The sequence below is a fragment of the Paramormyrops kingsleyae genome, chromosome 24 (genome assembly GCF_048594095.1).
Source record: "Paramormyrops kingsleyae isolate MSU_618 chromosome 24, PKINGS_0.4, whole genome shotgun sequence".
NCBI lineage: Eukaryota > Metazoa > Chordata > Actinopteri > Osteoglossiformes > Mormyridae > Paramormyrops > Paramormyrops kingsleyae.
In genome coordinates, this window is record NC_132820.1 from 20,000,691 (window position 1) to 20,144,869 (window position 144,179).

At 42.0% G+C, this 144,179-nt stretch overlaps 7 long non-coding RNA genes, 2 other non-coding genes and 5 pseudogenes across 17 annotated transcripts; 3 read left to right on the plus strand and 11 right to left on the minus strand.

The window, feature by feature from the left end:
- Positions 1-217: 217 nt before the first annotated feature.
- On the minus strand, positions 218-450 carry LOC140582508 (U2 spliceosomal RNA; annotated as a pseudogene).
- A 36,276-nt stretch (positions 451-36,726) lies between these two features.
- Positions 36,727-37,484, minus strand: LOC140582439 (uncharacterized). The gene is made up of 2 exons (XR_011985409.1): positions 37,346-37,484; positions 36,727-36,825 (listed from the first exon to the last, which is right to left on the minus strand). It is a non-coding gene; the product is annotated as an uncharacterized lncRNA (long non-coding RNA).
- On the plus strand, positions 37,426-39,365 carry LOC140582440 (uncharacterized). Its single transcript, XR_011985410.1, has 2 exons — positions 37,426-37,552; positions 38,092-39,365. It is a non-coding gene; the product is annotated as an uncharacterized lncRNA (long non-coding RNA).
- A 3,050-nt stretch (positions 39,366-42,415) lies between these two features.
- LOC140582395 (uncharacterized) lies at positions 42,416-47,342 on the minus strand. 2 transcript variants are annotated; one of them, XR_011985346.1, is made up of 2 exons: positions 47,298-47,342; positions 42,416-46,476 (listed from the first exon to the last, which is right to left on the minus strand). It is a non-coding gene; the product is annotated as an uncharacterized lncRNA (long non-coding RNA). The 2 variants fall into 2 exon arrangements; XR_011985347.1 differs by having other exon boundaries at positions 47,281-47,329.
- Positions 47,343-64,879: 17,537 nt separating this feature from the next.
- On the minus strand, positions 64,880-65,017 carry LOC140582531 (U2 spliceosomal RNA; annotated as a pseudogene).
- LOC140582486 (U2 spliceosomal RNA) lies at positions 64,984-65,089 on the plus strand (annotated as a pseudogene).
- Positions 65,090-70,193: 5,104 nt separating this feature from the next.
- Positions 70,194-70,386, minus strand: LOC140582628 (U2 spliceosomal RNA). Its single transcript, XR_011985473.1, has one exon. It is a non-coding gene; the product is annotated as a U2 spliceosomal RNA (small nuclear RNA).
- A 6,041-nt stretch (positions 70,387-76,427) lies between these two features.
- On the minus strand, positions 76,428-76,558 carry LOC140582601 (U5 spliceosomal RNA; annotated as a pseudogene).
- Positions 76,559-76,976: 418 nt separating this feature from the next.
- On the minus strand, positions 76,977-77,168 carry LOC140582559 (U2 spliceosomal RNA). Its single transcript, XR_011985461.1, has one exon. It is a non-coding gene; the product is annotated as a U2 spliceosomal RNA (small nuclear RNA).
- Positions 77,169-83,169: 6,001 nt separating this feature from the next.
- LOC140582202 (uncharacterized) lies at positions 83,170-90,719 on the minus strand. Of its 6 annotated transcripts, XR_011985144.1 has the most exons (4): positions 89,735-90,483; positions 88,687-88,759; positions 87,839-87,918; positions 83,170-87,268 (listed from the first exon to the last, which is right to left on the minus strand). It is a non-coding gene; the product is annotated as an uncharacterized lncRNA (long non-coding RNA). The 6 variants fall into 6 exon arrangements; XR_011985146.1 differs by having other exon boundaries at positions 87,839-87,948; positions 88,256-90,719; XR_011985145.1 differs by having other exon boundaries at positions 88,321-90,493.
- Positions 90,720-107,832: 17,113 nt separating this feature from the next.
- LOC140582509 (U2 spliceosomal RNA) lies at positions 107,833-108,065 on the minus strand (annotated as a pseudogene).
- A 3,498-nt stretch (positions 108,066-111,563) lies between these two features.
- Positions 111,564-113,943, minus strand: LOC140582349 (uncharacterized). Its single transcript, XR_011985282.1, has 2 exons — positions 112,785-113,943; positions 111,564-111,829 (listed from the first exon to the last, which is right to left on the minus strand). It is a non-coding gene; the product is annotated as an uncharacterized lncRNA (long non-coding RNA).
- Positions 113,944-127,830: 13,887 nt separating this feature from the next.
- LOC140582359 (uncharacterized) lies at positions 127,831-143,092 on the plus strand. Of its 2 annotated transcripts, none has more exons than XR_011985298.1 (3): positions 127,831-128,991; positions 129,650-129,739; positions 143,012-143,092. It is a non-coding gene; the product is annotated as an uncharacterized lncRNA (long non-coding RNA). The 2 variants fall into 2 exon arrangements; XR_011985299.1 differs by lacking the exon at positions 143,012-143,092 and adding an exon at positions 130,796-131,071.
- Positions 130,975-135,670, minus strand: LOC140582358 (uncharacterized). Of its 2 annotated transcripts, XR_011985297.1 has the most exons (3): positions 134,970-135,667; positions 133,820-133,906; positions 130,975-132,056 (listed from the first exon to the last, which is right to left on the minus strand). It is a non-coding gene; the product is annotated as an uncharacterized lncRNA (long non-coding RNA). The 2 variants fall into 2 exon arrangements; XR_011985296.1 differs by having other exon boundaries at positions 130,975-133,906; positions 134,970-135,670.
- Positions 143,093-144,179: the final 1,087 nt, after the last annotated feature.

The window sequence follows — 144,179 nt, forward strand, 5'->3', positions numbered from 1 at the left end:
AGGCAAAGATGAAGTCATGCCTTACCTCAGCACAGCTGCCCACCGCACAAACGACAGCGTGTCACCTTACTTTAAAAAAAAAGAAAAATTGGGGCCGCGCACGGACAGGGCCCCTCCCTCACACCACATGCGGCTAATTAGTTGGCCATCCAGAGGCACTCAGTCTATTAGTCACCCATTCAGTCAGTCAGTTCTGCCTTTCAACAACAGGGGGCAGTAGAGGTGCACCGTTCCCGGAAGCACTGCAATACCGGGTCGATGCCTGGAGCAGATGGGGCAAGCCCCACTTCCGGCTCCCTGTTCCAAAAATCCGTTTAATATGTGGTCCCCTCCATGGGGGACGTATCAAAATAACCTTTTCATACCAAAACAAAATGTAAATCAGCTCAAATACATGAATAATAAATATTATGCTTGTACTACTTACATTAACACATAATCACAATCTATAAGGCTGAAACATTCCCACACTATGCAAATCATGCCAACACAGTACAATAAGACTTTCAAAGATAATATTAAACAAACACCCACAGAGTGTTCCAAAGTGCATTTTGCAATGTCTATACTTTGAATGTCAAATTACAAACTTCACATAAATCTAAAGTACACTAAGATTAAGATGAGTTTGTTACCAAACCAAATATATAAGAAATAATTTATTTGCCAGGAATTAAGTTTATGATATTGAATGAAATGTGTGAGCATGCCCCAGTTAGTGAAAGTGTGTCCCCTACCCCAAGACTCCAGAGGGTTAAAAAGGAACACATCCGCAGACTTCCAAGCTCTGCACTAGGGCTGAACGATATTCTGTTTTGACATCGACATCGCGATGTGCGCGTGAGCGATGGTCACATCGCCGGAACATACGATGTGAAGGGTAGAAGCCCATTGTGTATTAAGAGAACGGTAGCACACAGTAAACACGAGTTTGTTGTATGGCTTGTTGCTGGGGTGACATGCACGTTCCGCGTGCCTGCACAGTGATTGGTTCGCTGTGTCGCTGCTCACCGCTCACAGCCAACATTCACTGCTAAAAATGCGCGACGAAGAGGATCCGCCGCAAAAAAATGATTTCGTACCAAAAAGAAAGTCGAAATCATCTATTTGGGACTATTTCGGCTACAAAAAGGAGGATGTTGACCAAAAAGAGGTACTTTGCATGGAGTGTCATAAAGTTGTGGCCACAAAACATGGAAACACCACCAATTTGTCTGATCACTTAAAACGGCACCACAAAGCTCTTTACAATGAATACAAAGCCAAATCTGGATGTCAACCAAAACAAACAAATATTTGTGATGCCTTTGCCAGTGTGACACCTTACCAGAAAGGCTCTCAATGACAGAAAGAAATAACAGACGCAATAACGTTTCATATCGCTAAAGATATGTTGCCATTAAATACCGTCGCCAAAGAGGGATTTAAGAAAATGATCCGAACGCTTGACAGGCGGTATGTTATACCATCCCGCACATATTTTTCCCAAGTTGCGATAAAAGAGCTGTATGAAAAATGCAAATCTAAGATTGAAGCAGAACTGTCGCACGTGGAATACTATGCAACTACAACAGACTTGTGGTCCAGCAGGACAACGGAGCCCTACATGAGTCTGACGGTCCATTTCATCGCAGAGGACTTCGAGCTAAAAAGTCGCTGTTTGCAGACGGCATTTTTCCCGGAAAGTCATACAGCCGAGAATGTCGCAGAGGCCCTGAGAGAAGCGGTGTCCGCTTGGGGCTTAGATGAGACACGTCAAGTCTGTATAACAACAGATAATGCAGCGAACATGGTGAAAGCTGCCGATCTGAACAAGTGGACCAGGCTACAGTGCTTCGGCCACAGACTGCATCTTGCAGTTGGTGAGTAATGACCATGATCTTTATCCAAAATAAAAATACATTTTTACTCAGCTGTTTTACTTAATAACCTGTCCTGAACCTGACAAAACTTGTAAAATGAATTTGTTGCATGTGTGTACGTAGAGCTTTAAAACGTAAGAAAAAATACAGACACTAAACATTTAATTTTAAACAAAAAATAGTTTTATGAGCACATTTGAGGAGCTCTTTTCCAAAATGCGATAACTCCATTTCAATAGTTTTCAGGGAAATTAATTGTTTTACCTAGACCCACACATTTTGTGAATATTCAATTTATCCTGTTAAAATGTTTTTTGCTTAGTCTGAACATGTTGAATAATGATTATTAAATCAAACAACTATATTGTTGTTGAAAAATTCAAAGTAAATTTTTTTTCTTTTCAAAACGCTATAAATCCATCCATTTTTCCCAAAAATTGATGGTTGTCTTTTTTTAAAAGTCTTTTGTCTTTTATTTTTCATGTTCGCAGTTATTAATAAACAATTAAAATGTCTCATTGCAATATTTTACATATTCCTAATCATTACTTTTGCTGGTTCTTTGTCACAGCTTTTAGGGGCCGTGTACATGAACGCGTCCTGCATCAGCACCGAAAACTTAGAGAGAGAGAGAGAGAGAGAGAGAGAGAGAGAGAGAGAGAGAGAGAGAGAGAGAATAAGATTTTTTTACTTATTTTGAGGAATTATAGCCTAATGAACAAACATCTGTTAGGAGCGCAGCCACGTTGGATTGCGAGAACGTTCACTAGGCTAAAATTAAGTTCGGTGCTTATTGGGGTTTGGAAAGAAACTGCATCTTGCAGTACATTTTAAACAAGGAAATTATTATTGGCGTTTATCGCGTTTTGGAAAAGAGCTCTTCATTTATTGTTTGAAATAAAACAGTGTGCTTCAATAATTAAAGTTCGCAATGTTTTGTTTGTTTTCTCCGCTTAGAAAATGCAGTGAAAAAGGATGGCCGCAATGATCGTGCTACAGGAGTCTGCAAGAAGCTGGTGAGCCACTTCTCTCACAGCTGGAAGGCCAGCGATGCCCTGGCAAAAGTCCAGAAGGAACTCAATCTACCATCACATTGTCTCATCTCAGAATGCCAAACAAGATGGGGTTCCAGACAGATGATGATCAGCAGGATATTAGAGCAGCAGCAGGCTTTAACTCAGGTCCTGTCTGCAGACAAGAAGCTGCGGCATCTAATTCCAACCTGGCAAGATATAGATGTGCTGGAGTCTGTAAGCAAGTCACTGGGCCCAATGCTGGATTTCACTGATGCACTTTCAGGCGATGAATACGTCAGTGTCTCCTTTGTAAAGCCAGTTCTTCAGCTCTTCAACACTTCACTACTGGAAATGCGAGAGGAAGACACAGACCTGACCAAGAACATAAAGATGAAGATGCTGGACTACCTCAATGAGAAATACGAAGATGATGATACTCAGAAGCTGCTAGATATGGCATATTTTTTGGACCCCCGGTTCAAGATAGACTTCATCAGTGCAGACAAGAAGACCCAAGTTAAGGCCAGAGTGGTATCACAGATGATGGAATGCCAGGAGAAATCAAGCTGCAGCACTGACGTGGAGCCCAACGTTACCAGTGCACCCCAGGCAAAGAAAGCAAAGAAGTCATTGGGAAGCTTCTTTAAACAGAGAGAAACTGAAGCAAAGGGTGATTCCTCTCTGACCCTAAAGGATGCTTTGGAAGCAGAGCTAAACACTTACCTGCTAACACCTCCAATAGACAAAGAGGAGGATCCACTTGCATGGTGGAAAGTACACAAACTAAGCTTTCCTCATCTCGCCAGACTTGCCCGCAAAAACCTGTGTATTCCTGCGACAAGCTCGCCGTCAGAGAGACTTTTCAGTACTAGTGGCAACATCGTCACTTGCCAACGAACCTGTCTCAAGCCTGCAAAGGTTGATAGTAGAGGTCGACCGATATGGGTTTTTCAATAGCCGATGCCGATGACGATATTTAGGAGTCAGGGTCAGCCGATGGCCGATATATGCTGCCGATATTTTTTGGCCGAAAATTGGACGTTTTCCCCTCTATTTGCATGATAAAATATCACATTAATAATAACAAACGATACACAAAATTTCTCAACTTAGCATTTACTGAATACTGACTTGTGTAAATTTAAATATAAACTTAAATAACAAAAACACAATACAACTTATAAACAACTTAAACTTATAAACAATAAAGATAGCAGCATCAGAATCTCTTTAGCAGCAAACTCATTCTTCAGCTCCCAAGCTCACCAGTCTGCTGCAGATATTGCACCTGGCTTTTCCTGGTGTTGGCTTTGTGAAATGCTGCCATACAGGATTAGATTTTTGTTCAGCCATCAGACAGCAATTACTAAAACAGAAGAATAAATGCAAGGTTAGAATTTTTATTATAGTACCTTCATCTTCAATTCATTCTACAATTCCAGTATTCCATGCACATTAAAACAATTACACTCTAATACATTTTGAAGAAAAAAAAAACACTAAGTGCATCATGGTATGATGAGTAGTGTACACTAACATGTTGTTTCTGTTGTTAGCAGACAGATAGCTTAAAGCCAAATTCACAATCAGAATCTAGTGATCCCGGAAAATAAAATAAAATAACTGTCGTATTGCACAGCCTTGTATGCAAGGACAACATAAGCCCCTAGTGATTGTGACGTTGTCTACGTATAAGCCCGTATAAAGGACAGACATGTTTAATGAGGAAACTAACTGCGCAAAGTCATGCACTTTTTATCTAGACGTCTGACAAATTGTTTGAATCTCCGGTCTCAAATGAAAAAAAGTTGCACAGAAGGACCATTGTCAGCATCAGCTCAAGTAAATGGTAACCAGGCTTTCGAACAAACACTTTTCTCCGCCATGCATTGTTCTTAGCAGCTCTGTATCTCCCGAGGACGGCGCTGTCTGTGATCAGGGCAGAGTAACGCAACTCTCACACACGCTGCAGTATTTGAGAGCTGCCTGCTCCGCCCCACACACTCACAGAGTGAAACTCTCCGACACAAGAAAAAAAACATAACTGATAACATCGGGCTGATATGGTAATAATTAAAATGTTAACAAATAAAATGATTTTTAACGATTAAAAAACGTCTGTGAGCCCACCAATAAGCGCACAAAACGAACTCTATTAGAATCAATGATCCTTAATGTTACCTGTAAGCTACAGTTGGTTGAAGGCTCATTATCATTACCCCAGTTCCCAATAGCGTAATTCGCGTTTTCTTTTAAAGCAACATTTCATAGCAAACTACTTAAATAAACAGGTCATTGAAAGATCAGAATTTAAGCCTTTTATCCCAGGACTCTTCCAAAACTTCTGGCTGTGGTCCTGCACAAGGCAGCATGGGTCACGTGTTCCACAGCAACAATAACACTGGGCTGCCCGCAGACGTGCCTGTCTGAAAATCGGCGTAGTGCACTCGGATATCGGCCGATGCGGATACATTAAAAAATGCTAAATATCGGCCCGATATATCGGCCGGCCGATATATCGGTCGACCTCTAGTCTGGACATGCGACAAAATGAGAATCAATACAGAAGATCTCATTATCCTTATCCCTATCCAAAAGAATTTGGTTTTGCTAACTCTCAGGAATTATCCTAGAAGTAGTATACTAATAAAAGTAAAAGGCCTATACATATACAAACAGCCTGGTCCGGTCCAGCAGTCTGGTGTAATTCCTGCCCTCTCAGTCCCCGCAGCTCCAACAGCCTTCAGAAATGAATATTTGTCTATTAGGCTAATATCTGCATTGATGATACAGTAGATAATGGTAGTAAAGTACAGCCTAATTTCTAACTCACCTCTTGGTCCTGTGCGCTGTCCTGATCCTGCCATCTCCCTGCTGCCTGCACACTGTCCTCATCCTGCCATCTCCCTGCTGCCTGCTCACTGTCCTGATCCTGCCATCTCCCTGCTGCCTGCTCACTGTCCTGATCCTGCCATCTCCCTGCTGCCTGCTCACTGTCCTCATCCTGCCATCTCCCTGCTGCCTGCTCACTGTCCTTATCCTGCCATCTCCCTGCTGCCTGCACACTGTCCTCATCCTGCCATCTCCCTGCTGCCTGCTCACTGTCCTGATCCTGCCATCTCCCTGCTGCCTGCTCATTGTCCTGATCCTGCCATCTCCCTGCTGCCTGCACACTGTCCTGATCCTGCCATCTCCCTGCTGCCTGCTCATTGTCCTGATCCTGCCATCTCCCTGCTGCCTGCACACTGTCCTCATCCTGCCATCTCCCTGCTGCCTGCTCACTGTCCTGATCCTGCCATCTCCCTGCTGCCTGCTCACTGTCCTGATCCTGCCATCTCCCTGCTGCCTGCTCACTGTCCTCATCCTGCCATCTCCCTGCTGCCTGCTCACTGTCCTTATCCTGCCATCTCCCTGCTGCCTGCACACTGTCCTCATCCTGCCATCTCCCTGCTGCCTGCACACTGTCCTCATCCTGCCATCTCCCTGCTGCCTGCTCACTGTCCTGATCCTGCCATCTCCCTGCTGCCTGCTCATTGTCCTGATCCTGCCATCTCCCTGCTGCCTGCACACTGTCCTCATCCTGCCATCTCCCTGCTGCCTGCACACTGTCCTCATCCTGCCATCTCCCTGCTGCCTGCTCACTGTCCTGATCCTGCCATCTCCCTGCTGCCTGCACACTGTCCTCATCCTGCCATCTCCCTGCTGCCTGCTCACTGTCCTCATCCTGCCATCTCCCTGCTGCCTGCACACTGTCCTGATCCTGCCATCTCCCTGCTACCTGCTCACTGTCCTGATCCTGCCATCTCCCTGCTGCCTGCTCATTGTCCTGATCCTGCCATCTCCCTGCTGCCTGCTCATTGTCCTGATCCTGCCATCTCCCTGCTGCCTGCTCACTGTCCTGATCCTGCCATCTCCCTGCTGCCTGCTCACTGTCCTCATCCTGCCATCTCCCTGCTGCCTGCACACTGTCCTCATCCTGCCATCTCCCTGCTGCCTGCACACTGTCCTCATCCTGCCATCTCCCTGCTGCCTGCTCATTGTCCTGATCCTGCCATCTCCCTGCTGCCTGCTCACTGTCCTCATCCTGCCATCTCCCTGCTGCCTGCTCACTGTCCTCATCCTGCCATCTCCCTGCTGCCTGCACACTGTCCTGATCCTGCCATCTCCCTGCTACCTGCTCACTGTCCTGATCCTGCCATCTCCCTGCTGCCTGCTCACTGTCCTGATCCTGCCATCTCCCTGCTGCCTGCACACTGTCCTGATCCTGCCATCTCCCTGCTACCTGCTCACTGTCCTGATCCTGCCATCTCCCTGCTGCCTGCACACTGTCCTGATCCTGCCATCTCCCTGCTACCTGCTCACTGTCCTGATCCTGCCATCTCCCTGCTGCCTGCTCACTGTCCTCATCCTGCCATCTCCCTGCTGCCTGCACACTGTCCTGATCCTGCCATCTCCCTGCTCCTGTGCCTCTCCTGCCTTCTGCTGACCACCACTTTCCTTCATACACATTAACCCTCAATGGGTCCTTGTCAGAAAGTTACGTTCCAGGTCCTTGGGGTTCAAGTTGCACCCCTATCCATTGGCATATATAATTCAATGGTACCAAGCTCAAATTCAATTAACTAAAGTTAAGATACATTTATTAGTTAACTGAATGATGCTTGCACAGCTTACGCAGTGAGATAGTGCAGTTAAAGGGGTTGCGGCAGTGGGGGGGGGCAGCAGAGTTGGACTGGTCATATAATGCACATTCCGACTGTATCCTCTTGCAGAATGTGTCGAAGAGCTTCAGCTGTGGAATACCTAGCCATGGTGTTATATCTTTTCTAACAGTTGAAATGTAAACAAAACAAAATGGCTGACTTTTTTTAATATCCGAAAATGTTCTAGAATATAATAACATAAAAAATTATAGTAGCAATTATCACTAATTAACTGAATTTGTCGATCATATCAATCTCATAAATTAACCCTAAAAAGGGTTATGTAATAGCAACTGGACTTTGTTTTTCATAGAAGACGTTTTGCACTCCATCCAGAGTGCTTTCTCAATTCTGACTGACTGGCATAGCAGGTTGATGAACCCTGTGGAATCCTCAAGTTGTTAGCACTAGATGGTCACCTGTGGGTTGTTGTTGTTCCTCCTGGCTTTCATGTGTTTCACTGATACCACCTGAGGCCGAGCGTGAACGACTTTGGAAGCGTCTTGGCAAAGTTGAAAGAACTGCATTGTAGGTGGACCGGGAGGACAACTGCTTCAAATGAACGACCGTCGTTGAACAGAGGAGGTGGCCTAAGACGTCTATCACCTACCTACAATGCAGTTCTTTCAACTTTGCCCAGACTCTTCCACAGTCGTTCACGCTCAGCCTCAGGTGGTATCAGTGAAACACATGAAAGCCAGGGGGAACAACAACAACCCACAGGTGACCATCTAGTGCTAACGACTTGAGGATTCTACAGGGTTCATCAACCTGCTATGCCAACCAGTCAGTCAGAATTGAGAAAGCACTCTGGATGGAGTGCAACACTTCTTCTATGAAAAACAAAGTCCAGTTGCTATTGCATAACCCTTTTTTAGGATAACCATGACCTGGATAACTGAAAATCTCCACAGACATCTGTCATAAATTAAGGTTTTTTTGGGGTGCATTTTGCACCCCCGAAGAAAGTATGCCAGCGATAATTGACGTCAACACTTTTTCTATCATTTTCTGCATGACCGTATGTAAAACTGGTGCACTTACAATGTCCTAGAGGATAACTGCTGTAATTTTAATAACAACATGGTAGTAGCCATAGAAATGGGCAGGGGGTGCAGAACGCACCCCAAGGAACCATTGAGGGTTAAGTAACCTATACTTTTAGTGTAATGTTCTGTAGCTCTTAACACTAATATTTCCTACTTACTCTTCTTTTACCACCAAAAGAGTGTCTGATGTCTCCATCTTTCCTTTTCCTCATAGTGTGTCTGTGAATAAAATCTAATCTATATTTAACAAAACAGTATCTGGGCTATCAGATGAAGCTTCTAAAATGTCTATATATATGAAATTGTGGAATACAGAATCAATACCACTAAAATTCAAATAATAGGGCTTATTATTTGTTAGCTAGTTTTTTTTACGTTGCCCCTATAGGTGTCACTTATAGTAATGTTTTTTCAGAGCATGACGTTAGACATTCTTATGCGTTAATATTAGCCTAATAACAAACCACACAGGCTAAGTGGCAAATTAATTTCAGAATGGCACAATTTATTCGTGATAAAATGAGAACGAAAACATATGGAGTTCATCTCCTTGGAAAATGACCATGATCGATTTTCCCTCACCAAATAAGCCTGGTTTAAATAGAGAACTTAGCTCATCTTGCTAGTTAATGTAACTAAAGTTGACTGTACCGGTGTTCTGTCGAGTTGAGCTACTTTGTCGAGGTAAGCTATGATTAAGGCTATCAATTAGCACTACAGTAGATTACCTGGACAAAGTAGCTCAACTCGCCAGAACATCTGCCTCAGAAGGACAATGGTAAGTAATTCAACTTATAAAGACGTCAGCTTGCATTAGTAGATGAAACACTTAAACGAATAAATGAAGGTTGTAAAATAACACATTTTCAACAGGCTAGACTTCTGCTGGCTACTCACATTTACCAATGCACGACAAACAGTACTATGACAGACGAACACAATGAACAGGTCACTCAATGAGAATGAATGACGCAACCGACTGGCTGCTTCTAGCGCCGAGGTGGTTAAAATGGTACGGTCCACATTAGGGGTGTCTGAAATTGTTTTACATAAACTTTTCCTACAAGGTGAGGTTATCTTTTTTTTTTTTTTTTACAGCAAAAGAAAAATGTTAAAACCCCCCCCAAAACTGCTATTTTTGTCTCTTTGGGGGGGTCTGGGTCTTGATCGGGGGGTACAGTACCTCCCATAATTTGAACCATGAGTCTGATGTAGATTGAAAATTGTATGGTACTATGTAAATGATTCTCACTGACTGAATAACAGCAGAATGGTTGCTGTAATCATCTTGCAGTTTACTATAAAGAGAAGTGTTTCTATGTAACAGGTCAGCAAAAGAAACTGCTGTCCAGAGGCTTAACGGTGAGGATACGACTTCATTCTTAGCCTCAGCAATTGGTCCAGCAAAGCCAAGTGCATGACAGGGAACAAGAAGCCCCAGTTCTGGAAACCACCGTCACCCCATCAGCGTGGAAGGAACCTGTCGCTCAGGGAATGAGGGAATTCACAGGGTGGAAGGACACATTCTCTGTGCCTGAGTACGAGACCCACCACTGGTCCAAACAGAGATACTGTACTGGTTTTTACTCTCTCGTGAGAGGGAGCAATATGGATTTCTAAAAACACCCAAAACTGCATTTAAACATTTGACATTATGTGAAGTGATAAAAAGATGCAACAAATACCAGTTATCATGTTCAGAAGGTCAAGTGCACTCACCCTTCCCTTTGTTGGCATTAAGCAATACATTTTATTGACTGGGGGAGGGGGGTGCCACTAGAATTAATACCATACCGGAGAATGCTCGGTATGCCATATGCCCCATATATATATATATCCTGTAGCTGCAGTGAGTATATTAGCATTATTGTTAACAAGTGTACTGCCACAGTAACAAGTACATATATATGTGACAGTAAAATTTTCTGGCCATCTACATTGATAAAACTTAGATGATTGTACTGTTTTATTATTAAATACAATTATTAGATAGAACCGGCTTATGTATTTGCTCTTTAAGAGGTTTTTACTGTTGTCTGGTGAGCTGTAGTGCAACCTGTCTGACTGAAACCTGTTTCTCCTCTCAGCACTAGGCGATTGGAAAAAGCCGTGAGCTGGACAGATAATGAGTACTGGGCAGCCTGGAATAAGTGGGATGAGGTGATTGATTGGGGAGATGACGAATCTCCACCCACATCACCTCCCTCTAACCAGGCTGGCACCTGTACTGGAGACGTGGATGCTGGGGCGGTGGATATTATCATCAGCCCGTATATAAACGTATGTATTTCAGAACTTTTTTTAACATGAGTTTGAGACAGTCTGATGTTAATTGAAGTTTAAAAAATTGGTCGGTACTATGTAAATTATTCTCACTGATTGAATAACAGCAGAATAGTTGCTGTAATCATCTTACAGTTTACAATAAAGAGAAATGTTTCTGTGCAACAGGCCAGCTAAAGAAATTGGTCTCCAGAGGCCTAACATTGAGGATGCAACTTCATCTGTGTGTCCGGCCTCAGCCAGTGGTCCAGAAAGTGCATGACAGGGAAGAAGCCCCAGTTCTGTCCACCGCACTCCCCCCATCATCTTGGAGGGAAGCTGTTGCTCAGGGAAAGAGGGAATCCGCAAGGCGGAAGGACCCATTCTCTGTACCTCAATATGAGACCCACCACTGGCCTAGGCAGAGACACTGGTTACGACAGCCACCAAAGACCTCCATAGATGAGAACATCATCCAAGACCTCTGCAATGGCCTGCAGACTTTTTCACTGTCATGAGGTTGAGCTGTATTTAAACTGTATTTATTATAAAATAAAAATTTCAAGCTAATACTGTCTCAGCCAAATACTGTCCTCTATGTCCATCAAAAATGCAATGGAAAAGAAAATATATCAAGCATTTCAGTAGATACTGACTGTATTGAATTACACTGGGATAGTGAATCCCCTGGGAGAAAGCTAGATGTAGGCAGGGTTTCATCTATTCTGTTATATAATCATGAGTGACATATTGCAGTAATGGAAAAAAAATAAACCTATCAGAATCTTACATACCTGGATCATGTCCCCCCTTAGTCTCCTTTGCTCGAGGCTGAACAGATTCAGCTCAGCTAACCTCTCCTCATAAGACATTTCACTAAGACCGGGAATCATTCTTGTAGCCCTACGTTGAACCCTTTCAAAGGCAGCAATGTCCTTTTTAAGGTAAGGTGAAAAAACCTGCACACAATATTCTAGGTGGGGTCTTACCAAGGAATTGTACAATCTTAAGCTTCACCTACCTTGACCTAAACTCCACACACCTAGAGATGTAACCCAACATCCTACTGGCCTTTTTAATTGCTTCCCAACATTTGCGAGAGTGGGACATGGCAGCAACAACATACACACCAAGAGTAGTCCACCATTTTGGCTTGGATTATAGCTTCCATTACTTTTCCAAGTGCCTATAGTTTGTTGGATTACTTCTATCCCCTTTTTTGAATATGGGTGTTATATTAGTAACACACCAACAGATACAGATTTCTGAAATAGCAAAGTTAAATAATATCCCTCATCTCTTTTAAAACTATAGGTAAGATGCTGTTATGATCTCCAGTCTAGAGTTGCAGTGTAACAGTATTCACAGGAAAGGGGATAAAGGGACAAACAGGGTAAGGGCAACAAGGGGACACCAGTGGACAAAGGGATATTTTTTTGCATTTTATTCATACACAATACTGACACTAGAAGCTAAAACTGGGCCTTCACTGGATCTTCCAGCAGGACCACGATCCTAAGCACATGTCCAAATCAACACAAAAATAGTTAGCTGACTATAGAAGCAAGCTTCTGCCATGGTCATCTCAGTCACCTGACCTGAACTCCACTGTAAACTTATGGACTGAGCTGAAGAGTAGAGTGCTGATCTGGAGAGGTTCTCTAAAAAGGAATGGACTCAGATGCCCGGCTTGGTATTCTCCAACCTTATAAAAGACTCAGTGCTGTTATCCTGGCAAAGGGAGGTTGTACAAAGTATTAAAAGCAGGGGTGCCAATAATCATGGCTCAAGTATTTTTGTTAAAAATAATTATTTCTTGATGGATTTTTTTTTCTTCGAAAAATTTATTTCAATGAAAGGTTGGATTTTTCTAATTTTTTCGGTGTTAGATGAAGCTATTTTAGTAAAAGGTAGATTTTTTTCTAACCCTTTTTAAAAATATTTACAAGGCCTGCCAATAATTGTGGAGGGTGCTGTAGCTTCTCTAGGTTTATTATTATCTGTGAGCTCCCTTGCCTGCAAATTTTCTTTTACATATTCTGCAACACCACCTCCCTTCTTGCTTATCTGGTCCCTACAGAACAACATGTAACCATCCATATTATATTCTTCTCCATCATTGTCACTCAACCACATTTCTGTTAGTCCTATAATATCATGAGTCTGATGAAATGAAGGCCTCAAATCATGAATTTTGTTTCTACTGCTCCTAGCATTTAAATACAGACAGCAAAGGGTAGGCCTTTTACACTGCCCACTTATTAGTACTTAGGGCTTTTTGTCTCCCCCCTCTTATATTCTTAACTAACCTCCCTGGAAGACTACAACCACTTCCTATACAACGACCCAACGACTTCCTACAGTGGCAGCCAGGAGCACCAGTGCGTGGGATGTGCACCCCGGGAGTCGGGCAGCGTGCCTTCCTGGGGCAACCCGATGGATCCACCAGGTAGAGTGAGCAGAAGCCTCCCCGCTGAGGGCACCGGTACCCGGAACGGTTGTGCCAACACATGTAGCTGCAGACGCCGGCCATGCTTGCCAAGGCCTTGGCAGAGGCTGAGCGGACTGAGACAATCCTGTCCCTGTCTGCAACATCACGCCGGTCGCCAGCCACTTCATGCCAAACCTGCACCTGCGCATGTGGGGGCTCCGTCTGCAGAGAGGGACAGAGCATGCACGTTATACGCGCAAAGCCATGGCAGCTGCGGAGAGATCAGACACTTTACCCACTACTGCCCTGCTCCGGTGCCTTGCCTCCAGCTGGGAAATGCCAGGTGGATGGCGCTGTAAGGGGGGCAAAAGTCTTGTATCTTTTCTAGTTACTTATGGTTGAGGTTAGGCTGGAGGGGTAAAGGTTGTTATTGTTGGGATTCGGGTTTTTCCACGTAGAACCGAATAGAGAGTCCACACAAAGAAATGAATACAAACGTGTGTGTGTGTGTGTGTGTGGATTTGCATTGATCACATTTGAGGACCAAACTGTCCCCAAAGTGTAGTAAAACCTGAAATTTCCCTACTTTTGGGGACATCTTTTGAGGTCCCCATTTGGATAACGTCAGTTTTATAAAAATCTGTGAATGCAATCAAAAAAGTAAAAATGCCAAAAGTCTTGTATCTGGGTTGGTTACTTATGGTTAAGGTTAGGGGTGGGTAGGGATTAAGGGTGTCGTGACTGGGATTAGGGTTTTTCCCATAGAAATGAATGGACAGTCCCCATTTAGATAAGAAGACCAACTTGTGTGTGTGTGTGCGCGCGCATTATGTATATATTAAATTTTGGGGACCAAATGTCCCCACAATGCAATAAAACCTGAAATTTTGACGATGTGGAGACCAGCTTTTTCAGTCCCCCAAAGGGAAACTCAATTTTAAAAAAATCTGTGACTGCAATCAAAAATCTAAAAAAAGTGTTTTGACCACAGAAATGAATGGATGGTCTCCAGGAAGATGAATACAAACGTGTCTATAATTGCATGAAAGAGAACGCAAATCATACAGGACATCTATCCTGGCAAGGCCATACTTCTCTCAGGAAAGCCAAAGCCCAACTTTTCTGTACCATTGTAATACAGATAATGTTTAACTGCTGTAATTAAGCAATACTATTGAAATAATTAAAATATAGAGATTAAATCAGGTGTGTTTTGTGATTTTAAATGAGTATGTGATATACTTGATATAACATGAATGTACAGTAAAACTGGTCTAAGTCGCCATCTTGTAACTCGTCAATGTGCACAAGTCGACGCTCAAGCAAAAGTCCCGATTTTTCCTAATGATGTTTCCTTTAAAATTCCTTGTGTAAATCGCCGCTTGTAAGTCGTCAAATTCCCTTAGTCGTCACCTAAATCCCGAACAACACAAATGAATGGATTTTCCTACCTGTAAGTCGACACCCCAATCGCTGCATTCCCGCCGCCTGCTTGTCACCACGGCGATGTAGAAACGGGGAATCCCCACCTATCGCACTAGTCGCTCCCTGGGCTTAAGTCTCGCGTGTATAGTGCGGTGTAGTAGAGGTATGGTGTTATATTTACTAGTCGGCAAAACGGCGAGATAGACATAAGTCGCCGAAGTGTCGACTTAGGTGTATCTCGTCAATTCTCTAAGTCGTCACTTTTAAGCTGGTCCCGCGAGTGTCGACTTAGACCGGTTTTACTGTATTTCTGTCAGGGTCAGCCCCTCCTGTTGTCCCACTCTGTCCCTTCCCCGTTTGACCAGCAGGTGTCGCTGGTCATCCTGTTCTTTATGTTAGTCTTTGTTCTCCCCTGTTGCCTGTCTTGTCATATGGCTCAATGTGTTGAGCATCCAGTTGTGTGTACCCTTCTGTCCTGTGTTTGAGTCCCACCTCCTCTGTCTTTGTATTTTGCTCCCTAGTGTTTCATTTGAGTTTTTCTAGTTCCTGTATCTGGTGACGTTGTATTTGGTTTTGTTCCTTGTGCCCCTGCTTGTGTCTTTACCTTTTCTGCAATTCCCCAGTGTTAGTTTCTGTTTCCTTGGTTAGTTCTTAGTTTCCCTGTTATCAGTTCCTTTTGAGTTTATTAGTTTCACCTGTGCCCTGTTTCCCTGGTCTTTGTTAATTAGCCTCACCTGTCCTGTGTTAGTCTCGTTACCCCTTAGTATTTTAGTTCCTGCTTCTGTTCAGTTCCCCAGTGGTTCATTGATTGTGATTGTGTGTTGTTGATTGTCGTTGTTTGATGGTTTTGAGATTTTCAGTGTTCAACGTGTATTAGGTTTTTGTTATTCAGTCTTTATTTATCCCCTTTAGTTTTTGACCCCTCGTGGTCCTTTTGGTTTTTGCTGTGTTTGTAGTGTTTTCTGTTTTATTTAATAAACCCCTTTTTGTTCTTGGAGCCGCCAGTGGATCGTCCACCCTTTCTGTGCACCATGCCTCGTTCTCGCGCCCCGGATCCCTGACAAAGTAATAGTTTTTGGGTTTCCTGTCGTGAGAGATGAAAGCTACAGGCATGTAAATATTGTTTCCTGTAATAACTTTTTTTTAAATTATTTTCCTCATTGTTAAAAATCCCATGCATTAGAAGGTACCAGTCAGTGGAATCACACAGTGAGATATGTTGGCCAGCCGTCCTATTCATTCAGCACCAGCCGATCAAGTAGAGATTTCAGCACCACGGACAGTGATCTGTGTTAAACTGACCTCAGGTTCCTACACTGGCTACACGGAATTTTCTGTAAATAATTAAATGCCTCTATCCCCCTACATGTGGAAATGTTTCCCCCTCCCCCAGACCGTTTCATGTTGTATCCTCATTATGTGTGTATTAGTTTGCAATATGGCTGTATGAGATGTCAGTCATTGACTTGTCGCTGATGCTCCCTGTTTCCTAAGTCTAGTTTTCTCAGATGAAGCAGTTCACACCTTAAGTTAGAAGAAGTTTCCTGTTAATTGCATCTGTTTGAACAGGGGTTCTTCACATATAGAGGAGAAAAGCCCCAACTTACAAATCAGCATCCATTTTTGTACGCTTTCTGTGAATGACGTCCCCGCACAGGATCACCAGATGCAAGACGACCACACTTTGTGCTACTTGTATGTTATGTTAGCAAACCACATACATCTACATTTCTTGCATTCTGTCACACTTGTGCAGAGCATTTGCAGTGTTTGTGATTAGTTATTGTTCAGTGTTCATTCATCTTTGGATTTTGGTGTTATTTGTTTGATACACTGATGTTTATATTTTTGCAATTTTATCAGTATACAGTATATTTGATTTTGCTGTTCTAAAATGTAGTTTGAAATATTGTCATCTTTTCTTACTTTAACATTTATCTTGTTAAAATACAGAAATGGACTGTTTTCTTGAGCCATAGTGTTTTATTCTACATCACAGATAATGCGTACATTCATAAAAGTAAGTGGTGATATTTTGCTCAGTATTGGTTCAAGTTCAGATACTTCAGGTTTTTATTAGACAAAGCATTTTGTGCATGCAAAGCCATTGATTTATTTTTAAAACAACTGCACTGTGATATTTTTAACAAAAACAGCATATTGTCCTATTTTCAGCTCTAAGCATCATATGGGCCTCTTACTGGCTTTCCAACGGCTTTTGGGGTCACATGATGGTCGATAATGATATTTCAGGCCTTTCTTGAAATCACTTTAAAAATTGATCTGGAATATATCGATTTATACTATAATTTGTGCAAATTAACACAAATGGGGTGATTTTGACCACAAACAATAATTCATAGTTGGAGGGTAACATTCCTCTAGATTGCAAAGGTACTGATACTAAAACCTGTGACCTCAAAAAGTACAAAGAACTGGAGCAAAAGAAAAATGGTGAAAGCTGTCAGAAACAGACAGGAAACTATATGGATGTTTTAGAAGAGGTAGATGTGGTCCAGTTGGCTGTATTAGTGTCTATGTGTCCTCTGTATGACTGGCATCCTGTCCAGGGTGTACTCCATCCCCGTGTCCTGTCCTGTTTGGGATAGGCTCCAGGCCCCACAGCCCTCACCAGGATGAGAGGTTAGAAGATAGATGGGTGGATCCCGGAGAGATGCTCATAACCCTAATTTGTTGTTCTGTATCCAACCAGCTACTCTAATATTTTTCATTATTTTTAAATGAGTTTTAGGAATGCCTTTCGCAGTCTAACTGACAAAGCAGGTTTTTGTGATCTAATGAACTGCCATGCCTTGTGATGGACTGCCGCCCCTCCTGGGAGATTCTCTGCCCTGTGATAGGTTGGCACCCCCCTCCTGGCTTTTTCCCTGCCCTGTGATAGGTTGGCACCGCCCCCTGCTTATTCCCTGCCCTCCTAAAGGGCTGGTGTCCCCATCTGGGTTATTCCCTGCCATGCGATGGGTTTGCCACCCCCTCCTGGGTTCCTCCTTGCATTGCGCCCATTATTTTCAGGTATATATTCCAGAGACCTGTAACCCTACATGGGACAAGTGGCTGTGGAACGTGAATTAAGTGATTAATTAATCAAATTACAAACAAATTAATAAATAATCATCTCTCCTGTTTGCACCACTGTCCTATTTTCAGTATTCACTATTACATTTGAGTTGGCCTCCCGTCCAGGGTGAGCACCAACCTTGTGCCATATGCTGCTGAGGAGAGGCTACCAGCCCGTTTGCTAGATGGATGGATGATGGATGGATGGATTTATTTCACTGAACAATTCAATAAGCTCTGTAATAAATATAATTAAACTGGCAGTTAACATTCTCTGGCTGTCTAAATGCTCTTCTTTTTTGTCTCGCATTCTTCACATGTAGCCTGTGTAATAGTACAGGTGTAGCTGGTCCTGGTCCCTATAAGGGAAAACTCTATTTTATAAAAATCCGTGACTGCAATGAAAAAACTAAAAATGCAAAAACTCTTGTATTTTGGTTGCCTACTTACTGTATGCTTATGGTTAGGGCTGAGTAGGGGTTAAGTTAGCATTAGCAATTTTCCCATAGAAATGAATGAGCGGTCCCCATAAGGATATGTGTGTGTGTGTGTGTGTGTATAGGTGTTTCATTGATCACTATGACTATGCTCTAAATGATTTAAGCGGATTTAGCTTAAGTCGTAACTTTTCATGTGGAATGAACTGCAGTGACTCTGAATTAATTTAATTAATACTCATTAAGGTCAGTTCATTTACAATTCCTAATTTCAGGAGCCAGTTAATAAATCTAATTCATTTACAAGTATTTCTCCTATAATACGTAATACATGTTTACAATAATTCCCAGGGAAAGCATTTCCGGTAAGGCACTGCTCATTGACACAGATTATAAAGCTTGTTAGACTATGCAGCATTATTTAGCTGAGAGAAGGTGAGAGCTCCCCTAGTGGCCGCAGAAGTGCATTTCCCTAGAGCAGATAGAACAACAAATTTAATCATTCTGCTCATTTAATATTTCGATTTTAATTAGGTTTAATTTTTGGATATCCATGTTTACATAATATTTAGAATCCCACTGCAGTTGAGAATGGAATGCCACAGATATTAGTCTCCACCACATATCATTGCTTGTTTTACTTCAGGATTCCTTTGGTTGTTTAAACTGATTGCTCTGTATCAGTTGGCTTTGTGTGTTTTGAGATGTATAATTGCCAAAGAGTCCTGAAAAGCTGATGGTTTAGATACCAGAATTAGTATGAGCAGGACTTAATGTGTTTTCTTATGGTGGGGATGTTAGAAGACATTGAGGTTTTTTATTCTATGTACATCCAATCTTAGCCTCCCACCTAAGATCACTCCATGGAGCACGAACCAACACACCCCACCAAGATCCGTTTTAGCTGTGGTAGCCAATATATTTGGGGATTTATGCACTTGTCCTATTCAACATCATAACAGTGAATTAAAAATCTACTAAATCAAAGGCAGTACCATGTCATGCTATGCAAATATACATATACATACAGCTCAGGCTCTTTTCTGCAAATATAAGGCTACAAGGCCAAGTGTGGGTAATCAAAATGGCCTTACATTAACAAATACATCACCCCAAAAAAGCATTACATGAGCAATCACAGCTATTCCATTTTTTTTTTTATCTCAACAGAGAACATCTTGCAAGATCAGTATTTGGGAGAGTTTCCTTCATGACGGTGGGTGAAATATACCACAGCTGCAGAAAAGCCCAGTCTTGGCAGAATAGCCATATTAATGAGCTCTTGAGCAAAGACCTTTACTCCCAAAGGGACAGAAAACTGTATCAGGCCATGCTGGCAAAGACCCTTGTTTCAAACCTGGTATCACTTTACGTTGAATGCTGAAAAGGGCCCTTTAAATACATTAGGTATGTTATTTGCTAAACTTGGGTTTACTTTACTCATAAAAAGTAATATCCCAATTTACCCAAACGAGTGAGTACAAATATTGATTTGAAATATTAATTAATGTTAATATTAAAAATTAATTAATATTAATATTGAAATATTGATTTGAGTAAATCTTATAGGATAGTACTGTGACAGTGGGTAGACTATAGCTTTATTTATTTAAAATGTTTCTTAGAATTGGGTATAAAGTCAACCCAAAAAAGTGAGTGCAAATTGTTACATCATTCAATCTGAGTAAATTCTACAGTTTATTTTTTTCCAGTTCATGTACAGAATTACAGTACATTACAGTATTTTATCGACAAGGTTCTCATAAATATTGCCCAGAAAGCATTTTTTCTACAGTATTGTACTATTTTAAACAGTATGTTACTGTAAAAATGTCACTGTTTATTACAGCAGGGGTGCAGATTGAACCCATTACCCTGGAGGCGTGAGGCTATAGTAGGAGCAACGGACCACTATTCATACTGTGAGAAATGATGTATTTTTAATCATACATTGTAACTGATATGTCGTTACACTGCTTGTGTATGCTTTGCACCTTGCCTTTCTCCCTTACTTGTGTTTCTTGTTCTCCACACCTTGTGAGCTTCAACATGAATTGATTGATTGTTTTTTTTAATAAGGCCCCAGGTTAGTTAGGTCCAGTCTCCTGGAAAATCACTAGAATGTGTCCTTGCCTTTGGAAGCTAAGAGCGTCTTATTTTCAGGGAGAGCCCTGTAATATTTAGTTTAATAAATTATTTTTATTGATAAACCTTCATACTGATAATCCTCTTGTAGTGGTCCTAAAAGAAAACATGACTGAAGATATTATCCATTTTAGTACAGACACATTTCACGATTCAGTAACCTGACTTGTCCAATAGATGGCAGTGTAGTACTTCGACTAAGACGTGCTATGGAAATTGCCGGTAAAAACGGAAAGCTGGTTTTCCATTTTAAACGTTTGTCTGACTGAAATGACCACGTGTTGTACATATGTAATCGTACTATACATCTAACCTTCAGCATTGTATTACCTACCTTAATTATCTGCAGCAATAAAATATGTACGCGTAATTGGACAGCAGCAAGTTAAGCAATCTGTCTGATTTTACATTAAAGTAGGCATGGACGGACGGTAAGATGAATGCAGGAGAGACCTGTGAATAAGCTTAAAGTATACATAAAATATGATAAAATAATACATATTTTTAAACATTTAACTGGATAAGGGTGAGGGTAAAATGCGGACCGTTTACAAACAGCGGATTCAGTGTTTATAAACAGATGTGTCGCAAAAGACGCACGCCGCGTAGACAGATCACGTGGCATAGAAAGAAACCCATACGACGTTACCTAATCACGGGGTGCGTTCGAGGTGTGTCTGCAGCTGACGTGACGTGGAGCGTGATCTGCCGTCGGCTGCAGGGGTGGAGTATACGCTGGATGTATTCATAGGGGTATTCGAGGAGCTCAGCAAGGCGCAGCAGCTGCGCGTTCAGCCAGTGCAATTTTGTCATCCATATTACAGAGTACAATACGATTGTCCGAAATCCTTATTGTTGTTAATGTTTAACAATTATTTTATTGTTGGTTTTTTTGAAAAAAAAAAAATTTGAAAATGTTCTATATATCATTTGTTGAGCGTTCTCTAGTCGCGTATAATTTGCATTTGGACGTCCAGCTACTGTACCATGAACGTCACAGTTTGTTGGTGCCTGTTCTGGATGAGTAAAATAAATTGTAATAAATCAATAAATAAAAATGTTTCTTTCACCAAAAAAGTGTATTCTTAAGTATTTTTGTAGATCTCATATCGAAACACTATCAAACTATATATTCATGTTGTCTGGTTTTATTTCTCGTATAAGTAAGGCTACTGTACACCTTGCAAACACTCATGTGAAATATCTACACAATTACAGAAACGTCACATTGGTTGACACTGTACAAGTCATTATATCAGAATTAATACAAGGAAGAAAAATAAAATTGCAAAGCAGATCTGTTACATTTAAACATGGAAGTAGCATGTAGAAATAAGTCCCTCAGGCTTGGCATATAGTAGTGGAAAAGGCTAAATTTGTATTTCACGAAAACATTTAAAAGAGTTTGGGGCAGCATTTGTAATTATCCATTTTGTCCTATACACTGTAACAATAGGGAAGCTGCCCTGCATAATCTATAAGTCCACAGAAGTGGCATGTAGAAATGAGGCCCCAGAACATGTGATATATTGCCAGGAAGGTCGGAATTTGTACTTTACAAAAATTTTAGATTGAAGATTCAAAAGGTTTATTCGTCATGTACACAGTTGTACACACACAACATGTAGTGGAATGTAACCCTGGTCACTCTGAGCAGCTGTGCATGATAAGAGAGTAACAAAATATAGAAAAAATAAGAAAAATAATAAGATAAAAAATATATGAAATGTTCAGCTGTACATAATCTATACATAAGTTATAGGTAAGAGGTATATAAGTGCAATGTGCAAGAGGCCTGAGGTATGTGCCAATGATTTGGACAGTGTGAAGCAGCACCTAGAGGCATTGAGTATTGTCCTGATTTAGGAGCATTATGACCTGGGGGAAAAAGCTCCTCTTTAACCTTTCCGTTCTAGGATGCATTTCCCAAGACCATAGTGGAGCAACACTGTTGCAAAATTGCGTAGTTCGAACTACAGTTCTTGAGCTGTAGTTAGAAGCTTAGTCCCAGGTAAATACATCAGCGATGGTGGAAAATGCAGTCTAATAAGGGTATAGTCACCGTGTAAGTAAGAAATTGAATAATCTTTCATAACTAATAAGGAATAATTTAGTTCTATGATCACATATAATGTGATGTTGTCTAAAAATGTAGTTTGAAATGTAATTGTTGTGTGGGTCTCTGGTCATAAGTACGGTAACTGTCGGTAGTGAGCAATAGGGACACCTTGCTGGGTGATGCGGGAAGAATCCTCTGTGTGACCCGTCTGTACGTTGACGTCAAACTTCAACTCACCAGTGGCACTTGCACTCTCATCTAGCACATATTGTATGTTCTAGTCACTCTTTGCCTTCTTCTCATGTTTAGAAACATGTGTGAACAGTTTTGAGTCATTGTGTTTAAATGATGACTGGTGGCTGTGCTGAACTTCTGCAGCCTGTGTTTTCTATTTTGCATCAAAGTTCACCACAGTGCAAAATGTGTTTTGATGAATGGGAATGTGTTTAGAGTTTTGCTCAAATCTGCAAATTGTGTTTAAAGTTTCACCAAAAGAGTGATTGATTCAATAAATGAGTTTTGGCAATTGGAAGTTTTGTTCCAAGAATGAGGTTTAGTCTTTTAGCAATTCAGAAAAACTGTAACAGAAACATAAGGCAAGGTAAACTTTAACTTACCAAAGCTCCTTGGGGCGGTCAAACCAGATGTGTCCAGTTTATACAGATACTGCACAGTTAGGGGTAAAAGGCTGTTATGGGCAGGGTTAATCAATTGTACAGTTGTGCTTAAAATGGGGTATAAAATCCTTCAAATACTACAAAAGTTATGTAAGAGAACTTTTGTTTTTTGTTTTGTAAACAAGTACACCTACTCTTACAGTTTTAGACTTAACAGTTTTTAAAGAATTTTGTATTATATTATATTACATTATACTATATTATATTATATTATATTAACATGACTATAGTGAATGTCTGTCAGCCCCTTTTGACAGAAGGGCCTTTTAGCTATGTTTTCACAGAATCTGAGCCGGAAAAGTCAGAGGTAGAACTAATTTGCGATAATGCAAAAAACAGTGTGAGAGGAATGGATGTGTGGTTGCAATGACATATAACATCACACGGTATGTGTAAAAGTCATTTGAAGACTGAATTGTGTTACAGTGAAAAAAAACCCACAACAGCACAATAAAGGGCAAGTGACTCAGGCAAAGTCAGTCAGAAGGGTGTGTGAACATGCTTGGCAAACTGGGTGATAAGTATAATGATGAATGCCTGCTCACCAATAAGTTCATGCTTATTTCCTTACAGTATCTCTTGAGGAGGCCTGCCAATGGTGTGGACAGTTTCAAAATAAAGATGGTGACTGGGTGAGGGAAATTACTGTAGTCATTTGATAGATGGGAAAATATGGCTACTTGTCCTATACTGTATGTTGTTAATCCCACTGTAGATACTCTGTAATGGATGCCAGAGGTGGCAACAACGTGTCTGTACTGGCATGACCAAGAGCCAATTCAAACACATAACAAATGTTAAATGGTATTGCACAGCTTGTGAAGAGGAGTCTTCTTTATAAAAACGCAGCCACACTACAGTGGTATGCAAAAGTCTGCAACCACTTGTTAATTTAGCATTTTTTCCAACTTTTGACCTTTTACTTTTAACTCCTTCATTGAGCCAATATATTTATTTGAAAACAGTGTTACAGGGGACACAGTAATAAAAATCAAGTTTTTATTCTAGCTTGGATTTACTAAACTGAGTTTGTTTGTTAAAGCTCCCATGTCAGTTGTCTTATTGAGTAATATGCGTAATGTACTTCTCTGGCCAAAGGTGCAAAATAAATGACTATACTTCATATATAGTAGAACAGACATGCGTCAAGCTTTCTTCATGTTCGTGTAGGTGGCCTTGAAAAAGGACTTTTTGTGTCTCAGTGATGGCTCAGTATCTGGTGGGCCACACTTTGTTCTTCATCACCTGCCTGCACCATGTTGGCATTGAGTGAACCAGTTTGATGAGGTGATCATGGCTGATAACATGATTCCAGGCTGCAATGAGTGACTCAGTCAACTCATGTTCTGATTTTGGATGTCTCTTGGATATCTCCAAAGCCACCTTGTGCCACAAGTTCTCAATTGGATTCAGATCGGGAGATTGGGCAAGCCACTCAATTGATCGATGTTGTTCTGATGCTTCCAGTTGATCACCTGTTTGGTGCAATGGCACGGTGCATTGTCAGCTTGGAACAGGAACCGGCCTTTAAACAGCTGCTGCACTGATGGCACCATACACTTTTGCAGTACTGTGATGTACTTGGTCCCACTGACCATGCCGTCAAAGATGTGCAGACGTCCGACGCCACTGGCAGCCATGCAGCCCCAGACCATGACCTTCAAAGGATGCTTCACAATGAGATTGAGTCACTCAGGCTTGAACTCCTCTCCAGGAAACCTCCTCACCTAGGTGTCTGCCTGGCTACCAAAGAGGCAGAAAGTGCTTTCATCGCTGAAAAGCACCTTTTCCCACCGTTTCACATGTCTAGCGTGAGTTCTTCCGTGTCCAGTCAATCCGGTTGCACCTTTGGACATCAGTCATCAGTGGCTTGTTGCGTGCCTTGCAACTCTGCAGACCAAACTGCGGGAACCGGCAACAAACTGTTGATGAGGTGACACTGACATGACAGCTGTCTGACCACTCACGCAGTAGCTGAGGTGAGGTGATTGCTCAATGGAATGCGTCAAAGTGCGTGATCCTAGCATGATTTTGATGCATGTGGATGACCAGACCGAGGCATGTCTGCCACCAAACTCGCTTTCTTCTCATGTACAATCTGTGACTGCAGCCGACTTTGCTAGTAATCTGGCAGCATGAAAATCCATGAAAATTTGTTGTTCCAAGGAATATTTCTTAAATAATAGTTTATTTTCATTTTTAATTCTTCATTCTGCAAATGCAGATTTGTTTGTTTAATAAATGGTGTTGTTCACAAATCTACTAAAAGTCATTTGAGAACATGGCAATTCACTACTTTTCATGGTTCAAGGGCCCATAAACATGCACTTATCTAGTTGAAGCTGGATTTGAACCAGCAACCTCTGGATTACAAACCCACATACTTAGACTACTGAGCTATACACTTACACTGAACTAGTCTAAGTTGTAACTTTTCAAGTGGAATGAATTGCAATGTACCTGACTATTATACTCATTAAGGTCAGTTCATTTACAGTTCCTACTTTCAAGAGCCAGCCACCAATCTAATTAATTTTTAAGTACACCTCCTGTAATATGTAATACACGTTTAAGTTCATTTCCAGGTAAGCATTTCAGGCAAGGCAGTGCTCATTGACACAGATTATAAAGTTTGTTTCACTCTGCAGCTCCTGGACCTGCCCACTCTCCTGAAGACCAATAGCTCTGATGTATATTTGCATAGCATGACAGGGTACTGCCTTTGTTTTAACCTTTCACCATGATGGTGTTGAATAGGGCAACAGTATAAATACCCAAGAAACTTTAAGTAGTGACTGCATTTCCAATAGTGGATCCTAGTAGGATCTATTGGTTTATGTTTTGTTGTGGGTATTTGGGTGGTATCTTGAAAGATGTATGTCCATGGAAAAATGAAAAAAAAAGGTGTTTGCTCAATGCTTGTTTTCCTGCTGCATCCTCATAACAAGCCATCTCAGGCACGAGAACTATGCACAGTTAATTTCTAGCAGCTGGAGTGATAATTTAGCCACTAACCACCCAATTTCCCTGTATATTAAACCTCCTTACCAGGCTAGATGAAAATTAACATCACACCCAAAATAAAGCAACTGCTCAAGTACCTAATAGAGTAGGACTTGTCATGGCATTCACATAATTAAAACCAGCAATAATTCCAATTGCTGACACAGATCCCTAGCTGAAAAGCTATTACTCTGGGCCAACAAATAAGTACTTCTACATGGAAGAGACTTATATCTGTGGCATTCCATTTTCAGTTGCGGTGGGTTTCTAAATTTGGGCTTCCAAAAATCAAGCCTAATAAAAAAATTTAAATATTAAATGAGCAAATTGATTTGATTTGTCCTTCTATCCCACCTTGTGATCTAAAAGCAATGAGGCTGCCACACATAATATCAGCTCTATGGAAATACAGTCCCATAGCCACTACGGGAGCTCTCACCTTCTTTCACAATTGTGTTGTGCAGTCTAACAAATGGCCCTTAAGCCATGAACAGTAGTGAATGTAGTGAATTACTATGTTCTCACATTACTTTTTGTAGTTTTGTGAACAACACCATTTATTAAACAAATAAATATGCATTGGCAGAATGAAGAATTACAAATGAAAATAAACTATTATTTAAGAAATATTCCTTGGAACAACAAATTTTCATGGATTTTCATGCTGCCAGATTACTAACAAAGTCGGCTGCAGTCACAGAGCAGTTGTAAAGATTCTACAAAAGAAGAAAGCGAGTTTGGTGGCAGACACGCCTCGGTCTGGTCATCCACATGCATCAACATCAGGCTAGGATCATGCACTTTGACGCATTCCATTGAGCAATCGCAAGTTGACCTCACCTCAGCTACTGCGTGAGTGGTCAGACAGCTGCCATGTCAGTGTCACCTCATCAACAGTTTTGTTTGCGGGGTTGCAAGGCACGCAACAAGCCACTGATGACTGATGTCCAAAGGTGCAACCGGATTGACTGGACACGGAAGAAGTCACGCTGGACATGTGAAACGTGGGAAAAGGTGCTTTCCGGCGATGAAAGCACTTTCTGCCTGTTTGGTAGCCAGGCAGACACCTATGTGAGGAGGTTTCCTGGAGAGGAGTTCAAGCCTGAGTGGCTGAACCTCACTGTGAAGCATCCTTTGAAGGTCATGGTCTGGGGCTGCATGGCTGCCAGTGGCATCGGACGTCTGCACATCGTTGACGGCATGGTCAGTGGGACCAAGTACATCACAGTACTGCAAAAGTGTATGGTGCCGTCAGTGCAGCAGCTGTTTACAAGCTGGTTCCTGTTCCAAGATGACAATGCACCGTGCCATTGCTCCAAACAGGTGATCAACTGGAAGCGTCAGAACAACATCGATCAATTGACTGGCTTGCCCAATCTCCCGATCTGAATCCGATTGAGAACTTGTGGCACAAGGTGGCTTTGGAGATATCCAAGAGACATCCAAAATCAAAACATGAGTTGATTGAGTCACACTGTAAAAAATGTCCGTAGATTTAACAGTAAAATACCGTATAAATGCTACCGGATAAAACCATATTCCACAAAACATGCGATAACCTTAGAATTTACAGTGAAAAACCGTAATAAGTTTTACAGAGTAAGACGTTACATTTCACAGTTAAAAACATATGAAAATATGGTTTATTGCAGTAAAATTAACAATATACTGCACTGTAATCCCGAATAAGTTGGCAAAACTCAAAAAATTTGAGGTAATCAGTTACATCAAATTTTTTAAGTTATGAAATTTCCAGTTTTAAGTAAACAGAAAAATCTAGTTTTGAGTTTGTTGTACTCATGCAAAATAATTTGTTCTTACTTAAAATACCCAAGTTACCCTGTTTATACATTTTGAGATCAATTAACATTTTTTTTAATATCTCCCAACATTCACTTGTTCACTTTTTTTAAGTGTACTTATATATTTAAGTTAACTCAACATGAAAATGTAACTTAAAGCTGTTTAACAATGTTCTTATATTTGACTGCAAGTCCCCATGGGGAAACTGCCTTTTAGGTCTCCCTCAACTTGCTCTTTGTAAGTAAGTTGTCCATGAAGGGCAGCCACTCATGGCTGTGCCCAGGAAGCTGGGGGTTAAGGGCCTTGCTCAAGGACCCACAGACATGCTGAAACTGGATTTGAACCGGTGACCTTGTGATTATTGGCACACAGGCTTAGCCCACTGAGCCATACAGAACACATGGACCCTGTTGCTTGAGTACAAGAACTTTTATAAATAAATTACAAATATCAACTCTAAACACAGAAAGCATACAATAGGTATTTTAGACATCCAGAAATTGTGCAAATGTTGCAAAAGTAGTCAAGTAGAAAACAATTTGAATAGTGGAATATAATCGTGTGCATTATATGTGTGTATGATCAGCAGGGTTTAAATATGAGTACAGTCAATCAATTTCAATACATCTATATTGTACAGCACAATACTATATACAGTACTATACGCTATATACAATATCTATACAGTATCTAAGTAGTATTGCATTTGTAAAATGCAACTAGAAAACCGCTTGTCTCATGCTGTCTTGCCATGCTTCCCCGAAGATAATACTTGTTACAGTTCGCATCAGTTAGCATAGCACTGCGCTAGCAGACCATAGCTGCTCTGGGTAAAGTTGTTCTAAAATACGTTACACAGCAAATGTGCAAGTGTTAAATTAACACTGCATACTGTTTATATTGGCCCACAGCATTCAGTGTTACCTATAATATTTTACAGTGTGCAGTAAGTTTTGTTTTTACAGTGTTAATATTTATTAATTCATATAGTGTTCAATTGACAACCTAGACTGTTAAGTCATCAGCTCCACATATTAGCCCCATTTCAATATGCACACAAGAAGTCATAAGGATCAGAAGAGCCACCCCAGATTCACCCACCATAATGAGAAAGACTCTGACCAAAAAAGACCAGCTTTTTCTTGTCTTATGTTAAAGTGTTGTTGGCTAAGTTCTGTCTGATCTTGAAGATTAAAGAGCTGTGGTTCTGGTGGTTTTCTCCTGATTTGTGGTTTTATATATGTTGGTGTCTGGTCAAAGAAAGTTTTGTGGAGACGTACAGGACATGTCTCTAGAGTGATATGTATTTTAATGGGGTGGGGGTGCATTTGATTGCTAGTCTGGCCCTTGGATGATTAATATATGCGGAAAGGTGTTAGGACAGTTGTGATACCCTTTTCTTTGCAGCTCCTGGTACCGCCCACTCCACTGTAGACCAATGGTACTGGATGTATATTTGCATAGCATGACATGGTACTGTTTTTGACTTAATAGATTTTTTTTTTCAATCCACCGCGATTGTGATGAATAGGGCAAGAGAATAAAAACCACAGAAATGCCACTTGTGTGCTAGCCAATGACTAAATGAGATTAATTAGCCTATATGGTTTAACTAAAGAAGGCACTAGGTGGGAAAGAAAAGGCTATGGAAAATCAATATATATTTTTTTCCTCCTTTTCTAAGCCTGGGCTCTCTAGGTAAAGTATTCAGATCACATGCAACACTACACTTAAGATTGCAGCACAAATACACCGCTCAGACCAACTAGCATACACAAGTAGCAAAATGTGGTGAAGACTAATATCAGTGCCATACCATCCTCAGTCGTGGTGGGTTTCAAAAATTAAGCTTAATTAAAATCTGAATATTAAATGAGCAAAATGATTTTATTTGTTCTTCCATCACAAGTTGTGGTCTAAAAGCAATAAGGCCACCACCCATTCTGGCTGCTTTAGCTGAAACACACTCCAACCATTACCAGAGCTCTCACCTTTTCGCAGCCCTGTTAAATAATTGTTATGCAGTTGAACACAGGCAAGTTTTATAATCTGTGTTTGGTGGCTGGTGTTATACATTTCACACACATTAATACCACAAGCAGTTCATAGATGAACTTAACTGGTTCTTTCTTATACAAATACAAAAAACCTATTAGTCATGCTTAAATGAGAAAAGGCAATGTTGGTCTAAGTCTTTCTTATTATGGTGGGTTAGTAAAACACAGCAGCTGAATGCCCAAATGAGTTCAAATGAGTGCATATTAAAATGGGGCAGACATGGGCCACCCATTTTGTACTTGTGTGCCACCCATATTGGCTTGCAATCCAGGAAGAGGTGGCGACTTACTGACTTAACAGTCTATGTTGTCAACTGAACACTATAAGAGTTTTAAGAAATATTAACACTGTAAAAACAACACTCACTGCACACTGTAAAGTATTATAGGTAACACTGAATGCTGTGGGCCAATATAAACAGTATGCAGTGTTAATTTAACACTGGCACATTTGCTGTGTAACGTATTTTAGAACAATTTTACCCAGAGCAGCTATGGTCTGCTAGCGCAGTGCTATGCTAACTGATGTGAACTGTAACAAGTATTATCTTTGGGGAAGCATGGCAAGACAGCATGAGACAAGGGGTTTTCTAGTTGCATTTTACAAATGCAATACTACTTAGATACTGTATAGATATTGTATATAGTGTATAGTACTGTATATAGTATTGTGCTGTACAATATAGATGTATTGAAATTGATTGACTGTACTCATATTTAAACCCTGCTGATCATACACACATATAATGCACACGATTATATTCCACTATTCAAATTGTTTTCTACTTGACTACTTTTGCAACATTTGCACAATTTCTGGATGTCTAAAATACCTATTGTATGCTTTCTGTGTTTAGAGTTGATATTTGTAATTTATTTATAAAAGTTCTTGTACTCAAGCAACAGGGTCCATGTGTTCTGTATGGCTCAGTGGGCTAAGCCTGTGTGCCAATAATCACAAGGTCACCGGTTCAAATCCAGTTTCAGCATGTCTGTGGGTCCTTGAGCAAGGCCCTTAACCCCCAGCTTCCTGGGCACAGCCATGAGTGGCTGCCCTTCATGGACAACTTACTTACAAAGAGCAAGTTGAGGGAGACATAAAAGGCAGAATATTACAATGTAAACCCTGGAATTTGACAGGTATAAACTGTTTTTATAGCAACATAAATATGTTAATTAGACAGTTATAAACCGTAAAAAAAACAATTAAAATCTGTAAAATATACAGTACAGTGGGTGCAGACCTGTAAAACCAATAACGTTGCTACCGTATTTTTGACGGTAAAGTTCTGGCAACCACAGCTGCCAGTTTTTTACCGTAAAATTTACGGTTTATTTTTTACAGTGCACTCATTACAGCCTGGAATCATGTTATCACCCATGATCACCTTATCAAACTGGTTCACTCAATGCCAATATGGTGCAGGCAGGTGATCAAGAACAAAGTGTGGCCCACCAGATACTGAGCCATCACTGAGACACAAAAAGTCCTTTTTCAAGGCCACCTACACAAACATGAAGAAAGCTTGACGCATGTCTGTTCTACTATATATGAAGTATACACATTTATTTTGCACCTTTGGCCAGAGAAATACATTACGCATATTACTCAATAAGACAATTGACATGGGAGCTTTAACAAACAAACTCAGAAAAGTAAATCCAAGCTAGAATAAAAACTTGATTTTTATTACTGTGTCCCCTGTAACACTGTTTTCAAATAAATATATTGGCTCAACGAAGGAGTTAAAAGTAAAAGGTCAAAAGTTGGAAAAAATTCTAAATTAACAAGCGGTTGCAGACTTTTGCATACTACTGTAGTGTGGCTGCGTTTTTATAAAGAAGACTCCTCTTCACAAGCTGTGCAATACCATTTAACATTTGTTATGTGTTTGAATTGGCTCTTGGTCATGCCAGTACAGACACGGTGTTGCCACCTCTGGCATCCATCACAGAGTATCTACAGTGGGATTAACAACATACAGTATAGGACAAGTAGCCATATTTTCACATCTATCAAATGACTACAGTAATTTTCCTCACCCAGTCACCATCTTTATTTTGAAACTGTCCACACCATTGGCAGGCCTCCTCAAGAGATACTGTAAGGAAATAAGCATAAACTTACTGGTGAGCAGGCATTCATCATTATACTTATCACCCAGTTTGCCAATCATGTTCACACACCCTTCTGACTGACTTTGCCTGAGTCACTTGCCCTTTATTGTGCTGTTGTGTTTTTTTTCCACTGTAACACAATTCAGTCTTCAAATGACTTCACTAACACTGTTTTCAAATTAGTTGTACTCTTGGCATAGCAATCTGACTTTTCCGGCTCAGATTCTATGAAAACATAGCTATAAGGCCATTCTGTCAAAAGGGGCTGACAGACATTCGCTATAGTCATGTTATTTTAATATAATATAATATAATATAATACAAAATTCTTTAAAACCTGTTAAGTCTAAAACTGTAAGAGTAGGTGTACTTGTTTACAAAACAAAAAACAAAAGTTCTCTTACATAACTTTTGTAGTATTTGAAGGATTTTATACCCCCATTTTAAGCACAACTGTACAATTGATTAACCCTGCCCATAACAGCCTTTTACCCCTAACTAGCACCGGATCCCCACAGGGCTGTGTGCTGAGCCCCCTCCTATACTGCCTCTACACCCACGACTGTAGTCCGACCCACAACAACAATCTCATCGTCAAGTTTGCCGACGACACTACGGTGGTCGGACTCATCTCTAAGGGAGACGAGGCAGCCTATAGGGATGAGGTCCTGAAGCTGGAGGCCTGGTGTTCAGAGAACAATCTGACTTTGAACACCAAGAAAACTAAAGAGATCGTTGTTGACCTCAGGAGGCACGGCACCGACCTAACCCCCCTATACATCAACGGTGAACGCGTGGAGAGGGTCCATACTTTCCGGTACCTAGGGGTCCTCATCTCGGACAATATCTCATGGACCGAGAACATCACAGAGGTCGTCAAGAAGGCACAGCAGCGGCTCCACTTCCTGAGAGTCCTCAGGAAGCTGAATCTCAACCAGGATCTGTTTCTGACCTTCTATCGCTCGTCCATTGAGAGCCTCCTGACGTATTGCATCACAGTGTGGTACGGCAGCTGCACCATGGCAGATAAGGAGAGGCTTCATAAAGTTGTCAAAGCTGCCCAGAAGATCATCGGCTGCCCTCTCCCCTCTCTTATGGACATATACACCTCCCGCTGCCTCAGCAGAGCAAGGAACATTATCAAGGACACATCCCACCCTGGCTCTGATCTATTCAACCTGTTGCCCTCAGGAAGACGCTACAGGTGCATCAGGACTAGGACAGACAGACTCCGGAACAGTTTTTTCCCTAGAGCCATACTCACACTGAACACACACTGAACACACACTGTACACACACTGAATACACACAGAAAACAATCACTCCCCCTACTATGGTCTTCCTCCCCTTTCCCCCTTTCTCCCTTTCACACACACACTAAAAAATCTTACCACATCTATTTATTATATATTATCACTGTGTAATAATCCGGTCAATGTGAAATTGTGCATTCGTTCACTTTATATACATATGCTAGTGCAATAAGATATATTACACTGTCACTTTAATACTTTCTATTTGTTTACATTGCTTATTTTTATACATATTTTATACATACTTTAGATACTACTTCTCTTTTTATATTTTATATGTATATGTTTGAGCACTGACCCAAGGAGATGCTTTTCATCTCATTGTATATGTAAAAAATGTATAATGACAATAAAAGGCATTCTATTCTATTCTATTCTAACTGTGCAGTATCTGTACAAACTGGACACATCTGGTTTGACCGCCCCAAAGAGCTTTGGTAAGTTAAAGTTTACCTTGCCTTATGTTTCTATTACAGTTTTTCTGAATTGCTAAAAGACTAAACCTCATTCTTGGAACAAAACTTCCAATTGCCAAAACTAATTTATTGAATCAATCACTCTTTTGGTGAAACTTTAAACACAATTTGCAGATTTGAGCAAAACTCTAAACACATTCCCATTCATCAAAACACATTTTGCACTGTGGTGAACTTTGATGCAAAATAGAAAACACAGGCTGCAGAAGTTCAGCACAGCCACCAGTCATCATTTAAACACAATGACTCAAAACTGTTCACACATGTTTCTAAACATGAGAAGAAGGCAAAGAGTGACTAGAACATACAATATGTGCTAGATGAGAGTGCAAGTGCCACTGGTGAGTTGAAGTTTGACGTCAACGTACAGATGGGTCACACAGAGGATTCTTCCCGCATCACCCAGCAAGGTGTCCCTATTGCTCACTACCGACAGTTACCGTACTTATGACCAGAGACCCACACAACAATTACGTTTCAAACATTTTCAGACAACTTCACATTATATGTGATCGTAGAGCTAAATTATTCCCTATTAGTTATGAAAGATTATACAATTTTTTACTTACACGGTGACTATACCCTTATTAGACTGCATTTTCCACCATCGCTGACGTATTTACCCGGGACTAAGCTTCTAACTACAGCTCGTGAGTTGTTTGAAATACGCAACTTAAGGACAGTGTTTGCGAACGTTCCTTCGAATTATGGTTTTGGGAAACGCACCACAGAACGGAAAGGTTAAGGAAGAGCTTTTTCCCCCAGGTCATAATGCTCCTAAATCAGGACAATACTCAATGCCTCTAGGTGCTGCTTCACCCTGTCCAAATCATTGGCACATTCCTCAGGCCTCTTGCACATTTCACTTATGTATAGATTATGTACAGCTGAACATTTCATTTTTTATCTTATTATTTTTCTTATTTTTTCTATATTTTGTTACTCTCTTATCATGCACAGCTGCTCAGAGTGACCAGGGTTACATTCCACTGCATGTTGTATGTGTACAACTGTGTACGTGACGAATAAACCTTTTGAATCTTGAATCTTCAATCTTGAATTTTCGTAAAGTACAAATTCCGACCTTCCTGGCAATATATCACATGTGCTGGGGCCTCACTTCTACGTGCCACTTCCGTGGACTTTTAGTTTAAGATTATAGATAGCAGCTTTCACATGGTTACAGTGTACAGGGCGAAATGCACATTTAGAATTCCTGCCCCGGGCACTTTCATGCATTTCCGTATAGTACAAATTGCCAGCTTTCCGGCAATATATCACATGTCCCAGGGCAGGATTTCTACGTGCCACTTCCGTGGACTTTTAGTTGAAGATTATTTATGGCAGCTTCCCCATGGTTACAGTGTACAGGGCGAAATGCACATTTAGAAATCCTGCCCTGGGAAGTTCCATGCATTTCCGTATAGTACAAATTGCCAGCTTTCCGGCAGTATATCACATGTCCCAGGGCAGGATTTCTACGTGCCACTTCCGTGGACTTTTAGTTGAAGATTATTTATGCCAGCTTCCCCATGGTTACAGTGTACAGGGCGAAGTGCACATTTAGAAATCCTGCCCTGGGAAGTTCCATGCATTTCCGTATAGTACAAATTGCCAGCTTTCCGGCAATATATCACATGTCCCAGGGCAGGATTTCTACGTGCCACTTCCGTGGACTTTTAGTTTAAGATTATAGATAGCAGCTTTCACATGGTTACAGTGTACAGGGCGAAATGCACATTTAGAAATCCTGCCCTGGGAACTTCCATGCATTTCCGTATAGTACAAATTGCCAGCTTTCCGGCAATATATCACATGTCCCAGGGCAGGATTTCTACGTGCCACTTCCGTGGACTTTTAGTTGAAGATTATTTATGCAAGCTTCCCCATGGTTACAGTGTACAGGGCGAAGTGCACATTTAGAAATCCTGCCCTGGGAACTTCCATGCATTTCCGTATAGTACAAATTGCCAGCTTTCCGGCAGTATATCACATGTCCCAGGGCAGGATTTCTACGTGCCACTTCCGTGGACTTTTAGTTGAAGATTATTTATGCCAGCTTCCCCATGGTTACAGTGTACAGGGCGAAGTGCACATTTAGAAATCCTGCCCTGGGAAGTTCCATGCATTTCCGTATGGTACAAATTGCCAGCTTTCCGGCAGTATATCACATGTCCCAGGGCAGGATTTCTACGTGCCACTTCCGTGGACTTTTAGTTTAAGATTATGGATGGCAGCTTCCCCACGGTTACAGTGTACAGGGCGAAGTGCACATTTAGAAATCCTGCCCTGGGAACTTCCATGCATTTTCGTATAGTACAAATTGCCAGCTTTCTGGCAATATATCACATGTCTCAGGGCAGGATTTCTACGTGCCACTTCCGTGGACTTTTAGTTGAAGATTATTTATGGCAGCTTCCCCATTGTTACAGTGTACAGGGCGAAGTGCACATTTAGAAATCCTGCCCTGGGAACTTCCATGCATTTTCGTATAGTACAAATTGCCAGCTTTCCGGCAATATATCACATGTCCCAGGGCAGGATTTCTACGTGCCACTTCCATGTTTCAATATAACAGATGCTTTAATTGCAATATCCTTTTTATTTTATTTATTTCGTGTATTAATTCTGATAAAATGGCTTGTAGAGTGGCAACCACGTTTCTAGGTAGATATTTCACAGGAGTGCTTTCAAGCTGTACAGTATAGCTGTACTTATATGAGAAAATTTAATCAGATAACACCAAAACAGTTCAATAGTGCTTGGATGTGAGATCTACAGAAATACAGAATTACAATAAAATACTGACATGTTTGGTGAAAGACATATTTATTTACTATGATTTATTTTATTCGTCAGGAACAGGCATCCATGAACAGTGACGTTGGTAGCCATGGACATCCACATCTGTCTGACGGGACAAGAGAGGGGAAAAATGCAGATTATCCTCGACCAGAGAACGCTCAACAGATAATATATAGAACATTTTCACATGTTTAACAAATTAACAATGAAATTAATGTTAACATTAAGAACAATACGATTTCGGACATCCGTATTGTACTGACTGCGCAGTTGCACCGCAATGCTGAGCTCCTCCTTTTGTTTACGTTCGGCGGAATCCGGCGGAATCCGCATTTTACCCTCACCCGCATGAAAACAACAGCGAATCCGTGTACTAATCAGCGCGCGACAGGGGAAACTGAATTGCCCAGAACACCGGCGCTGGACCTTCTTCCCAGCACAGCTTCCAGGGGTGACCATGCCCAGCGACTCCCACAGCCAGGCTCCCTTCTCCGGGGACACACAGCGCATGGGGCTGCTGGAGACTTCCGGCAGTGCGGCCTCCTCCTAGCCCCGTAATGCCGCCTCCGCTGCCTCGGCTAGCCACCCCTGGCGGTCGCGCTACTTCTCCCAGTTGGTCAACTCACCGCTGAGCTGCTCCAGCTCCTGCTCCTCCGCAGGTTTCAGCAGCCGCTCACGGTCACGATGGTCCCGCTCCTGCTGCTTGTCAAGTCCGCGGCGCTCTGCAGCCAGCCGGGCCTCCCAGCTGCAGCACGTCTCCTCCCGCTCCAACAGAGCAGCCCCCGCCCGCTGCGGATTCTCCTCACTGACGAGCAGGGAGCTCTTGACGGCCGGTGAGTGGCAGGAGCGTCTTCAGGGCGCGCTGCGCGGGTCCGGTGCATCCTGGATCAGGGTTCCCACAATTCTGGCACAACCGACTGGCTAAGCAGTTTCTAGCGCCGAGGTGGTTAAAATGGTACGGTCCACATTAGCGGTGTCTGAAATTGTTTTACATAGAAATTTTCCTACAAGGTGAAGTTAGCTTTTGTTTTTTTCTTTACAGCAAAAGAAAAGTTTTAAGACCCCCCAAACTGCTATTTTTGTCTCTTTGGGGGAGTCTGGGTCTTGGCGGGGGTTACTGTACCCCCCAGTTCCCCCCGTAATTCGAACCATGTGTCTATGCTGCTGAAATGAGCCTTGCATATTGCGAGTTGGACCGAAATCATCTTAGTGAAGTTTAGTTTGGTATTTGTAAAGCTGGCCTATCCAGTCATGCAAAAGGTTAAACTTAATTAACTATATGCAGTGGTGTAAAATTCAGCTTTCTTACTTTTGACATGAATGAACTTACTTTAATTAATTAAGCTACATATCACCCATCCATGTTTCCTAGCATTTCCAGCACTGGAATGAAAATGATGCAGAGCTTAATTAAAGCACTGAACAGCTGTTGCCATCCCACCAGCAGGGGGCAGGGCTGCCCTTCATCATATCAAGCAACGCAGTGTGAGGCTTCCTATGCATCTTGCTCCCTCCCTCTCCGCCTTGGCTTTGTTCAGTCATCTTACTTTGTGTTTCTGTGCCTATGTGCTTTGCTTGTTTCAACTGGTTTTAGGATCTAAACTGGTTAAAGACCATGGAGTGGCTGGTTAAGGAGGCTCACCAAAGCCTACACTGTCTGTAGTCTACACTGCCTACCCCTCACCCAACACATCGTCAGTCTCATGACACCAGGCAGATAACATAAGAACATAAGAACTATACAAACGAGAGGAGGCCATTCGGCCCATCGAGCTCGCTTGGGGAGAACTTAACTAATAGCTCAGAGTTGTTAAAATCTTATCTAGCTCTGATTTAAAGGAACCCAAGGATTCAGCTTGCACTACGTTATCAGGAAGACTATTCCATACTCTGACTACACGCTGTGTAAAGAAGTGCTTCCTTAAATCCAGTTAAATCCCGCTAATTTCCACCTATGGTACTGGAGTGTTAATACCAGAACATCCCGACTCCGGAACAGTCTGTACCCCCAGGCCAACAGAAGGATCAACTACTGCCACCCTCTGCCAGCTGTGCCCCCACCCCAGGCACTATGGTAATGGTCACCCAGCTCACTGCACTCTGCACCTTACATGCAGTTGCACCTGCTTTTTATACTGGACTGATAAGCACCAGTCACTTCATGCTGCAGTTTCTTCTTCCCTACGGTCCTCATATGCATGTATATTGTCATGTATAGGTTATGTAAGTTTTCTGGACTGATAAGCAGCAGCCACTTTGCACTGCACATTCCGATTCCATACCCATATCTATAGTTTACATTGTTATGTATAGTTCCTGTACTGTATGTATGCATGTCTGTTTTACATTGGTAACTACATATATTTCTTTATTCCATAAATTCTACAGATTAGTGGAATACCTGCATGGATTTAAATTCCCCGCTGCATTCCACTGTGCGTTTCTGTTTATCAGTGCCGTCCTTCCACGCACACGGACTCTGCCACGGGCATGTGCACACGTACGCCACACACTCACACACATCACGTACTTCACATACTCGCGTATCACATCTGCCATTTCCTACCTGCTTCACACCCCCATCAAGATTATCCATTGTTTGTTGCAGTTTCTGTTAAGCAAATAAATGCTTTTTTATTAAACCAATCGCTGTTTTGTGTTCATTTGGGTAGGACAGAAGCCAGCATACTATCCAAAGAAGCCCCACAGCCTTCAGGTATATTTATGTTCATTGTTGAACTACTTATCTGATGGGATTTGGTGGGATATGAGACTGATTAAATTACCAGTATCACCCAGCATCAACACATCCCAGTTTGCTGTTTTGACCACTTTAAATCATGCATAAGATGTTGCTTGTTGGCCATAACTGATTACAGAAGCATCATATACTTTGATGTGAACTAATGTGTAGCCAAACTGTTTTCCAGCAAGCTCACAGAATACTTTTTATTGCATAATTATTTTTATATTTGTTTTGAAGAATAAAATATAGTTATTAAGGAACTGTGTGTGGTTTATCTGTTAAACTGACCACTGAACTTTAACATAAACAGAGGAAACATCACATAATGCTATAATCACAATTAACACAAATGCTTCGTCAAGAACCCCTGGGTTACATCACAAGCGACTGTCTCTGTGAGTGAGTGGAGTCTTTGGCTCTGTAGCCCTTCGTGATGGTGTCTGTATCTCATGGCCTGCTGTTCCCTTGCACACTACTCTTCCAGTGTAGGTATTGAGGCACTGAGGTTGTCTGTCAGGTGGCTGAGGTGAGTAGAGTTGCACCACCTCTTCCAGTAGCTGCACCAGGACCCTCCCCGGTAGAGCTCAGCCTGGCAAATGGTCAGTATTAGGGTGTACTCACACTTGGCCCGGTTGCCTTATATAATGCCTGAGCATGATATAAGGCTTCAGGTGTTTCATTCAGACCCATTGCCAAAAGTGTATAAAATCAAGCACCTAGCCATGCAGTTGGGTTTACAATCATTTGTGAAAGAATGGGTCGTTCTGAAGATCTCAGTGAATTCTAGCCTGGTATTGTCATTGGATACCATCTTTGTAACATGTCAGTTTGTGAAATTCCTTTCCTGCTATATATTCCACAGCCAACTGTACGTGGTATTATTGCAAAGTGAAAGTGTTTAGGAACAGAATCCCAGCGACAAAGTGTCAGGCCACGTGAAGTAACAGAGTGCTAAGGTGCATAGTGCATACAAATTGCTAATGGTTTGTCGACTCAATAACTTTCTCTGGCATTAACTCCTGCACAAAAACTGTGTACTGGGAGATTCTTGGAATGGGCTTCCATGGCCTTGCAAGCTTCACATCACCAGACACAATGCCAAGCATCGGATGGTGTGGCGTAAAGCACACCACCACTGGCCTCTGGAGCAGTGGAAATGTGTTCTGCGGAGTGACCAAATCGTGCTTCTCTGTCTGGCAGTCAGATGGACAAGTCTGGGTTTGGCAGATGCCATGAGAACGTTACCTGCCTGATTGCATTGTGTCACCTGTAAAGTTTGGTGGACGAAGGATAATGGTATGGTTAGGGTACCATATTTGGTGAGATGAAAAAGAGGACGTGTCCGGGGATGTTTTTCACGTTCACTGGCCAATCAGACAACACTTCTTTTATAATAAGTGTTCCCTAATCATCTTGTAAAACGAAAATTCACGTCCGGTGAAGGCAGACTGTTGGGTTGAGATTGTGTATATATTATCACTCATGTGTATTCTTATGAATGTATAGCTTGTTTTATATGGCAACTGTGTAAGTGCTTAACAGTAATTTTCTATCACGTGCAGCAGACGAGCCCACCTCTGCTGTACGTTCTGTTGTTCCTATTTCCACTCCCACTTCCACATCCCATTCTATCCCACTCGAAATGTTGTTCACACCCACAATGTAACCTGATCACCTTAAAGTATAAATAAACCCTCTCATGGTGCCACACCCTTGTAGCTACACTGCGGTGTGCACCCTTGCAAGTAAAACAGCGCGTGTCTCATACTCTGTGGGCCAGCGGCCGGGGGGGGGGGCTGATCACTCTCTCCGACACAGACACAGAAAATATGAGTATATGTATATGGAAAGTATGTCTTTTTCAACAAAAGTTACAAAATGTTAAAAAAGCTAAACTTTTTTAAACCTAAAGCAAATAATGCAATTCACTATAATTTTTGGAAGTTGACTTCAGTCAATCATTCTTATGAGCCAAGTAGGCCTGTATATACACTGAATTTGACATGATATATTCTATCCTAATAAATATTAAAACAAAGTCTTAAGGGAATAAGCAGAGGATTAGTTTTAAAGAAGCAAAAAAATATGTAATAATAAAATAAATTCAAATATAGATTGAAGTGCCCAGAATTTGGAAGAGTTTATGGCCGAGGTGGGAGGGGTCGGCGATGATCTCGCCAGGTCGCCTTTATGTTCTTGGGGCAGGTAGTGAATCACTGAGGTTGAGGCTGCAGCCAATGAGCTTCTCTGCTGCTTGGACGATGCCCTGCAGTCCTTATATAAAATATTTAATATTAATTGTTGTGTCTATCATTAGGAAAACAGCGATACTGAATGGGCAGTCTTAAGTTCACCACTACATTTTAACACCACGTTCCAGATCTACAATAACATAACCTGAATGTATTATTTTACAAACGACCATTTCAACAGGGTGGTGCAGTGGTTCGTGCTGCTGCCTCACAGCAAGAAGGTCCTGGGTTTGGTCCTGGGTCCTATCTGTGTAGAGTTTGCACGCTGTTTGTGTGGGTTTTCACTGGGGGCTCCAATTTCCTCTCACGGTCAAAAAATGTGCAGGATAGGTTAATTGATTAGTCTAAATTGGCCCTGTAGTGTGTGGGCGACTGCCCAGGGTTGGTCCCTGTCTGTGCTCATTGTTCCTGGGATAGGCTCCCTATGACCCTGGTTGGGATTAAGTGGTTTCAGAAGATGGATGGATGGACAACCATTCTGTTGAATATATTTCATTATTCTAATTTCAGTTCCAAAAATGACTTGACCTTAAGAAGAACAGTGTTCTTTACTTTTTAATCATTTTCCCACTTTTTGCTGCTGTTCTCTTTCAAGACGAAGGGAATAATGATAAACTGAGGTAAGCCTTCAGCAGCATTTACCTGGTCACACTGTAATGGTGTCACGTCGAGGGCAAGGACAGAGGCGAAGACAGGCATGGAGGAAAACCAAAAGGGGCTTTATTAAAGAAAACTACACTACAGGAAGGGCAAAGGAAACAGACCACAAGGGGTCCAAACAGGGTAGGGAGGATCAGGCAAGAACACTAGACACAGGACACACTGGGGAGCACATGCAGGCAGCAACATCAATGACTGGACTGAGGATCGCAGGACTGAAGGACACTTTTTACAGGGCATGTGAGGGAGCAGATGGGACAGCGGGGAAGACAGCAGGCTATACGTACACTAAGATGGGAGACAGAGTGGAAGAGGGCAGGACAAGACACCAGATGGGCACTGCTGCGGGACAAGGGCGCAGACACCGAACACCACTAGGGGACGAGACAGACAAGGGTAGGCAGGGGCAACACCAGGACAGGGCACTCTGGGGGCAAGACGGGACACCACTAGGAGAACTGGGGCCAGACTAGGGACAACCAGGATGATAGAACGTACATCACACACCAGGACAGGTCCACAGACGAGTGATAACACGGGACAAGAAACATTTCGTGTGGGTTACAGGAGCTGGGGAAGACAAGACAGGCCATTAACCATACAGAGGACAGAAGCGGAGCAAGGAACTATATGGAACCAAACACTAACAGGAACCAAACACGGGCAAGAAACCAGAAAAGACAGGGAACGCAGGGCACAACTGACACACAGACCAACACAGGGTGGACAGCTGAAGGGGACTGCAGGGCAGGAGGGCCCAGAGAAGCCGGAGCAGTGGCCACGGATGGTGGCTTTTCCCAAGGACAGTGGGCTGGAGACGTCTTGGACCTGGAGTGAAGACAGAAACAGAGGAAGGGAACAAGCAGAGGGTGTGGGGGGAACAAGACTGCAAGACAAGTTAAAGTTTATGGGAACACAGGTGACCTGTACAACATGCCCTTAATGAGGGATACGGTGCTTAATAAATAAACAATAAATAAAACACAAATACATAACAGGGCTAATCATCTTTATGTGTGTGCAGTTTAAACAATGAAATCAAATTAACTTACCTGGGGATTTTAGTAATTCTGGAATTATGAAAAATAATACTTTAAAGAGCAGTTTACAAATCTACTTAGAAATATACATTATTCTCTTAATAAACGTTAAACATTATTATGAAACATTCCACATATACATCTCAAAATTTATCACACTTAATTCATTATCTTTGATACTCTTTCAATTATTTTATGTTCCCCAAACAGCAGCAGCAGAACCACAACTTCATCTTCTTCATATTTTAGCTCTTCTCTATATAAAGAGCTGTACAAGCTCAACTTTAATATTAATTTCCCACCACTTCTACTTCTTCTATCTCTACCTGACCCACATCTATCTCTACACCGCCAGTTTCCTCCTGACCTCCTTCTCTATTTATAATCTCAACTAGTACATCACTTACTATTATTTCCAACATGGTTACATCACTCACCATGTCCGCACCCTCAATAATTACCTCCCCTACTTCTACCCCCACAATCTCAACATTTACATCCCCAGATTTTACTTCTGCAAGCCCAAACTCGCACACTTGGACTTGCACAGCCTCCACCTTCACATTTCCTTTCATATCCTCTGCCTTCAGGTAAATTTCCCCCCCCTTAACCACCTTTACATTCACCCCCACCTCACCTTGCTTCTCCTTGCTTCCATTTTGCATTTTATTAATGCCTACATTCAGGTCTGCGGCCTCCACCTGTACACTGGAGGTCACCCCCACATGTTTCTCCCTCTCTGCCACCTCCACCTTTTCCCCACTAATTGCACCCTTTACCTCACCTATCCCCTGAGTGCTCCTATTCTTCCTGACCTTCTTCTTTTTCTGAAGGTAGTACGTCTTATAAATTTCCCACTCTTCAGATGTCAGGCCATAATTGTTATGAAGAGTCTCAGAGCCTTTCATGCTCACACCCTCCCCTCCCTTACACCAGTCAGTCACACCTCCCAGTGCTCCCATAACCTCCCCAGCCTGGACAGTGGGGGGTGTTGCTGGTGAGTACTCCTCCAAACCTTCCTTATCTCGCCAGTCAATCACCTCGTCCCACAGGTCCCAGGCTCCCCAGTGCTGGTCGTTGGTCCAGGAAACAGCTCTCGCAATTCTCATTCTGGTGAATAAACAAGACATATAATTAACTAGCCATATGTGATACTCGCAAAGCCAAATCTGCACTGTATTATTTCAACTTCATTCCTAAATGCTATTCATCAAGAATGCCTATGGAAAGAGATGGAGCCTTCATTAGCTGCTCGTGGCGTCGAGGCTACTCCGGCAGTAACGGCTGAATTGCTAAAACTGCTTCACAATACAGCAGGGGCGTTGCTAGAGATTTTGGGCCCCATGAAAGCATATCATATTAGGCCCTCCAGTCCAAACCAATCCAGTAATTTTCCTAATTTTTAGGGGCCCTGTCACTCAGGGGCCCTTGGAATCGTCCTAGCTTTCCTCCCCCTTACGGCGCCCCTGCAATACAGTAAAGCTTGTGAAATTATGACGCTGCTTCGATACGCTATAACATCGCCATGGTACCGAACCTAGCAAAAGGTTAATCTTACTTCAAGAACATGGGACATTTAAAAAGTAAACGTATAGGCGATCTTTGCAGAATAACATCTGAAGATGAAATGCATTATCACAGGCTGGATGAGTATAACCAATCATATCAACCATAAGTCTTATTGTTCTTAAGTTTAACACAAATATTTTCTCTTACCATTTAAATATAAACAATCATATTACAGTTTTTTTCAATTGCTAACAAGTGCTTACCTATACTTCAGATACTTTTTCCAAACACTTAACACAGACACACACCTACAAAACACAATTGGCCAAATGGCTAATTTTCCTCTCAAAAACACATTTTGTTAAACATATACTAGCACTTCATTTCAAAATACAATACACCTTTCTCTGCACACACTAACTTTACCAAAACACTGGAAATCTGACTCAAAATGAAATTATTCTGTCAAACAATAACGCATGTTTTCAGTTCACAAGGTACATGCAGTCAATCAAAGTGCACCAGGTTTCAAAATACTGGCAATCTTTGGCATTACAAAAACTACATAGACTCTGTTTCATTTTTACTGGTAACTGTATGCAAGACATGCAATCCACCGTTTTTACACTATATTTTTTGGTTGGGAACTGTATGTCCACATCTAATGTTCACATTCTAAATCATTCCAGGAAAAAGCAAATCAGTTTTTTTTTTCCTTTACTGTATACAAGTTTTACTGTATTGCTTACAGTGAACAAAATATTCATGAAACATACAAGAGCAAACACACAAAATACACTGAGCGAACACACAAAAAACAGCAACAAAAAAGCTCAGATGAAAGGGGGAAAGACTGGAAAAAAAAAAAGACTGGAAAAAAACCCCCACAAAATTATCTAATCTCAGCAATCTTCAGGGTTAGGCCACATGTTTTCGTCAACATCGCATCTGATGTCATCCAAGGCGATACACCTGGGATAAAACCGCTTGGTATGACGGATCCACCCTTGGCAGTCTTCAACTGCGATGTCCCTGCAGCCAGCATCCATGGCATCAAGGAGTGACATCTGGTCATGTGACTGATGGTCATAAACCTTTCACCTCCATGCAGAAAATAACTCCTCTATGGGATGGAGGAAAGGTGAATAGGGTGGAAGGAAGAGACCGACCAGTCTTGGGTGGACTTCAAACCATGTTGTGATTGCTTGAGAGTGATGGAAAGCCACATTGTCCCAGGTGATGACAAAGGTCCTCATGTGCTCTCCCTCTTGATCCTGGTCTGGAACCAGGTGCTGGTGAAGATCATTCAAAAAGGCAAGGAGGCGCTCGGTATTGTAGGGTCCAACCTGAGATCTATGAAGGACCTATCTAGTATTTGCAATTGCTGCACATATTGTGATGTTTGCCCCTCTCTGTCCTGGCACTTCAACTGTGGCCCTATTTCCTAAAATATTTCGTCCTCGCCGACGCCTTTTGGCCAGATTGAATCCTGCCTCATCTATGTAGATGAATTTGTGAGGGGCCTGATTGGCCTCCACCTCCATAACTCTCTGAAACAAAGTTTATGCAAATTCATGTCACCATATACTGTACTGTAACCTATTACGTATAGGTTACCTATATGTATACTTATAGCTTACAGTAAGCTTACTGTAGAACTAGACATTGAATATACACTATACTACCTGGACATATTGTCGCCGGAGCTCATTGACTCTGTCATTGTTCCTTTCAAAGGGAACAGTGTAGAGCATCCGTACTCTGTGTTTGGACAATGTCCGAGTAATAGTTGTGAGGCTGATGCTATTGATATTGCGAATGTCAATTATTGAATTGTTTGTTAATTGTCAGCTTATTTTTGAGCTGATGTGTTGTTTTTGAGCTGATATTATTGCAGAAGTAGAGGTTTTATACTGTAGGTAAGGTTTGGAATATTGTTGTTTTTATTGTTGTATGTTGTGTATTAACATTTGTAAATAAGACAAAAACGATCCATAATTTTGTTGGGAGGTATAGCTTGTCTGTTAAGAAAATGTAAGCATTGTAGATATGTGTTCACTGACTGCATATTGGGTGAAAACGACATGAAATGTGTGAATGGTATGGCCACAAAAGACCGATGCTGTGCTAATTGTGTTTAGAGTTTTGAAAATGTGACAACTGTTTGGACAAACGCTTGTTAGCGACTGGAAAAAACTGTAATAATAATGGCCACAGCATCTACAGTTTAAATTACTAATTATAAATATATTTCAACGATATTGTGCCGCAATATTTGCATGTAGGACATAAAATCAAATATAAAATTGAATATGCTAACAAAACATAATTTGAAGAAATAGCAAGAAACATACAAAGAGATGCTGCTCACCTCTGCGCCATCTCTCTGTCAGAATGTTTGTGTTTAACCTGCAATGATTTTGTTTCTATGGAAACCACCGAGATATTTCATTGGTCGAAAAGTATGAAGATATGTACTGACATTATGTTCAACGAATGAAAACAGAATGAATTGTCAGGGAGGGACGAATTTGAAGCTGGTCCAATCAGAAGTAGTCTCTTTAGGTTGTGCTTACTGTAGCTGGGCGTGATTGGATATCTATCCGCCTTTCAAGCCCCCAAATCATGTATCTACTTGTCAATAAGTAACCACGCAGCTCTGTCTATAAAGTGTGTCTGTAATTTTCTTATGACATTATGTTTTTGCTAGGCAGCATTACGGTAATGCGTAATACCGCTGTATTGGGGGTGTACCGCCGCTGTATTTCCATAGCTGGTTGACGCAATTAGCATTTTAGCAACATTGGTAGGGCGACGTCAACTCTCAACGAATTTCATAGGCAACATCTATAATTCAGGAACTAGTAGGTCTTAAGATAGTTGTTTACGCTTTTGAGAAAGAAGACTATAGTTCTTGTTATTCAAATTCAGTATCCTGGTGTTTTTAATTTCGAAGATATGTCATATACAAGTTTTTTGAGAGACAAAATTTTGGTTTGATTTCTATTTTATTTTATGTTAAATAAAGTTCATTTAAAACCATTTTACAATTAGTGCAGTGTTTCCTTTAGAATTAGTGCAGTGTCCTTAAAAACTGCATGTTCAAACCTAAGGCCATGCCATAATAACTGCTTTGCAGATATTTCATTCAGGAATCTATAGAGGATATAGGTAAGCCAGTCTGTGTATGTGTGTTTGGGTGGATGGTAATGTATATATTATGTTGTGAGGACCAAATGTCCCCACAGTGTTATAAAAACATGTTATTTTGACTTTGTAAGGACATGTTTTTGGTGCCCAAATGAAAAAACTCAATTTTATAGAATTCTGTGAATGCAATCAAAGGAATTGTCAAAGTTTTGTATTTTGTTTGCTTACTTACTGTTACTTCTTGGTTACTACTGTAGGGATTAAGGATTAAGGTTGCCATAGTTAGGATTGGGGTTATGCCCATACAAATGAATGGAGAATCCACACAAATATTCAGATACCTAATCTCTCTCTCTCTCTCTCTCTCTCTCTCTCTGTGTGTGTGTGTGTGTGTGGTATGTCATGTTGGGATTACAGTTTTCTCCATGGAAATGAATGGAGAGTCCCCACAAATATATAATTACAAACATGTGTGTGTGTGTGTGTGTGTGTGTGTGTTGTGTGTGGTATCAGATCAGTCCCTGAGAGTTCAGTAGTCTGATGCCGTGTTTCTGAGTCTGGGTGTGAAGGCCTGAATGCTTTTCCAGACGCTAGGAGTGTGAAAAGATAATGTGAGGGGTGGGTGGGGTCATCCACAATGTTGGTGGCTTTGTGGATGGAGCGTGTTATGTGAATGTCCATGACGGAGGGGAGAGAGACTCTAATGATCTTCTCAGCTATCCTCACTATCTGTGGATCTTGTGATCTGAGGCTTGGAAAAACATGTTGTGCTGCTCAACCTTGGCACAATGATATGGGTGAATCATGGACACAATAGAATTTGGGGATGATTAGTCCATACAGGGACAGAATCATTCCATACCTCAATCACCTCGTACGTATGTCTGCTAGGTGGAGTTGCTCCTAACTGTGCGCAGTGGAGTTGAACAATCACAACTTCCCAGAATATTACAGTAACAGGACGACAGTGAACAAGTCTTATTAATTCTATGCTGTGTGGACGATGTAACCGTCCGCGTGTTCACCTTAATACACAGGACATTCAAGCCATTGCAGAATCCAAACCCAGAAATGCAGCTCCCTCCACCAGCAACGCCAATATAGAAACTGCCACAAAATCCATGCCCCCTGATAACCAGCCCCTTTTATTTCCACCACCGTCGTGGGGACCGTACTACAAAGAGTCAACGCAAGGTAAGCTGCAAAGTGCAAACAAATTTACAACCTACCCTACATAGTGCCCTACGTTTACTTTGTCTGTACTATGAGTACAGTCTTTGCACCTTATCTGTTTGGCACTATATGTCGGTCATTCCTGTTACTTTTCTGTCCTCATGGTTTACTTATATTTTCTCTAACATGAGTCACATATTTAAAGCAAATATATATTTAGGTCTTCGTTATCACGTAAACAGAGACAATACGTATTAAAATTTTAAAAACTTTTATTGATATATGCATTAAGGCTGCCATGATTAGTGGGCATAGTCGATGACATGTTCTTCTTCAATATCACTACGCAATTATTGGAGTAGCTATTCTCTAAAGTCCTGCAGTGACATGTAGTTTGTTATGCTGTGTTTTTATGAAATGCCTTTTTATATATCATTATTGTTTCAGTTTATGCTGTAGCCATTTGTGCATGAATCTCCTTGCGTCAGAGGAAGTTGGGAGTGGGGTGTGACCTTTATGAAGCAGAATGAGACGAGATGAGTTGTAAAATAAATGGTTACGCTAACTGCAGTGAGACCTTTCTCATGCGGCCCTGCTCAATCTGTGTAGTCATACCATGGCAGTCAGTTAAACAGGGAGGTTTATCTGCAGTGTTGGATTGTCTCCTGGGAACCTGTACAGCCAGTGCTTGGAGTGTGATGTAGGACACGAAATCAGGACCGCCCACTTTTTACTCATTTTAATCTTAAAATATGGACAGTGTGAACTGGAACTTTGCCATTTTGCTCATATCACTTCCTCTGCCAGCACTTGCAGGATGGGCTTCCCCTTTCATTCTGGTTCCTCCCAAGGTTTCTTCCTTCTAGGGAGTTTTTCCTTGCCACTGGTTTGCTCTCTGTGGGCTTTGGGCAGGGATAAGGTAAAGTGCTTTGAGACAATGTAATGTTGTGAAAATGCGCGACACAAGTAATATTGAATTGAAATGAATCACACCAGCTTGTCTCAGCTGACAGCAGCTCTTACTTATCTGATAAGGGGGGGGGGGGGGGTATCACATACCTTCTGGTCAACGTCAAAAGGAATTTATATATAAAATAATATATTGCATATTGCTATAACACTCAGTAAATGGGACCTATTATGCTTTTCCCTTTCTATTAGTGTGTTACATGGCTTCAACTGCATGTAAACGGTCTGCAAAGTCTTTAGATGCAAAGTACATAGCAAAGGGAGTAACTCTCAGCACAGAAACCACTCATCTCTCATCTGCCTAAAACACCTCATTGGAATTCCAGCCCTTACTTCCGTGACATGATGAGGTCACCTCATAACACAATCCTTATTGTCTGCCTACCTGCAAGGATCTGTCTGCAGACTGAATGACAGGGGAATGAAGGGTAAACCGACCAATCAAACCACACTGGACTCATTGGGGGTGGGATTAGACAGAGGGTGAATAGACATGTGCATTATGAGAAAACAATATGTGCTTTTCGAACACTGAAGCATGCATACTCTATTCTAGTTGATCATAGATATAAAATTATAAACTGAAAGTGAGCATAATAATGCCCTTTAAGCAACAGTAGGCTGCTGTCCATGGTGCTGAAAACCTGGATTGGCAAATTTTACATGAAATTTTTTCACCTACTTTAACTGTAACCCTCTTATTTTGTTGGCAGTGATGCTCTGTGAAGTCATACAGAGGTGGGTATAGAAAGGATTACAGTGAGTAATAGGTGATTTAGATGAACTTTAGATGAACTACATTGTACAGTAGGAGATGTAAGGTGCAACACACATTAAAAGCTCTTTTTGTGTGAACATTATAAAACAGATTAATACATATTAAGCATGCAGTTTGAAACTTTACATTCAGACCTACATCAGTCAGAAAAAGCAGGCGATGACCAGCCCAACCAGCAGCTCCATCCCTGATTGTACAGAATCGCTTGTCAGGGTAACTTCTGAAGTCATGACTAAACTAATTTCCCTCTCTGCCTTCAGCTTCACCAGCTAGATTAAACTAATCATTGAGGAGGAAAAAACAGTCAAGCCTCACAGTGAAGCCATAAAACACACTTGGGTTAAATGTATTACACTTTTTTCCAATCATTTTGACTCGTGTCTCAATACCATGTCCACTTTTTCCAAACACTTAAAACATGCACCGTAAAATTGGACTATGTGAGCTAAACTATGTATGCTTTTGCATTGCCTTGACACAATATGCATTCAATCACCACTTCCCCCAAATTTTATGAATACTTCTCTCAGTCAGTGTTTGCCACCAGCAAAACTTTGTACAACTACAGCCGATTTTTCAGACGTTTAGATAATATGTTCAAAACAGTTAATTTTCAGTCAATTTAAATTAAATTTTATTGCACTGTAAATTGAAATATGCTCCATTTTGACAGACAAAGGACACTATGCACTTGCACTAACACAAATAATTATGCCTTTAGCAGAAATTTTATAATTTTGTTTTTGTTTGCTGCTTTGTTACCATTTATACAAATGAGGTCATAGAGTGTCTCTTTCCTTTTTGCATCGCAATACAATGTATTCTGTGCATAAATAGTGGGTATGGCAACACATATATTACAGTAAAACATTTACATTTATTCATTTAGCAGGTACTTTTTTCCAAAGCGACTTACAGTGAAGTACTGTATCTACAGGGACAGTCCTTCTGGAGCAAGTTGGGGTCAAGGGCCTTTGCTCAGGGGCACAATGGTGGCATCCCCTGGGAGTGAACTCACAAGCTTCCGGTGTTCCGAATGGGAGCCCAGCCAGATCCCTAACTACTAGACCACCACCATCCCCCTAGATCACCACCAAGCACTTTACAATGCTTGAAGCTGGAAAGCTGAATGAAAGCACATACCTGCCTGTAATTTCAGCTAAGCATCTATCTAGGAATTTGTGTGGTTAGTGCCAATTTGCCATATGTACAAATCTTTGGATCCGCATTTTCCATTGCCATTTTTCTTTAGCCAGTTAACAATGGATGCAGCAAGAGGCAGAGAAAGAGCAAGAAGACATCAACGGAGAGGAAGAGGAAGAACCATGGCTACTGATGAAATCAGAGCCACAGTATTTGACCATGTTGGAAATCATGGTCTGTCCCTGAGGAAAGCGGGACTAAGAGTTCAACCCCACCTGCCTAGATCCACAGAGGCATCAATTGTCAGGATTTTCAGACAAAGCAACAAATACTATACACTATTTAGAGCATTCTGACTGAAGGCATTTGATTGATGTGTATATTACTGTAGCGGTGTGATTTGAGAAAAGTCTCCAGGAAAAAACTGACGCATCGATGCACGTTTGTCTTTACTGTAACCCACTACTGTAGGATTTAGCATTTACCTCCCACAGGAGGGAGAGGAAGAATTTACCAGTATTTGTGATTGTGTGGGACAATGTGGCCTTTCATCACTCCCACCAAGTCACAGAGTGGTTTATAGCCCATCCCTGGATGATGTCATTATTCTTGCCACCATACTCTCCATTTCTCAACCCGATTGAAGGATTTTTTTCTGCATGGGGATGGAAGGTATATGACCATCGGCCACATGATCAGATGTCGCTTTTAGATGCAATGGCTGCTGGGTGTGTGGACATCCATGTGGAGGACATCCAGAGCTGGATAAGGCACTGAAAGAGATTTTTTTCCGTGGTGTATTGCAAGAGAAAATATTGTGATGTCGATGAAAATTTATGGCCAAATGCAAGGGACCGAATGAATTAGTCCAGGACAACAGTATACGCAACTGTATACAGTGAGACTTTGCTATTTGGCGATTTTTGTTTTGTTTTTTTTTCTTTTGTATTGAATGTAATGTACTTTCAGTAGGTGGTTGTAATGTATTTTTCTTTTCCAGTGTATCGCGCAGCTGAATTTATTTACTGTATTATTTGTTTGTATTATGATGTTTACTGTAAGATAACACTAGACATTTTGCAGCGCTTCAAGTTGTTTGTGTTTTTTCATGCATTGTACTTTGTGTGACAAAGTCGTCTTGTGAGAGAGTGCATGTGCTATAGGTTTGGCAGCATGTGTCACTTTTGGGTGAAGTGTGAAGTGTTCTGGTGGTTTTAGTGCATTTTGCACCGAAAGTTTACAGTGTGAAGTGTTTGGAAAAAGTCATGGTATTGAGACAAGTGTGAAAATGATTGGAAAAAACTGTAATATTGACTTATGTAGCTGAATTTTGTTTATCCACTAGAGGGCAGTCACACACAGGAGCTAAGATAAGATAAGATAAGATAAGATAAGATAAGATAAGATAAGATAAGATAAGATAAGATAAGATAAGATAAGATAAGATAAGATAAGATAAGATAAGATATCCTTTATTAGTCCCACAAGTGGGAAATTTGCATTGTCACGGGAGAAAGTGGACAGTACAAGAATAAAGCAGCAAAAATGAAAAACAATAGGATAAAATCTATATATGTACAGAGTGGATATAAAAATATAAACATAAATATATGTACAACACTGTGGAATTGCACTCAAAGAAATATTGCACATAAGAAAACCCCATGGTGTATTGGATGTGTGTGTTTTGTTAGTCTATGTGTGTGTGTGTGTGTGGTCAGCTGCAAGGACTTTGTTATAGAGTCTGACAGCAGTTGGAAGGAAAGACCTTCTGAATCTCTCCTTCCCACATCGTGGATGCAGCAGCCGGCCACTAAAGGAGCTGCTCAGTGCTGTCAGAGTCTCCTGCATGGGGTGATAGATGTTATCCAACAGGGATGGCAGCTTAGCCACCATTCTCCTGTCACTCACACCCTCCACTGGGTCCAGAGGGCATCCTAGAACAGAGCTGGCCCTCCGGATCAGCCTGTTTAGTCTCTTCCTGTCCCCAGCAGAGATGCTGCTGCCCCAGCAGACCACACCGTCTAAACTAAACACACCGTCTAAACCAGGGGTGTCGGACTCCAGTCCTGGAGGTTGTATAGCTTAGTTCTTTCCCTGTTCCACTACAAATGATTCAGCTCAAGAGCTGTGTGGTAATTAGCACATGGAGTTGAATCAGGTGTGTTAAATGAGGGGAAACCCAAAAATGTGCAGGGCTCTTGCTCTCCAGGACTGGAGTTTGACACCTGTGCTCTAAACCAACCATCTAAACCAAGGGATCTGATGCCTCAGGAAGTCAAGTCATTTATTTATAGAGCACATTTAAAAACAACAGGAGTTTATCCAAAGTGCTTCCCAGTCTAGAGAGAACTGATTAGCAAGTACTATATTGATGGTAAAATGTATAAATAAAATTACATGAAAGCATGCATACTTGCACACTGAAGGAGACTGAGGGGGGACATGATCCAGGTCTATAAGATTCTAACAGGTTTGGATGCTGTTCAACTGAATAGTTACTTCAGCATTAGTTCAAATACAAGAACTTGTGGCCATAGGTGGAAATTAGCGGGAGAACATTTCAAACTGGATTTAAGGAAGCACTTCTTTACACAGCGTGTAGTCAGAGTATGGAATAGTCTTCCTGATAACGTAGTGCAAGCTGAATCCTTGGGTTCCTTTAAATCAGAGCTAGATAAGATTTTAACAACTCTGAGCTATTAGTTAAGTTCTCCCCAAGCGAGCTCGATGGGCCGAATGGCCTCCTCTCGTTTGTATAGTTCTTATGTTCTTATGTATGTTCTTATATAAGAAATAAGAAAATAAAAATTTATGGAAATGTAGTACAATTTGTAACAGATGTAAAGAGTAAGAGGTTAATTAAAATTAAATGAAATGTGTCATTAAAAACTTCATGACAAAAACCATAGGAGAACCTGGAAAGCAAGAGAGAAGGTGGATCTTTAACTTAAGATTTATACTCTTCAATAGTAGTGTAGGGCTTAATGTGGAGACTATTCCAAAGTCAGGGGGCAGCTACAGAGAAAGACCGGGGGGGTTGAATATGGAAATAGCAGATCTGAAATGTATTGTGGGGCTAATCCACTGAGTGCTTTAAAGGCAAACAGCAAAGTTGTAAGGAAAGCACTGCAGAGAGAGACCCTGGTATTCCAGTGAGGAATGGATACAGATAAAATAAAACCAAAATATGACACAGAAGGTGAGACTGAACTCAGACCTCAAGCTGATGAAGGAGGGATGTCTGCCTCTGAGCTGCACACTCAGCCCACTGAGCCACGCGGCGGCCTGACTAAGGCAACATCAGACAGGGAAAAGGCACAGAGTACAGGGCCAGACGGGCACCGACCCTGACAAGTAATATTACAGTGTCAAACTCATGATGATGAACCATGAAAACCTGGATATAACTGAGGAGGACCAGGGACCCCATTGTGTACGAAACATCATTGTTGTTGCATCACTTCCTGTGTGATGTGTAAAGTGACCCTTCCCTCTTTACTGTGACTGCTGTATGTGAGCATAGAGAAGACAGAGAAACAGTGAAGTTACGGAAAATTGGGACGTGAGTGTCAGTCTCCACAGATCTGAGGTCAGTGAGACACATAAAAAGGCTCCTCTGATGCTCCTCTTCATCCTCTGATGGGCCACCAGGTGAGAATCACTTACTTTATGTTGGTTGTTATTTCACTTCCTGTTTATAATGACTAACAGCAGACATCCTAGGAAAATGTACAAATTCACTATAATTTGACAGCATGTAGTTCCGCCCTTAACTGTGTATGAGCCCTCTGATGGACGGGCATCTCCTATGGATTAATGTCAGGTAAGAGGTTATACTCAGAGTGAAGACGTCTGGGCTGACTGACTGATTTTAGAATTGACTGCAGTCTTTTCTGTGTCCACCATGTGGCAGCAGTGCACAGAAATGTTCTAATTCTATCCTGTCTGAGTTGGGTGAAGTAAGATCTGTTTCGCTTCTGCTTATGCTCCCACGCCCCCACAAAGCTCATTCTTAATGGACCTCTGTAGCCATATCCTTAAACTCCATGATTATGAGTTCATTACAGGAACAGATGCTAATGTTGTCCATGACCCAGTCCTGGATAAATCCGATTCTCTCTTAGGAAGTCAGGTATCCCCTCTAGTCACCAGTATTGATCAATGAAGTATCTATTGTTAGAAGCTCCTTTTCTATTTGAGCATATCCTTGCTAAGTTTGCATGAGTGCTCTGCTCCCAAAAGCCACTGGTTTTCTGCATTGTATCACAGCTGCACCCAAACTGGTGTCTGAAGCATCACACTGGAGAATCAAGTCTTCCTTGGGATCATAATATTTCAGTACCGGTGCATTCACATTGGACTCTCTGATTTTGGAGAATGCAGCATCCTGAATGTCTGTCCACTCCCACAAACTGCCTTTATGGGTCGGCTGTCGCAGAGGCTCACACTGGTCTGAACGGTGGCTGCAAAACTTGGCTAAGAAATTTACCATTTTTAGGAGTCTTTGCCTCCCTTACCATGTGTTGGGCATCTGCTGGATTGCTTTGCCTTTTTCTGGATCAATTTGAAGTCCATCCACTGTCAGTAAATATCCTATGAATGGAACAGCGTCTGTCTCACTCTTACTTTGCATTTAGCCTGATGTTTTACTCAGTACATCTGTCCATAAATTACGTCAGTCTTCTGTCAAGATCTTTCTCTGCCAGTTCCATTGTGTCTCCCTCACCTGTGATCGAAATGCCGTCTGTAATCACATGACCTCCCTCCAAGCCGTTCCAGGGCTCAGTCATCTTTGGAAAATCTCTGGAGCAGTGCTGATGCCCATAGGTATGCACAGCCGCCTGTACCTGCCACAAGGGGGCGAGAAAGTGGTCGGGTAGCTGAAGTTTTCCTCCAGCTTGACAGGCCAACAGGCATTTCTGATGTCACACACTGAAAAGCTTCTTTAGATCTAGCAAGATGTCATCAATGGTAGGGAGAGGAAAATGGTTCCTCTTCAGTGCTTTATTCAGTGGTTTAGGGTCTGTACACACGCTGAGCTCACCGTTTGGCTTCTTTGTGAGGACTAGGCTGCTCCACTCCATGCTTTTGTCCACAGGTGTTACTATTCCCCTCCTCTTTAGGTGAAGCAGCTCTTCCTTTAAAGCAGACATGATGGAAAGCAGAACCTGTCTCTCTGATAGCTTGACTGGTGTTGCCCTCCTGTCTACTTCTATCTCATATTCTCCATCCAAGCAGCCATCGCCTTTGAAAACATCAGGATATGTAGCTTTAATGTGCTCCACTGTCCATGGCCCTTCTGTGGAATCTTCTGTCACAGCACTGTCTAGTGCCAGTATATTCTCTTACTGCACCTTCAACAGATTCATAGTCCATGAAGACTACAGTACATGATACCTTTTCATATTTTTAGGTTCTTCAGTACTTGTTTACATCAGACGAAGGGCTACAGTGTACTTTTGTTATACATTGCTAGTAACTGATTTGTCTTTTCAGTCAGAATGTCAGGAATTACTATGTGTACAGAAACAATATTGCAACTGGCCCCACAGTCTACACTAGTGGCCAAAACTGTGGAAACACGTAACATTTTTGGAATTCCGCTCTAAAATAGCTGTTAATTACTACAGGAATTTTGGTGGTAATGTCTATTAAAGAATGTTTACAAATATCATACATTGGATTAAATTAGTAACTGGAGCAGTTGAATAGTTCTGCAATCTAAGCAGGATGATCCCCAGACTCTGTGACACCCCTTGTGCTGGGATTCGTGTCCTTTGCTCCTGCAGGTGATCCAGTGGTGATGGGGTCAGAGCCCCAGTCCTTGGTATCTGTTTTGGCCCCAACACCCAGCCTCCTGCCTTGGCCCAAGCCACTGGCCTGCACACTTCAGTGGATCGTCAACAGTCCACTAATTGATCCATGGAGCGATAGCGACTGGAGGAGCCCAAGGAAGAGGAAGACCTTTCTGGGCTTCTAGTACTGACGCAGACAACCTGCCCTTACTGCTCCCTCTTGTTGCCGAGAAGGTCCGGCTCCCTGGAACTCAGCCATGGAAGGCCACTCAACACATCACTTCTCTGCGACATGGTGCCTCGAAACTCTCCACAAATTCTTCCATTGACTCCCCAAAGCACACAGCTGCTTTGCTCGCTTTCACTGGACATTGAAAGAGGAGATGGCGGAAGGCAGCTGACCTGATATCACTGAACCCAGTTCAGGTAGTGCCCAGTCCCAGTGAAATTGCTGCAGCTTCGCCCTGTGGATGAATGATTAGTTAAAATTTGTCTATTACTATTACTAATAAACTGGTGTTTGTTCATTACTGAACAGGTAATCAAAGTTCCCTTCAAATGACTCAATTTTTCTTGTACGTGATTGTGTAATCACCTGGGTTACCCCCTTAGATACTCCATACCATAATTATCGTCATCCTGACCTTCTGTAGGCATTAATCCCATGTCAGATGTCTGCACAGCTATTCCCTTCCATTCTCTCACACAAAGTGCATCACAGAGCCTCTTTTATTCAAACCATGGCTCCCTTGTTTAATACTACAAATTCTATTGTCATCATAAGCAAATATATATGCCTTGTGCATAGTAAATCTTTTAGTGTCCTAGCAGCATAAAGAAAAATTATGATGCATTTTATTATAAGTTTTACGCTGTATATAGTAATAATAATAGAATGACTTGCTAAAGTATTTGGTGCTAAATATTCAGCCTTGTGGTTTTCTCACTTCCTGTTTAAAGTGTTCACTCCCCTTTCACTCTGCCTGCTGTGTGTGAGAATAGAAACGACAGAGTCAGTGAAGGTCCAGAGGATAAGGAAGTGAGGGTCAGTTTTCCTCAGATCTGGGCTCAGTGACACACACACGTATGGATCCTCTGATGCTCCTGTTTCTTCTCATTGCTGGGCTCACAGGTGAGTGTCTCTCATTACAGTGGTACTGAGTAGAGATCTCTCTCCTGCTCCTCACACACTGTCAGCTGCAGTTTGGAGATCATGATGGAGATCTGCTGCTACATCAGAAGAAATTGCCCCGGCTAGATTCTGGAAACATTTGCAGAGGCTGCATTGAGTATCATACTCTATGAAGTTGTAGATAGTATTTAGATTCTCACAGGTTTTTATATCACTTATATTATTATGTAATATTTAAAAAGCTTTAACAAAAATATTTTACCAATAAACTGGCAATTACTTCATACATGTACAGTATTTTGTGTTTTGTGTCAAGACCAGCGCATAAGTCTCCAAAGCTTGCGTTTCCTGTATCCAATAAGATGGCAGAATTTTTCTCAATGTGCAATACTGACTGCCAAGTGTGATATCTGTGATGTATGTGATGTAGTTTTGTTGTAGCAGATACTGAACTAGCGGCTCAGCAGCTACAGCGGGATCTTAATTTAATTAGTGACTGGGCTGACACCTGGCAGATGAAATTTAACATAGACAAATGTAAGGTACTCCATGTAGGGAGCAGAAATATAAAGTACAGGTATTTTATGGGACCTACTGAAATAAAGGTAGCTGATTATGAGAAAGACCTTGGTGTGTATGTTGATGCTTCCATGTCTCATTCTCGCCAGTGCGGGGAAGCAATAAAAAAGGCCAATAGGATGTTGGGGTATATCTCCAGGTGTGTGGAGTTTAAGTCAAGGGAGGTAATGCTAAGATTATACAATTCCTTGGTGAGACCTCACCTAGAATATTGTGTACAGGTTTGGTCACCATATCTTAAAAAGGACATAGCGGCCTTAGAAAAGGTGCAGCGTAGGGCCACAAGAATGATTCCTGGTCTTAGAGGAATGTCATACGAGGAAAGGTTATTTGAGCTAAATCTGTTCAGCCTCAAGCAAAGGAGACTGAGGGGGGACATGATCCAGGTCTATAAGATTCTAACAGGTTTGGATGCTGTTCAACCGAATAGTTACTTCAGCATTAGTTCAAATACAAGAACTCGTGGCCATAGGTGGAAATTAGCGGGAGAACATTTCAAACTGGATTTAAGGAAGCACTTCTTTACACAGCGTGTAGTCAGAGTATGGAATAGTCTTCCTGATAACGTAGTGCAAGCTGAATCCTTGGGTTCCTTTCAATCAGAGCTAGATAAGATTTTAACAATTCTGAGCTATTAGTTAAGTTCTCCCCAAGCGAGCTCGATGGGCCGAATGGCCTCCTCTCGTTTGTATATTTCTTATGTTCTTATGTTCTTATGTAGAGTGACATAAGGATTCACTTTAATTAAATGTGCTGTCCCCAGTCTTTTTAACCCCAAAGGACGAACCAGCACCAGTTGTGGCCATGGTTCATCCCACCCCTCCGTATCAGGTTCCAGCGCAGGCTGCAGCTCCCTCATCTCAGCTGGTTACGGGTCCGACACCCCCATTTATGTCCCCTTCTGTTGTTTTTGAAAAAATGGAAAGATTCAATAAGTTGCACAACTATTATCTTAGCACCGGTGTGTGAATGTGAGTGTGGATGGGTGAATGTGAGGCATAATTGTAAAGCGCTTTGGTACTCGTAAGAGTAGTAAAAAGCGCTATATACTGTAAATGCAGTCCATTTACCATTTACCATTTACTGTAGGGAAACTGAATAAGAAGCCTTTACACTGGGCAGAAAATGCTTTGTTTGTGTAGTACGTCTTAGTGACAGAGCACCAATTTCAGAGGCCATTAAGCTGAAAAATATGCAGTGAAATATCTAATGATATCTGAACATTTAAACACAGCATACAATTCAGTTTGCAAATTTAAACAATTCTATTTAAAAGAACAGTTTAATTTCAGAGCCAATGGCCGTGTGACCATGAAATGAAATGAAATGCCGACAACATTCCTGGAGCCTTCAATTCAAGCATTCTGTCGAAACCGCATCCCCTTCAGTCAGGTTCACAAAACGTGTGAGTTGTTTTCAGCATACGTTTTTCTTTATAAATCCCAAAATCCTCTTACAAATGTGCCTATGAATGTTTGGCATCTTTTTCGGTCACACAAAGCCTTTATAAATGAATTCCCCGATTAATGCCTCTACATGGCTAGTGTTGTAATTGTATCATTAGAAACACATGAAAACATCTTAATTGCGTTAAGGTATGTAACGGTATAGTCACATGACAAAAGATAACTTTGTGACTTAGCAAACTGCATGTTCTTCATCTCCTCTGTATGGACCATAGAGCTGTGTATCGGAGAGTCTGGCAACACGTCACGTTTCAAGATACAGGGATTGCAATTCAATATGTTGGTATATTTTGCAATTTTTAAATCTGATGTTAGGAAAACTTGTCATAGTATAAAAAGCACACCACGTACAAATGGAAGAAATCTGAGTAAAAATGTTAACTTTTTTAACGCAACCATAATGGGGGGCTCGATTTGCATTTATCACAGTCCCTGTAACAATCTAACGTCATATATATAGCACCACAACTATTTCGAGTTCAGCCAACGGTGGTAACGTTACTAGTCTGCAGCGTACGTTGTGCAGGTTACCAAAAATGACTAGTTATCAATTACTGCATATAAAAGTAATTATAATGAGGGTGGGACTGGACCGTGTGTCCGTGAGGATTTTCGACGTGTGGTGCACGGGTGCGGCGAAACGCGCTGCATCGATCAGCGCATGCTCCACCAGCCTGACCTAACCTGTATATATAGCCTAATAAAGGAAAATAATAGTGGTCTAAATGTTGTATATTGATCGCTTTAACATCGGGGGAATATGGGCTCAAATGTTCGGTGGTGATGTTTCTGCAACACAGAGATGTTTGCCGATGGATTTTCAAGTACCGCGGAGACATAGTGCCAATGCATGTGTGCTCTCTGGATAGTTATATTACTTTAGTGTTGCTGCTGTGACAGTGCCAGACAATACAACTGTCTAATTGTACCTATCAGCGTACCTATAAAATCACCCATTCATTGCGCCACGGTAAGGTCGGATGGCGTTACATCATAAACAGGAAATTAGGAGAACATGCTGCCTTTATCCATTAATATTTTCACGCAAGACAAAGGTAACGAGTCCGTTGAAATTTCAGTACTTTGCGTTTTTTAATTTGAAATGGTAATTAGTTACATTACTCCTTACAGACAAAAGTAGTGGAATTACAGTAACGCGTTACTACCAACATTGCTAGGTAGTGTGGGATTCAATAGAATTATAAAGAACATACAATGAATAGAGGAAAAGGAGAATATAGCTTAAAGCAGGGCATGATGAAAGGGGGGGGGGGGGGGGTTGATTCTAGAAAATGCAGTTAACTGAAACGAGAACTGACTGGCGCCGGCAGGGCAGGGGGACCTAATCAGAACAGATAGAGGGAGCGACAGAAAACGTCAGCGGCCCCTTTATCTTTTAGCCTTCCAGAAGGACAAGTACTAACCGACTAACTAGAGCAAATGTCAAACATGTGGTTGTCACGTAGACGGAAGGTACCGAGAGAGGGGGGAGATGCCCAAAGGGCTTTAAAGGGGACACAGCTGATACATATGGCAGAGCTTCCTCTTGTACATGCCGAATGTATGTCAGATGGTCGCTCCCGGATTGCAATCTGTCAGAGAATAAACTGGTGACCTGCAACTTCTCCACGTGTCAGCTGTGAATCTCTTGACCCGGTGGAGACGGCGTACTCCAACACTCCCCAGCCACTCTGAAGCACTGTGCAGATCAACAGTCACCTGTCTTCACAGATATTTTCAACCAGTCACTGGATCTTTGTGTCTTAAATCATCCACAATAACACCTATTCCAAAGAAACCCAGAGTCTCTTGCCTCAGTGACTACAGACCAGTGGCTCTCACATCGGTGGTAATGAAGGCTTTTGAGAGACTTGTGCTGTCATACCTTAAAATCATCACAGACCCATCGCTTGACCCCAGGCTACAGTCAGCCTACAGAACCAACAGACCTGTGGACGATGCAGTTAACACTGGACTCCATTTCTTGCTCTGACACTTGGAGTGCCCTGAGACATATGTTAGAATTTTGTTTGTGGACTTTAGCTTTGCATTTAATACTATTCTATCGGAGCTAATGCAGACTGAACTCTCACAACTGTCCGTGCCTGATCCAAAATAACATGTTATAACCACAATGGCCCAGATTTACGACAAGGCCAGACTGCAATACATCATCCGCTCAGCAGAGCGAATAATTGGCAGTAACCTGCTTACCCTCCAGACACTGTACATCACCAGAACCAGGAAACGGGCATACAAAATCTTTGAGGACCCATCTCACCCTGCTCACCACATCTTTCAAGCCTTACCCTCCAGGAGAAGACTCATGGCAATCAGAACCAAGACCACAAGACCGACGCCAAGAGCTTCTCCCCTCAGGTAGTCTCTCTCATTAACCAAGCCAGTCTCTGACTGGACGTTCAATTAATCGTCAGCTGCAGTGAAATATCCACCAGCATAACCAGTGAACAACTGATAAACTTCCTCTATGATTATATTCTGCACTCTTGCACATTATGCACACATACTGCAAACTCTGTATACATATTGCACTCTTGCACATATAGTTGACTTGGCTGCTACTTAATAACGGCACCATTTAAGAGCCCTTTAAATTATTATACCATTTATATAGTTTATATTCATACTACAATGATTACTATGTACACACACATATATAAATATCATAATACCATCATTACTGCCATTAATAAACTTAATTATCATATAATTATCATATTACCCAATTGCCAGTCTATTGTTTATTACCTTTCTGCATATGTCTTTGCTAAATGTGGTATGTTCTTTGTAATGTCATATAAAAGCACCACCAAGGCAAATTCCTTGTATGGAAACATATCTGGATTCTGATTCTACATCCTTCATCAGGACTAGAAAACTTCCATCCAGCGTTGCATTTCATTTTGACGCTGTCGTTTTTGAAACACTTTTCTGTGATCTAGTTCTTGTTTTGGTCGCCGACTATCATCCAACAAAAGGTTAATTTCAGCTCTCCTAATCTGACATAAACCACACTCACAAACACTTTCGGGTTACTGTGTCACCGGGAAGGGATGGACTCCGGTTGGGATGGGTTTCCAGCATTTCCTATCCTGGCTGTTCTCTTTAGGGACAAACACAAGAATGGAGTCTAGTGATCACACCGGAAGCTGACTTACCTGAACGGAGATGTATGGAGCAGACTCTCATATGCGCGGGGATGCTCTGGAATGCAAGGTCTTTACGCCCCACCGCTGGAAGCTACGCCATCCGACGCCATTTCGTCAACTCTTCCACTTTTGCTCCTTCCTGTCTTTTCCAATCTGGAAAGGAGAAGAAACGTATACCGGTCCTGAAGACCGAAGAGAGACCCGAGTCGATATGGGGCCGCCACTTAGCGGGTCGCCGTTAGCCGGGCCTCCGTGCCCCCCCCACTCGGAGTAGAATGCCCAGGGATGTCGCAGCCGCCAGCCTCGGGGCCCAGACTCCTCCCTGTCCTCCTGTCCTCTCAAAAAACAGCAATCATTTAAACAAACATGAGGGAAAATTCAAAAGGCAAAGATGACGTCATTCCTTACCTCAGCACAGCTGCCCACCGCACAAACGACAGCGTGTCACCTTCCTTTAAAAAAAAAAAAAAAAGAGAAAAACAGCAGGAAACGGGGGCTGTGCACGGACAGGGCCCCTCCCTCACAGCACATGCAGCTAATTAGCTGGCCATCCAGACCCACTCAGTCAGTTCTGCCTTTCAACAACAGGGGGCAGTAGAGGTGCACCATTCCCGGAAGCACTGCAATACCGGGTCGATGCGTGGAGCGGACGGGACAAGCCCCACTTCTGGCTCCCTGTTCCAAAAATCCATCTAATAAAAGGCTTCTCGGCCTTTTGGCTAAGATCAAGTGTAGTATCAGTTTAATATCTGATACGTCCCCCATGGAGGGGACCACATATTAAACGGACTGACTCAGACTGACTGACTGAGTGGGTGACTGAGTGAGACAGGGTCTGCTTATCGAACCGGAGCACCTGAAGTAAAATGGTGAAAAACAGAAATTATTCATATTAATTTTCGGGGCGTGAGATACCCCCTTGCTGATGAGGTGATTACAGAAACGTATCATGACTGTGCAAAAGGGAATAAGGCACCTTTCATCCTGATTTTTTTTAAGTTTAAACACATGTGTGCTTCATATGTAACCGTGATACACGCGGAGCCCAGAGAAATTTGGTTTCCTACACACATGCAATAAGGTCTTTAATTGGGCAGAGTCCATGCCTTCTTCCTTTTTATTGGTTCCCCAGCATGTTGGGGAGCAAGGGACCCCACAATGACGATTGTCTGTACTTGTATCGACACTGATGTCTCCTAGCACCTTGCCCTGACCTCACCTGCATCATCTTATATATTTCCAGGGCCGGACTCTCAGCAGTTGGAGGGTAACACAAATACAAGCAAACATAACAAGTACACATCAGCTATAGGTTTGTGAGGTTAACCGCTATTGCTTCGATGTGTCATGATGATGGACATTCCTGTAGGCTGTAAACTCCTTGGTGATAGATGAGGTACCAGGGCAGGAAGGAGCCAGGGAGAGACTGAGGGCTAAAAGACAGTGAAGGAGAATTAAGAGTTCTTTGATGCTGAAAATTTTGGGTATGGGTTTGATTGGGTATTGGCCAAGTTGACTTCTGAGTAAGGAGTGGATCCTTTGCATGGCTTCTTGGGGTATTTCCTGCATTCTGCAGGCCATCCTGCACCTGGTGGTCGTCCTCTTTTTCCCTTCCGGTGTTTCGTGTCTGTTTCTCATCCCAAACCTGGGGCTCCTCTTCAAGTTCATACCCATACGTATCAGTGGTTCTCTGCATGACGTCTTCTACAATCTACCTGTCTCTTCCTCTCTTCTCTTCCACATGATTAACTCTTCTTTCATTTCATGGGTCGATAAATTTGGTGCATGAGTACAAATATCAATGCGCTATTTTGCCGTCCTCTGCAGAGCCAGGATCAGCATATAATCTTGCCTGTGTGGTTTTATGAAGCTTTGAGTATAAATAAACATATATTTTTATTATTAACAACTGAACATCCATAATTGCCATGGAATTGCCATTTTGAGGTAAATTTGTAGTTTATTTGTAGTTCATTTTTGCTGGAAGGACCTTAAAACATTTAAATTCTATATGGAAAATGATCACTGCACACATCCAGTTGAAGCCCTTTCTGAAATTAGTCTGTTGCTGCCTTTCAGGTCCCCAAGCTGACGACAATGTCCCTAGGCGCCCTGGCCACCGCATAGTGGCGCCCCCCGGTGGCCGTTCCAACATCACCAGCCTTGGCTGAGCTATTGTCCTGTGTGTGTGTGTGTGTGTGTGTGTGTGTGGGGGGGGGGGGGGTTGACCTTTGAGTGACAGATCAGTGAGGAGAGTTGTGGGGTTCTTTTCTGTCTGTGCCCAGTTTTGTTTCACCGGCCAACTTTCCCAGTGTTTGAAAAAAAAAAAGTATCCTTCCATCCAGCTGACAGGATGTGGTGACTGTAGTGTTGTTATTTTTGTGTTTTGGGGATTTAACACGATCACATGTCTGTCCTATAACTAATGCAAGCATGGTGCTTCAATGGCCTCGCCCCCCCCTTTAGTGAACACAAACTAAAGTATATGAGTATTGTTTTGTAAATGGGCATGGTATTGTTGCACATCCTGAGTCTGATTGAATAGTTGGTTAGTTGCATGTAGATACACATATTTGACATCGATAAGTATTATTCGAATTTTACGTTGTCAGTACACGCCAGAGTTGATCACTTGCTTCCCACTGTGCAGCAGTGAACTTAAACGGGTTTACATTCACAAAATATAATGGGGGTCAGGAGATGGACCATGGCTGAGATCACCGTCGAGTCAGGTAGCAAAAATCACCAACTGTGACAGCAGCCCAGCAGCAGTGGCCAACATCATGCTGGGTCCTCGTTTAGGGTGGCCAGCAACATGCCTATCTGCCATATATGACAAACCACAAGATGGCACTGCTTGTGCATGCCTTTTGAAATGAACTGGAATGCCGCTAGCAGGCACGCAAGTTACTTCACAAGTTCTAGAGCACAGCAATGCGTTTTGACTTTCTGTTAGCTATGTACGCAGTGATGGACATAACTGGTTCACAAGTACGCATTAACCTTTAAAAGCGATACATGCAGCAATCGGTTGTACATTTTTTATGTGCATTTGCGCCAATACGACAACAAATTACCGTGCATTTTAACCTCTATTTTCCTTACTTCTTTATTTTACGTTTTCTCTGTTTCATTTCAGTCAGTCTAACATATTGGTACATGTTTATATCACTCTCTACGTGTAAAGGGAGCAGACACAGGAAAAATGTACTGAAGACCCTTGAAATGATATTTATTCCTGATGTGAAATTGCTGTTTTTGTTTTAGATTCCAAATTTAACCTTTTATTTAATTTATCCCTTTTTCCCAAATAAAACGATGCATTTAGTTATAATCTATATTATTTTGATTTGGGGTCAGAAGTTCCAAAATCACCAGGTAAGTTAATTGATTTTATGTGTTTTAACTCCTAGACAGATATAAATGAAAACTCTATTTTTAAATAATTTATTGTCTTTTTTTTTTTATTATTATTAAAAATTGGATCCCTCATGGACCAAGACTTCAAGGGCATTTGTACAATTCACCTGTAACTGGATCTGCAGTCTTTTTCTCCCCACACCCTCTGCTTGTTCCCTTCTTCTCTTTCTGTCTTCACTCCAGGAGAGCTCCTCAGACATCTCCAGCCTGTAATTCCTGGGAAATGCCACCTGCCACTCACCCTTGGAGGCGTAGCCCATTCTCAGGATCTCATACGTCACCATTCATCACAGAGTCACAACGCCTGCAAACATCTGAATAAAAGCAAGAGCCCGTTTTTTGAAACTTACACATTAAATTTTCCTCTCTTTACCATTTTATTCTTTTAAGCTTCATTCTGTTTAATTACATTTAGTATGGATTAAGGCACAGGCGGCCCGGAGGACATGGAGTGGGACCCTCCAGTTCTTGCCCTGAGTCCCAGTCCGTGGTGTCAGCCCCGTGACCAGAGTTTCCCCAGCCGAGGAGGTTATCGCCGTGACAACGGCAGGGTCAACGGAAAACTGGTCGGGGGTTCGGCTCCAGGAGGAAAGATCTGGGGTATGCTACCCAGACTTACCGCCTGGCCCCAGCTCGGTCCAAGGGGGTCTTTTCGGGGGACCCCATCCATTGGTTCCCAAAAGGAACCACCTGCGGTTTCCTCCGGCACTGGTACTGGCCTGTGCTTTTGTTCTGCAGGGTCCACGGTGTGGTCCAGTTCCTGTCCTGCCTGCTCCTCGATGCCCTCCGGCTCTGCCGACCCCTCGCCGTCTACCGATGCTGTTCTTCCCTCGGCTGGCGCAGACGAGAGGAGCTCGTCCTTCTACAGGCCCAGACAGGACTCCGAAGGCCCCCCTGGCCGCGACCCTTCTGCGGTACCTCGGAGCTTGATCTGTAGTCTTGCTTCCCCGTGGCTCTCCCTGGTTTCACCTCTTAGCCCGATTTCACTCTTCCAGCCCCCACTCCAGTCACTCTTGCTTCCCACTTTAGGTTCCCCCTGGCTCCCTCTCCTGGCCCTATTCTTGTTGCACATTGTTTGTCTGGTTGTGTCCTGCCCTGTCTGTCCTGTGCCACCTTTGGTCCTTTTGGTGCCCAATCCCTCCCTTTGTCTCCTTCTTCTGTTTCCTTTGTTGCCACTTGCCCACTGACACCCGCTGTTTGTCTTTTGGTCCCTAGTCTGCATCCCTGTCGGGTTACCTGGCCTGTCATGAGTTGTGTCCTGGTGGTTTGTCTCCCCTGCTGTCCTTGGTTTTGCCCTGGTCTGTGTGTCCCCTTAATGATACCTTTGCACCAGGAGGGCACAGGATTGGGGGGTGGGGGGGTGTTACTGTCATGGCCTGCCCGTCCTGTCAACCTTACTCTCCAGTTCTCCTCCCTGACGTGGCCCTAATGAGCCACGCTTGGTCTTTATTAGTCTTACCTCATGTTCCTGTCCTTCTGTCAGTCACTACCAGCTGCCTTGTGTTTTCCCATTCCTTAGTTTGGTAAAGTGCCCAGGCCAATGTTCTCCAGTTCTGTCCTTGTCTGTTTGCGTCTCTGTGCCCAAGCCTGCCTGCCAGAAAAGCTCCCCGCAAAGGGGGTTCTGCCCTACAGCTTGCATTCGGGTCCTACTTCCCACCGGTCATGTGACAGAGGAATACAAGGTTAGTGCCAGGCAGAAATTAATAGCCTATCTTTGATTTTGCATTCATTTGGTAACTTGTTGAAGTTATCTGATAGTTCTCTCGATTCCAAAGACATATGATTCTTGTGTGCGCATTATGCATATCCAAAGTTAACGCATGTTGTGTTTATCTTACGCCGTACATGACTCATTGTCGTTATGGACAGTAAGCACTTTATGTCAGTTATCCATTGCTCCTTTTTGTTATGCTATACAGCCGCTTTATACATGTGGAGACTTATATGCACACACATTTTTCACATTCCACTAGTTTCACACATTTTACTGTCATCGTACTTCTCTTCTGATGCCATTTTATTTATTTGTTTGTTTATTTGTAACCTGGTAACTGCACACTGAATCTTCTTATATTTGTACAATGACACCAAATCTTATTTGGTAATCATGAATTACCAAAACCTTAAATACACAAGGATAGACTCAATTATTGCTGAAAAAATCTACGCAGAGATATAAAAATGTAATATTCTCATCAAAATCACATGCACAGCAAAAAATGTAGGCAGTAACTATATACTGCTCTTCCAAAAAAACAACCTTTAGGTTCAAAACAACATCCATCGAGAAAAGAAATATATCCTCCTTGTATCGACAGGAATACTTTATCTGCATTGTAAAATAGCATAAATAATTTATGACAAAACAAAAAGCTTTTAAATTTACTGTACATGATTGTTAGCAAAATCAGAAATGTCAGTGTGGTAAGATCATGTACTTTATATAGTCAGTCAGTCAGTCAGTTCTGCCTTTCAACAACAGGGGGCAGTAGAGGTGCACCGTTCCCGGAAGCACAGCAATACCGGGCCCATGCGTAGAGCGGACGGGGCAAGCCCCACTTCCGGCTCCCTGTTCCAAAAATCCGTTTAATATGTGGTCCCCTCCATGGGGGACGTATCAGATATTTAACTGATAAAACAGATTTTTTTTTTTCAGATCCAAATACTTTATTAAAAAGTTCTGCACAATTATTTACATCGACACAAACACATTAAAACATATAATAGAAACTGCACTTAAAAAATTGGCACTGTCAACAAGGGAATTAAAAACATTTTCCTACTAAAACAATGATATTCAGAAATAGTCATAATATAACAGGCTGAAATTTTCCCACATCATACAAGTGAATGCCAATACAATAAGACATTACTGAAAATATTTTAAAATAGTATTAAACAAACTATCTGCAGAACCATTCACCATAAAATAAGCAAAAAAAAAAGCAATAAAAGCAACCAATATATTTACACACCATTAAAATCTAAGTAAACACATATGGCCATTTATACAATTAAAATGTCATCTCAAATGCATGCTTTTGATGCAAGATGAGCATCCTGGTTTCTTTTTATGAGCCCAAGTTATTTATGGAAAAATTAGGTTTTACAGGGGATCGGTAAATAACATGTTCGTGCAGTCTAGTAACATTCGGGGTGAATCATGGACGATTGATCTGAATTTCAGGACGATCAGTCCACATACGATCAGAATTAATCCACAATTACAACTTCCCAGAATATTATAGTAAAAGGATTAATTCCATGCCATGTGGGTGACGTAATCGTCCGTGAATTCATCCTAATACATGCCCCCATTGTTGTAAGTGGCATATTCATCCCGCAACCTTCTCTCCAGCTGCAGAATGGAGAATTTCTTCTCCATCCTGCGCTGCTTGCTATACTGCATGGAGAAGGTTCGGATCCCGTCCTTCACACTCTCCCACCATTCGGCCACAGAGGGGAAGGTAGGCTTCTCCTTCTGCCACTCGGAGAAGTGATCTAAGAAAAGGTGTCTAAAATCGCTCTCCTCCAGGATCTGCAGGTTCATTTTCCAATAGACGCCCCCATATACAGCGGCGTCTATGGAGGCAGTGGCCTCCACTGCCAAGTGGTCAGTGGGCCACTGTGGGGAGAAGGACACCTTTTCAAAAACAACGGGGGGTGAAGCTAAAATGTAGTCGATGCGACTGCTGGCTCCGCGACTATTATGCCAGGTGAAGCCCAGCATGCTGGGGTTGCATGTTTTAAAACCATCCACAAGTTTAAAGGAACGAATAAAATGGCGAAAATGCCCTGAGCTGACATCCTCTCTACCCTCCAACGCGATGTGAAATTCCCCTCCTAAAATCAAGTGTCGATCTGTGACACAGAACGGGGACAACTCTTCAGAGAGAGTTATACGGGACGAGGCCTCCACTGGAGCGTAGATGCATATGGCCCGGAGGCGCTGTCCCCTCCATGTGGCGTCCACTCCCAAAACCCTGCCTTGAAGAGCGGTAAATTAACTTACTTCCTCAAAGGCGCGGTCGCCAAAAAGAATCCCGACGCCTGAGGAGTGGACACCACCTACGCTCCAGTAGGATCTACCCCTCTTCCATTGTCGTGAAAAGAGAGCCTCGTCCCGCTGGTCCCGGAGGTGGACTTCCTGCAGAAAACAAATGCTGAAGGGGAAGATGCCAGCTGATTAAAAACCAACGTACGTTTTAAAACGTTCCTCAAACCCCTGACATTCAAAGTGACAATATTAAAATTGGCCATGAAATATTAAAATGATCAAATACAATTAAAAACAACAAACTAATTAGACAAAATGTAGATATTAAAGGAATTCAAACAGAAAAAACAGACCATAAGATAAGCCTTTATGCAGATGACGTATTACATTTTCTTAGGAATTCTCCAACCTCTCTTCTGAAGACAATATCACTTATAGATAAGTTCTCATCTATATCAGACTACTCCGTCAACTGGAGCAAATCAACAGTTTTGCCTTTGAATTGTAGTTTCCAAAACACAACTACTACTCCTTTACAGTCAGGTAACCTTAGATACTTAGGCATAAATTTTTCCACCAGACTCTCAGATCTAGTACAGATGAATCATATTCCTTTGTTAAAAAAGGTGGAAGAGGATCTTGTGCAGTGGAAATCTCTACCTATATCACTCATTGGAAGAGTTGCCACCATTAAAATGATGGTCCTGCCTAAAATCAATTACTTGTTCTCAATGATCAATAATAAACCCTCTATGGCTTGGTTTAAAGCAAGCATCTTGTCATTTTTATTGAAGAACAAACCATCACGAATCAGCTTGAAAACTCTGCAAAAAGCCAAAGGTAATGGTGGTCTAGAACTACCAAGTTTCTATCACTACTTCTTAGCCAACAGACTGCAGTATATAACAAATTGGATCAAATCAAGCCCGGTAGATAGTCCATGGCTGGACTTAGAACAAGCAATCTGCGGAGAAGTAAAATTGTCTGATCTGCCTTTTATAAGTGTTTTAAGAGCCTTAGTATTAACACCTCATTAACAGCCTGGTGGGAATTTTTAAAAATAACTAGGTCTCCACTTATCCCCTGCAAATTAACACCCATTTGGAACAATCCAGATATTTGCCGAAAAAAGATAAAATTGAGCTTTCCCTTATGGCATGATAAAGGGATTAGAAATCTTGAACATGTTATGCAAAACGGAAAATTTATTTCATTCGAGGAACTAGTCTCAAAATACGGAAGTAAATTTCTTGAGTACCAGCAATTCAGGCAAGGTTCAATCTTAATCAGTTTAACTTAGAAATACCTCCATGGGTGCTAGAATTTTTAAATCTTTCTAGCCCCAAATTATTGCAAAAAATGTATAAGTTATTGTCAAAAATGGATGACTCAATTTCCCTCCCAACCTCAAAATGGGAGCAAGATCTATACATCGATCCAGATCAAAACTTTTGGAAAGAAATATGTTTAAACACCTTCAAAATGACTAAAAACCCCAACTTACAGCTTATACCATACAAAACTCTGCATAGAGCTCATTATACAGGACAAAGGATGTTCCAAATGGGCCTTATACACTCAAACCTATGCACCCACTGCTCAGGTAACTTTGTAGAGAACTACATGCATGCCATATGGTCCTGCACACCGGTGCAGAAGTTCTGGCAAAGGATATGTGAAGATCTATGAATTTGGTTTAATTGCTATATCCCAACCTCACCTACATTGTGCATTTTAGGTGATGCAAGTGTATTAGATATGGAAGAAAATAAAGTGCACATGATCCTTACTGCCTTAGGCATTGCAAAGAAAACTATCTTCATGAACTGGAAATCAAAAAATAATTTATGTGTTACTCAGTATAGAAATTTAATTCTAGACCACATAAGTTTGGAGAGAATGTCTAATTCCCTCCAAAAAAAACAATTGGGCGAATTGGATTCTCTCTGGTCCATTCTGGCCAATTCCATTATGTAGGAGGGGGTGGTCGGCTGTGGTCTCGTCTCCTCATGATTCTGGCGGGTGGTGGGGTTGGGCCCCCGGGCTATGGGCGGCTAGTGGCTTCTTGGAGCTGGGGGGGCTGTGGCTGCCATCCTGTGATGTCTGGGTGTCTGCCCTGGCTGGTGGTGGGGGGGGGGCTATTTGTCGTCGAATGAGTGGGTGACTGAGTACGGGCTGCCCTTCAGGGTGGGGGGGGGCTAGCTCTTGGCGTCGGCACTGCTCCGGGATGTTGTCGCCGGGGGTCTGTAAGCAGGCATTAGCATGACAGTAATGTGGTTTGAGGCACCGAGCTGGGGGAGGGGGAAAGCCTTGTAAGCTCCTCTTTGGGTGGTGCAAACAAGGTCCAGTGTGTTATTTCCCCGTGTAGGAAAGTCTATGTGTTGCTGTATTTTGGGAAACACACTCTTTAAGTCTGCATGATTGAAATCCCCAGCCAAGATGAGAAAAGCATCTGGGTGGGCTGTCTGCTGCTCACTGATGTGCTGGTACAGTTCATTCCGTGCCTCCCTCCTGTTGCTACCATTGGAGGTGGGAGGGATATACACAGTAAACAACAGTATAGCTGTATATTCCCTCGGTAGATAGAACGGCCGGCACTTAATAACCATAAACTCCAACACTGGTGAGCAGTATTTGCAGACCGCAACAGCATCGCAGCACCAGGCGTCATTGATGTAAACACAAAGCCCGCCACCGCGGGTCTTACCTCCCACGACGACAACTCTGTCAGCACGGTAGCATGTTAGCTGGTCAAGCTGAATGCCGCGGTCCGGGACACAGTCACTGAGCCATGTTTCCGTGAACACAAAAACACAACAGTCCTTTACATTCCTCTGAGATGAACATAGTAGTCGGATGTAGTCCAGTTTCTTATCCAATGAGCGTACGTTGGCCAGAACGATGGAGGGGATAGCGGGTTTGTGTGGGCAAGCCACCAGCCTAGCTCGGATATCTCCGCTCTTATCCCTCTTCTGCTTTCTCTCACGCCGCTTGAGGCACCTCCATTTTGGGCGAGGTGCAGGAGTGGGGGTCGGTGATTGAGTAGGCCTGCGGAGCAGACCCAGATCATTCAGCTCTTCGGCGTCCACAGAGTCTAACTTAAAAAGTTTGTTTCTGCCGATGTTGAGCAAAAATGTTCGGCTATATATGGGCTTAAGAACAGATAAACGCGACAAAGGTGTACAGAAACACTGCAACGTCCAGGACGAAAAACACAAAAACACTGTTTAGTCGGGAGAGAGAGAAGCCGCAGCGTGTGCACGCGCCGCCATTTTGGGAGAGAAAAAAAAAATTAAAAAATTAAATTTGACTTCTGAGGTACCACTGTATCCTGTAAATTTTAGAACGTGAAACGGTCGGCTAAGTTGACCTCGAATGGTTCTGCGTGCTCATTGGTTATTGCTACGTATATCTGGAAGCAGAAGCTGTAATTTTTATTTCTCTTGGTCTTGATTTGGGCGATCTTCATTTACTGTTTGTGTTCCATTGCTTTAAATAACGTCTGCAAAGGGTCCTTTCAGTCGCTTGCGTGGTTTTCTACACACCTGTCTGGGATGCTTTAAGTGTTCCAGCTTTCGTGTGCGCAAGCCCACTGCACCATCCTTGACTGTTGCAACGGGGGTTGCTAAAAATGACAAAACCCCTGCAAAGGTCGGGAGTGGCATCCACCTCCCCAGTGGACACGGGGATCACCAGCATGCTCCTGTTGCAGCAGAGGCAGGGTCCGAGTGGGCGGCAGTTTGGAAGAAGATTGCAGCCCTCGAAGACAAGGTGGGCCGTTTACGGTCTGAGATCTCCGTGCTTGCTGGTGCCCTGACTGACCCACATATATCCCGGAGCAGTTCGGAGACCACTGGGACTCCTGTTGTAGTCTCCACTTCAGCTCCAAGCTGTTTCCCACCCCCTCCTCCTCCACTGCCACCTCCTCCTCCTCCACCTGCTAGTATCCAGGGCCCCAAGCAGAAGACGAGTCATCGTCAGGGAAGTGGCGCAGGACCCACCAAAGGCCCCAACATGGTGGATGTCCTGGCGGAGCTGCCCTGCGTTAAACTGCGCCCGGTGCTGAGGTCGCCAGGTGGGACGCCAGTGCCGAGGAGGGGACTGACGCAGGGGACGCCCATGGCCTCAGAGGACATTGCTGCCATTTTAGCAGAGGCTCTGAAGAAGAAATTCAAGCAACAGAACCACTCTGATGAGTAGGAGCAGCAGGCCTCTGAGCCCTTAAACTTTTTTTACTTAAATTTTTTATACTTATATAATTTTTATACTTAAGATTTTTATACTTATATACTTTATATACTTAAACTTTATATACTTATACTTTATGTACTTATATACTTTATATGCTTATATTTATATACTTATACTTTGTGTACTGATTCTATATACTTATTAATAAATAATATATTTATATCACTATTATTTTTAAAAGAGTTGCTGATTTTGTAATACTGCTGCAGCATTCTCCACATGCTAATCACTGCCCCACATCGAATTGGCACTTTGATCTGCCACATATCACTTCACTACCCCCTGTTGAATGTTGCATCGTATGTTGTTAGATATCTTCATTAAGGACATTAAGTACTTCATTATTAGGCTGCACAATATTGGAAAAGATGTATTTCTCCAATTAGTATTGCAGTATTTAATTAAATTTAAAATGCTTAAAACAAACATCTATTCATGAGTGATTAAAACGGCAAGGATGAAAATGATTAGGATTAGCTCTTGCCAAAATAGGGCTTGTAAACTTTTGTGGTAGTCAGAATTAACCCAAACAACTATGACTATACCCAACGGAAATCTTTAGTAAAAAGCGAAAGATTTATACGGGATGAAGAGAGACCCGAGTCGATATGGGGCTGCCGCTTAGCAGGTCCCCGTTAGCCGGGTCTCCGTGACGCCCCCGCTCTGAGTAGAATGCCCAGGGGCGTCGCAGCTGTCGCTGTCGGGGCCCCGACTCCTCCCTGTCCTCCTGTCCTCTCAAGAAACAGCAATCATTTAAACAAACATGAGGGAAAATTCAAAAGGCAAAGATGACGTCATGCCTTACCTCAGCACAGCTGTCCACCACACAAACAGCGTGTCACCTTACTTCAAAATAAAAAAAAATAAGAAAACCGGAAGGAAACGGGGGCCACGCACGGACAGGGCCCCTCCCTCACAGCACATGCAGCTAATTAGCTGGCCATCCAGAGGCACTCAGTCTATTAGTCACCCACTCAGTCAGTTAGTCAGTCAGTCAGTTCTGCCTTTCAACAACAAGGGGCAGTAGAGGTGCACCGTTCCTGGAAGCACTGCAATACTGGGCCGATGCCTGGAGCGGACGGGGCAAGCCCCACTTCCGGCTCCCTGTTCCAAAAATCTGTTTAATATGTGGTCCCCTCAATGGGGGACGTATCAAAATAACCTTTTCATACCAAAACAAAATGTAAATCAGCTCAAATACATGAATAATAAATATTATGCTTGTACTACTTACATTAACACATAATCACAATGTATGAGGCTGAATCATTCCTACACTATGCAAATCATGCCAACACAGTACAATAAGACTTTCAAAGATAATATTAAACAAATAGAACTACACACAGAAAAATAATGGTTCTTTAGAAGTCTGTGTGGTTCCATAAAGAACCATAACCTACTAAAGAACCATTTTATGTAGTGGATGGTTCTACGTGTTAGTCATATGGTTCTTTGGGATATTGAAGGGTTCTTAATTCTTATTCGAGTTATTGGATGGTGGTGGTGGGTATAAATTTGCAAAATAATTGTCCCTCTCCATAAGCTGCACTGAAAAGGAGAAGATGAAGGTTTTTCTGAATTTGTAAATACAACGAAGATCATGAAAGTACATTTTACAAGAAAATACTATTGTAGTCTTGCTACTTGAGAATCCCATGTATAATTCAGTATGATACTTTTAGTGTCGTTGTAATTGTTTTCTTAAAATACATTTTTAATTTTTGTCCGAAATATCAGAGTAAAATCCCTATGGTTTTGTGGCTTCCACAACCTGCGCATGCGGCTGACGAGTCCTGGTAGAGTGCGGCTCGTGCGAGGGGGTTACGAGGTTTTTTTCTCAGAAGACGATCGGGAGCAGTTACAGTACAAGAGCAGTAAGGTAATTTTTTAAATGGGGAAAAATGTTTTGGAATAATTTAACCATCAGAAGGCAATTTAAAATGAACTATGAGGATCGGATTAAAAAAAAGTCCCACGAGTAATTTTTTGACATTCCGAACGATTTTACTAATTTGACGATAGGGAGTTTTTTTTCCCGTATGACTACCAATAAGAACTTCAAAGTAGTTGAAGTTTTTTTTTTATTTTATGTGAGGGTCTGTGGCCAATCGTATGTAGGAAATTTATTTCTGCTTTAAACGCTCAATTGCTGTGTTTACTGAAGGATTTTTATTTAAAATAAATACTATTAGGGTGATAATCCATATCATCCCGGACACTTAGAGCTACTTTGGGTTATCCATCCATCCATCATCTGAAACCGCTTATCCTATACAGGGTCGCGTGGGGTCCAGAGCCTATCCTGGACGCAAACTTCGGGTTTTTCCGAACTGCTTTAAAACCGAAAAGCTCCTGTGCTCGACTAATTAGTTAATTTCTTCTTGTGCTTAACCCCCTGGGGCCTGAGGCCTTTTTTCCACTTTCGAGGTAGTCTGACATGCCTTGACATTTTAAAATATTTCACCTATCTAAAAAACATTTATCCCAAAGTGATACATTTGCTTTTATTCAGCACAAACTCAGCACCAATAATCTGAGGCCTCTTAGAATGTTATTATTCTATTTTTTGTTAAAATCAACTTTAAACATATACTTTTCAAAAACCTATTTTCAGACATGCTGAGAAATTGTAAAAAATCACATTATAGACATTTCTAGGTAAGACTTTTGAGCTCTGAAGCTTATAGACACAGGGGTTGGCTACACATAGGTGAAAGTGACATTCTGAAATTTTATGTAGTTTGATTACTAAAGTGTTAGAACTTTGGAGTGACACTCTTTTTCTCAAAGTCAATGGTCTTCACAATGAATATTGATGAGATAGGTGTCCTCACACCTGTAGTAGTTTGCATACTGTCAATGGCCCATCAGTCTGGAATGTCACTGCACCCCACACCCATCACTTTGGAAAGGCAGTTTGAAACGCAAGAAAAGTAGCAACAATAAAATCCCTTTCACAGTTTATTGATAGATGGAATGAAAAATGAAAAACTGTGACTATATAAATATAGAAAGCGATAAATATGATGCAGTGACTATTATTGACGCTCTGGGGACGAGGGCATCATCGACCGCGTATCTTTCTCGTGTATTTCAGTTTATATCTCGCTGAAATCATTATGTAGAATCATGAAAAAAACACTGACTAAATCCGTTATCTGTCTTCTTTTCAAAACTTCCATTGTCAGAAGTATTAACGTTTTTAAAATTAGGTTAAATAGGCAAAAAAGCAAATCGTGTCATCTTTCTTTGTTTTACTTGCGTCGGGAGCGTGTAGGACTGCTCTCAGCGGAAGATCGCTATTCATGTTCTAAATACGCTGCGTTTGAATCGGCGACCACGTGATTGCAGGCACACAGGCTTAGCCCACTGAGCTATGAACACAGGTATGAGCTTCGCTGCTGAAAGTGGCAACACTGGCGCAAAGCTTCAGCGGCAGAGACGTATCCGTGTGCTATATTGTAGCCGATCAGTGTAAACACTACCCAGACATGTGCTCTTGTTTATTTCGGTCACAATGGGCGTATTCACATATTTCTTTATCCAATACTAACTGTCGGATTATCATGTTGTTATCATGCGAATAGCGCAATTTGCAAGTGGGAAGGCGATCAGAGCTGCTTCGAGATGCAGACGCTTAAGTCAGTCACTCTTGTTCTTTCAATTCGTATCACGAAGCTGTAAAAATATATTTAGTTTCTACCTATATATATTTGAAAAGTAGACTGTCCAAGGTTTCTGAGAGTATTTTTAAAATGTGTATATGACAAAAACTCGCGGAGTTATTTAAGCGGTTTTGCGAAATTTCTGTCAGATCCCGCCAGCAGGATCGCCGGTCCCAAGGGGTTAACTGGTTTGTTTCCTTGATTGAAAGACTTATCCAGCATGTTTCACATTAACATTAAGTAACACATGCATGGTTACAGGAGACTCAGCAAGAATTCAGCGCTCAAGTGAAATCCAGGTCCTTTTAATTGAAATAGTAGTTTACAAATCCTGTTCAAGCTCAAAGTGTCTGGGATGACATGGATTATTTGGTCACCCGAAATACCATCGTTAGCAAACGGTTAAGATCTGCAAATTAGTAAGTTAGTGCAATACGTCCCCAGGACGGAACAGACAAACCTTGGCTATAAATAAGAATTAAATTGATTAGGTGAGAACGATCTGTTGTGACTATAGTTTGCAATGTAACCAATTAGGTTTTGTTTAGAGCCCTACCACTGAGTTTGATGGGTGACTATAACTGATAATTTTAATGGTTGTTGGTATCATTTAAATAATTTAAATTATAATTTTAGAAATATATATAAAGGACCAAATATATATAAAGGACCAAAGGAGTTGTAACCACCATATTGCAGCAATAAAGCAGGAGTGCCAAAAGATGAGGCCAGTGCCTCCACAGAGTACAAAGGTACAGAAGATACTATATTCAACAGCACACCACTGCAGAGGTCTTACAAGAATTCCCCTTCTTTTCTATTCCAGTCTTGGTGAGTTAAGATGTTAATGTGCATCAGTTTAGTACATATGTAATTCTGCACTTTGCATTGAATAGAATAAATAATTTGTCCCATATTTGCTTCAAAACACCAATAGAATTAATTCATTTAAACTACATGTTTTGCTTCAGCTGTGTGAAGAAGCATCAGCACTTCTTAAGATTGATGTGGACAAGCAGGTCATCAAAGGGTTCAATAAGCTGGCAAGCCAGCTTGTGTCCATGGCACCTGAAAGCAACCTGAAGAGGCTTTGCCTGCAGTCTGTTGATGAGAGCCAGACTGATACTGAACGAAATGGTAAGCTACACAAGTCTCTTATAATACACTGAAAGACTAAATCAGATAGGAGGATAGTTAAATCTACCAGAGTACAATATTTCTCATTGTATCTGAAAGAACTGTTGCTAGTCTAAGGTAGTCTGTTTAACCCTATTAATTAGGTCATCAGCCCTCCTTCCACTGTTACTTTTGTTGTCTAAGTGCCAAGTCAAGTTAATCAAATTCATGGTGTTACGATCAAGTACACCTTAAATTAGATAGTGAAGAACATGTGTGGGTTAACTGTACAGATGCTGTGGTTGTTAACGGGGCTTCATGTTAAATAATAAGCAACAGCAGCAGAATAAATAATGCAATTTTTTCCCATTGCACCTCACTTTTAGGTCATTAAGCCTCATGAAGCTATTATAATTAATTGTTTTAGGTAATTCTACCACATTGTATTACAAGTATTTGTGGTTTATATCCAGTGTTTTCCTTTTGATGGTAGCATGTAATTAGGATAAGAAGTTCCCCTTATTTATTTCAGATTTCACTTAATCTGTTTTAGGTCTTTAAGCCACATTCATTTCAGATTGGTATGAGTGTTTCAAAACTTTGCCGAATCAAATTTGTGAGTTTTGTTAAATTATTTGTGATTTACAGGCCAATTGGTGAATGCAGTTATACTCCTCCTACCATCCATCTTCATGGAAAATACACCCCAGCTGTTTGTAATAGATAAGGTTAGTCATTTTGTGCTTGTGGTGGACAGTCTTGAATTTGTTCTTTTGAAAATGCGAAATGTGTACTTCAATGTTTTGCCTGATATTAGATTTTTATATATGCTGTAGGTTTGGGCAACACGGGAAAGGTTTCATCACATTTTTTTTTTTCATGCAGGATCACAACCTATGATCTTATCATGATTCTTTTTTATGTCAGTTAAGACTTTTGCAAGTTACTGAACAGTACAACCAAACAAATTCCCCAATAAAAAAATTGGCCATCTAAGGTAACAAAATCTAAAAAGAAAAAAACACATTACTTAGGTGAACCTTATTTTTGTAAATTTCTGTTTGCATTGTGTCGGTTTTGGAAAATCCAAACAAGTTCCATATTACCAAAGTCAAATTCTTTTTAGAGACCATTGTTGCCCATACCGCTATTTTGCGAGATAGGAAATGTGAATTTAGAAATAATTAGATATTAAGTGCATTTTCAATTACAGGACAAATACCACTGCTATGTCCCACAAAAAAATACATCTAATGTATTAAGTAATTTTGTTGTTAACAAACTGGGATTTTGTATGCAACTAAACATAGGAGAAAGCTGTGATTTGTAATTATGATTTGTAAACATGACAGGTTTACAGAATACAGATTTAAGACCCAAATGTTTTGTTTCAGGAACCGATAAGCCCAACACCTACGATCATCTTGAGCAGCATTGATGGCAAGCCCCTGAGTGACAGCACAGATGTTACTGTCATGATGGATGGTCACAAAATGACAGCGGACAATGGAGAGACAGACATTTCTTTGGCCATGGCTGTTTTGTTGGCCCTCTATCATGTCTACAACATTGCATATCCCTGTCAGCTTTAAACTTTAAAAGTTTTTTTTAATTTTTAGAGATGTTTATTCTGAAGCTTGACACTTTAACAACACGTGTACCAATAGCTGTGCAGAGAGTTGCCAATGCCCTGAATATTTCTTAAAAAGCACATTGTATGATATTAGGATTTTAGTTCAGTTTCTAAATAAATAAAATGGAAAACCAACTTCTATTTGCATTTCTCTCTCGGCTTTACACAATATTGCAATGTTAAATAATAACATTATTAGAAGAACCATTTTTAACTAAAGAACCATTTGAAAAGGGTTCTTTATTTAACCCTTAGGAGTCTGAAGGTGTTTTGGAGCCCTGAAGAGATTCTGACATGTCCTGACATTTGTGTATTTTTCAGTTACTTATAAACATATAAATGTCTAAAGTCTGATAACATTGTATTCAGCAGAAACTGGGCTACAATAATATATGAGCAGCATGTATGTACAAGTCTTTATATTGGAGAAAAAAATAGTTATGCGTGATTATTGAAAACAACAAAAAAATAAGTCACTGAAATTAGACCACAAAACACATTCATGACATTTGTGTACAAGATTTTTGTGACCTGGATCTTGTAGTGTAGAGGTTTTACTTCAAAATGATGTGACAATCATCTCACTCACTCATTTACAGAAAACAATACATTCATTTAAATTTTCTAAGACACTTTTTGTTTAGAAAGGCCATATGCGAGGAGGTGGGAATGCTCATGAATAATGCTGTTCACACCAGAGAAGACAAAGACCTGCATAATGAGCTGTATAATTACCCCTTTCAGTCAGGTATGGGACAGAGGAAAGTGCTACAAGAAAATAATTTGAGGACAGAAACATATTTCTTGGTTTGTGGTTTATTTAGCATGCATGTCCCGATGTGAGGTGCTGGTGAAGGCAAGGGTGATGCAGACACATTCCTAAAAACAAATAAATAAAAAAATGTTAGCATCTCAAACATTTACACCCGAAATGTTTGTGCTAAACAACATTACCGATAGCAGTATTATAGGCTAAACAAAAGGGAGCCAAATATATATTAGCAACCATAATCTAAAGCTATCCAAAACGAGGTGAAATACATTAGAACATTTACAAACATCTGTAAACTCCATAAGGCATTATCTTAGCCACCAGGAAACAACATGTTTGCTACATAAGGCAGCATGTTAGCAGAGTTATCTACATGCTACACTAACCTATGTAAATGGCATTGAAAGCCAATGTTTCACATAAGCTGACAAAAGCTAGCTGAAGTGAGGAAAATATTTACTAATATTAGTTTAATATTATCAGAATAAGAGTTATATAAGACTTAATAACTTACCCCAGGGCTGTCAAGTTTTGAAGACAGGCAAGAGTGACATTCCACAGGAAGCCTTTTCATTGGTTGTTGTGTTGTATTTTACCCAGATACAATAGTACTATTTTCTGATTGGCTATTGTGTAGGCCCTTTCTTTTTTTTTGATTGGCTGGTAAGTGACAGGCTCTTGGGGCAAATCTTGTCCGACTTCAACGTCATGAAAGAGGCGTGTTTCCGACGGGAAGCGACGTTTTTCTTGACGTTTCGTGACGTTTTCATCCGAGTTCCGACTTGGAGAGAAATAGTCGAACGCACTATTAGACTATGTGTTTTTAAGCCGGGGGGCGTGGCCTTGTATGCATGCTGCCCGGACTGTTTTCCGTGTGAATGGCTGTGGGCGTGCCCTGCCTCGGGTCATTAGCAGATAATGAAGTGTGACAGAAATTCTGTGCCTCTCCTTGGTTTCACATGGATTACATAAACTGAAAATATTTATTTTTCATTTAAATTGCTTTATTTAAAAGTAGACACTTTAAGCTTTCTATGGATATATTTCTCATGTCTGTCTGTGCAGTATTCGCGGAGTTTCAGTTCATTTTAGTGACGTGTTTCAAAAAGATTTTCGCGGAGACTGAGACGGCTGAAAGCGCACCCTGTTTCTTTTCTTTATTTTACAAAAGCACAATGTTTTGTGGATATTGTGAGTATACATGAATAAAAGTAGACCCTTTACAGATTCAAATGATGTACTACACTTACGTGTATGATCAAACATGACGACGTATTTTAAGTTCTTTTCACGGTTACCAGAAAAAAATGCAAGTGTCCCCGCTGGCGGGTCCGCCGACTGCTAAGGGTTAACCATCTGGGCCCACAAAGAACATTTTGAGAAGGGTTCTATAAAGAACCTTTTTCCCTGTAAGTTCTTCAAAGAACCAGAAAAGGTACCTCGAAGAACCATTTTTGATGGTTCTTCGTGGCACTTTTGTGGGTTCCTTAAAGAACATTTAAGGAAATGGTTCTTTAAAGAACCTTGGTTTGAAAGGTTCTTTATGGAACCAAAAATGGTTCTTCTATGGCATCACTCTAAAGAACCATTTTCGGTTCCAGTTAGCACCTTTATTTTTCTGTGTGTACCTGCAGAACTATTACCCATAAAACAGGAAAAGGGCAATAAGACCAGCAAATACAATTATACACCATTTAAACCTAATTACAATTATATGGTCAATAAAACAATTAAAATGTCACCTTATATGCATGCTATTAAAAAGTTAAGACCTCTAATCCTCTAGAGTCGACGGCATCGTTGGCAATGCAGCGATCTCTCTTGTGTATTTCAGTTCATAACTCACTGAAATCTTATTATAGAAACATGAAAAAAAATGCTGACTAAATCAGTAATCTGCATTCTTTTCAAAACGTCCATTGTTGGAAGTATTAAACTTTTTTAAATTAGGTTAAATCGGCAAAAAAGTAAACCATGTCACCTTACTTTGTTTTATCTGCATCGGGGGTGTGTAGTACCACTGTCACCCGAAGATCGCTATTCACATTCTAAATAGCCGCATTAGCGCGTATTCAGATTGCATTCGCATGGTAATTTGATGAACAGCGCAACGGTGAAACGCGATCCAGATACATCCCCTTCAGCGCCATAAAAGGGGGGAGGGATGTGGCCAGGTGACAATGGCTCATTCATACACATGAAAGTTGCTACATATTCAATGAAAGGAGCCTGAAATAGTTACATGAGTTAGGTTTTTCTTGTTTATTTATCCAAATAAATATTGCAACTACACCATTTAGTCATCTTCGTGTAGCCAAGACTTTGGTGATCAGATATCTGGGATCAAAACAAACTGCCAGCATTGCTTAAAATGTAGTTTTATAATGTTTCTGCAAGTGTTCCAAACTGCATTTTGCCATGTCTATACTTTGAATGTCAAATTACAAACTTCACATAAATCTAACATATTTACAAAGTACACTAAGATTAAGATGAGTTTGTTGCCAAACCAAATATATAAGAAATAATTTATTTGCCAGGAATTAAGTTTTTGATATTGAATGAAATGTGTGAGCACGCCCCAGTTAGTGAAAGTGTGTCCCCTACCCCAAGACTACAGAGGGTTAAAAAGGAACACATCCGCATGACTTCCAAGCTCTGCACAAGGGTTGGGCTAAAACGGCATCATACACCTTCCCAAAATACATAAAATCAGTAACCTTGGGAATAAAATAGGCTAATCGCACAATAAACAGCACAACAGATCAAAATGTTAATAAATATTAATAATGTTAATTAGGGGTGTCAACAATAATCAATTCGGCGAGGCATCGCGATGCGGGGCATGAACGATTCAGCATCGATGCGGCAAAGTGCCATAATCGATTATGTCACTGTTGATTTTCTGGCGGAAAATAAAGTTGTGAAGTTTCAAATACTTCCGGTTCCGGCGGAATAACAACAACAACGAGCAAGATGGCTGAGGCGGAGGGAGATGACCGCGATAGACGGGTTATTAAAAACGCGCCCAAAGCTTGGAAAGCGGACATTCCTCACTCTGAAACGGATTGTTGATGGTGATGTTGAACTCAGACGGAAGAAGATGTTTGTTTGCACAAATTTGGTAGTAGGCTAAGCCTACACACTTTATTTTTGGTTTACATTACTGTATTTCACATCTTGATATTTTGTTGTATGCAGTTGATGTGATGTAGGATCAGGGCAGGCATATAATTGCCATTGTCTTAAAGCTGCTAAGCTGCTGTTTTGTTGAGAATAGTTTGCACTTTACTTTACTACTTGAAAAAAGTTTCACAGCAATAAGTGGTTACTGTGTGTTGTTGCACTGAATATTTTTATTCCTGGGTGGTTGTTGTTAAAATAGTGCTACTTATTATTTTAATATTTGCACAGGACTTCAGGAAGTGGCCTTAGAGCTGCTATTTTACTGTGTGTAAAAAAAAAATATTTATGTTCACTGCTGAAAAAAGTTGGCTGTTATTTTATTGCTCTATTTATTTAATTTCAAATGGTTCTTAAGCAGAGAGAAGAGAAACATTTCTCATTCAAAGCACTGAAAGCACTGATTTTGATTTTCTTTTTCAGGTTTGAAAATGCCATATCCAATACCCTGTACCATTTTATTTAATTACATTTTATTTAATCGCATTTTATTTAATTTAATAACTTTTATGTCAAAGATACAGGAGAGACATAGCAGCCAATAAAATCTGTTGTTTAATATCTGCTTGTATTGCCTCACAACTGATAAAAAATTTGCCTTGTGCGCAGTAGAATTTTGATGGATCGCAATGCATCATAGAATCGAATTGAATCGAATCGTTACCTGGTGAATCATAATCGAATCGAACCGTGAGGGCAGTGCCAATGCACACCCCTAATGTTAATATTGATGAATAAGTGCTAACAGTGATCAACCAAAACAGTGCTCAGTAAAATCTTTACATGCCAATAAATAAAATCCATACCAAATAAAACACACACACAGAAAAACAAAGCACACTTACCTAAAACCCGACGTGTCCTCTGTGTGCTTCAGGAAAATGCATCATGTCAACCCTGTAGGATGGAGTGTCACCACCTAGACGTACCGGGGCAGCTTTCGCCTAGGATCAAGGCAGTTGGATGGATGTCAACTTACCTCTGGGGGTATTAACACTAACTCAATTGTTCAAGTTGCTGCCAAAGCAAAACATCTGTGTGCAACCACTGTCCACTATTGAATTAAGTAAATCCAACATGTTCTTTTTTTCAGTGTATATGGAGCCCATCAAGGGCTCATCATTAGCCCATGTGGCTAACCCATGTGGGGCCACCATGGAAACTGTGGACAAAATTGACTGGGCCCCACTTGGGTTTCCCATGTCAGCCCAAGTGCATCCCATGCGGGCCCCACATGGATGTGTTGGCTGGGATGTTGTGGATAACGCAGTTTTAAAAATAAGTGCGGCATAAATGTTTTAATTTCAATTTTACCTGAATTTACAAACATTGTGCCGGTCAGTAACAGCTCCCAACACTGAACTAACGTTAAAAGTTTATCTTATTGACCCACAAGCTACAGCGTACTCTATAATCCAACACATCTAAATTACTTTTAAATATTACTGTGATTATATGGATTAAAACACTTGCTTAAGATTCATTGGATTTGTATATTTGGATATTTTACTTACTGTAGTGTGAAGCGAGGCCGATCCGCCATCTTGAAAGAAACGAACGAGGAATAAGCGCGGGCAAGACAGTTTACGTGAACCTGGATGACGTCATACGCAAAATCACAAGGCTGAAAGATTTTCAGTTAATAAAACTTTAAAGAGACATTTTGTTTAAATCAAACCAGCAAAATTTTACATCTTACTTGAAAGGTTTAATTTTTACAAACTCATAAATAAGAAAAAAGTTCTAAATACTCATAAATTTTAATTAATATAAACTAATTGTAATTATTTAAGTTAATACAACTCAGTTCAATCAATTAGTTACAGCATTAGGGTTTACAGTGTAGCTAACCAGGTAAAAATTCGCAATTAACTTCTAAATTATCGAAATTCAGCTACATCAATAAGTACATAAGTTACCACGAAACATACATGTATTAGTTTAATAAAGTCTAAGCAGAAATTATCAAAATAAATCCGGCTTTGGTTTTATTTGCCGGAGCTCAAACGTCGGACATCTCCCTTATTAAAAGGGCGCGGACTCTGGCCGTTGACGATCACGTGCCGCTCGCGCCACACAACGTCGTTGACCGCAGTCTGTCATACTCTCGCGTGTTTACGTCTGAGTGACAGGCGCCGCAATGAGATTTAGGCAGTACTAACGTTAAAAAAGCTCTTACTGACCTCATTTTACTGTATCATATGCGCAGTAATTTATCTTGCTTTCTTAAAATAACCAATACATTTTTGTGCTAGTGCTCTGTTTGAGTCCATGAATTATGTCCTGCATAGAAATGTGTAGTGGCATAACATTTAAACAACTGGATCGCATTTTAAAACATAATCTTATGTAGACATCACACCTCTCCCGGAAGACTCCCGCAAATGCACTACAGCTCCCTCACGCCCCCGAATGATGTGCAGCATCCCGGAAATCTGTCCACACAGAAATAAAAGCAATCAAACGCAGGGAAGTGGCCACGTGCCTACGGATTGTATGTTGGGCGTGGCTACGGATAGTCTGCCGCCGCCCCACAACTTTCACAGCCAGCACCCCCTTCCATCCCTAAGGTGGGATAATTCAGACATCCCAACCTGCAAAAACTCAATTCAGGGAGGTGCCCCCAACCAGGAGGGAGATAACTTCAACAAACTTGATTTCACAGTTTAATTTGTTCATTAATTTTCTCTAGTCAGCGCACTCACGAATGTCAATATTATGTATTTTGACAATAATATAAGTAGATTATTCTACCATTTATGCAAATTCCTTAATTATATTCCATTGCTACTTTACAAAAGTCTTCAAGGAATCTTTCATGACAGCATTAGCAACTAACCAAGTGTTTAACTAGTGTGGACTTGAATAATACAGCACATGAAATGACACTTGTTAAAAACTCACCTCAACATGCCTTTTACAATCGTTTAAACCGTTGTAACCCCCCCCCCTTTCAGCCACCAAAGGGGGTACACGCGACTACAAGCTGACCACGTTAACTAGATCCTGGGTTCTAAGTTCACTAGAGGTGGCTGTGACTCCCTGTTTACCCGCGAGGTGTTATGCGACGAGATTTTGTTCCCTTAGACCGAACATTTAAAACACAAATAATAGATTTAGCAGCGCGGTGCCTCCACTGTGGGAATATTGAACTGAGATGAAGCTAATCAGTTCATAACATATTCCCCCAGAATATAAAACAAAACCACCACATCCTCAATAAAGACATTCAACACTACTTAAACATAACCGGGCTATTTATTGAGCCCTATTCAGCAAGGAAGAAAACAACAGCTCCAATATGACCACTAAAGTAAAGAGGAAAAAAAAACAGAGCAGCGTACCCTTAAACGGTAAACCTACATTTACATTTCGCTGCAATGCAATTAAAGTATAAGCATAAGAAAAACCTGTTGCACAGCGTGGTGCGTTGGGGCCCAGTCGTTGGTGCACTTTTTATTCCACAACTTTGTTCGGGATCAAAAGAAAAGAAAACTCAATGCCGAGCAGTGGGCGCAGGCGAGTTCCGGCGAGCAGGGCTTCCTTCGGCGTTGTGCCAATCCACACGGCGTCGCGTTGCCTACCTCCCTTGCAGCCGTATACCTCCTGGTCTCCGGCACCGGGGCAAAACAGCAAAACACTCCGGGCGACACTTTTTTTCCTTTTCCCGAAGGGCGAAACCGAAACCTGCTCCGTCTCCTCTCAAATCCTGCTCCGACCCTCTTCACGTCCTGCCCCGACGATTCTCCAACGTGTTCTCCCGCTCTCTCTTAGCCGCGCAGTTCCTTAACACGTCTTTCCTATTGGTCCATGTACATCCTATTTGCAACCCATCAACATGGATGAGCAGGATTGGCCACTGTTATGTGTCCAAAACGCGGCAACTCTTGCCCTGGCATTCTGGGAAATGTAGTCCGTACAGAACACTAACAAAAACATGCAATTTCCTGTCTAACATTGTCACAGGTGCTTACACCGTCATGGGCAATGCTGAAATCACTGTTGCAAATAGTACAGCGCGCGCAACATTGTCATTATTTTCATCCATATTAGACAAGGATACACTTTTGTGTAGTCTGAAGTGAAATGCGTTTTATATTTTCGTTTTTTGGGGCACTCTCCCTCTGTCATGATGCTCCACTGAACCAATAACTTCGGTCCTCGAGAAGTTAAATAAAAGCCCGCCCGCATTGAAATCTGATTGGCTTATTTTGCTAAGTAAACTAATCAGGATGCTGTCTGTCTAGCACGGGCTATAGGCACACACGCAGGGATCCACACATATGCACGTTCTATCTTTCTCTCTCTCGCTCATTCCGTCGTACGCGCGCGTCTCTCAAGTGCGCGATGCTCACGCTACTGTCTCGCATGCATTCTCTTGTTTACTTGCTCTTCTTTCCGGGATATTTTATTCAATTTGCGGGTATCAGGGAGTCGCTGTCAATATGTGGGAGACTCCCGAAACTTCCGGGAGACTCGGGATGTCTGGATAACTGCTTATTGGTACTATAATGATAGCTGTTAATTTTCAGGGAGCTGTGATGATATTCGAAATTGTGCAGGGTTATATAAGTACTGTGAAGCTGTCGTTATCCAGTTAAATGTTTAAAAATATTTATTATTTTATCATATTTTATGTATACTTTCAGTTTATTCACGGGTCTTTCCTGCATTCATCTTACCATCCATCCATGCCTACTTTAAAATCAGACAGATTGCTTAACTTGCACATGTCCAATTACGCGTACATATTTTATTGCTGCAGATAATTAAGGTAGGTAATACAACGCTGAAGGTTAGATGTATAGTACGATTACATAGGTACAACATGTGGTCATTTCAGTCAGACAAACGTTTAAAATGGAAAACGAGCTTTCCGTTTTTACCGGCAATTTCCATAGCATGTCTTAGTCGAAGTACTACACTACCATCTATTGGACAAGTCAGGTTACTGAATCGTGAAATGCGTCTGTACTAAAATGGATAATATCTTTAGTCATGTTTTCTTTTGGGACCACTACAAGAGGATTATCAGTATGAAGGTTTATCAATAAAGATAATTTATTAAAATAAATATTACAGGGCTCTCCCTGAAAATAAGATGCTCTTAGCTTCCAAAGCCAAGGACACATTCTAGTGATTTTCCAGGAGACTGGACCTAACTAACCTGGGGTCTTATGAAAAACAATGAATCAGTTCATGTTGAAGCTCACAAGGTGTGGAGAACAAGAAACACAAGTAAGGGAGAAAGGCAAGGTGCAAAGCATACACAAGCAGTGTAACGACATATCAGTTACAATGTATGATTAAACATACATCATTTCTCACAGTATGAATAGTGGCCCGTTGCTCCTACTATAGCCTCACGCCTCCAGGGTCATGGGTTCAATCTGCACCCCTGCTGTAATAAACAGTGAAGTTATTACAGTAACATGATGTTTATCAGTAAAATAGTACAATACTGTAGAAAAAATGCTTTCTGGGCAATATTTATGAGAACCTTGCCGATAAAATACTGTAATGTACTGTAATTCTGTACATGAACTTCAAAAAAATAAACTGTAGAATTTACTCAGATTGAATGATGTAACAATTTGCACTCACTTTTTTGGGTTGACTTTAAACTTTAAAGTATACCCAATTCTAGGAAACATTTTAAATAAATAAAGCTATAATCTACCTACTGTCACAGTACCATCCTGTAAGATTTACTCAAATCAATTAATATTTCAATATTAATATTAATTAATTTGAATATTAACATTAATTAATATTTCAAATCAATATTTGTACTCACTCATTTGGGTAAATTGGGGCATTATATTTTATGAGTAAAGTAAACCCAAGTTTATCAAATAACATACCTAATGTATTTAAATACAGAAGATACAGAAGGCTTCTTAATGAATTGCTGACGAGATATGCACTAACAGTTGAGGAAAAGACCAGAGTAGAAATTCTTCAACAAGAACAAGCCACAACATCCCGAATGGGAACACAAGCCAACCTTGACCGGAAGGCACGAATCTCTGTGCTCTTTACAGAGTTTGACCGATTCAAAGTCAGGGTCGACATGTTCAGAGGTATCTTGTAGCAGGCTAACTTGTGTAGGCAAAAACTTTAGGCTAAATGTAATGAAAGTTAATAACAGTTGTTGTTTTTTACAAAGGGAACAGCCAGGTCTCTACTACAGCAATCATAACCAGCTTTAGAAGTTATGCAGAGTTATATAGAAGTGTTCAAATAAATAGCAGTTTATTGTTAAAAAAAAGTGAATAAAGTGAAATTATTTTTAATCAGTATGTTATTTCCATATTTCAAATGTAATGGAAAGATTAGACATTCAATTCCAAGGCAAAAAATGTAAAATACTTTATTAAGTGTGCATTTTTTTTACAGGAAATGAAGAGAAGGAATATTTATCTTAAGAAAAAAATATAGCAGTGTTGTGAATTTTTTCTTTTCTCTTCAGCCACAAACATTGACATACACTTAAAACATTTTAAAGATTTAACTGATGATAACATCTGATTATGATCTGATTAACATCTGACAAAAACAATGATTATGCACCAAAATATTACTTCAGTAATTTAAAGTTAAGTTAAATCTTGAAAAATGTCTTAAGTTTATGTCAAGTGTTTGAAAAATCTCAACATTGCAATTTTTTTATTTTTTTTTGGGAACAGATTCATATTCCGTTTCCTTTGCTTCCAGTAAAAAAAACTGCAGACCTGGTCAAATTCGTTAATAATTTGATTTGGAGTAATTTTTCCATTACATCTGATATATGGAAATAAAAGCTATTAAAAGTATTTATACTTTATTCACTTTTTTAAAACGCACTGCTATTTATTTGAACTGTATGCAACTTGTCTTTAATTCTGTTTTCTTGTTGGGTTTTTTTTACGCATGTGAAAATGTCAAATAAAAATATATTTTTTTTAATGTTTGCAGGCATACTTTCAACATTTCAGGGATTTTTGAAAAAAATGCAACATGAAAAACCAATGGCGCGCTTGCTGCACGTGGAGATGGTGGCCCTAGTTCGAGAGCTCCTCAGCAAATTTATGAAGCTGGAAACCATCCCACTGAGTGCAAAGGATATCATCAAGGTTGATGTCCGGAGTAAAGATTTGCAACTTTAAGACAAAAGGTTGTCTGTTGGAAGATACTGCTACTCTGCACTAAACAAGGCCCGTGTGGAGAGGCTGATATGGGTGAGAAACATTTACAACTCTCTCAGAGAAGGGTACATGAAGTCATCAGAGTTCCTTCTCAAAGACCTTCCTCTGGACAACAAGATAATCACCTCACTTTCTGCACTCACTCCCTCTCTGATTCAAGATGACTCCATCTGTGGGGCTTTTATCACATTAGGAGAGGCCTTGCCTAATGTGGTCGCACCAGAAGAGATTGGTCAGGTGGAGGAAGAGATACGGGCGTACCAAATAGAGGTGGACCTGGTAACGTGTGCCCAGAACTACATTGAAGAGGAAGGCCGAGTTCATGTAGATTGGTGGAGCAGAGTTGTATCCATGAAAAATCCAGAGAGAGGTGTGAGATTTCCCATTCTGGGTCAGCTGGTCAAAGCACTACTTAGCATTTTCACAGGCCCCCTGGTTGAGGGATCATTTAATCTCATGGGTGATATTCTTGAAGCAGACAGATGCTCCATGAATGTGGAAACTTATGAGAGCCTTGCAATTGTAAAATCCACGATTAAAGCAAGGGAGTGGACAGCATCGACAATGACAATAGACCAGCCATTAAGGTGGTCTTGCCTGTCATCGTATCAAACATATCAAAAACATCTGCAGAAAAAGAAAGAGGCACAACAGGCACAAAAGAAGAAAAGGGTGAATGAGGCAGCAAGGATTCGGCCATCACAGATGGCAAACAAACTCATACGGCAGGCCAGGAATATCGCTGGATCAGCCAAAGCCTCCTCTAGACGAGTCAAACACTCATCCTCGTCCACTGGACCATCCAGACCTTTTTCAACCTCCTCTGGACCAGCCAGACCCTCACCAACCTCCACTGGACCATCCAGACCCTCACCAACCTCCACTGGACCATCCAGACCTTTTTCAACCTCCTCTGGACCAGCCAGACCCTCAGCCTCCTCCTCTGGACCATTCAGACCATTTTCAACTTCCAATGGACCAGCCAAACTCTTTCTCTCTCCCTCTGGACCAGCCAAAGCCTCATCTTCATCCTCTGGACCAGCCAAAGCCTCATCTTCATCCTCAGGACCAGCCAACGCATGATCTTCATCCTCTGGACCAGCCAAAGCCTCATCCTTATCTTCTGGACCAGACTCTTCTGGACTAGCCAAACTCTTTCTCCCTCCCTCTGGACCAGCCAAAGCCTCATCCTCATCATCTGGACCAGCCAAAGCCTCATCCTCCTCCACTGTACCAGCTCCATCTTCTGGTCCAAATGTCTTAAAAAGAAAGAGTTTGCAGGACTTTGCTTACAACCCAGAAAAAAAGAAAAAATAAGTGATAATGGCCTTGATTTCACTTCTAATCTTCAGTTTAGCAGTTCAGTTCTTTAGCACTTTGAGCACTTGTTATTTATGCACTTTAAGCACTTGCTATTGTTTAGCAGTTTTTTTTGTACTTTATTTTTGTTATTATTGTCAATATTTGAAGTAAGTCCTTCAAATAAAAAAGTCCCCCCCAAAAAAAAGTTCAACTGTACTGAAAAATAACGTTGCTTATGAATGTTGGCAAGTAAAAAAGTATTTGTACTTTGTGATCAAGTGCCATTCTTGGCACATCACACAACGACGAAATGCGTCCTCTGCATTTTAACCCATATGTGATATATTAGCTATATTATTTAGCTTCATTCTTAAAATAATAATACTAATACCAATAATAATAATAACAAAACCAAATGTAGCCAGGTCTATAAAGCTACCATAAGGCTTTGAAGCTATTACAGAGCGTAATTTGTAAAGAGGGAGACATGAACCTTACAATAAGTTGTGTATACCAAAGTGGGCAGCTGTCTCTTTAAGACGTTCCTGAGTGCCAAAAGGTAGGGTGGGAGTTTTTTTTTTCCGGCGGGTTTTTCTAGACGGAGGAAGGCGGGTAAAGAGAGCGGAAAGAGGAGTGAACGGCAACTTAGGGAAATAAACGTATATATCTACATATATATATTTGTGTAGATGTCAACGTTTAGAGCACTGTTTATTTTTTTTGGCCTAAGCATACAATTGCAGCAATTAGTGGATAGAAAGATTTTGGTGCAAGTGCTCTCTTTTGGATATCCTGGTAGGTCAATTTACCTGTTTGAAAATATAGATATAGGGATCATTAGTGTGAAGGAAAAACAGTCAGGATATGAATGTGAACCTTTGCTGATTGTGTGGTTGATTATTTTCTTTACTAATGTATCATTTTTTGTAGTTGTATGTAAAATGCTAAAGCTACCTATAAGGCTACTTGCTAATTGATCGGATTACGTTGACTGTGATATGGTGTTATTCAGTTTAGCCACCCTGTTAGTACCATTGCAGGTTGAAATGTTTATAATGTGCATATATAAGTATATACATGTATATGTGTATATTAATGTTATTCAGGAAATCTGTATAGTATCATAGTATGGCCTAATGTGAATCTGAGATTGCGCTGTATGTTAATGGATGATGGAAAAAAATATAATTTTGTGTGATGTTTAAGTAAGACATCTAACTCTCTGTACTTTGTGTGCAGACTGTTTTTTTTGGATTTGATTCCGTTCCGAATTCAGTATTTTTTCGGCCAAGGAAGATCGCTTGTTTCACAGAGTCGCTCCCTCTGCGTTGAACTGCGCAATGTAACAAGTTTTTTGCAACTGGAGATTTTTTTCTTTCCCAGCGCTTTGTGAAGAAATCCTCAAGTGTTGCAGCGGCATCCACCTCCCCAATGGACACGGGGATCTCCAGCATGCTGCTGTTGCAGCAGAGGCAGGGTCCGAGTGGGCGGCAGTTTGGAAAAAGATTGCAGCCCTCGAAGACAAGGTTCCGGTCCGAGATCTCCATGCTTGCTGGTGCCCTGACTGACCCATATATATCCTGGAGTAGTTCGGAGACCACTGGGACTCCTTTTGTAGTCCCCACTTCAGCTCCAAGCTGTTTCCCGCCCCCTCCTCCTCATCCTCCACCGCCACCTCGTCCTCCTCCACCTGCTAGTATCCAGTGGTGGGTTGCACCAGCTTAGCGTAAGTTCGATCGTAAATTATGGTGTAAAGTATACCTTAAGTCTTACGTTGAAACTAGATAGTTTGAAACTAGCGCCGCGTTCTTTGTCGGTTGCACTACTGCCACTTAAGTTACATCGTAGTTAGTAGCTACTAAATAAAGTTACTGTCGCAAAGAATGACGTTTTTACCGTGGACAACCAATCAATATCACTGTCTGATTTTACCGGAACTAACTCGCTGTTCTCCATGCTTTTCGACTACTGTATACACATTTTGTATGTAGCCTTAGTAATGTCCTTCTACAGGCGTTGCTTAGTTGTTCGGGATGAAAAAAAATATCATTTAAGTTTGGGTTATAAATAGCTACCGATTTATGTTCTCTGTATCTGTGAGAAGAATATCAACCACAGGGCAGCTCATCTGCTGTATCTAGATGATCGCGAAAAGTTGCCAGCTGCTGATCGAAGGTTTTCAAATAGAACTTTGTGGCCCAATATCAATAGGAAAGTGCCCGAGAAACATTTGCCAGCAACATTGCTCAAAAGGTCGCCGTGTATCGTCACCCTAAGAAGTGTGTTCGCTAGGTATGTTTATCAAGTTTGTGGCAATTTCGTGGTAATTTATTGTGGATGCTTTACAGTCGTTCTGCTACACGTAAGGCTCGAGCTCAAGGAATACAAACAGGGTTCACGAGCAAAAAATAACGGTAGGGCAACGACTTCGTCTAGCTTGGCAGCTAACGTTAGCTGACTGGTCATATCAAGCCGCGGAACTTGTCTTCAATCAGCGGAAAAGGTAGAAAGTTATTAAAATGATGTCTGAACGTTGTACTACCCTATATCTACTTCAGATAAGAAGTTTTATAAAAAATTAATGGGTCATGTATCGCCAATCTTATTGTGCTGTTTTGGAGTCAAATTCACCCTGGCACTTAACGTTATAGACTATAATAATTTTCACATTGACTAATATACTCCACCTGTTTCACTACGAAGGGCCATCCTTTACATTACACTGGGTAACTTTTCTTTACCATATAATGGCAGCAGAGGTCCAGTTTCACAGAGGTCGAGATCTCCACAGAGACACAAGAACAGATGAAAACTTAAATTTTTTACCTATTAGTATATATTTCTTTCATGTGAAATTGACCCCAGAGATGAGGTAAGGGTGTTTGTTAACCTGAAGATGTTGATTTTTTTTTTTTTTTTTAGAAAAATGTCAGACCGTAGGCCGAGAAAGAAAAATTTTACGCACGAAGAGGTCATAATTCTCCTTACGAAATACAGAGCAGATAAATTGACATTAGAATCCCAAATTCAATAATTTTATAACAAACAAAAGGAAGCAGCAGATATGGGAGGACATTACTGAGGCTGTAAATGCTACGGGAGTGGAGCAGAGGGACGTCAGAGAGGTTAGGAAGAAGTGGAGTGACCTCAAGATGCAGGCAGCAGAGGACTTCCCCAAAACAGTGCGAACCGGAGGCGGCCCAAAGCCAGATGTGCGGCCATACTCCTCCTTAATTCCCGACATTGTTGGGGAGGATTCCCCATCACTCGTGGGAATTGTAGGAGGCGGGATTGAAACTGGGCTGGCAGTACAAGTGCCCACTCCCTGCTCACCGCCAACTCCAGTATTGCAGTCACCTCCACACCCATGTCCAGATACCCCTGCATTTCCCATACCACTGCCACTAATTCCACCTGCAGAGCCAGCATGCAGCCCTCCACCACCACCAGCAAAGCGTGTCAGGCTATCCAAGCCACGGCCAGAGATTGTGGATGCAGAGGCCCTTAAATGTCAGTTGTATAAAGTTGAAATTGAAAAAATTAAAGCAGAAACTTTAAAAATTAATTCAGAAAAAGAGAAAATTGACATGGAAAAAATAAAACTAAATTTAGAAATATTAAAATTGCAAGAAGAACTGAAAACCAAGGGATATACCTTTGTTATGAATGAGCCCTAGAAAGTTATATTATCTTTCATTCTTAATAGTGTTACTTGGAAATCAAATAAATCTTAAATATTTTCATTGCAAGAGTTGTGATTGACTATTAATAATGTCATTGTATGATAACTGAAATGAAATGATCCTCTGTTATCCATTTGCATAAGAACATTGGAATGCTTAACTTCACCTACTCCATCTTGCTCTCCATAAGACACACTGGCACATATACAGGTGAGAGCAAGCTTGGGGGTCACAGTGCAGGACCAGCCAGCACACAGCATCCTTGGAGCTTGGTGATAAGGTCCTTTCTCAAGGGCCCATAGACAGGTGACTATTCTGCTGAGGCTGGGGCTTGAACGATAACCATGTTTTATTTTGTGTCCTCATAATTTAAATTAGTTATTAGTATTAATTGCAGAACTGAATTAAGGGGATTGTATGCTGTTTATTGTAGCAGGCCTAGGTCTGCTCTAATTATCCAAAGTAGGATGCTGCGAGATAGTCACGAGCAGCTGCTGCTTCAGCTGGTAGGTCGATCTCATTGTGCAGGGGAATGTCTAAGTCCCCATCCACCTCACATCCATCCTCCACCAGAGGTACCTTCCAAGCTATGGCCATGTTGTGGAGAACAACACAGGCACCTGCTACTACAGCAGCTCTGTCTGGCTCCATTATTATACCTGTCAGTGACAAAATGGTTGCACCATAAATTATAGAGGTTAGGCATAGCTTATTTACCTAGACATTATTTGTTCTGAATAGCAGTTTTGTAGGCATTAATGTAAATAGACTATAAACCTAATCACCTCTGTGCAAACAAGCCCACCGTTTCTTCAGGACACCTATGCAACGTTCCACCACATTCCTTGTTCTGACGTGTGCTACATTGTAGCGCTCCTGCTGCTGATTTGATGGGCTAAGGTAAGGTGTCATTAACCATATTCTTAAGGGATATCCGGAGTCACCCAGCAACCTTCCAGAATATCTTCCTTCTTCAAAGTCTGAACTAAGCCTAGACTGTCTGAGGATGTAGCTGTCGTGTTTCGAGCCTGGCCACTTGATCACGCAGTTTGTGATAATAAGGTCGGCGTCACAGACAATTTGTGCGTTTATAGAGTGGTAGCCCTTTCTGTTGACGTAGTCAATTTCGTGGTCGCTGGGTGTTTTTACCTTGAAGTGCGTGCCATCCACACATCCTAACACATCTGGAAAACCGGCGATCTGAAAAAACTTCTGACGGGTTGTGTTTTGTTGCACCGGCAGCAGAGGAAACTGCACGTACGTGTTTATGTGTTTATTTAGTGACACTGCCACTGCTCTCACGGCTCTGCACACGGTGGACTTGTGTACATGCATCGAGTCGCCCACAAGACTTTGAAAAGAGCCGGTGGCAAAGTACCTAAGTGCCAGACAAACTTGTAAAGCCGGACTGAGGGCTCCGTTTCTGTCAGTATCATGCTGTAGATCAGCAGCTAACAGATCGGTAATTTTTTGTAATTCGGCACGGCGAAAACGAAACCGAGTATACAGATCAACATCATCATATTCTTCAAAGGGATGTAATCGGTCACGAATGACTCTTTCTCGACGTAAACCGCGTTTAATTTCGTCTTCCCACCGTTCAAAACGGATAGCCATTTTCACCACTTTTTAACGTCTTTCTTACGATGGACTTTACACCTAATGTTAAGGTAGTGTAAAATTTACGCTATAACTTAGTACTACGTTGAAACTAAGAGCATGGTGCAACGGATTATTTTTTAGTAGTGCGTAAACTCGAACGTAGGGCCAATTTACGTCCATCGTAGGCTAAGATCGAACTTACGCTTAGCTGGTGCAACCCACTGCAGGGCCCCAAGCAGAGTCATCGTCAGGGAAATGGCGCAGGACCCACCAAAGGCCCCAACATGGTGGATGTCCTGGCGGAGCTGCCCCGCATTAAACTGCACCCGGTGCTGAGATCGCCAGGTGGGACGCCAGTGCCAAGGAGGGGCTGACACAGGGGACGCCCATGGCCTCAAGAGGACATTACTTCCATCTTATCAAAGGCTCTGGCGGGTGTGGGCGGCCTCCTCTCTTGGGCCGCGGGCTGGGTGGTGCTTGGCTCTGCTGCGCCGTGGTGGGGCCCTGGCGGGCAGTCCGGGGGATCTTGGGACACTGGGGGCCTTCTAGGCGGATTGGGGGGTTCGGTTTGGGTTGGGCGGGGGGGCTCGCCGCCCGTCCTCCCTCTGCGGGCCTCCCTGTACGGGGGTTGGCGCCCCTTTAGTCCCTCGCGGGCTGCTTTCTGGGTTGGGCGGGTGGTTATCTCCGGGGCACATGGCCGTGGGCCCTTGTGCTGGGGGGGCGGCAGGGTGGCCTCGGTTGCCTGGTTTCTCCTGCCTTCGCCTTCGGCCTTGTGGGGGGGTGGGGTGCTGTCGCTTCCCCTGACGGCATCATATGCCAGCACATCCAATGACAAATCAGTTCACACCTACACTTACACATACATATAAGAATGGTTGAGCGATCAGTATCATTATTATTGTTACTTTTTAGCGTGTGTTATAGACATAGGAATTGAAATATACATGTATAAGGGTAGGATCACGTGTGTGTATGCTACATATATATATATATATATATAATACCTATTTGTCACATTATTAATTATAATTATTATTACTGATGTTATAATGTTTGTTGTTTGATGTCCTTGTAATGAGTGTTATTTTTCTTATGGTTGTTTGTATTCTGTATTCCCCTACACTTCATTTTCTCCGTCCCACCTACATTATTAGTTTTATTTTTCCTGTATACCTCTGTTTCCTTTTTTTTTTTTTCTTTTCTCTCCCCATGGTGATTAATGTCTGTTCTCGTTACGATTGTTGTTTCTGTATCCCCCGTTTTTTTTTTTTTTTTTCCTTTCCTCCACGGGACGGGTGAGTTCGGAGCAGCCACACTCTTTGCTCTTGAATTTAGTGTAAAATAAATTTGTCCTCCGAAGAGGGGGGGTGGTGGTGGGGAATTTAAAAAAGGAAGAAAAAAGGAAAGGGAAAAGAGAAAAAAAAATAAAAAAAATCAAAGGCTCTGAAAAAGAAGTTCAGACACCAGATCCACTCTGATGAGTAGGAGAGGCGGTCCTCTGAGCCCTTAAACTTTTTATACTTATATCATTTTTATACTTAAGACTTATATACTTTATATACTTAAACTTTATATACTTATACTTTATGTACTTATACACTCACCAAAGGATTATTAGGAACACCATACTAATACGGTGTTTGACCCCCTTTCGCCTTCAGAACTGCCTTAATTCTACGTGGCATTGATTCAACAAGGTGCCGAAAGCATTCTTTAGAAATGTTGGCCCATATTGATAGGATAGCATCTTGCAGTTGATGGAGATTTGTGGGATGCACATCCAGGGCACGAAGCTCCCGTTCCACCACATCCCAAAGATGCTCTATTGGGTTGAGATCTGGTGACTGTGGGGGCCATTTAAGTACAGTGAACTCATTGTCATGTTCAAGAAACCAATTTGAAATGATTCGAGCTTTGTGACATGGTGCATTATCCTGCTGGAAGTAGCCATCAGAGGATGGGTACATGGTGGTCATAAAGGGATGGACATGGTCAGAAACAATGCTCAGGTAGGCCGTGGCATTTAAACGATGCCCAATTGGCACTAAGGGGCCTAAAGTGTACCAAGAAAACATCCCCCACACCATTACACCACCACCACCAGCCGGCATAGTGGTAACAAGGCATGATGGATCCATGTTCTCATTCTGTTTACTCTACCATTTGAATGTCTCAACAGAAATCGAGACTCATCAGACCAGGCAACATTTTTCCAGTCTTCAACTGTCCAATTTTGGTGAGCTTGTGCAAATTGTAGCCTCTTTTCCTATTTGTAGTGGAGATGAGTGGTACCCAGTGGGGTCTTCTGCTGTTGTAGCCCATCCGCCTCAAGGTTGTGCGTGTTGTGGCTTCACAAATGCTTTGCTGCATACCTCGGTTGTAACGAGTGGTTATTTCAGTCAAAGTTGCTCTTCTATCAGCTTGAATCAGTCGGCCCATTCTCCTCTGACCTCTAGCATCAACAAGGCATTTTCGCCCACGGGACTGCCGCATACTGGATGTTTTTCCCTTTTCACACCATTCTTTGTAAACCCTAGAAATGGTTGTGCGTGAAAATCCCAGTAACTGAGCAGATTGTGAAATGAGCAGATTGTGAAATACTCAGACCGGCCCGTCTGGCACCAACAACCATGCCACGCTCAAAATTGATTAAATCACCTTTCTTTCCCATTCTGACATTCAGTTTGGAGTTCAGGAGATTGTCTTGACCAGGACCACACCCCTAAATGCATTGAAACAACTGCCATGTGATTGGTTGATTAGATAATTGCATTAATGAGAAATTGAACAGGTGTTCCTAATAATCCTTTAGGTGAGTGTATACTTTATATGCTTATATTTATATACTTATACTTTGTGTACTGATTATATATACTTATTAATAAATAATATATTTTTATCACTATTATTTTTAAAAGAGTTGCTGATTTTGTAATACTGCTGCAGCATTCTCCACATGCTAATCACTGCCCCACATCGAATTGGCACTTTGATCAGCCATGAATCACTTCACTACCCCCTGTTGAATGTTGCATCGTATGTTGTTAGATATCTCGTAGTAGTATTGCAGTATTTATTTAAATTGAAAATGCTTAAAACAGATCAATTTCTCACAAACACATCTATTCATGAGTGATTTAAACGGCAAGGATGAAAATGATTAGGATTAGCTCTTGCCAAAATAGGGCTTGTAAACTTTTGTGGTACTCAGAATTAACCCAAACAACTATGACTCTATAATCCTCTATAATCACTCTCACTCTGTCACACTTGAATCAAACTCCAGGCCTCGCATGTAATGAGCAAAATTTTCTTCTTTATTCAGCAATCCAGCATAGTGTTCCAACCACACTCGGGGACAATGCGCAATGCACCCCGCACCCAGAAATCAGCAGGTTAATATACTATAAGACGAATTCCCCTATATGGACTTCTAAGTCCTGATTGGTTACCAAACATCTGCAAACCAGGTTTCGAACATACAACAAACATAATACGCCACCTCTATTGGTCTACTTCAAGGATGTTCAGTTTCCAATCCTCGTTAGGCCTAGGCCTCCTATGAGTCCCACACATAAGCCTGTCTATCCAGCCTAGGAAGGAGGGCAAAAACCCTAAACATTAGGGAAATTCCACTCCCAACCCAGCAAAAAGGTGCAACCCCCCCTTTGGTGTCCATGGCTGGCATGGCTCACAATGTTATCAGTAAGGGAAACCCCAACCCTATATTACCTAAATAAAGACTTCAGCGTAAACATATACAACCCTTATGGGTACATAACTTGCTTGTGTGTTCAAATGCTACCATACAACAAACTGCGTCTAGCATAGTATAGCAGCTACATTTCAAGGCTTCCTGCAGGTCCCCTTTCTCCCCCCGGCGATGTTCCCTTCAGCCCAGTTCTCCAAGATCTGTGGCCTGCAAAGCTGGTTCCGTGCAGGTGGCTGTGAGGCAAGGACACACGGCACCATCCCCAAAACAACAAAACCTGAGACACAAGAACAATCCCACAATGCCTCCCAACCCTGGCCTACCATCACTTTAAATTTCCCTTCCACACTTTGAAGTAATGTTAAACATATACTACATAATCCTGAAAAGGAGTGGTCACTAAAATTAAACAGCTCGCAGATCTTCACAATGCAAGAAATGCAAAGATGGAGAAAGCGAAGAACAGTTCACAGCCGGCTGGGCACATTGTCATCATCAAAGATTTTAAGCATGTTTATTTATATAGCACAATTCGGGCACAAGGCAATTCAAAGTGCTTTACAAAGACAAGGATACAATCAAATTAAAATGTCAAAATCACATTTCAAAGATAAGTAAAAGAAATAATAATGAAAATAAATAATTTTATTAATCAATTACAATGAACACATAATAATAAGAAAAAGCCAAAATAAATAAATAGCTAACTGAAAAGACGTCACATTTTAATGACAGAAAATGACTGGTGCTGCACTAGGAAACTCTGACCATGCAACAATTCATCTAATTCCAGCATACAGACAAAATCTGAAAACTGCTAAACCTGTTGTTACTAGAGTGAAACACTGAACATGTGGAGCAGTAGAGCAATTAAAATCATGCTTTGACTCGACAGACTGGAATGTTTTCAAAACTGCTACTAACAGCGTGGATGAATACACGGACACTGTAACATGGCACATAAGCTTCTGTGAGGACTCTCGCATTCCCAAAAAGTCTGTTGTCAGCTATAATAACGACGAACCATGGTTTACAACTGAACTCAGGCAGCTTCCTAAAACAAAAGATGAAGCTTACAGGAGTGGTGACAAAAACCTGTTCAAATTCTACTGCGGGTTTGAAAAGCCACATTCGCGCATCATACAGCCCTCACCTTTTCAATGGCCTTCTTCACACCTGGGTACCTTCACACCTCGCCCACACTATACCCAGCTCACCCCCCCCCACGTCCAGCCACCTCCCCAGGAGAATCAACGACAGAGATGTAAACAAGATCTTCAGTAGCCAGAATACAAGGAAAGCTCCTGGTTCAGACTCTGTCTCCCCAGCCACTCTGAAGCACTGTGCAGATCAATAGTCACCTGTCTTCACAGATATTTTCAACCAGTCACTGAACCAGTCAGTGACTACAGACTGGTGGCTCTCACATCGGTGGTAATGAAGGCTTTTGAGAGACTTGTGCTGTCATACCTTAAAACCATCACAGACCTATCGCTTGACCCCAGGCTACAGTCTGCCTACAGAACCAACAGACCTGTGGACGATGCAGTTAACACTGGACTCCATTTCTTACTCCGACTTTTGGAGTGCCCTGAGACATATGTTAGGATTCTGTTTGTGGACTTTAGCTTTGCATTTAATACTATTCTATCGGAGCTAATGCGGAATGAACTCTCACAACTGTCCGTGCCTGATCCAAAATAACATGTTATAACCACGATGGCCCAGTTTTACGCTACAATCATTGAGTCCATCGTCACCTCCTCCATCACAGCCTGGTTTGGATCAGCCACTGAACGAGACAAGGCCAGACTGCAACACATCATCCACTCAGCAGAGCGAATAATCGGCAGTAACCTGCTTACCCTCCAGACACTTTACATCACCAGAACCAGGAAACGGGCATACAAAATCTTTGAGGATCCATCTCACCCTGCTCACCACATCTTTCAAGCCTTACCCTCCATGAGAAGACTCATGGCAATCAGAACCAAGACCACAAGACACGCCAAGAGCTTCTCCCCTCAGGTAGTCTCTCTCATTAACCAAACCAGTCTCTGAATGGACGTTCAATTAATCGTCAGCTGCAGTGAAATATCCACCAGCATAACCAGTGAACAACTGATAAACTACCTCTATGATTATATTCTGCACTCTTGCACATTATGCACACATACTGCAAACTCTGTATACATATTGCACTCTTGCACATATAGTTGACTTGGCTGCTACTTAATAACGGCACCATTTAAGAGCCCTTTAAATTATTATACCATTTATATAGTTTATATTCATACTACAATGATTACTATGTACACACACATATATAAATATCATAATACCATCATTACTACCATTAATAAACTTAATTATCATATAATTATCATATTACCCAATTGCCAGTCTATTGTTTATTACCTTTCTGCATATGTCTTTGCTAAATGTGGGTAACTCTCGCCAGTGTGGGGAAGCAATAAAAAAGGCCAACAGAATGTTGGGTTATATCTCTAGGTGTGTGGAGTTTAAGTCAAGGGAGGTGATGATACACTTATATAATTCCTTGGTAAGACACCACCTAGAATACTGTGTGCAGGTTTGGTCACCATACCTCAAGAAGGACATTGCTGCCTTAGAAAAGGTGCAACGAAGAGCTACGAGAATGATTCCTGGTCTTAGAGGAATGTCTTATGAGGAGAGGTTAGCGGAACTCAATCTGTTTAGCCTTGAGCAAAGGAGACTAAGGGGGGATATGATTCAGGTCTATAAGATTCTAACGGGTCTGGATGCTCTTCAGCCAAATGACTATTTCAATATTAGTCTAAATACTAGAACTTGTGGCCATAAGTGGAAATTAGCGGGAGAAAAATTTGAGGAAGCACTTCTTTACACAGCGTGTAGTTAGAGTATGGAATAGTCTTCCTGCTAGTGTAGCGGAAGCTAAAACCCTGGGTTCCTTTAAATCAGAGCTAGATAAAATTTTAACAACTCTGAGCTATTAGTTAAGTTCTCCCCAAACGAGCTTGATGGGCCGAATGGCCTCCTCTCGTTTGTAAATTTCTTATGTTCTTATGTTCTTTGTAATGTCATGTAAAAGCACCACCAAGGCAAATTCCTTGTATGGAAACATATCTGGATTCCGATTCTACATCCTTCATCAGTACTAGAAAACTTCCATCCAGCGTTGCATTTCTCTTTGACGCTGTCGCTTTTGAAACACTTTTCTGTGATCTAGCTCTTGTTTTGGTCGCCGACTATCATCCAACAAAAGGTTCATTTCAGCTCTCCTAATCTGACATAAACCACACTCACAAACACTTTTGGGTTACTGTGTCACCGGGAAGGGATGGACTCCAGTCGGGATGGGTTTCCAGCATTTCCTATCCTGGCTGTTCTCTTTAGGGACAAACACAGGAATGGAGTCTAGTGATCACACCGGAACTTGACTTACCTGAACGGAGATGTATGGAGCAGACTCTCATATGCGCAGGGATGCTCTGGAATGCAAGGTCTTTACGCCCCACCGCTATAAGCTACGCCATCCGACGCCATTTCGTCAACTCTTCCACTTTTGCTCTTGTCTTTTCCAATCCAGAAAAGAGAAGAAACGTATACCGGTCCTGAAGACCGAAGAGAGACCCGAGTCGATATGGGGCTGCCGCTTAGCGGGTCGCCGTTAGCCGGGCCTCCGTGACGCCCCCGCGCAGAGTAGAATGCCCAGGGGCGTCGCAGCCACCGGCGTCCTCCCTGTCCTCCTGTCCTCTCAAAAAACAGCAATCATTTAAACAAACATGAGGGAAAATTCAAAAGGCAAAGATGAAGTCATGCCTTACCTCAGCACAGCTGCCCACCGCACAAACGACAGCGTGTCACCTTACTTTAAAAAAAAAGAAAAATTGGGGCCGCGCACGGACAGGGCCCCTCCCTCACACCACATGCGGCTAATTAGTTGGCCATCCAGAGGCACTCAGTCTATTAGTCACCCATTCAGTCAGTCAGTTCTGCCTTTCAACAACAGGGGGCAGTAGAGGTGCACCGTTCCCGGAAGCACTGCAATACCGGGTCGATGCCTGGAGCAGATGGGGCAAGCCCCACTTCCGGCTCCCTGTTCCAAAAATCCGTTTAATATGTGGTCCCCTCCATGGGGGACGTATCAAAATAACCTTTTCATACCAAAACAAAATGTAAATCAGCTCAAATACATGAATAATAAATATTATGCTTGTACTACTTACATTAACACATAATCACAATCTATAAGGCTGAAACATTCCCACACTATGCAAATCATGCCAACACAGTACAATAAGACTTTCAAAGATAATATTAAACAAACACCCACAGAGTGTTCCAAAGTGCATTTTGCAATGTCTATACTTTGAATGTCAAATTACAAACTTCACATAAATCTAAAGTACACTAAGATTAAGATGAGTTTGTTACCAAACCAAATATATAAGAAATAATTTATTTGCCAGGAATTAAGTTTATGATATTGAATGAAATGTGTGAGCATGCCCCAGTTAGTGAAAGTGTGTCCCCTACCCCAAGACTCCAGAGGGTTAAAAAGGAACACATCCGCAGACTTCCAAGCTCTGCACTAGGGCTGAACGATATTCTGTTTTGACATCGACATCGCGATGTGCGCGTGAGCGATAGTCACATCGCCGGAACATACGATGTGAAGGGTAGAAGCCCATTGTGTATTAAGAGAACGGTAGCACACAGTAAACACGAGTTTGTTGTATGGCTTGTTGCTGGGGTGACATGCACGTTCCGCGTGCCTGCACAGTGATTGGTTCGCTGTGTCGCTGCTCACCGCTCACAGCCAACATTCACTGCTAAAAATGCGCGACGAAGAGGATCCGCCGCAAAAAAATGATTTCGTACCAAAAAGAAAGTCGAAATCATCTATTTGGGACTATTTCGGCTACAAAAAGGAGGATGTTGACCAAAAAGAGGTACTTTGCATGGAGTGTCATAAAGTTGTGGCCACAAAACATGGAAACACCACCAATTTGTCTGATCACTTAAAACGGCACCACAAAGCTCTTTACAACGAATACAAAGCCAAATCTGGATGTCAACCAAAACAAACAAATGTTTGTGATGCCTTTGCCAGTGTGACACCTTACCAGAAAGGCTCTCAATGACAGAAAGAAATAACAGACGCAATAACGTTTCATATCGCTAAAGATATGTTGCCATTAAATACCGTCGCCAAAGAGGGATTTAAGAAAATGATCCGAACGCTTGACAGGCGGTATGTTATACCATCCCGCACATATTTTTCCCAAGTTGCGATAAAAGAGCTGTATGAAAAATGCAAATCTAAGATTGAAGCAGAACTGTCGCACGTGGAATACTATGCAACTACAACAGACTTGTGGTCCAGCAGGACAACGGAGCCCTACATGAGTCTGATGGTCCATTTCATCGCAGAGGACTTCGAGCTAAAAAGTCGCTGTTTGCAGACGGCATTTTTCCCGGAAAGTCATACAGCCGAGAATGTCGCAGAGGCCCTGAGAGAAGCGGTGTCCGCTTGGGGCTTAGATGAGACACGTCAAGTCTGTATAACAACAGATAATGCAGCGAACATGGTGAAAGCTGCCGATCTGAACAAGTGGACCAGGCTACAGTGCTTCGGCCACAGACTGCATCTTGCAGTTGGTGAGTAATGACCATGATCTTTATCCAAAATAAAAATACATTTTTACTCAGCTGTTTTACTTAATAACCTGTCCTGAACCTGACAAAACTTGTAAAATGAATTTGTTGCATGTGTGTACGTAGAGCTTTAAAACGTAAGAAAAAATACAGACACTAAACATTTAATTTTAAACAAAAAATAGTTTTATGAGCACATTTGAGGAGCTCTTTTCCAAAATGCGATAACTCCATTTCAATAGTTTTCAGGGAAATTAATTGTTTTACCTAGACCCACACATTTTGTGAATATTCAATTTATCCTGTTAAAATGTTTTTTGCTTAGTCTGAACATGTTGAATAATGATTATTAAATCAAACAACTATATTGTTGTTGAAAAATTCAAAGTAAATTTTTTTTCTTTTCAAAACGCTATAAATCCATCCATTTTTCCCAAAAATTGATGGTTGTCTTTTTTTAAAAGTCTTTTGTCTTTTATTTTTCATGTTCGCAGTTATTAATAAACAATTAAAATGTCTCATTGCAATATTTTACATATTCCTAATCATTACTTTTGCTGGTTCTTTGTCACAGCTTTTAGGGGCCGTTTACATGAACGCGTCCTGCATCAGCACCGAAAACTTAGAGAGAGAGAGAGAGAGAGAGAGAGAGAGAGAGAGAATAAGATTTTTTTACTTATTTTGAGGAATTATAGCCTAATGAACAAACATCTGTTAGGAGCGCAGCCACGTTGGATTGCGAGAACGTTCACTAGGCTAAAATTAAGTTCGGTGCTTATTGGGGTTTGGAAAGAAACTGCATCTGAAACAAGGAAATTATTATTGGCGTTTATCGCGTTTTGGAAAAGAGCTCTTCATTTATTGTTTGAAATAAAACAGTGTGCTTCAATAATTAAAGTTCGCAATGTTTTGTTTGTTTTCTCCGCTTAGAAAATGCAGTGAAAAAGGATGGCCGCAATGATCGTGCTACAGGAGTCTGCAAGAAGCTGGTGAGCCACTTCTCTCACAGCTGGAAGGCCAGCGATGCCCTGGCAAAAGTCCAGAAGGAACTCAATCTACCATCACATTGTCTCATCTCAGAATGCCAAACAAGATGGGGTTCCAGACAGATGATGATCAGCAGGATATTAGAGCAGCAGCAGGCTTTAACTCAGGTCCTGTCTGCAGACAAGAAGCTGCGGCATCTAATTCCAACCTGGCAAGATATAGATGTGCTGGAGTCTGTAAGCAAGTCACTGGGCCCAATGCTGGATTTCACTGATGCACTTTCAGGCGATGAATACGTCAGTGTCTCCTTTGTAAAGCCAGTTCTTCAGCTCTTCAACACTTCACTACTGGAAATGCGAGAGGAAGACACAGACCTGACCAAGAACATAAAGATGAAGATGCTGGACTACCTCAATGAGAAATACGAAGATGATGATACTCAGAAGCTGCTAGATATGGCATATTTTTTGGACCCCCGGTTCAAGATAGACTTCATCAGTGCAGACAAGAAGACCCAAGTTAAGGCCAGAGTGGTATCACAGATGATGGAATGCCAGGAGAAATCAAGCTGCAGCACTGACGTGGAGCCCAACGTTACCAGTGCACCCCAGGCAAAGAAAGCAAAGAAGTCATTGGGAAGCTTCTTTAAACAGAGAGAAACTGAAGCAAAGGGTGATTCCTCTCTGACCCTAAAGGATGCTTTGGAAGCAGAGCTAAACACTTACCTGCTAACACCTCCAATAGACAAAGAGGAGGATCCACTTGCATGGTGGAAAGTACACAAACTAAGCTTTCCTCATCTCGCCAGACTTGCCCGCAAAAACCTGTGTATTCCTGCGACAAGCTCGCCGTCAGAGAGACTTTTCAGTACTAGTGGCAACATCGTCACTTGCCAACGAACCTGTCTCAAGCCTGCAAAGGTTGATAGTAGAGGTCGACCGATATGGGTTTTTCAATAGCCGATGCCGATGACGATATTTAGGAGTCAGGGTCAGCCGATGGCCGATATATGCTGCCGATATTTTTTGGCCGAAAATTGGACGTTTTCCCCTCTATTTGCATGATAAAATATCATATTAATAATAACAAACGATACACAAAATTTCTCAACTTAGCATTTACTGAATACTGACTTGTGTAAATTTAAATATAAACTTAAATAACAAAAACACAATACAACTTATAAACAACTTAAACTTATAAACAATAAAGATAGCAGCATCAGAATCTCTTTAGCAGCAAACTCATTCTTCAGCTCCCAAGCTCACCAGTCTGCTGCAGATATTGCACCTGGCTTTTCCTGGTGTTGGCTTTGTGAAATGCTGCCATACAGGATTAGATTTTTGTTCAGCCATCAGACAGCAATTACTAAAACAGAAGAATAAATGCAAGGTTAGAATTTTTATTATAGTACCTTCATCTTCAATTCATTCTACAATTCCAGTATTCCATGCACATTAAAACAATTACACTCTAATACATTTTGAAGAAAAAAAAAACACTAAGTGCATCATGGTATGATGAGTAGTGTACACTAACATGTTGTTTCTGTTGTTAGCAGACAGATAGCTTAAAGCCAAATTCACAATCAGAATCTAGTGATCCCGGAAAATAAAATAAAATAACTGTCGTATTGCACAGCCTTGTATGCAAGGACAACATAAGCCCCTAGTGATTGTGACGTTGTCTACGTATAAGCCCGTATAAAGGACAGACATGTTTAATGAGGAAACTAACTGCGCAAAGTCATGCACTTTTTATCTAGACGTCTGACAAATTGTTTGAATCTCCGGTCTCAAATGAAAAAAAGTTGCACAGAAGGACCATTGTCAGCATCAGCTCAAGTAAATGGTAACCAGGCTTTCGAACAAACACTTTTCTCCGCCATGCATTGTTCTTAGCAGCTCTGTATCTCCCGAGGACGGCGCTGTCTGTGATCAGGGCAGAGTAACGCAACTCTCACACACGCTGCAGTATCTGAGAGCTGCCTGCTCCGCCCCACACACTCACAGAGTGAAACTCTCCGACACAAGAAAAAAAACATAACTGATAACATCGGGCTGATATGGTAATAATTAAAATGTTAACAACTAAAATGATTTTTAACGATTAAAAAACGTCTGTGAGCCCACCAATAAGCGCACAAAACGAACTCTATTAGAATCAATGATCCTTAATGTTACCTGTAAGCTACAGTTGGTTGAAGGCTCATTATCATTACCCCAGTTCCCAATAGCGTAATTCGCGTTTTCTTTTAAAGCAACATTTCATAGCAAACTACTTAAATAAACAGGTCATTGAAAGATCAGAATTTAAGCCTTACCGTTTTATCCCAGGACTCTTCCAAAAACTTCTGGCTGTGGCCCTGCACAAGGCAGCATGGGTCACGTGTTCCACAGCAACAATAACACTGGGCTGCCCGCAGACGTGCCTGTCTGAAAATCGGCGTAGTGCACTCGGATATCGGTCGATGCGGATACATTAAAAATGCTAAATATCGGCCCGATATATCGGTCGACCTCTAGTTGATAGACTTGTATTCTTAGCTAAAAACCTTGAGTTAGCAAAGCAAATAAAAAAATATATATTTAAGTTATGTTATGAACCAATCAGGGGGGTTGGTGTTGCAAAGCTGCTGTTTAAATGTGTTCAGCTTTTCTGTTTACAGGAATATGTTCTCTAATCTGTTTAGAAGATTTAATACAAAATATATAAAAATTTTATTTCATTTAGTTTATTTCATATATTTAGCCATGATTATGATGACCAACACCAACACTGTTTTACTTTGGCACTTTGGCTAAGAAAAGTTGACTTAAAAGATTGTGAACCAAAATGCTTATAAGTTGTTTTATAAAAAATATATTTATTTTAAGTTATATTGTTGTAAATCAATCAGGGGGGTTGGTGTAAAGCTGCTGTTTTATTTAAAAATGTGTTCTGCTTTTGTGTTTACAGAAATGTTCGAATTTTGGAATAAAATATTAAGTAACCTTTTTGTCACTTGTAATGAAGCTTGCTTATTAGTGAAATTATTAATATGTAATTATTGGTAATTATTGACTTTAGCCTGGATTGATGGCTCTCAATATCGCAATATATATCGTTTGGAAAAAAATATCGCAATGTAATTTTTTTCCAATATCGTGCAGCCCTACTCTGCACAAGGGTCGGGCTAAAACGGCATCATACACCTTCCCAAAACACATAAAATCAGTAAGCTTGGGAATGAAATAGGTTAATCGCACAATAAACAGCACAACAGATCAAATAAAATGCTAATAAATGTTAATAATGTTAATATTGATGAATAAGTGCTACAGTGATCAACCAAAACAGTGCTCAATAAAATCTTTACGTGCCATTAAATAAAATCCATACCAAATAAAACACACACACAGAAAAACAAAGCACACTTACCTAAAACCCGAAGTGTCCTCTGTGTGCTTCAGGAAAGTGCATCACGTGAACCCTGTAGGATGGAGTGTCACCACCTAGACGTACCGGGGCAGCTTTCGCCTAGGATCAAGGCAGTTGGATGGATGTCAACTTACCTCTGGGGGTAGGTCGTTTAGATAGATGGCTGCTTCCTTCTGGGGGCTGGGGGTTTGGGTGAATGTCAGCTTACTTCTGTGATCAGGGTCTTTGGGTGGAAGTGAGCTTACCTCTGGGGTCAGGGGGTTGAGTTGAAAGCAGCTTGCCTCTGGGGTTGGAACATTTGGGTGGATGTGATCTTACATGAGGGGCCTGCATTTTTGGGTGGACAGCAGTTTGCCTCTGAGATCGTCTGCAGCCGCCCCCCAACTTTCACAGCCAGGACCCCCTCCCTTCCCTAAGGTAGAATAATTCAGACATCCCAACCTGCAAAAACTCAGTTCAGTGAGGTGCCCCCAACCGCCCGACAAGGAGTGAGATGTAACTCCAACAAACTTGATTTCACAGTTTAATTTCTTCATTAATTTCCTCTAGTCAGCGCACTAAATTACGAAGGTCAATATTATGTATTATTTTGACAATAATATAAGTAGATTATTTTACCATTTATGCAAATTCCTTAATTATATTCCATTGCTACGTTACAAAAGTCTTCAAGGAGTCTTTCATGACAGCATTGGCAACTAACCAAGTGTCTAACTAGTGTAGACCTGAATAATACAGCACATGAAATGACACTTGTTAAACTCACCTCAACATGCATTTTACAGTCGTTTAAACCGTCATGAGCAATGCTGAAATCACTGTTGCTAACAGTACAGCACGCAACACTGTCATTATTTTCATCCTTATTAAACATGGATACACTTTCTGAAGTGAAATGCGTTTTATACTTCCGTTTTTTGGGGCACTCTCCGTCTGTCATGATGCTCCACTGAACCGATAACTTCGGTCCTCGAGAAGTTAAATAGAAGCCCGCCCACATTGAAATCTGATTGGCTTATTTTGCTAAGTAAACCAATCAGGATGCTGTCTGTCTAGCACGGGCTACAGTCACACACGCAGCGATCAACACATATATGCAGGTTCTCTCTTTCTCTCTCTCTCTCGCTAATTCCGTCGTACGCGCGTGTCTCTCCAGTGCGCGATGCACACACTACTGTCTCGCATGCATGCTCTTGTTTACTTCCTCTTCTTTCCGGGATATTTTATTCAATTTGCGGGTATCAGGGAGTCGCTGTCAATATATGGGAGACTCCCGGAACTTCCGGGAGAGTCGGGATGTCTGGATAACTGCTTATTTGTACTATAATGATAGCTGTTAATTTTCAGGGAGCTATGATGATATTCGAAATTGTGCAGGGTTATATAAGTACTGTGAAGCTGTCGTTATCCAGTTAAATGTTTAAAAATATGTATTATTTTATCATATTTTATGTATACTTTAAGCTTATTCACAGGTCTCTCCTGCATTCATCTTACCGTCCGTCCATGCCTACTTCAATGTAAAATCAGACAGATTGCTTAACTTGCAGCTGTCCAATTACGCGTACATATTTTATTGCTGCAGATAATTAAGGTAGGTAATACAACGCTGAAGGTTAGATGTATAGTACGATTACATATGTACAACATGTGGTCATTTCAGTCAGACAAACGTTTAAAATGGAAAACCAGCTTTCCGTTTTTACCGGCAATTTCCATAGCACGTCTGAGTCGAAGTACTACACTGCCATCTATTGGACAAGTCAGGTTACTGAATCGTGAAATGTGTCTGTACTAAAATGGATAATATCTTCAGTCATGTTTTCTTTTAGGACCACTACAAGAGGATTATCAGTATGAAGGTTTATCAATAAAAATAATTTATTAAACTAAATATTACAGGGCTCTCCCTGAAAATAAGACGCTCTTAGCTTCCAAAGGCAAGGACACATTCTAGTGATTTTCCAGGAGACTGGACCTAACTAACCTGGGGCCTTATTAAAAAAAACAATCAATCAATTCATGTTGAAGCTCACAAGGTGTGGAGAACAAGAAACACAAGTAAGGGAGAAAGGCAAGGTGCAAAGCATACACAAGCAGTGTAACGACATATCAGTTACAATGTATGATTAAAAATACATCATTTCTCACAGTATGAATAGTGGTCCGTTGCTCCTACTATAGCCTCACGCCTCCAGGGTCATGGGTTCAATCTGCACCCCTGCTGTAATAAACAGTGACATTTTTACAGTAACATACTGTTTAAAATAGTACAATACTGTAGAAAAAATGCTTTCTGGGCAATATTTATGAGAACCTTGTCGATAAAATACTGTAATGTACTGTAATTCTGTACATGAACTGGAAAAAAATAAACTGTAGAATTTACTCAGATTGAATGATGTAACAATTTGCACTCACTTTTTTGGGTTGACTTTATACCCAATTCTAAGAAACATTTTAAATAAATAAAGCTATAGTCTACCCACTGTCACAGTACTATCCTATAAGATTTACTCAAATCAATATTTCAATATTAATATTAATTAATTTTAATATTAACATTAATTAATATTTCAAATCAATATTTGTACTCACTCGTTTGGGTAAATTGGGATATTACTTTTTATGAGTAAAGTAAACCCAAGTTTAGCAAATAACATACCTAATGTATTTAAAGGGCCCTTTTCAGCATTCAACGCAAAGTGATACCAGGTTTGAAACAAGGGTCTTTGCCAGCATGGCCTGATACAGTTTTCTGTCCCTTTGGGAGTAAAGGTCTTTGCTCAAGAGCTCATTAATATGGCTATTCTGCCAAGACTGGGCTTTTCTGCAGCTGTGGTATATTTCACCCACCGTCATGAAGGAAACTCTCCCAAATACTGATCTTGCAAGATGTTCTCTGTTGAGATAAAAAAAAAATGGAATAGCTGTGATTGCTCATGTAATGCTTTTTTGGGGTGATGTATTTGTTAATGTAAGGCCATTTTGATTACCCACACTTGGCCTTGTAGCCTTATATTTGCAGAAAAGAGCCTGAGCTGTATGTATATGTATATTTGCATAGCATGACATGGTACTGCCTTTGATTTAGTAGATTTTTAATTCACTGTTATGATGTTGAATAGGACAAGTGCATAAATCCCCAAATATATTGGCTACCACAGCTAAAACGGATCTTGGTGGGGTGTGTTGGTTCGTGCTCCATGGAGTGATCTTGGGTGGGAGGCTAAGATTGGATGTACATAGAATAAAAAACCTCAATGTCTTCTAACATCCCCACCATAAGAAAACACATTAAGTCCTGCTCATACTAATTCTGGTATCTAAACCATCAGCTTTTCAGGACTCTTTGGCAATTATACATCTCAAAACACACAAAGCCAACTGATACAGAGCAATCAGTTTAAACAACCAAAGGAATCCTGAAGTAAAACAAGCAATGATATGTGGTGGAGACTAATATCTGTGGCATTCCATTCTCAACTGCAGTGGGATTCTAAATATTATGTAAACATGGATATCCAAAAAGTAAACCTAATTAAAATCGAAATATTAAATGAGCAGAATGATTAAATTTGTTGTTCTATCCCAATGTAGGAATTATTAGCTCAAATAAATTTTAATATTCTCCACCAATATGTTTGAATTAATTAAAGTTTAATGAATTATTATTTAATGCTGATTATTAATCAATTGTTATGCCGAATGGTCGGCTCCTCCAAACTCAATTGCGGCATCCCTGTGAGTCTGTTAATGTGAGACTTAAATGGGATTCACTAATTACCAGTATCGCTTAGTAACCTGGGTTAGAAGGCTCGTCCAGCGAGCTGCATCACCAGGTAATGTACACGATTGGTAGCGAAGCTTCCCTCACGGCCAATGAGAGAGAGTCTCGCGATGTTTCAGGCGAGTTTGAGGTTCAGAGCGTGTAGCAAGATCACACAGAGGCAGGAACTTAGTGTGAGTACTCAATGACGGAGGCTGAAGTTGTGTAAAAGACATGCATTTATTCCTAACTAACACTACAACTAACATAAGACAGACATTACACCTAACACAAACAACAAACACGAAATAACAGAATAAAACAAACGATGTAATTATAAAAATGCAATGACCGGATTTAAATGAGTAACCTTAAATGGGAAATACTGTTCTGCAAAGCAAGCATAGTTTGTGGAAACACGACCCTAAAGTCTTATAGCAGGTTAAACAGAACAGCTTAAGTTGTTAGAATGAAAGGAAGTTGGTTTACTTGGTTGAAGAGTGGGGGGGGTCTTGGCAGTTGATGGCAGAGCTGCTGAGCTGATGGCACTCAGGAAGGCGCGGCGTTTGGAGCAGTGGAGTGGAGTCCCTTTAGATTCTCTCTCCTGGTGAAGCTTTGTCTTGGGTGCTGTTCTCTGTTCAGCTGGGCCTTCACCGGAGGGCTTCTTGTGGGCTTCTCTCCTCCCGGACTGATGTTCTCCTTCGGGCTGGCGGTTATTCTCTGCGCTGGCTGGCGGTTGTTCTGCTCGCCTTTGTTCTGAGGTGCCAGGATTTTATGCTGTAAAGTTCATGAATAGGGATGACCAGGAATTCGACTCCTGGCCCAATGGCTGGCCATCCATTTGGCGGGCTTTCGGAAGGGGGTCTGTATCAGTCCTTTTGAGATTTATGGCCCGACTGATTCTCCCTTTACTGATGATTTTCATTAAGCTGTTATAACTTTTGATACATCTACTTTTATGGTAATCACTGACCAGATTTGCAATCAGGGGTGATTAACAATCAGTTTGACACCAAACATGCCATACCAGCTTCACAGGTACATACCTCATACCCTCTGTATTAATTGATTAAACAATTAATTATTTTATCTATGTGACTGATTCACATCAGGATACAGGTGTTTTGGGTTGCACCTCAACAGATGTTACACTTTGTGCGGATATTACATCAAATATTCATATTACAAACAGCACATCTTATCCATAGATAGGCGTGGCCATTAGTTTGTGGTAATATCAATATAAGTTGCACATCTGGAAACAACATATTTTGTTTAGTGTGGCTTATGCCAATTCATCTTCTCCAGAATGGATAAGATACACCTTAATTCAGTTCTTTTAACATAGCATGGTAGAAACAAAGAAACTTGGTGACTGTCCACCAAGATCAGATAAGGACCACAAAGGAATGTTGGAAGAGAAGGGGGGGGTTTTAACAAAGTTAGGACACATTGGTTACACTAATTTTCCAGATTCTTCTGGTATACCATGAGAACATATATACAATGGTAGCTATACCTATCTATTTATTTAAATTTATATGTGTTCAAGTACAAAGGGGTAAAATAGGTGATACTCCGTGAACATGGTTATAAGGGTGGCACACAAAACACTAAGATTGTCTAAGGACACATACAAACATAACGTATCTGTAGATTGAGACTAGTAGTCGTGAGTAAATCAATATACATTGTATACAAAAGCCAAACTTAAATGAAATTTCCTTTAGGGTGTTCGTCTGTTGGGTGAGTGAGATGTAAGGCAGAGTGTATGTGGAGGGGGGTTGTGTGCCAAGTCAAGGGCAATAAAAGTTGGAGTACTGGCCTCCCTTGTTATCTGTGTGTATGTGTTCGTGTGTGTAACCCCCCTTTGGTGCCTCTCGTACCAGGCTCGGCCTTGTCTCAGGCCACCTGGAATTTAGGCCCTGTGATATGTGCATGTGTGATCCTACATATCCCCCCTTTCGGCTGATGATGGCATTGCCATCATTCAGGCGACGGAAGTTGAAACAGGATCACCACCATGCAACGAGGCATTGTTGACATCCCATTGTTTGGCACTCTGGGTGGCACAGTGACAGGATGGACAGGGAGGAGGCTCAGGGGCTGGCGCCTGGCTTCTGGGACCGCGAGGAGTGGTAAATCCTATGTCGAACAGGGTGCCAACGGCTGCTGCAGCTCCCAGCAGGGTGCTCAGGAGCCTCTTGGGCCGTCGATTGGACTCAGCTTGGGTCTCGGTCGTTGGGTTACTGCTCCAATCTGTGGGTAGTGTCAGCGGCAGCATGATGCAGGGCCTCCTGAGTCCATCTGACACCTGTCCCACTAGTTTGGGGTCTCTCGGGCAGGTAATGGCTCAGTTGACATCGTCCGACGAATATTCTCTCTGTGTGGGTACAACAGTTGGTAATCACGAGACCGGGCTGTCCCCGGAAGACGGTGCCAGGCGGAGGCCCAGGGAACGCCGTGTCAGACTGGAGCCTCAGCCTCCTAGGCAGAGTAATGCTAATAGCGGGGGCAGCATCATCCTAGTAATAGGGGGTAGAAAATAAAGACCAGATTAGGAGTGAGGTGGTGAGTCGAGACTCTGAATGTTGTGCACACCGGTGCAAAAGAGAACAGGAGAAAGAAATAGTGGGCAACAATTCTTGGCCAGAGAACAATTGCAAAGAAACAAACGGGACAAAGAAAATTGCAAAACTGGATCCTCTTCAGTAATTTCCCGGGCACGCGTGAGCCACCCCAGGTCCTTACCAAAAACAACAACCAAAATAAAATGAAAAGCTATCAAAAGAAAGAAACAGATAAGTACAGCAAAAACTGAAAAGGTCACCCAGATATCAGTAGTCAGGCCCACCACCTTAATCTACCCTATCTGTGACCATCTTTCCTCCCCTTTCTCTTTGGTCTTTCTCCTTGGGAGTTTGGGGAGATTTCAGACTGAAAAGATGTCTTTCTTTTGGTTGGAATGTGGTTTATTCCAAGCTGCTGGCTTCATCTTGAGAAGACTGGTTGGTGGGTGTTTCAGGCTTTCTCTGGGCTTGGTATTTCTTGATTTGATTCCGATGAACCCGCTTGAGGCATGTTTCGTGGGTGCCTTTGTTGGTTCGGATTCGGTAAGCCACAGGTGACAGTTTGTCCACGATCTCATGTGGTCCCGACCAGCGTGGTAGAAGCTTCCTGGAAAGTCTTTGTGCTGAGTTTGGTTGCACAAACCTATAGTACCAGATTTTGTCTCCCACTTGGAGTTCATCTTGTGAGGTTTTCTGGTCATTGTAGGCTTTCCTGCCCTCTGCGGTTCTTTGCAGGTTTTGTTGGGCGAATGCAAAGGAAGCTCTCAAATGCTGGTGCAGGCTGTCCAGATATTGTTGTGTGGTGTAGGCTGTGATGAGATTGTTGTCACCAGGTTGGTAGAGCAGGTGGAGAGGGAGTGTCATTTGTCGTCCTGTCATCAGTTCGAAGGGGGACACTCCTGTGGACTTGTGGGGTGTGGCTCTGATTGCCATGAGCACCAGAGGCAATTTCACATCCCAATCTTTCTGATTGGATGCCACATATTTCTTGACCATACCGACGACGGTTCTACTTGGCCGGATGCCATAGGATGGTGGCTGATGTGGAACTGGGCTTTGATCCCCAACAGTTTCCAATTGTCCTGCATCACTTCGGCTGTGAAGTGGGTGCCTCGGTCTGAGTTGACTTTCAGTGGGAGGCCAAACCTGGAGAACACATGGTTTGTGAGCAGATATGCCGTTGTCTGGGCTGTGTCATTGGGTGCCGGGAGGCATTCTACCCACTGACAGGTGACTGTGAGGAAGTATTTGTTTCCGCGAGCTGATCTCGTCAGGGGTCCTACCCAGTCAATCTGTAGATCTGACCATGGGAAATTGATACCCCGTCGCTGCAGAGGGGCCTTGTGGTTTGGGTTTGCTGGTTGAAATTGGCAGCAGACCAGACATCCTTTCACATATTCTGTTACATCCTGTCGCATGTTAGGCCAGTAGGCTACTTGACTAAGTGTCTCGTAGGTTGTTTTGGCATTGCGGTGTCCTGCACAGGGTGCATCGTGGGCGTACAGTAGCATGACCCCCCTTTGTGCCTGAGGGACCACGAGCCGTGGTGAAGTGTGGGCATCAGGGACATCAAGAGGTACGCCCTCGGCAAGATGAAGAAAGGGTAAAGCCATCATCAGGTGATGGAGGTCAGGAAGGGATGCCTGATCAGTTGTGGAGATCGAGTTAGCAGAGAGGTCGCGGAGGTGATCGCAGACCTTGTTCAGCACAGCATCAGTGGGCTGGAGAGAGATGATGTCAGAGTTGGAGACCTGAAGGGAAAGTTCTAGCAGTGAGGCCTCTGGCATCGAGGTAGGTGCTTGGCTGTGGCTGCAGGTGACAACCTGGACGACATGGGTGGGTGGGAGGGAGCAAAACTCCCACGAGTCACCGTGCAGTGGTCCTGCTTTGGTGAGTGCATCCGTGTGGTCATCGTATGTCTTGTCCAGTCCTAGGAGTCTGGAATGACCGCTGACCTTCTTCCAATAGATCTGCGTGTTGCGTGCGGTAATCAGAGCATCGCACGTGTGCAGGAGGTCTTGGTGTTTGACTGGCTTGTTCCCTGATGTCTTGAAGCCATTTTGTGTCCAGTGAGGGAGATGGCACATGAAGCTGAGACGTGCATAGCTGAAGTCTTTGCAGATCAGCAGGTCCTTTACTTCACGTTCGGAGGCCATCTCCAGGGTTATTAAGATTGCTGCCAGCTCTGTGTACTGCGATGTGTGAGGACCAAGCTTGAGCTGTTGTGGTGGGACAGGGTCGTCATTGAGCCACAGAATGCCAGCTCCAGCTTTCAGGGTCCCCTGATGTTTGAATGAGCACCCATCTACATAAATGGTGATCATGTCTTGACAGACATTTTTCTCAAAGTAGTGGTGTCGCGACAGTTCCATTGGTGTGGGCGTGTCCAAAATGTTGGGTGCTGCTGGTCCCTCCTGAGAATAGCTGTGGCAGCTGGGTGACTGTACTGCGTCAGGCTGGGCAGTTATAGCATGGATTGTCAGGTGTTGGTTATCAGCAAGCTCCACGTGACATACAGTTCCTTTTGTCACTGGTGACTCTTCTACTTCCATGGTCATTACCACATCTGTGACTTCCATGCCTTGGGGCCACATGCCTTTCGTGATCTTGGGGCAGAAGGATTCCAAGGTAGGGTCCTGCCTGCACAGGAAGGAGTCATGATGCTGGTATGGGTCTCTTGTGTCAAGACACTGATCTCCTGCTGCGTTCTCTCCATGGTGTGGAGTGAGGTCCGAGGAGACAGCCAGGGTTTGACATTCCCATGTGGCTGTGTCAGGTGTCCACAGTGGCAGCGGTTCTCTAACTTGAGCCCAAATTTTCTGACGTTGGAAGTCTAACAATGGCTCGAACCGGTTCAGCAAATCTTTCCCAATGAGGAATGGAATGGACTCAAGTTGGGAAATGTATACAGGGTGCATTACATTCATGGGGCCGATGGACAAATTGAGGGGGATCGTGTGATCCATCCTGGTGCCCAAAGCTAAATACGCCTGCACGTCCAAAGAGCATTTCCTTGGCTGGAGGGTTTTGTTCTTCTGGGCGGCTAGGTGCTGCACCTGGTAGAAGAGACTGGCTGACATGAGGGTGATGTCTGCTGCAGTGTCGATGAGGGCCTCGAGGGTGAGAACATCTTCCAGGGTGATGGAGAGGTAGAATTTCTTGGCTACCCCCTTTCCATCAGGTCACCCAGAAGCTGTGGCACAGGGGCCTGGCCAGGAAATGGTGAGGCGTTGCCACAGTCAGATTGGTGCTCTGAGTCAAGGCACACAACCAGGACAGTGCTGCCGGGCACCGGCGGGGGCTCATCCCCTTGATCAAGCTCTGTGTTGGTGACGGCAACATCAGGTGCTCTTACTGGGCATGAGTCAGCAGCACTTTCTAATTGAGGTGGGACTTCTTCAGTTGTTCCAATATCTCTGGTAGGGAAGGCCGATGACTGTTGAGCGTCATTTGGGGCTGACCTCTGAGGGAGTTTGTAGGCATTGTCTGGTGTGGGTTCAGGTGAGGGTTGTGGGGTCCTGCGTGATTTGTGCTTCCGTCCTAGTCATTTTGGATCTTTCTTCCGAAAGTCCTCTTGACTCTTGAGGGGATGCTGAGTAAAGAAATCACGCAGCAACTGTAGTAGATTAGACTCCTCTTCTTCCTTGGTTCATCCAGGCCTCGAGTCTGGATTGTAACCTCTCCTTCTGTCTTGCCAGTTCTGTGGTGGATTCCGTCGGGAACTTGGGGGAGAGCTTGGCTTAGGAAGCTGGTTTCCCTGTCGGTCTCTCCACTTGTTCCATGGCTCCATTGGTCTTAGCTTACCCTTGTTAGGATAGCGCCGTGTCTCCCACCAGTCTGGCTGAGTCTTTGACTGCTGTGGGGGCGCACCAGGGTAACGCTCACTGTGGCTCAGTCCTCGGTCGTGGATTGGTGTTTGATGAGGAGGGTGGCCACCTTCCAACGCTAGGTTGGGATCTGTAGTGCCAAGGTTCAGCACTGCCGGAGCCTTGGTTGCCTTCTCAGCTGCTGCTCTTTGTTTGTGGTACGCCTTGATCGCCAGGTCTTGCAGTTGTTGACTTGTCATGGTGCGGGGACAAGCCATGAGCCCCAGGTAGTGGTTAATGGTTGGGTGGAGGTTCCGAAGGAAGAGAGCCTTGAAGTTCGCATCTTCTTCAATGTCTGGCTCATTTCTGGACCCAAAATATACCCGACGAAGGCGATTGTAGTAGGCTTGGGGAGCTTCTTGTCTGCTCTGTTTAACATCAAAGGCGACGGCGATACCTTGTTCTGACTCAGGATCAGCGAACTCTCGAATCAGGGCTTTGTGTAGCAGCTTGGAGTCTGCCTTGATTCGACTGGGCTGTCGATCCAGGAAGCTGCGGAGCTCCAGACTAGATGTGATCCTGATGAGGTAGACTCTGTCCTCATTGGTCACATTGTCCAGTCTTTGGAGGTGGAAGTCGATGTCCTGGAGGTAGGCGTGAATGTCGTGGCCTCCTCCGGGATTTGGGGTAAACGTGTTGATATTCTGAGCTACTTTATCAAGCTCCTTTGTGGTAACCCGGTGCTGGTGTAGCGCTCGCTTTGGTAGATCTGTTCCATCTGGGGTGTCTTCTCTGAGAGAGACCTTCCAGGCGATTGGTTCCTCAAGGTCCGGTGTTGGGCAAGGCGGTACCTTGTCCCAATGAGAGGTCCCTTGAGCGCGGTCTGAGTGCCTTGGGGGAGACAGCATTGTTGGAGAGGAAGTCGGTGCCATCACTGAATCGTAGGATGTTCCAAATTCTGACTTCACCTCATATGCTTGCTTCAGTCCCCGTCTCAGCTGGTCAATCTCTTCTGCGTCAGCCCAATGTTTCGTTCTGGCCTCGGTGAGCTGTTCTTGGGAGCTGATCAGTTGGTGATTCAGCTTGTGCAGGCGTCTCTGTGCCTCGGCCAGATGGTTTTCCAGGGCCTGGATCCAACCATCCTTTTTCTTGAGCTCCGCGTGGGCTCTGTCCAGCAGGGTGTCGGCCTGGTCCAGTCCGGCTTCGAGGTTTTCTCTGGTGGCTCTGGCTTGCTGTTTTTGCTGGTCAGCTTCAGCTCTGAGCTCTTCCAGGGCGTGTTGAAGCTTTTTGCTGGTGTGAGGCCTCTCGCCTTCTTCCGTCTCCTCCTCCTCATGGGGTGGAAAGCTTCTCTTTTGGAGTTCTTGCTTCAGGTTCCCAATGTGATGTTGGGCCTGGACTGCATCTCTCTGTGCCTCTGCCAGTAGTCGTTGGGTGTTTTCCTCCTGCTGTTGGAGTGCTTGCACCCTTTGCTGGAGACGGGACGTTCCCTCTTCATTCATCTTCAGCCTGGCTAGGAGTTTGTGTGCGAGGGAGCCGAGTATTTTGGTTAGCTCTTTACTCCCGCATTTCTGAGTGGGTGGCATGTCCATAAGTTCGGCAATGTCGTCCTCAATTTGGTCAGCTTCTTTGGACCATGTGAGATCGACATGACCGGGCGGCAAGTTGGGAGTCACATCTTCAGGCCAGATACCAAAGTCTTTCCACTGGTCCAGTGGGCTTTCCATGTGGGTCATTGTGACTCGGTCAACAGGAGGGTGGCCGCAGAAATCTGTTACTCAGGCTGGGTGTTGCCTAGGTGGGAGGCCTAACACCTAAATCTGGGCAAACCAATTAAACCAACAAAATAAAATAAAGTAGAACTGGGGCCTGTCAATGGGTAACTGGAAGGGTGTAGTGAACCACGGGAATAGTTACCCACGACAAAATAAACAAACAAAAATTGTTCCCTGGGAGAAGTTGTTGCAGGTTAGAACAGTGTGAGTTACTCTAGGGCCTGAGAGATGCCCTAGTGAGGGGGAAAGGATAAAGCCTTATCCTGGAAATTGCAGATCTGTGGCTATTGACAGTGTCAGAAGACCACAGGAGAAGTTGGGAACAGGAAATGAGAAATAACAGCTTCAAACCAATAGGACTGCATTCAAACGTAGCTTGCTGTTGCAGATCAGATTATCCCTGGGTTGGGCTCTGTTGTACAACTCCGCTTTGACCAGAAGGGGGACCACTAGCAGGTTCTGCTTTATTTGTCCCTATATGAGGTGTTGCGGTGTTAAGCTAGTCATGCAGTTAGAGAGGTTTGAACGCTATCAGGTGTCCCTTCTGTGTAGGGCACGTCCCACAAGCTCAATCCCAGCCAAGCAGGCCCAAGTCCAGCTCCCACTCCCCCGATCCCCAGCAATGTCAACTCGGAAGGGGGTGTTCTGTACGCACAAATGAGACAAGCCAGGTGGGGCTCAGCTTATCGGCTGCACTGCCTGAGACCTGACTCGACCAAGGCTGGCAAAATAGCCTTCAGGTGTCACCCACCCTAGTGAGGCAAGAACCTGTGTGTCCAATTATGTGTGTTGGTATTACCGGTGTTGACCACTAGAGACCCAACTCAGATGTTGTTACACTACTATGGCTGACCACTAGAGACGCAATTTCGAAATGGAGTGGTAGTTCTATGCCTGACCACTAGAGGCGCACTTTTGAAATGGAGTGGTAGTTCTATGCCTGACCACTAGAGGCGCAATTTCGAAATGGAGTGGTAGTCCAATGCCTGACCACTAGAGGCGCAATTTCGAAATGGAGTGGTAGTTCAATGTCTGACCACTAGAGGCGCAATTTCGAAATGGAGTGGTAGTCCAATGCCTGACCACTAGAGGCGGAATTTCGAAATGGCGTGGTAGTTCTATGCCTGACCACTAGAGGCTCAATTTCGAAATGGAGTGGTAGTCCAATGCCTGACCACTAGAGGCGCAATTTCGAAATGGAGTGGTAGTCCAATGCCTGACCACTAGAGGCTCAATGGGACGTTGCTCCCTTTGTGGGGGGGGTCCCAGGTACGTGAGCCTAAGGGGTGGGGTCACTGGTGACCCAGGAGAAAAAAACAAATGGCGTCAGGCAGGCCTTCAGGGCTCTGACCTTTAAGTGGTTAGAGTGGCGTTCGCTGACTGCACTCGTAACCAAGACGGTTGCTAGGCGATTGCCGACGCTAGATGAGTGACATACACTTTTAACGTATGCACACGCCGCTTGCGGCTAACTTCTGTGTCTTGCGCAGTTTAAAACCCCTCAAAATAATTGCTGAAACGAGACAGCGCTCGCGTTACGGCGACGGATCTAAATAGCGAGTTCACTATATCTCGTCACAAATGGTGCTTAAATCCCCAGAGATTGGCTGAAAAGGGTGGGAGGACTGCCCTATAATAATCACTGAATAGCCCTAGTCCTCCAGCTGCAACAGTCAGGGTTCGAATTACGGGGGAGCTAAGGGGAGCTCGGCTCCCCTGAAAAGGACCTGGGCTCCCCTGAAAGCCTACTTTGAGACATTTAGGGGGAGCTCTAAAACACTTTTACATTTTTTGTGTCGCATATAGATTTTGATTTTCTGTACATTAAGGTTCCTGAAATAAATGATGATATTAAAAATGTGTCAATGTTGTGTGTTTATTTGCTCATTACATTACTATTTCCGAACACTATTTTCCGCTGTCTCCTGCTGTGACCATCCATGCGTGGCGGCGCTGCACTGAAATTACCGTATTTTTCGGACCATAAGACGCACTTTTTCCCCCCAGAAGTGGGTGGAAAAAGTCCCCTGCGTCTTATGGTCCGAATATTGCTCTGCTCACGTGCTTTAACCTTCTGGGTTCGAGTGCATTGTACAGCGTACTTTTCGCGTCTATTTCAGTTTATATCTCACTGAAATCTTAATGTAGAATAATGAAAAAACGCTGGCTTCTGTCTTTTCAAAATTACGTTAAATAAAAAAATACATAAAAAAAATCAAACCATGTCACCTTACTTTGTTTTACCTGCATCGGGGGCGTGTAGTACCGCTGTCACCCGAAGATCGCTATTCACATTCTAAATAGCCGCATTAGCGCGTATTCAAATCGCATTCGCATGGTAATTTGCTGAACAACGCAGCGGTGAAACGCGATCTAGATACATCCCCATCAGCGCCATAAAAGGGGGGAGGGATGTGGCCAGGTAAGGATGGTTGACATAAAATATTTTAGGACACTATTTGGTTCAGAATTTTTTTTTCTTCATTTCCCTCCTCTAAAACTAGGTGCGTCTTATGGTCAGGTGCGTCTTATGGTCCAAAAATTACGGTACTACGTTTACGTCACCACTTGAACTTCTCACTGAGTTGGTATTTGAATGTTAGCTTAACTTCAAGTTCAAAACATACTTTATTCGTTTTTTGGAACACTCTGTGGATACTAATAAGAATGTCAAAAAGAAAGCAGCCAAACCTCAGTCAATTTGGATTTACAAAACAAACGAAGAGGAGTGATGACAGTGCAACAGCTACAACTAGCTTGCCGGTGTTACCGCCGCTGCCGCCGCTAAAAGTTGCTGCTAGTGACAGCACCAGCACCGAGGACAGCGAGACTTTGGCGCCAGAAACCACCGCTGCGACCTGCAGCGGACCAGGCGATCATGCAACACCTTTCAACTGGACAACAAAGCAATGGAGTGAGTGGAGAATCAGGAATACATGGCTCTACTCCAAAAATCAGAAGTTAGGATGTACAGTATGCATGGAGGCAAAAAGCCTGCTGCTCGCCGAAAGAGCAACGGGAGTACATCTGTCAGAGGAATGGATGAATGGAGAGGTCAGCAGCGAGTCACAGAATAACCTGCGGAAAAAGATTTACAAGCATCGGGACAGTCACCGACCCTCAACATCCTGGGTTACAGGACGGAAAGCAAAGACAGAAGACCCCAGGCCTCTGTGGTCACTTCTGATTTAAGGTAAGAATCATGGAATTACTTACTTGATCTGTGCGTTTGTGAGGATTGGCCCTAATCCTATTTAATATTGATGTATTTTTTTATGATTGTTATGTGAGTTATTCTGTTTTCATCATGATTTGCATGATGTAGGCCTAAGCGCGGTTGATTCAGAACCGTGGACAGAGCTGTTTGCCCTAACACTGACAACACTGACTGACGCTTGCGTTTTGAAGTAAACGGTTTACTAAGTAAACAATAGGTTTACTGTAAACCTATTGTTTTAAATGCCCGAACATGCACCAAAAGCGTTAAAGTCAGTCAGGGAGGATCGGTAAATACGGCTCCCCCGAAAGCCACTTTGTAATTCGAACCCTGGCAACAGTATTATAATGCTACAGGCAGTGTTTCTTAAAAGGATGTACACTATATTGCCAAATGTAATGGGACACCCCTCCAAATAATTGAATTCAGGTGTTCCAATCACTTCCATAGGTACAGGTGTATAAAATCAAATACCTAGGCATGCAGACTGCTTCTACAAACATTTGCAAAAGAATGGGTGACTCATAGGAGCTCAGTGAATTCAAGCGTGGTACCGTGATAGGATGCTACCTGTGCAATAACTCCATTGGTGAAATTTCCTCGCTACTAACTGTTCCATGGTCAACTGTGGTAGGACACGTAAAATCACAGAGCGGGGACAACGCATGCTGAGGTGCACAGTGTGCAGAAGAGAGAAGACAAGAGAGGAACCAAAAACTCCCAAGTAAGGAGGAAAAAACCTCTGGGGGTCCAAAGTCGACTGGCTGCCCCCCCCCCCCCCCCCCCCCCCCCCCCCCCCCGGGCCCTAACATTAATGTATACAGGACAGAGTGGACGTGCTTGCTAAATGCTGGGTATAAGATGTGACGACTACAGTAGTACTTAGCAATACGATGTTGTAGTATTTGTCTGAATCTCAAATGCCACCAATGCATAGTCCAAAATAGCAGAGTTTAGTGGAAGAATTTTCAAAATTCCATAGAAATACCATAATAAAAACCAAATCTAGAGTGTGGTCAAACAGATGAGTAGGCCCTACGACATTCTGCATAAAGCCAACAGAATCAAGTTTGGAGACTTTCCTGAGAGGATCGCTATAATTCTCCATATGGATATTAATTGATGTGCATGCATGTGAATAGCCGTCAATATTTGATGGGTCGGATGAAATATCATAACAGCTGTTTCAGATTTAGTATCAGAATATAGGGTAGCACAAAATTATGGGCAGGTGTTTCAGATTTAGATCCATTATGTAGTTCACTGGTTGCGCATACACAAACCCTCCAGGTAAAATGTTCTGCTGGGTAGGAATTTTATTTTTTTTTCCGAACACCACTCCCACCCATTTTATCAATATTTCCCGATAAAATTGGCCAAGCGGGGGTTTGAACAAAAATATGATGCCATATATCACCATAATACTGCCTAAGGCTAGCCAGCACCCTCCCCCCCTTATCTTTTTCAGCGTCCAAGTTGCTTAAGGTAGGGTGTCTGTGCAAAGCTTACCCAAGTCGAAGAGTCCATCCGTCACTGGCAGAATCCTGTTATCTAATGTATGATATATGTCATTTATGAATAAGTGGGGTTATGCTTCAAAATTAAACTTGAGTCGTCATTTGTTTTTCTACAAAGCCATAGTATTTTGTAAGATTTAGTATAACCAAGGGTTGAACTTAAGAATTTTAGCTACTAGCTAACTGGGCTATTTCAGTAAAAATGTAGTACAACATGTAGTTTTTACTAGTTAGTGGAGTAGTGTTCATTTTATTTGTCTCAGGTAAATACCAGGAACAGGTGTGGCTCATCAGAAGCCAAGTGGGATAGAAAACCTACTGGATAGTAGCTCTCCAGGACCGGAGTTGGAGACCCCTGGGCTATACTGACCCACTGTGATATCATACTATGCCCAGTATCCTGAACAAGAATGCTAGTTCCTTAATTCAAAAGACAAAGAAGTTTTTAAAATTGCTGAAAGTGAAGCGGTTTTTAATGAGATACATTGGTAACATTTTTACACTCGCATCTAAAATTAAATAAAATTCAATTAAAAACAGTGAATATAAATAGATAACATAATTAAGCATAACATTAGGCCTAAGAATTATAGCGGCAAAGAATTTTAAGAGTATGGATATATTTAAAAGGAAAACATGACAATAGGAATGTATAGTGCCCTACGCATCTCTGTTATAACTGCATCCACAAGCTAACAAAAAAGCTTTTCAGGTACATTTTATACCATGTTTTTAACGTGTGACAGTGTAAGTCATTTACTCATTTATTTGCTGTTCCCTGATGTTTTTATCACACGAGTGCTTCAAAGTGGAAAACTGAGCAAAATTATCAAATTGTTAACAGAAAACAGGTTCACACCTGCAAACACGTTCAATATTTACATCCGTTCAATAGCCGATATTCACATAGCAAAAGTAGTACATGAAAACAACGTATTAAATTTTTTTTTTTTTACATAGGTTATTTTACATACGTATGTGCTGTTAATTGCTTGTATGTACTGATGCATAATTTGCATTGTTGTAAATCTTCAGGTATTGTGATTTTAGAGATTGTAGTGAAATTGCAGCTTTGTCACAAAAACGAACAGCAGAACAGATCAAAATGTGAGTGACAGATGAGCGTAGAGAGCGGAAGTGTAAGACCAACTGTGTCTTTGAGTAAATACATAGACAGCTGTCAGCATATGCATAACTGAGTACTCTGAGTACTCAGTAAGTACATCCCAGTAACTTCTCAGGCTTCTGACTTATCCTTCTGCTTCTTGCTCTTCTTAAGGAAGGATGGTGCCTTGAATTTCTTTTTCTTCTTGGAAGGGGATTTGGAGGGGGAGCCCTCTGGGGTGGGGCCAGTGGGCTTGGAGGGAGGCGCGGCTGGGGGTGCTGTGGGTGGGGCAGGCGATGTCTCGTTGGTGGACAGAGCCTTCATGCTCTTCTCCAGTTCCTCCTGCCTCTGGTCCTCCTCCTTGCCATTCTCCAGCGGGGTCTTAGATGACTCCGTGGTTTTATTCAGGTTCACCTCATCTGGTAGCGTGTGATGCAAAAGAAATGAACAAAATCTCCTTGCATACAAGCCCCTTACCATCCACTCAGTGTCTTAGTCTGCAGTTCTCATTATAAGGTTCTGAACAGTCAATGGTTTCTCACTAGTGACACAAGACTAATGAGAACCAGGGGGCTTTTCTACCTGTCAGTACATCAGGACACACAGAAACAGACAGACAGAAGAGAGGTATACAGCTGTGGAGACAGGTGAACAGCTGGTTATGCCAACACTGACAGCATGGACCTGGCAGTTAGTGAGACACAGAACAGTGATCCAGAAAAAGATCAATATAAGATGTAAAAAGACAAAAATTCACATGCTGACCATTTTAAGAGTAGTCTTAATGCCTAATGAGCATTTTCCCTCTTAAACTGCCATTTGACTGTGAAATACGGCTTTCACATCTCCTGATGGCTTAATGCAGTGGTTCCCAAACTGGGGGAGCGCTCCCCTAGGGGGGCGCAGAGGTATTGGGGGGGGGGGGTACCAATGGGATAGCCTCAGGGGCAAAATAATCTCTTCACAGACTGGACGATTAAACAAATAAAGCAACGCAACATTACAGTAAATAACAATATATAAACCATTAACTTACGTGTACTATTAGAGCATTTATGTAATTTATTTAAACTTTATTTTACCAGGTAAATTAACTGAAAACCAGTTCTCACTGCTTTACGTGATTTTCGGGAGAAATAGCAGATAATGCATCGGAACTTCCTGGGACACAAACGTCACGTTCTTCAGCCAATAAGGGCAAAGTTGTGTCGTCACGGAGGCAGTTCCAGTTTGTTCAGCCGGCTGAGAGGTGCTGTACCATCTGTCTTAAGTCGTCTTGCTCTTGCAAGGTTTTTGCACCATGTGACATGGTGACGCGTGACGACGTTTTGCAGCACCGGACAATAAAATCTAACCATATCATGAAAAATGAGGTTTAAAATTTTCTACATGAAGTGCAGGGAGACTATCAAATTAATGGGTATGATTTAGTGTTGTTTTGTGCTTTGGTATAGGCTGAAACCTGCGGTTATCATTAAAAACAAAATGTGGTAAATGTAAGACAAACTTTAATTTGTGTACGCCGATGAATATTAACAGGAATGTTAAATCTGCATTTGCATAATTTCAAACTTATGCTGGACTTTTATTTTTAATTGATTGCTCTTTTTTCTCCCACAGTGGTGAAATTGCACCATTTGTATTTTGTAATTGCATTTGTTTCGCTCAATTAGAAAAGGGAGTTGTATTTCAAATAAAGTTTGAATGCGGAGGGGGGCTCAATAATGTTCCTATCTAGAAAAGGGGGGCCCTGCAGAGAAAGTTTGGGCACCACTGGCTTAATGTATGATTGTTAAAATGGATCTGTATCCATTTGGTTTGCTGTGTGCCTCATATTTGCATAATATTAAAAATGCTAATTTCCAAAAGACTGGGTATACACCAATAACAGTATGACTATATAAGCAATAAGCCAATTATCTGCATGCTTTCACTATGAGCCACTATGAGATACAAGGAGCCTCAAATGCACAGACTTGATAGAATGATTTTTGCTCTTTCTTGCAGACATCTTACAGTCCAGCTACATTTCCTTTCTTTGCATGCATGCAGTTCCTCTGTAGGGATCCTCTGTTGCCTGATCTCCTAAGCCTGAGAGTGAGGGGAAAACGGCCAAACACAGCAGAACAGTGATGCTGACCCAACAGGTGATGCAACAGCCTTTTTGCATGCTGGGTCTCACCTGACAAAGGAGGGTTAGTGGGGGAGGGGCACTTTTCTGGGGAGGAGGCAGGGGGGGTCCCCTTCTCATTCACCAGCTCCTCCCCACCTGACACAGAGTCAAGGAGAGAGATACATATAAAATCCCCATGTGCATGGAGCTGGGTAGGAAAGTGAGGGGGTGCAAGTGGAAAGTGAAAGGAATAATGTTTAGACTTTGTAAGTGATGATTAAGGGTGGGGGGTGGCACGGCGGGGCAGTGCTTAGTACTGTCGCCTCACACCTCCAGGACCATCACGGCTCCATATGTGTGGAGTTTGCATGATCTGCCTGTGTCGTCGTGGGGTTTCCTCCAGGTACACCAGTCCCCCCCCCCCACAGTCCGCAAACATGCAGTGTGTGTGAGTGAGAGTGTGCCTTATCTTGGGTTGTCCCCTGCCTTGCATCCACAGCCTCTGGGATAGGCTGCAGACCCCCCCCCCCCCAACACTGAACAGGACAAGCAGTTTCAGTAAATGGACGGATGTATTAGAGGCAGGTGGGGGTTAGTTTTACTCTAATCAAATTCAGAACAGATTTGAATTAAACACCCTTGGGCTCCTCATGCTGCATGTACTTAAAAGGGAATTCCTTCAAAGAAAGTCACACTAGCCCTACAAACCTGGAAGAAATTGGATTACACACCCAGCTGTTTCCCGAAAAAAAAAAACGCTATTCCTCGACATCAGCAGGAGATGCTTCTATTCAGATATTTGATATGTGATATTCACTGTGAATTAATGCCCCTGTTCTACCTTTACCATCACTAATCCTCAGTGTCTCAGGAAATGGTTACTTGGAGTGAACTGAGGAACATATGATAATGGTTGGTTTAAAGGTGTCCAATAGCAAACACCAGGAATACGAAACTACAGAATGTAGCTGGAATTCCCCTTTAAGGCACAATGGGACTCCAGATCCGTGTGAGTAGTGTTTTACTGAGGCCCTAATGCAGTATGTCAGTGTGTAGTTATACTATGGGACATTTGTTGGCCTAACCATCTTGCTCACACTGGATAGTGCATGATGGGTCAATAAAAATGACAGACTTTTGCTAGCAGGCAGACATGGACAGTAAAACACTGTCTTTCATCAGTGCGAACACGACAGGGTTCTGGGTTCGGTTAACGTACCGTCCTCCACGCCGGATTGTTGCTTCCTCTCAACCTCCTGCTTGTACTCCTCCAGCTCTTTATCGGTGAGCTCGTTAACCACGGCGGGTCTCAAGCACTGGAGACTCCCAAATTCTAAATAACACACACACTTGGCTCACAGCGCAAAGCGGTGTTAAACTTGCTTTGTCTAAAGCAGGCACACACATACGAGAAAGATCCTGATAGGTAGCTAAGCTATCGGTCTTATCTCAGGGAGTACAAGCGCAACAAAATTCAGGTTAGAACTCGTAACAAGAATTTCTGTTAGCTAATAGAGAGAGAGAGAGATCTCTGCCAGGATATATAGAAACGGAGAAACTCGTCCGAATCTATCCTGGAAACAACGCGCTATACCTGAGAATCTCGTCAGATATAGGGTTTAAGTTTACTGCAGTTTAAAACGAATGAAACCTAAAATAAAATAACCGAAAATTAAAACAAAAGAAAATAACTACTAATAATAGAAATAAAAAATAATAAGCCCGTATAATCCCGCTTAAATGCCTTCGGACTGCCGTGAGTGCAATTAATCCTCAACTTTGCAACCTGTTCACAGTAGCGCTTATTCAACTGCATGTTCGGTCATAAAAAGTTTAAATTGTGTGCTCACAAAAAGTTTGAACCTTGTGCCCGCGTTCTTCACTATTAATGTAGGAATTATTAGCTCAAATAAATTTTAATATTCTCCACCAATATGTTTGAATTAATTAAAGTTTAATGAATTATTATTTAATGCTGATTATTAATCAATTGTTATGCCGAATGGTCGGCTCCTCCAAACTCAATTGCGGCATCCCTGTGAGTCTGTTAATGTGAGACTTAAATGGGATTCACTAATTACCAGTATCGCTTAGTAACCTGGGTTAGAAGGCTCGCCCAGCGAGCTGCATCACCAGGTAATGTACACGATTGGTAGCGAAGCTTCCCTCACGGCCAATGAGAGAGAGTCTCGCGATGTTTCAGGCGAGTTTGAGGTTCAGAGCGTGTAGCAAGATCGCACAGAGGCAGGAACTTAGTGTGAGTACTCAATGACGGAAGCTGAAGTTGTGTAAAAGACATGCATTTATTCCTAACTAACACTACAACTAACATAAGACAGACATTACACCTAACACAAACAACAAACACGAAATAACGGAATAAAACAAACGATGTAATTATGAAAATGCAATGACCGGATTTAAATGAGTAACCTTAAATGGGAAATACTGTTCTGCAAAGCAAGCATAGTTTGTGGAAACACGACCCTAAAGTCTTATAGCAGGTTAAACAGAACAGCTTAAGTTGTTAGAATGAAAGGAAGTTGATTTACTTGGTTGAAGAGTGGGGGGGGGGTCTTGGCAGTTGATGGCAGAGCTGCTGAGCTGATGGCACTCAGGAAGGCGCGGCGTTTGGAGCAGTGGAGTGGAGTCCCTTTAGATTCTCTCTCCTGGTGAAGCTTTGTCTTGGGTGCTGTTCTCTGTTCAGCTGGGCCTTCACCGGAGGGCTTCTTGTGGGCTTCTCTCCTCCCGGACTGATGTTCTCCTTCGGGCTGGCGGTTATTCTCTGCGCTGGCTGGCGGTTGTTCTGCTCGCCTTTGTTCTGAGGTGCCAGGATTTTATGCTGTAAAGTTCATGAATAGGGATGACCAGGAATTCGACTCCTGGCCCAATGGCTGGCCATCCATTTGGCGGGCTTTCGGAAGGGGGTCTGTATCAGTCCTTTTGAGATTTATGGCCCGACTGATTCTCCCTTTACTGATGATTTTCATTAAGCTGTTATAACTTTTGATACATCCACTTTTATGGTAATCACTGACCAGATTTGCAATCAGGGGTGATTAACAATCAGTTTGACACCAAACATGCTATACCAGCTTCACAGGTACATACCTCATACCCTCTGTATTAATTGATTAAACAATTAATTATTTTATCTATGTGACTGATTCACATCAGGATACAGGTGTTTTGGGTTGCACCTCAACAGATGTTACACTCTGTGCGGATATTACATCAAATATTCATATTACAAACAGCACATCTTATCCATAGATAGGCGTGGCCGTTAGTTTGTGGTAATATCAATATAAGTTGCACATCTGGAAACAACATATTTTGTTTGGTGTGGCTTATGCCAATTCATCTTCTCCAGAATGGATAAGATACACCTTAATTCAGTTCTTTTAACATAGCATGGTAGAAACAAAGAAACTTGGTGACTGTCCACCAAGATCAGATAAGGACCACAAAGGAATGTTGGAAGAGAAGGGGGGGTTTTTAACAAAGTTAGGACACATTGGTTACACTAATTTTCCAGATTCTTCTGGTATACCATGAGAACATATATACAATGGTAGCTATACCTATCTATTTATTTAAATTAATATGTGTTCAAGTACAAAGGGGTAAATTAGGTGATACTCCGTGAACATGGTTATAAGGGTGGCACACAAAACACTAAGATTGTCTAAGGACACATACAAACATAACGTATCTGTAGATTGAGACTAGTAGTCGTGAGTAAATCAATATACAGGGTATACAAAAGCCAAACTTAAATGAAATTTCCTTTAGGGTGTTCGTCTGTTGGGTGAGTGAGATGTAAGGCAGAGTGTATGTGGAGGGGGGTTGTGTGCCAAGTCAAGGGCAATAAAAGTTGGAGTACTGGCCTCCCTTGTTATCTGTGTGTATGTGTTCGTGTGTGTAACCCCCCTTTGGTGCCTCTCGTACCAGGCTCGGCCTTGTCTCAGGCCACCTGGAATTTAGGCCCTGTGATACGTGCATGTGTGATCCTACACCAAGTTGTGATTAAAAAGCAATGAGGCTGCCGCCCATTATATCTGCTCTAGGGAAATGCACTTCTGCGGCCACTAGGGGAGCTCTCACCTTCGCTAAATAATGTTGCATAGTCTAACAAGCTTTATAATCTGTGTCAATGAGCAGTGCCTTACCGGAAATGCTTTCCCTGGGAATTATTGTAAACATGTATCACGTATTATAGGAGAAATACTTGTAAATGAATTAGATTTATTAACTGGCTCCTGAAATAAGGAATTGTAAATGAACTGACCTTAATGAGTATTAATTAAATTAATTCAGAGACATTGCAGTTCATTCCACATGAAAAGTTACAACTTAAGCTAAATCCGCTTAAATCATTTAGAGCATAGTCATAGTGATCAATGAAACACCTATACACACACACACACACACACATATCCTTATGGGGACCGCTCATTCATTTCTATGGGAAAAATGCTAATGCTAACTTAACCCCTACTCAGCTCTAACCATAAGCATACAGTAAGTAGGCAACCAAAATACAAGAGTTTTTGCATTTTTAGTTTTTTCATTGCAGTCACGGATTTTTATAAAATAGAGTTTTCCCTTATAGGGACCAGGACCAGCTACACCTGTACTATTACACAGGCTACATGTGAAGAATGCGAGACAAAAAAGAAGAGCATTTAGACAGCCAGAGAATGTTAACTGCCAGTTTAATTATATTTATTACAGAGCTTATTGAATTGTTCAGTGAAATAAATCCATCCATCCATCATCCATCCATCTAGCAAACGGGCTGGTAGCCTCTCCTCAGCAGCATATGGCACAAGGTTGGTGCTCACCCTGGACGGGAGGCCAACTCAAATGTAATAGTGAATACTGAAAATAGGACAGTGGTGCAAACAGGAGAGATGATTATTTATTAATTTGTTTGTAATTTGATTAATTAATCACTTAATTCACGTTCCACAGCCACTTGTCCCATGTAGGGTTACAGGTCTCTGGAATATATACCTGAAAATAATGGGCGCAATGCAAGGAGGAACCCAGGAGGGGGTGGCAAACCCATCGCATGGCAGGGAATAACCCAGATGGGGACACCAGCCCTTTAGGAGTGCAGGGAATAAGCAGAGGGCGGTGCCAACCCATCACAGGGCAGGGAAAAAGCCAGGAGGGGGTGGCAAACCCATCACAGGGCAGAGAATCTCCCAGGAGGGGCGGCAGTCCATCACAAGGCATGGCAGTTCATTAGATCACAAAAACCTGCTTTGTCAGTTAGACTGCGAAAGGCATTCCTAAAACTCATTTAAAAATAATGAAAAATATTAGAGTAGCTGGTTGGATACAGAACAACAAATTAGGGTTATGAGCATCTCTCCGGGATCCACCCATCTATCTTCTAACCTCTCATCCTGGTGAGGGCTGTGGGGCCTGGAGCCTATCCCAAACAGGACAGGACACGGGGATGGAGTACACCCTGGACAGGATGCCAGTCATACAGAGGACACATAGACACTAATACAGCCAACTGGACCACATCTACCTCTTCTAAAACATCCATATAGTTTCCTGTCTGTTTCTGACAGCTTTCACCATTTTTCTTTTGCTCCAGTTCTTTGTACTTTTTGAGGTCACAGGTTTTAGTATCAGTACATTTGCAATCTAGAGGAATGTTACCCTCCAACTATGAATTATTGTTTGTGGTCAAAATCACCCCATTTGTGTTAATTTGCACAAATTATAGTATAAATCGATATATTCCAGATCAATTTTTAAAGTGATTTCAGGAAAGGCCTGAAATATCATTATCGACCATCATGTGACCCCAAAAGCCGTTGGAAAGCCAGTAAGAGGCCCATATGATGCTTAGAGCTGAAAAAAGGACAATATGCTGTTTTTGTTAAAAATATCACAGTGCAGTTTTTTTAAAAATAAATCAATGGCTTTGCACAAAATTTTTTATGTGTTTTGTCTAATAAAAACCTGAAGTATCTGAACTTGAACCAATACTGAGCAAAATATCACCACTTACTTTTATGAATGTACGCATTATCTGTGATGTAGAATAAAACACTATGGCTCAAGAAAACAGTCCATTTCTGTATTTTAACAAGATAAATGTTAAAGTAAGAAAAGATGACAAAATATTTCAAACTACATTTTAGAACAGCAAAATCAAATATACTGTATACTGATAAAATTGCAAAAACATAAACATCAGTATATCAAACAAATAACACCAAAATCCCAAAGATGAATGAACACTGAACAATAACTAATCACAAACACTGCAAATGCTCTGCACAAGTGTGACAGAATGCAAGAAATGTAGATGTATGTGGTTTGCTAACATAACATACAAGTAGCACAAAGTGTGGTCGTCTTGCATCTGGTGATCCTGTGCGGGGACGTCATTCACAGAAAGCGTACAAAAATGGATGCTGATTTGTAAGTTGGGGCTTTTCTCCTCTATATGTGGGGAACCCCTGTTCAAACAGATGCAATTAACAGGAAACTTCTTCTAACTTAAGGTGTGAACTGCTTCATCTGAGAAAACTAGACTTAGGAAACAGGGAGCATCAGCGACAAGTCAATGACTGACATCTCATACAGCCATATTGCAAACTAATACACACATAATGAGGATACAACATGAAATGGTCTGGGGGAGGGGGAAACATTTCCACATGTAGGGGGATAGAGGCATTTAATTATTTACAGAAAATTCCGTGTAGCCAGTGTAGGAACCTGAGGTCAGTTTAACACAGATCACTGTCCGTGGTGCTGAAATCTCTACTTGATCGGCTGGTGCTGAATGAATAGGACGGCTGGCCAACATATCTCACTGTGTGATTCCACTGACTGGTACCTTCTAATGCATGGGATTTTTAACAATGAGGAAAATAATTTTAAAAAAAGTTATTACAGGAAACAATATTTACATGCCTGTAGCTTTCATCTCTCACGACAGGAAACCCAAAAACTATTACTTTGTCAGGGATCCGGGGCGCGAGAACGAGGCATGGTGCACAGAAAGGGTGGACGATCCACTGGCGGCTCCAAGAACAAAAAGGGGTTTATTAAATAAAACAGAAAACACTACAAACACAGCAAAAACCAAAAGGACCACGAGGGGTCAAAAACTAAAGGGGATAAATAAAGACTAAATAACAAAAACCTAATACACGTTGAACACTGAAAATCTCAAAACCATCAAACAACGACAATCAACAACACACAATCACAATCAATGAACCACTGGGGAACTGAACAGAAGCAGGAACTAAAATACTAAGGGGTAACGAGACTAACACAGGACAGGTGAGGCTAATTAACAAAGACCAGGGAAACAGGGCACAGGTGAAACTAATAAACTCAAAAGGAACTGATAACAGGGAAACTAAGAACTAACCAAGGAAACAGAAACTAACACTGGGGAATTACAGAACAGGTAAAGACACAAGCAGGGGCACAAGGAACACAACCAAATACAACGTCACCAGATACAGGAACTAGAAAAACTCAAATGAAACACTAGGGAGCAAAATACAAAGACAGAGGAGGTGGGACTCAAACACAGGACAGAAGGGTACACACAACTGGATGCTCAACACATTGAGCCATATGACAAGACAGGCAACAGGGGAGAACAAAGACTAACATAAAGAACAGGATGACCAGCGACACCTGCTGGTCAAACGGGGAAGGGACAGAGTGGGACAACAGGAGGGGCTGACCCTGACAGAAATACAGTAAAACCGGTCTAAGTCGACACTCGCGGGACCAGCTTAAAAGTGACGACTTAGAGAATTGAAGAGATAAACCTAAGTCGACACTTCGGCGACTTATGTCTATCTCGCCGTTTTGCCGACTAGTAAATATAACACCATACCTCTACTACACCGCACTATACACGCGAGACTTAAGCCCAGGGAGCGACTAGTGCGATAGGTGGGGATTCCCTTTTTCTACATCGCCGTGGTGACAAGCAGGCGGCGGGAATGCAGCGATTGGGGTGTCGACTTACAGGTAGGAAAATCCATTCATTTGTGTTGTTCGGGATTTAGGTGACGACTAAGGGAATTTGACGACTTACAAGCGGCGATTTACACAAGGAATTTTAAAGGAAACATCATTTGGAAAAATCGGGACTTTTGCTTGAGCGTCGACTTGTGCACATTGACGAGTTACAAGATGGCGACTTAGACCAGTTTTACTGTACATTCATGTTATATCAAGTATATCACATACTCATTTAAAATCACAAAACACACCTGATTTAATCTATATTTTAATTATTTCAATAGTATTGCTTAATTACAGCAGTTAAACATTATCTGTATTACAATGGTACAGAAAAGTTGGGCTTTGGCTTTCCTGAGAGAAGTATGGCCTTGCCAGGATAGATGTCCTGTATGATTTGCGTTCTCTTTCATGCAATTATAGACACGTTTGTATTCATCTTCCTGGAGACCATCCATTCATTTCTGTGGTCAAAACACTTTTTTTAGATTTTTGATTGCAGTCACAGATTTTTTTAAAATTGAGTTTCCCTTTGGGGGACTGAAAAAGCTGGTCTCCACATCGTCAAAATTTCAGGTTTTGTTGCATTGTGGGGACATTTGGTCCCCAAAATTTAATATATACATAATGCGCGCGCACACACACACACAAGTTGGTCTTCTTATCTAAATGGGGACTGTCCATTCATTTCTATGGGAAAAACCCTAATCCCAGTCACGACACACTTAATCCCTACCCACCCCTAACCTTAACCATAAGTAACCAACCCAGATACAAGACTTTTGGCATTTTTACTTTTTTGATTGCATTCACAGATTTTTATAAAACTGACGTTATCCAAATGGGGACCTCAAAAGATGTCCCCAAAAGTAGGGAAATTTCAGGTTTTACTACACTTTGGGGACAGTTTGGTCCTCAAATGTGATCAATGCAAATCCACACACACACACACACACACGTTTGTATTCATTTCTTTGTGTGGACTCTCTATTCGGTTCTACGTGGAAAAACCCGAATCCCAACAATAACAACTTTTACCCCTCCAGCCTAACCTCAACCATAAGTAACTAGAAAAGATACAAGACTTTTGCCCCCCTTACAGCGCCATCCACCTGGCATTTCCCAGCTGGAGGCAAGGCACCGGAGCAGGGCAGTAGTGGGCAAAGTGTCTGATCTCTCCGCAGCTGCCATGGCTTTGCGCGTATAACGTGCATGCTCTGTCCCTCTCTGCAGACGGAGCCCCCACATGCGCAGGTGCAGGTTTGGCATGAAGTGGCTGGCGACCGGCGTGATGTTGCAGACAGGGACAGGATTGTCTCAGTCCGCTCAGCCTCTGCCAAGGCCTTGGCAAGCATGGCCGGCGTCTGCAGCTACATGTGTTGGCACAACCGTTCCGGGTACCGGTGCCCTCAGCGGGGAGGCTTCTGCTCACTCTACCTGGTGGATCCATCGGGTTGCCCCAGGAAGGCACGCTGCCCGACTCCCGGGGTGCACATCCCACGCACTGGTGCTCCTGGCTGCCACTGTAGGAAGTCGTTGGGTCGTTGTATAGGAAGTGGTTGTAGTCTTCCAGGGAGGTTAGTTAAGAATATAAGAGGGGGGAGACAAAAAACCCTAAGTACTAATAAGTGGGCAGTGTAAAAGGCCTACCCTTTGCTGTCTGTATTTAAATGCTAGGAGCAGTAGAAACAAAATTCATGATTTGAGGCCTTCATTTCATCAGACTCATGATATTATAGGACTAACAGAAATGTGGTTGAGTGACAATGATGGAGAAGAATATAATATGGATGGTTACATGTTGTTCTGTAGGGACCAGATAAGCAAGAAGGGAGGTGGTGTTGCAGAATATGTAAAAGAAAATTTGCAGGCAAGGGAGCTCACAGATAATAATAAACCTAGAGAAGCTACAGCACCCTCCACAATTATTGGCAGCCCTTGTAAATATTTTTAAAAAGGGTTAGAAAAAAATCTACCTTTTACTAAAATAGCTTCATCTAACACCGAAAAAATTAGAAAAATCCAACCTTTCATTGAAATAAATTTTTTCGAAGAAAAAAAAATCCATCAAGAAATAATTATTTTTAACAAAAATACTTGAGCCATGATTATTGGCACCCCTGCTTTTAATACTTTGTACAACCTCCCTTTGCCAGGATAACAGCACTGAGTCTTTTATAAGGTTGGAGAATACCAAGCCGGGCATCTGAGTCCATTCCTTTTTAGAGAACCTCTCCAGATCAGCACTCTACTCTTCAGCTCAGTCCATAAGTTTACAGTGGGGTTCAGGTCAGGTGACTGAGATGACCATGGCAGAAGCTTGCTTCTATAGTCAGCTAACTATTTTTGTGTTGATTTGGACATGTGCTTAGGATCGTGGTCCTGCTGGAAGATCCAGTGA